Raw genomic sequence first — 144,179 nt, 5'->3', positions numbered from 1 at the left:
GATAGAATGCCTGGAGAGTATAAATTATACAAAAGTGATGATTCGGTGGATGTCGACAATGAAGATGAATGAGAGCATTATCCAGTTGAATTTTTAAATAGTGTTACGCCATCAGGAATGCCATCCCACAGACTACAACTTAAAGTTGGAGCAATCGTCATGTTGCTGCAGAATCTAAATACAAGAAATGGTCTATGTAATGGAACTCGCCTTATTGTTACTGGACTTCATTCCCACATAATTCAAGCAACAGTGATCACTGGATCTGCAAAAGGAGACGAAGTGTTCATTCCACGCATTGATTTATGTCCTTCAGACACCGGTCTTCCATTTAGGCTTAGACGTCGACAGTTTCCAGTAAAACCAGCATTTGCCATGACAATAAACAAGTCACAAGGTCAAACTCTACACCGTGTTGGCATATATTTACCAAAGCCCATTTTTGGACATGGACAACTGTATGTTGCATTTTCAAGAGTTAAAATTAGATCCAATGTCAAGGTGCAAGTTTTGGATACCCATTTACAAGGAAAGTTGCTTACAGATAGTCCAAAAGTATTCACCAAAAATGTCGTGTACAAAAATATTTTAGGTTGATATTGTTAAGAAATATATTCTAAAGTCGTACTTCTTTTGTCCGATGATTTATTGTAAAATATTGTTACATATTCATGGAATAGTCTATATATTTTGATTATCTGTTTAATAATTTTGTTCAGTTGTATTAAGTTCTATAACCAATAATAGTTAATAAAGTATTATTTTCTGTATTCATTGTATTATTGTTAAATCTTCATAGCGACATCTGCAGCATGTGCTACTAAAGTTAATGCAGATTTGTGCCTCTCCACGCACTTAGTCCCGGCGTGGAAAGCAGCGAATCTACAGACAGCAGCTAATCACGGCAGTATCTGAGAGCGCGTGCTGTGCCTCCGATCCTGCGAGGAGCTGCTGAAAACAGGACAGACCGCGCTGGAGCAGAGAAAGGAAACAAGGTGAGGATTAGGGTTTAGTTTTTGAAATGTGCTGTAGAGATAGGGAAATGAGAAGGTCATACCAAACCAGGATAAGCAGGCCATACAAGCTAAGATGAGGAAGGCGTACAATCCAAAATAAGTCAGCCATACAAACCAGGATTAGAGGAATGACGCAGCCATACAAACCACATTGACAGACCGCGCTGTGGATGCTCGATGTGACACGATGGGGAATAACCCCGCCCACAGCCCGTCATTCACTGTGGTGCGCGGAACAGCAGACCCCTGGCTGCAGCCGCAAATAGTCGTGATGTAAACGGAAGCAAGATCCGGCTGCAGGCGGGAGAATTACGTGCTGGCTGTGCGTCGTCAGCGATGTTGTCACAAGCAAGATTGACAACATAACATAATGACCAAATTCATTAGGGGCACCGAGGGGATACATTGTGAAGTTAATTAAAAGTAGTGCACAACCCATTTAAACACTGCTTCGCTGCTTAGTGGCGCCCGGTCAGCCGCATGTTTATTCTAGATTACCCGATGCATTAGAATCGGGCCACCATCTAGTAACTAAAAATTTACTATCCTTCCCTAACTACACCATCTAACTGCTTTTCTGCCCTCTCGGTGAAACAAAGAGTCATTGGTGACATTCGTTTCAGGGGCTGGGTTAGTCCCTGCTCTGTCACTGTGCCAACTCAGATCAGTAGTAACAAACCAGCAACAGAGCAACTGTAAGTGCGCATTGTAAAGCAAACACCCAGCTTGCAGAGACCAGCGCAGTCCCCGCATGTGACGTTACATGGGCACCCTGAGTATTCCTCTTACAACAAACACTAATAGTGTGCTCTTTTGTCATTTCATTACTTCTGATCTGAGCCAGTGCACTGTCATTGTGCACATTGCAGAGTGACAGAGCAGGGATTAGCCCAGCCCCTGAAACAAAGGTCACCGATGACGCTTTGTTTCAGAGAGGGGGCAGGGGCTACAGCTATTTAGGGTTAGTGTTAGATAGAAAAGCCGAAAAAAAGAATCACATCACTGATCGACCTCCAGTTGTTTTTTTTTTAGTGTGACAAAAGAATAAAAAAAATAATTTAGATTAGTAGATAGGACTAGATTAGGGACAGTAAAAATATACTGTAGAAATTGGCGTCTACTATATTTTTTACTGAATGTAGTCAGGGTTAGTGTCAATAGTTGCGGGCTCTCAGAGTAATTTTTTTTACTGATGTCCATTTAGCAAGTTTGTTTTTTAATTTACCAAATTTTCATAATTATTTTATTTTTATCTTATTCTTTCTAAATGTTTAACTTTTTTTTACCTCTTCTACATAAAAATGTTTACACCAAGCACACACGCACACACACATGTTCTGCTCTTCCCCAACCCGGTATTCAGTTTGATAGTCAGGAGACGATCCCACCTTCCTTTATTTATCTGACTCCTCCTCTTCCTCAAGTGATACCGAACCGCCATGCAGATGCCCCAGGACAGAAAATGAACCAGCGCCCACTGTTACTGACCCCACATGGACCTCACCCTACCTAAAATTATGAGCCACAGATTCCTGATTTTGTGGCGCAATCAGGAATCCAATTTGACACCACTGACCTCACTAAAAATTGACTATTTCAAAGTATTTTTCTCTGAGGATTTTGTAAACCTCTTGGTGACAGAGACAAATTTGTACGCCCAGCATTTTTTGGCACAAAACCACCCTTCATTATTTTCTAACTGGACCCCTGTAGATGCCGTAGAGATGATGATGTTTTGAGGCCTGGTCCTTCAAAAGGGGTTAATGAAGAAGCCAGAACTTCGACAATATTGGAGTGTTGATGTTTTATATAACACTCCAGTGTTCCGCATGGCTATGTTACGTAAATGTTTTGAGGCCATCCACAAATTTTTGCATTACAGTGATAATGCACGGTGTTCTCCCTGAGATGACCCCAAATTTGACCGACTTTTCTAAGTTCGGCAGTTCAATGATCACTTCAGCTGAGGTGTACGTTCCCCAAAGACACATCTGCATTGATGAGTCCCTAATACATTTCAAGGGGAGGCTCAAAATCCGGCAACTCCTGCCCAGTAAGAGGGCCAGGTACAGAATTAAACCCTACAAGCTGTGCGAGAGTACACCCACAAGTTTAAGGTTTATGATGGGATTTAACCACCTGAATGCACCCCTGTCCTGGGAGTGAGTGGGAAAATTGTGTGGGATTTTGTGCACCCACTGCTGGATCAAGGTTATCAAGGTTGTGAGGACAGGTGTCTTTTATACTGATAACAAGTTCAAAGAGTTGCCCGTACTACAGGTAATGAGTGGAGGACAGAGGAGCCTCTTAAAGAAGAAGTTACAGGTCTGTAAGAGCCAGAAATCTTGCTTGTTTATAATTGACCAAATACTTATTTTCCACCAAAATTTGAAAAAATATTCTTTCCAAATCAGACAATGTGATTTTCAGGATTTGTTTTCTCATTTTGTCTCTTATAGTTGAGGTCTACCTATGATGTCAATTACAGGCCTCTCTCATCTTTTTAAGTGGGAGAACTTGCACAATTGGTCACTGACTAAATACTTTTTTTCCCCACTATAAATATAAGGCAAAATAAATAACCAAAAACAAAAATGTTCCTCCACACCTTGGGCTATGTTCACATGTAGTGTTTTTGATGCATTTCTTTCAAAGGTGCAAAAATACATTCACCAGTAAATGTTTTTTTTTAACATTTTGCTACCTTATCTGGCCATGTGGTGTGTGAGACATGATCAGACACATCCAGAATGAACACTCATTTCCAGCTGATAATACCATCTAGCACCTGTCCCTATTTTAAAAGTAGCTAACAGCGTTATCAATAGGGAATAGAATTTTTTTTTTCAGCACGGAGTATAATTGTCACGATGGGCATGGGGGGAACCCAGCATATAACGTCAGGAAAAGGGAAGGGTGTCCAACAAGTGGGGAAAGGGGGAGTGGAGATCCCTAAAAAGATCAAACAACAAACCCTGACTACCCTATGGACCCTAAATAGGTTCTGCACCTATCGCCGAGCAGGAAACCTGGCCCTAGCTGACCCTAAAGCTAGGCCCTAGGTAGGGAGGGGGAGAGGAGAGCACTAGTAAGCCCCACGGCAAACTAAAGTACACACAAGGGAAACAAACAAGGGAATACACTTAGCTTCAAGATGACACCAGAGGAAACACAGCAACAATCCACAAAGGAACTCCAAGAAAATTCTAGCAGACTACTAGAATTCCAGGCCTGAATAGATCAGAACAGTCTATCACCAACAACTCTCTGGAGAAATTGAGTGTATTTAAGGACATAGCAAGGGCGTGCTAATTAGCAGCAGAAGGTGAGGATCACTACTGTGTCCTAAAGGTATAATCCCCAAGCAAGGTGAGCATCACCGCTGGGTTCTATAAGGAGAGGGATCATGAAAGGATCAGGAAAATGTTTGCAAGGCCAAACGCAGCGACCTTCTACAGCCGGACCCCGTATAACTGTCTGTCAAACCTGACACACCCGTGACAGTACCCCCCCTTCTACGAGTGGTCTCCGGACACTCAGGACCAGGTTTCTCTGGATGAGAGGCATGGAATGAACAAACCAACCTAGGGGCATTCATCTCCGATGCTGAAACCCACATCCTCTCCTCTGGACCATAACGCCTCCAGTGCACCAAGTACCGAAGGGAACGACACTGAAGATAGGAAAGCCACAACCTTCAAAATTTGGAACACTAAATTGCCATCAACCATGATTGGGGCGGAGGCAAGGGGGGGACTCAAGATGCACCACATACTTCTTGAGCAGAGACCTGTGAAACACATTGCGGATCCTAAGAGCCTGAGGTAACTCCAGACAAAACGCTGCTGGGTTAATGACGGCGCTTATTTTATAGGGGCCAAAAAATCTAGGTCCCAGCTTCCAGGAAGAAATCTTCAACTATATATTCCTGGTAGACAACCACACAAAATCATTCACACTTAGGTCCTGGCGAGCGTTTCCTTTCAGCCACACGTTTGTATCTGTCTCCCATTATTTTCAAATTACTCTAAACCCCCTGTCACACAGAAGACAGCGACAAAGCAAAACGCTTCTGAACTCCCGAAGACCCTCCACCACTAAAGGTACCAAACTGTGGATGAAAACCATATGCACCAAAGAAAGGTGACCTGCCAGTAGACTCTTGGCAATGATTGTTTATAGCAAACTCGGCCAACGGTAAGTAAGATGTCCAATCCACCTGGTTCTCGGAGAAAAACACCCGAGGTAAGTTTCCAAATTCTGATTTATGTGCTTGGTCTGTCCATTCGACTGAGGATGGAAGGCAGAAGAAAATGACAACCGCACCCCCAGTTGAGTACAGAAAGCTTTTCAGAATTTAGAATTGAACTAGGTTCCCCGATCTGATACCACATCGGAAGGAACCCTGTGAAACTTCACGATCTCATTAATGAATACCTGAGCAAGAGTCTTGGCATTCGGAAGTGACGGTAATGCGATGAAATGTACCATCTTACTGAACTTATCTACAACCACCAGAACCACAGTCTTGCCTGCAGATACCGGTAGGTCAGTAATAAAGTCCATAAACAAGTGTGTCCATGGTCTGCTAGGAATAGGCAAAGGCAGAAGAGAACCATGTGGGAGGGTATGTGATACTTTAGAATGCGTGCAAATACTGTAAGCAGACACATGTTCAACAACATCCTGATGCAACCACGGCCACCAAAAACATTGACAAAGGAGGTCCGCAGTTGCCTTACTACCTGGATGACCAGCAAGCACAGAGTTCTGATGTTCCCTAATTACTTTACGACGCAGATAAGATGGTACAAATAACCTCCCCGAAGGGCAGGAGACAGGGGCATCCCCCTGAGCCCCCAACACCTCCCCCTTCAGGTTAGGGCACAAGGCTGAAATGACTACCCCCTTTTGTAAAATCGGGGCAGGGTCCTCATGGTCACTACCACCAGGGAAGCTCTGGGATAAAGAATGAGCCTTGATGTTTTTAACCCCTGGATGGAAAGTGACAACAAAATTGAACCTAATAAAAAACAGAGACCACCTAGCCTGCCTAAGGTTGAGACGTTTAGCAGACTAAAGATATGACAGGTTCTTATGGTCTGTAATCAGAGTAATAGGATGAACTGCCCCCTCCAACCAATGCCGCCATTCCTCGAAAGCCAATTTAATCGCCAAAACCTCCCTATTACCCATGTCATAATTTCACTCGGCCGAAGATAACTTTTTGAAAAAGAAAAAGCATGGACGCCATTTACCAGGGAACAGACCCTGAGACAACACTGCCCAAACCTCACCTCCGACGCATCAACTTATACGATGAAGGATGAGAAACATCGGGTTGACTGAGTATAGGTGCTGTGGCAAAACATCTCTTTAAAGAGGAGAAAGCCTGCTGGGCGGCATTCGACCATTTAGAGAAATCTGACCCCTTTCTTGTCATGTCAGTGAGGGGTTTCACAATTACTGAATAATTTTGGATACATTTCTGGTAAAAATTAGTAAAGCCCAGAAAGCGCTGTAATGCCTTCAGGTTCTCGGGATGGTCCTAATCAAGTACAGCATGGATCTTCTCCAGATCCATCCGAAAACCCGATAGGTATCCCAAAAATTGCACCTCATGGACAGCGAAAACAAATTTCTCTAGGTTGGCATAAAGTTTGTTATCTCTTAAAATCTGTACTTCCTGTTTAACATGACCCTAATGTGTCTCTAAATCAGGTGAGTAAACCAAAATATCATCCAGATAGACCACCACAAACCTGCCCACCAAATGGTGGAAAATATTGTTTATGAAATGCTGCAAAACCGTAGGTGCATTGGTCAAACCAAAAGGCATAACCAGACTCTCAAAATGCCCCTCAGGGGTATTGAAAGCAGTTTTGATTCTAACCAGATTATAGGCTCCCCTTAAATCCAACTTGGAGAACACTTTAGCCCCCACAAACCGGTTGAATAAATCTGGAATCAGAGGAAGAGGATAAGGATCTCGGAGAGTAATTTTATTCAATTCCTGGAAATCTAAACAGGGACACAGACCCTTAACGAAGAAGAATCTTTCTGCCGCGGGCGAAGATGAGGGTATGATATGTCCCTTCTCCAGACTCTCAGTAATGAAATCCTTTATGGCTTGTCTCTCAGGGCCAAAAAGATTATACAGTCTGGACTTGGGTAGTTTAGCTCCGGGAATCAGCTTAATAGGACAATCATAACCACGATGAGGAGTCAAATCCTGACACCCCTTCTCAGAAAATACGTCCTCAAAATCAGACAAAAATGCAGATAAGTGTCACGCAAGGTGTCGGACAGACTAAGTGCAACACAAAGGGAAGAGGGGGAGGAAGCCCAAACACTAGGGAAAGGGAGAGTGGAGACCCCTAGGCAGATCTAATAACACCCTACCTACCCTACCATCCCTATATAGGTTCCACTTCTATCGCCAATCAGGACCCAAAACCCTGTATGTCCCTAGAACTTGGTCCTAGATAGGGAGGGGTAGGGGTGAGCACTGGTCATGCCCCTCTACAAACTAAAGACAACAAGGTAGACAAACAAAGGGGATAAACTAAGCTTGAGCAGACACCGCAGGGGAAACGCCAACTGTCCTCCAAAGGCACCAGAGAAGAAGTCAGCCAACAGCTAGTGCTCCAAGCATGGACAAAGGTACATAGAAGTATCACCTGCAATTGTCTGGAGCAAACTGAGACTTTTTAACTCCCATTTTAAGGTGTGTCAATCAGCAGAAGGAGGGAGATTACCACTGGGTCTTAAAGGAAGAAGGATTAAGAAGGTGTCTGCAATGCCAAGCACAGTGACCTTCTACAGCCAGATCCACAGCGACTGTCTACACCTGACACACCCGTGACAGTACCCCCCTTCTACAAGTGGCCCCCGGACACTCAGGACCAGGTTTCTCAGAATAAGAGGTGTGGAATGCACAAACTAACCTGGGGACATTCACCTCTGATACTGAAACCCACATCCTTTCCTCTGGACCATAACCTTTCCAGTGCACCAAGTACTGTAGGGAATGACACTGGAGACTAGACTCTACAATCCTCGAAATCTGAAACTCCAAATTATCATCAACCATGATTGGGGGCAGTGGCAGGGGAGAGGACTCAAGAGGTTCTACATATTTTTTGAGCAGAGACCTGTGAAACACATTGTGGATCTTAAGGGCCTGAGGTAGCTCAAGACAAAACGCTGCTGGGTTAATGACGGCGGTTATTTTATAGGGACCAATAAATCTAGGTCCCAGCTTCCAGGAAGGAACCTTCAACTTGATATTCCTGGTAGACAACCACACAAAGTCATTCACACTCAGGTCCAGACCTGGCGAGCGTTTCCTGTCAGCCATATGTTTGTACCTGTCTCCCATGATCTTCAAATTACTCAGAACCCCCCCACCCCGCCACACAGAGGAGAGCGGAGAAGCAAAACGTTCCTCCTCAGGAACTCCTGAAGCCCCTCCCGCACTAAAAGTACCAAACTGTGGATGGAAACCGTATGCACCAAAGAACGGTCACCTACCAGTAGATTCTTGGGGATGATTATTAATAGCAAATTCTGCCAGCGGTAAGTAAGATGCCCAATCCTCCTGGTTTTCGGAGACCAAACACCTGAGGAAGTCTCCAAATTCTGATTAATGCGCTCGGTTTGCCCATTTGACTGAGGATGGAAGGCAGAAGAAAAGGACAGCTGCACCACCAGTCGAGAACAGAAAGCTCTCCAGAACTTGGAAACAAACTGGGTCCCCCGATCTGACACCACATGGGAGGGAACCCCGTGAAGCTTCGCGATCTCATTTCTAAACACCTGAGCAAGAGACTTTGGCATTCAGAAATGCTGGTAATGCGACGAATTGAACCAGTTTACTGAACCTATCTACAACCACCAAAACCACAGTCTTGCCTGCAGATACCGGTAGGTCAGTAATGAAATCCATGGACAAGTGTGTCTGTGGCCTGCTAGGAATATGTAGCGGAAGAAGAGTACCAGACGGACAGATATGTGATACTTTAGTATGCGTGCAAATAATACAACTAGACACGTATTCAACCACATCCCGATGCAACCCCGGCCACCAAAAACGACGAGAAAGCAGGTCCGCAGTTGTCTTACCACCTGGGTGACCAGCAAGCACTGAGTTGTGATGTTCCCTAATTACTTTGCGGCACAGATTAGATGGTACAAATAACCTTCCTGAAGGGCAGGATCAGGGGCGTCCCCCTGAGCCTCTAACACCTGACGGTCCAGTTCAGGGTGCTGTGCCGAAATGACTACTCCCTTCTGCAAAATTGGGGCAGGGTTCTCATGGTCACCACCACCAGGGAAGCTCCGGGACAAAGCATCAGCCTTGATGTTTTTGACCACAGGACAGAAAGTGACAACAAAATTGAACCTAGTAAAAAACAGGGACTATCTAGCTTGCCTAGGGTTGAGACGTTTTAGCCGCTACCTTGTATGGACATTTTCCTTTGTTTCCACTTTGTGCCGGAAAAGGCTGTTTCTTTCTGTCTTGCTTCCTGAGCGGTTTACGCTGTTTAATAAACCAGTCTGGATTTCACTGAAAACGCTTCTGTGCCTACCTCAACCGCAGCCGAGTGAGTACCAAACCCTACAATTGGTGCTAGAAGCATGGGCACAAATCTCAAGGGGCAGTGTGACTGCTACAGAAAACCGTTTATGTCCTGGGTGAAGGCCGCCAGCCAGCAAGGGATGTCTGGCAGCATGGAGGAGCTGATAAAGGAACCGTGCAGGCTAACCTCCAGTGGCATCAACAGCAACAGCAGCAGTGGTAACAGCAGCAGGCGCAGTAGCAGCAGTGGCAACAGCAGCAGCAGATGCAGAAAGTGCAGCACAAGCAGCAGATGGAGCTCCTGGCCAAGGTGATCCGTGGCAGGGCAAACGCCCCACCCCCAACTACAGATGATGACTCTCACACGAGGAACACAGTAAGAAGAAGAGCATTACAAAAGATGACCCTGGGTGATGACGTCGAAGCGTTCCTGACAGTCTTTGAGAGGGTGGCAGAGCGGGAGAAATTGCCTCCAGAGCAGAGGGCCGAGGTTTTGGCACCATATTTAACAGGCGAGCCGCAGAAAGCCTATTATGACTTGGCCTTGCAGGACGCAAAATAGTACGCCAAATTAAAATCTTGGCGCGCATAGGAGTGACTCTGACTGTCAGGGCGCAACAGGTGCACCACTGGGCCTATTGCAGTGATAAACCTCCCCGGTCCCAAATGTTCAACCTCCTACACCTGGTTCAAAAGTGGTTGCAACCTGAATCTTCCTGCCCAGTGCAGATGGTGGAGAGCGTCGTCGTAGACAGGTTCATACATTCCCTGCTGAGGTCAGTGCAAGCCTGGGTGGCCCAGGGAAATTCCCGTAATACCGATGACCTGGTGGGGTTTGTGGAAAGATACTAGGCGGTAGAGAGTTCCTTGGGGAAGCCAGGGGTCGTAGCGTCTCCATACTGGGGTTTCCAAAAGAGGGGAACTAGAGCCAAATCTGGGGGGCGTCCTAGAGCCCAGGAGGGGTCTGACTTTCTGCCAAAGGTCCCACCCAATAGCTTAGTGTGTTGGAGATATCACACCCCAGGTCACATAGCCACCCGTAGCCCCATGACCAACGAGCCAATGGACTGCAGCACAGGACGGCGCTGCTCGTACTTTGCATATTCTGCCTGCAGTGCTGTCCCTCAACCAAGTGAGGGACTACAGGCATGCCTCATGTCAGTGAATGGAGTGCAAGTGACTGCTCTGTTAGACTCTGGGAATTTGGTAACCATAGTAAGGGCCACAATTCCTCATCGGCTGGTTTTGGGGAAAAAGGTCGGCGTCTGTTGTATCTATGGGGACGCTAGGGATTACCCTGTGGCCTGAGTGGTCATAGACACAAACTGTGGTGCCGAGTCCCATGAGGTGGGCGTAGTCAAGGACTTGTTGCACCCTATTATGATAAGGCGGGACTTTGCGTTGTTTTGGGACTTGTGGGAGAAAGGGAGGAAGCCAGTTTGACCGGCCAACAACCAAGTTGCTCCTAAAGAAACCTCGTCGCAGGCCGCCAGGTTTTCTTTTTGTGTGCTTGTTGGGGATGAGGATGAGGCAGCATCCCCGGAGGCCAACATCCCTGAGCTGGAAGTGTCCGGGGGAAACTTTGGAACTGCCCATCTTAGAGACTTGACTCTAAAAGGGGCATTTGATAATGTCACTCTCCTGAATGGTGTTGCTCAAGAGCCGGGGGCTGACACCCGATATCCGCACTTTGCTGTAAATGGGGAGTTACTATATGGGGTCACCAAGCTCAGAGGGGAGGTAATCGAGCAGTTACTAGCGCCAGGGCTGTACAGACGCAGGGTGTTAGATATGGCCCATACACATGTGTTGGGTGGTCATCTGCGGGTAGAGAAAACCTAGGAAAGGATCCTCCAGAGATTTTATTGGCCCGGTTGTCACCAAGAAATTGTAAATTTTTGTAGGTCATGTCCCACCTGCCAACTGACCTCCCTGGTGGCCCACTTCCGTAGCCCCTTTATGCCGTTGACAATCACTGAGGTGCCATTTGATCGTATATACATGGATCTAGTGGGACCCCTGGTCAAATCCGCCAGAGGACATCAATATATCCTGGTGGTACTGGTCTATGCTACATGGTATCCAGAGGCCTTGCCACTATGCAACTCCTCTCCCAAATCTATAGCCCGGGAGTTGGTTCACATCTTCTCTAGAATGGGGTTGCATAAGGAGATCCTAACGGACCAAGGGACCCCATTTATGTCAAGGGTGATGAGGGCATTGTGCAAAACCCTGCAAATCACACAACTCAGGACCTCAGTCTACCACCCCAGACAGATGGCTTAGTGGAGAGGTTTAATAAAACCTTGAAGGCCATGTTAAAGGAGGTCGTAGAGAAAGACGGCCGGGACTAGGACTGTCTACTGCCGTACCTTCTGTTCTCCATTAGAGAAGTCCCACAGACCTCTACTGGTTTTTCCCCGTTTCAGCTGTTATATGGCCAACACCCCCGCGGACTCCTGGACGTAGCCAAAGACACCTGGGAGGCGGAGTCTACAACCTACAGGAGTGTAATTGAACATGTGGCCCACATGCAAGAAAGGATTGCAGAGGTGATGCCCATTGTGAATGAACACCTCCTCAAAGCACAAGAGGCACAGTCGAGGGTGTACAATAGATCAGCGAGGGTGAGACACTTCAACCCTGGGGATCTGATACTAGTGCTGGTACCTACGGTGGAGAGAAAATTCCTGGCCAAGTGGCAGGGCCCCTATGAAGTGGTTGAAAAGGTTGGCGATGTCAACTATAGGGTCCACCAACCAGGGAGAAGGAAGCCCTACCAGGTGTACCACGTCAACCTCATTAAGCAATGGCGAGACAGGGAGCCTGTGAAAGCTCCGTGTTTGGTGGCGAAGACTGAAACCGACGTGAAGGAAGTCAAGGTGGCAGAGTCACTGTCACATACCCAGAAGCAACAATACCGAGAGTTGCTGTAGCGGAACAGGGACCTGTTCTCGGATCTACCGGGCTGTACTCAGGTCATACAGCAAGATGTGCTTACGGAGCCTCATGTCCGAGTGAATATGAAGCCATATCGGATTCCTGAAGCCTGCCGAGAGGTAACTTCGAAGGAGGTGAAGCGTATGCTGAATCTGGGGGTCATCGAAGAGTCCAAGAGTGGCTGGTCCAGTCCCATTGTCTTAGTGCCGAAACCAGATGGAGAATGGCGGTTCTGCAATGACTGTAGGAAAGTAAATGAGGTCTCTAAGTTTGATTGATACCCAATGCCCAGTGTAGATGAACTAATTGAAAGGCTAGGGCCGGCCAGGTACATTTCCACCCTTGACTTCACAAAAGAATGTTGGCAGATTCCTATGTCCCAAGAGGCCAAGGGGAAGACGACATTTTCAACGCCAGATAGGTGTTTCCAATACACCAGGATGATGCCGTTTGGGTTGCAAGGAGCACCAGCTACTTTCCAGGAAGCCATGGACCGAATCGTAGCTCCCCACAGGAAGTATGCAGTGTCCTACCTGGATGATATTGTGATCTACAGCTAGGATTGGGGTAGTCATGTGAGCAAAGTCCAGGCATTATTCAATGCTCTACGGAAGGCGGGGTTTTGCATCAACCCGAAGATATGTGCCATGGGCATGGAGGAGGCCAGATATTTGGGCTATGTCGTAGGTAGAGATGTGATAAAGCCCCAAATAAATAAAACTGACGCGATCCGGGGTTAGCCACAACCTCTCTCAAAAAAGTCGGTCAGAGCGTTCCTGGGCATCTTGGGCTACTTCCCTAACTTCGCCATGATGGCCGCCATGATGGCCGCCATGATGGCCGCCCCTTTGACAGACCTCCTTAAAGTGACAAAGTCTATGGCTAAGTGGTCTCCAGAAGCTGAGACGGCTTTCCAGGAACTAAAGCAGGCTCTGTGTAAGCAGCCAGTGCTGGTGGCACTGGATTTCTCAAAGGAGTTTGTGGTCCAGACGGACAAGTCAGATGTCAGACTGGGTGCTCTCCTATCACAAGAGGTGAATGGGGAAGAGCACCCCATAATGTATTTAAGCCAGAAGCTGACATCCTGTGAGAAAAATTACTCCATCGTGGAGCAGGAATGTTTGGCCATCAGGTGGTCGCTGGACACCCTAAGATACTACCTCTTGGCAGAAAGTTCAGGCTGGTGTCACACCACAGGGCAGCCACAAGAAATTTCAGGGCCCCATACTGGCAAAATTTTCAGGCCCACTTGAGACTCCGCCCAGGCTCCACTCCAGGTCTGCCCCAACCCCTCGAACCTTCCACAGTCCCACTGCCCACTCTTGGAAAACTCCACTTCTGCACCATGTCCTCACAAATAACACATTAACAGTTCACATTGAACACCATATTACATACATAGCCAGCAGCTTTTTTTTGGCTAAAAGATTTTTTAAGCCACCATCACAGCAAGGAGACTCTTCTGGCCGGGCCGTACTCTACTCTAACGTATTAAACATTTCTTAAAATATCCAGTACTCTTTTTAGGTATACAGTACAGAACAAAAGTTTGGACACACCTTCTCATTTAAAGATTTTTCTGTATTTTCATGACTATGAAAATTGTACATTCACACTGAAGGCATCAAAACTATGAATTAACACATGTGGAATTATATACTTAACAAAAAAGTGTGAAACAACTGAAAATATGTCTTATATTCTAGGTTCTTCAAAGTAGCCACCTTTTGCTTTGATGACTGCTTTGCACACTCTTGGCATTCTCTTGATGAGCTTCAAGAGGTAGTCACCGGAAATTGTTTTCACTTCACAGGTGTGCCCTGTCAGGTTTAATAAGTGAGATTTCTTGCCTTATAAATGGGGTTGGGACCATCAGTTGTGTTGTGCAGAAGTCTGGTGGATACACAGCTGATAGTCCTACTGAATAGACTGTTAGAATTAGTATTATGGCAAGAAAAAAGCAGCTAAGTAAAGAAAAACGAGTGGCCATCATTACTTTAAGAAACGAAGGTCAGTCAGTGCAAAAAATTGGGAAAACTTTGAAAGTGTCCCCAAGTGCAGTTGCAAAAACCATCAAGCGCTACAAAGAAACTGGCTCACATAAGGACCGTCCCAGGAAAGGAAGACCAAGAGTCACCTCTGCTTCTGAGGATAAGTTTATCCGAGTAACCAGCCTCAGAAATCGCAGGTTAACAGCAGCTCAGATTAGAGACCAGGTCAATGCCACACAGAATTCTAGCAGCAGACACATCTCTTCAACAACTGTTAAGAGGAGACTTTGTGCAGCAGGCCTTCATGGTAAAATAGCTGCTAGGAAACCACTGCTAAGGACAGGCAACAAGCAGAAGAGACTTGTTTGGGCTAAAGAACACAAGGAATGGACATTAGACCAGTGGAAATCTGTGCTTTGGTCTGATGAGTCCAAATTTGAGATCTTTGGTTCCAACCACCGTGTCTTTGTGCGACGCAGAAAAGGTGAACGGATGGACTCTACATGCCTGGTTCCCATAGTAAAGCATGGAGGAGGACGTGTGATGGTGTGGGGGTGCTTTGCTGGTGACACTGTTGGGGATTTATTCACAACTGAAAGCATACTGAACCAGCATGGCTACCACAGCATCTTGCAGCGGCATGCTATTCCATCCGGTTTGCGTTTAGTTGGACCATCATTTATTTTTCAACAGGACAATGACCCCAAACACACCTCCAGGCTGTGTAAGGGCTATTTGACCAAGAAGGAGAGTGATGGGGTGCTACGCCAGATGACCTGGCCTCCACAGTCAGCAGACCTGAACCCAATCGAGATGGTTTGGGGTGAGCTGGACCGCAGAGTGAAGGCAAAAGGGCCAACAAGTGCCAAGCATCTCTGGGAACTCCTTCAAGATTGTTGGAAGACCATTTCCGGTGACTACCTCTTGAAGCTCATCAAGAGAATGCCAAGAGTGTGCAAAGCAGTCATCAAAGCAAAAGGTGGCTACTTTGAAGAACCTAGAATATAAGATAAGATATATTTTCAGTTGTTTCACACTTTTTTGTTAACTATATAATTCCACATGTGTTAATTCATGGTTTTGATGCCTTCAGTGTGAATGTACAATTTTCATAGTCATGAAAATACAGAAAAAATTTTAACCCCTTTACAACCCAAGGTGGTTTGCACGTTAATGACCAGGCCAATTTTTACAATTCTGACCACTGTCACTTTATGAGGTAATTACTCTGGAACGCTTCAACGGATCCCCCTGATTCTGAGATTGTTTTTCGTGACATATTGTACTTCATGATAGTGGTAAAATTTCATCGATATCACTTGCGTTTATTTGTGAAAAAAATGGAAATTTGGCGAAAATTTTGAAAATTTTGCAATTTTCAAAATTTGAATTTTTATGCCCTTAAATCAGAGAGATATGTCACACAAAATACTTAATAAATAACATTTCCCACATGTCTACTTTACATCAGCACAATTTTAGAACCAAAATTTTTTTTTATTGGGGAGCTATAAGGGTTAAAAGTTGACCAGCGATTTCTCATTTTTCCAACAAAATTTACAAAACCATTTTTTAGGGACCACATCATATTTAAAGTCACTTTGAGAGGTCTTTATGACAGAAAATACCCAAAAGTGACACCATTCTAAAAACTGCACCCCTCAAGGTGCTCAAAACCACATTCAAGAACTTTATTAACCCTTCAGGTGCTTCACAGGAATTTTTGGAATGTGGAAGAAAAAAATTAACATTTAACTTTCTTCACAAAAATGTTACTTTAGACCCAATTATTTTTATTTTCGCAGGGGTAACAGGAAAAAATTGACCCCAAAATTTGTTGAGCAAATTTCTCCTGAGTAAGCAGATACCCCATATGTGGGGGAAAAACAGTGTTTGGGCGCACGGCAGGGTTTGGAAGGGAAGGAGCGCCATTTGACTTTTTGAATGTAAAATTTGCTTGAATAATTAGCGGATGCCATGATGCATTTGGGAGCCCCTGATGTGCCTAAACAGTGGAAACCCCCCATAAGTGACACCATTTTGGAAACTAGACCCCTCAGGGAACCTATCTAGATGTGTGGTGAGCACCTTGAAACCCCAGGTGCTTCACATAAGTTTATAATATTGAGCCATAAAAATAAAATTTTCACATTTTTCCCACAAAAATGTTTTTCAGCCCCCACTTTTGCATTTTCATAAGGGTAACAGGAGAAATTGCAATATGCAGTTTGTTGTGCAATTTCTTCTGAGTAAGCAGATACCCCATATGTGGGGGAAAACCACTGTTTGGGCGCGTGGCAGGGTTTGGAAGGGAAGGAGCGCCATTTGACTTTTTGAATGTAAAATTTGCTTGAATAATTAGCGGATGTGCCCTTGATGTGCCTAAACAGTGGAAACCCCCCACAAGTGACACCATTTTGGAAGCTAGACCCCTCAGGGAACTTATCTAGATGTGTGGTGAGCACCTTGAATCCCCAAGTCCTTTACAGAAGTTTATAACATGGAGCCGTGAAAATAAAAAAATCTAACTTTTTCCACAAAAATGATGTTTTAGCCCTAATTTTTTATTTTCACAAGGGTAAGAGGAGAAAATGGACCGCAAAAACTTTTGTGCAATTTCTCCTGAGTACGCCAATACCCCATATGTGGGGAAAATACAGTGTTTGGGCACACGGCAGAGTTCAGAAGGGAAGGAGCACTGTGTGACTTTTTGAACGCAAAATCGGCTGGAATAGAGAGCGGACGCCATGTCGCGTTTGGAGAGCCCCTGATGTGCCTAAATAGTTGAAACCCCCCACAAGTGACCCCATTTTGGAAACTACACCCCTCAAGGATTTTTTCAAGGGGTATAGTGAACATTTTGAACCCAGAGGTACGACACAGAATTTGATAACATTAGGTCATCAGATTGAATAAGTTGTCATTAGTCTTGAGCGCAAGTGCTCGCTACTTGAGTTTGCATCGGGTACTCAGGTATGCACCATGTATCACGGGTGCTCAAGTGAAATGCTAGAGTCCCCGCCCACATGTTTGACGGTTTTTAGACACCCCAAAAAAAACATGCGGGGATCGCTCGTGCATGGCAGGCAATCCCCGCAAGGTTTTTTTGGCCACAAAGCATATGGGGCGGAGACTCAAGTAGCCATATCGTCATCTTTTTTATTTTTACTTTTAAAAAAAAAAAACAACCTGTAGTGCCGGCGTCCCTGCCCTCTGCTAGGCAGGGACGCTGCTCCTCTCACCGCTCTGCTCCGTGCCCAGCATCCTCCCCCCGCTCTGCTGTCAGCGCGCGCTCCGTCCCGGCGTCCTCCTCCTGCTCTGCTCTCAGCGCGCGCTCCTTCCCGGCCCCTGTGCTTAGGGCGCGCGCGCGCGCGCTCCCCTCCTCTTAAAGGGGCCGCGCGCGCCGCCCTAAAGAGTCCCCGGCCAATGGCCGGAGGACTTCATCATATATAAGGCACCTCCTCCAAAATGGAGGTGCCCGAGCAATGTTGTTTGCACCTGTGTCTCACCTGTGCTTCAGCCCTCAGGTCCCGTTGCCAGTTACCTGCCAGTTACCTGCCAGTTACCTGCCTGATTCCTGCCAGTTACCTGCCTGATTCCTGCCTGAATACTTGTTACCTGTCTGCCAGTCTGAGGTCCGACGGTCTGCCTTACTACTCCTGTCAGTCTGTCTAAGGACCAGCCTGCCCGCTCACCTGGGAGCGCTTCTCCGTTACCTGCCTGCTTGCCAGCCCGGAGGCTCCGTTGTCACGTGCTGTGACCACCAGCTATCTCAGAGACTCTTGCCCGCTCACCTGGGAGCGCATCTCCGTTACCTGCCTGCTTGCCAGCCCGGAGGTCCCGTTGTCACGTGCGGTGACCACCAGCTATTCCAGAGACTCTTGCCCGCTCACCTGGGAGCGCTTCCCCGTTACCTGCCTGCCTGCCAGCCCGGAGGCTCCGCCGTCACGTGCCGTGACCACCTGCTATTCCAGAGACTCTCGCTTGCTCACCTGGGAGCACCCATCTACCATCTGCCTGCTAGCCTACCCGGAGGCTCTGCCATCACAGGTCGTACCTACCCCTTTCCCAGAGACTGCCCTGATCACTTGCCGTATCTCCCTGTCCGTTCATCCAGAGACTGCCACCCGCTCCCTTACAAGGGCCGCCCCCTTGTATAGTAGCTCAGAGGTTCCGCCTCCCGGACCCGTTACAGTTTGCTCGGGCCATGGAACCCGGTGGCACCCAAGCTCCCTCGCTCACGGACCTGTGTCATGAACTATCCCGTCAAAGGTCCCAACAGGAGTCCATCCTGGGTCACCTGCGGAATGTCAATACTCGCCTGGACACTCTGACTGCACCACCTGCAGCCACTGCCAGTACCATGACTCGCAACCCGGCAGCTCCGCTACCCACTAATACCATGGTAACCTATCCCGGACCCCGGCTGTCTGCACCTCCTCGCTTCGGAGGTGACTCCGCCCAGGCTCGGGGCTTCATAAATCAGTGCACCCTGCACTTTGAACTTTTGTCCCATCAGTTTAATTCCGACCGGGCCAAAATTGCCTTTATCATGTCCCATCTCACCGGGGAGGCCCTGGCCTGGCTAAATCCTCTATGGGAGAGAGGAGACCCCCTGGTGTCCAACTTGCCTGCTTTTCTCTCAGCTTTCCGGAAAGTCTTCGACGAACCCGGACGGAAGACCTCATCCGCATCCTCTCTGCTACGCCTCCGTCAGGAGGGTCTCACCGTGGGCCAATATGCCATACGGTTCCGCACCCTTGCCTCGGAGCTGGCCTGGGATAACGACGCTCTGGTATCCGTCTTCTGGGAGGGTCTGTCCGGTCGTATTAAAGATGAACTTGCTGGTCGGGACATTCCTACCTCTCTCGATGATCTAATAACCCTTGCCACCCGGATTGACCTACGGTTCCAGGAGCGTGCCAAAGAGGTCACCCGTGAGAGAAGGATTCCACGTTTAGCTCCTACTTTCCAGAAACCCGTCATTCCCTCCGTTTCTCCCCAGGTACACTCTCCTGAGCCTATGCAGGTCGACCAGACCAAGATGGTCAAAACCCGTCAGGACTCACGCCGTGCCGAGGGGAGCTGCTTCTACTGTGGCAGTAAGGAGCACCGGATCCGTGCCTGCCCGGAGAGGTCGGGAAACGCCTGTGTCTAGGTTCGCTCAGAGAGGTCCACCTAGACAAGAATAAATCCTCTCCATCCCTGCTGTTGTCTGTTTCGATCATCTACGGGGAGAACCGTTATTTCGAACTAGCCCAACTTGACTCTGGAGCAGCCGGGAACCTTATTTCACAGTCCCTGGTTGAGAAATACCGCATCCCCACCAAATCTCTGGCTGTACCCTTGTCTGTCGCTGCCGTGGATGGGGGCCTCTTACCTCGCCCCATTCAACTCATCACCGAATCCATTACCCTGCAGGTGGGAATGCTGCATTCTGAAAGTATCTCCTTTCATGTTCTGCCTGGACTCTCTCACGCCCTCTTGCTAGGTCTGCCCTGGCTCCAGAGACATGCACCCGTGCTAGACTGGCAAACCGGAGAGGTCCTTCGCTGGGGACAAGACTGTCATAAAACCTGCCTGGTTCCCGTCCATCCCGTCCGTCCCTCTCCTACCCCAGCTAATCTACCTGGACTTCCGATTCCTTATTGGTCTTATGCAGATGTCTTTAATAAAAAGGAGGCAGAGACATTACCACCACATAGACCATACGACTGTCCCATCGATCTGCTACCCGGTACTACTCCTCCCCGTGGGCGTATCTATCCTTTATCCGCTGCTGAGACCCGGTCAATGTCCGAATATATTGAGGAGAATCTGGCCAGAGGATTCATCCGGAAATCTACCTCCCCGGCGGGAGCAGGCTTCTTTTTCGTCAAAAAGAAGGACGGCTCTCTCCGTCCCTGTATAGACTATAGAGGCCTAAACCTGATCACGGTGAAGAATAAGTACCCCCTTCCGCTCATTCCAGAATTATTTGATCGTCTGAGGGGGGCTAGGATCTTCACCAAACTGGACCTTCGTGGGGCGTACAACCTGGTTCGTATTCGTCAGGGGGATGAATGGAAGACGGCATTCAACACCCGGGACGGCCACTATGAATACCTGGTAATGCCCTTTGGTCTCTGTAACGCTCCTGCCGTCTTTCAAGAGTTGGTCAATGACATCTTCCGGGACCTTCTCTACTCCTGCGTAGTGGTGTACCTGGACGACATCTTGGTCTTCTCTCCGGATCTCCAGACTCACCGGAGGGACGTTCGTCAGGTCCTGCTCAGGCTAAGGCAGAACCATCTCTACGCTAAATTTGAGAAGTGCCTCTTTGAGCAGACCTCGCTTCCGTTTCTGGGCTACATTATCTCTCAGACCGGCCTACAAATGGATCCTGAGAAACTGTCTGCCATCGAGAAATGGCCCCGACCGGAGGGGTTGAAGGCCATTCAGCGATTCCTGGGCTTCGCCAACTACTACCGCCTCTTCATACCACACTTCTCTTCCCGGACAGCCCCAATTTCTGCGCTCACCCGTAAAGGTACTAATCCCAAAGAGTGGCCACCCGAAGCAGAGGAGGCCTTTCTTTCCCTTAAACAGGCCTTCTCTTCCGCCCCGGTGCTGCATCGCCCAGATGGCAACAAGCAGTTCTTCCTGGAAGTTGACGCCTCCTCCTCTGGAGCCGGAGCGGTACTTACTCAAAAATCATCTTCCGGGAGGATGGTAACTTGTGGCTTCTTCTCAAAACTCTTCTCCTCCTCTGAGCGCAACTATTCCATAGGAGACCGAGAGTTATTGGCCATCAAACTGGCATTGGAGGAGTGGCGTTACCTGCTCGAGGGGGCTCTTCACCCGGTAATAATTTACACTGACCACAAGAACTTGGCTTACCTCCAGCATGCCCAGAGACTTAACCCGCGCCAAGCCCGGTGGTCCTTGTTTTTTGCTCGTTTTGATTTTGTCCTTCATTTTCGCCCGGCTGACAAAAACGTCAAGGCGGACGCCTTGTCTCGATCCTTTCTGGTGTCTGATCTCGAGGAGGATCCGAAACACATCATCGATCCCGCCAGAGTAATGCAGGTGGCTCCCGTGAGTCTAAATCGTCTTCCTCCTGGTAAGACGTTCGTACCAGTACCTGATCGGGAGAAGATCCTACACTGGGGTCATTCGTCTAAACTAGCTGGCCACGCCGGTCAGAAAAAGACCCTCCAGCTTATTACCCGGCACTACTGGTGGCCTAACCTGCACAAGGATGTAATTGACTTTGTTTCTGCCTGTGTGTCCTGCGCCCGCAACAAAGTTCCGAGACACCTGCCGGCCGGCCGCCTCCTACCTCTGCCAGTACCTGCTGCCCCCTGGCAGCATATAGCGATGGACTTCATAACTGATCTGCCCGTCTCTGCCGGTTGTACGGTCATTTGGGTGGTCGCTGACCGCTTTTCCAAGATGGCTCACTTCATTCCACTGCCAGGTCTTCCGTCTGCACCCGAGCTGGCTAAAGACTTTATTCGCCACATCTTCCGTCTTCATGGCCTGCCCCGTCACATCGTGTCGGATCGAGGAGTACAGTTCACTTCCCGTTTCTGGAGAGCCACTTGTAAATTGCTGGACGTCACCCTGGACTTCTCCTCCGCTTACCACCCACAGTCTAATGGTCAAGTGGAGCGGATCAATCAGAACCTGACCAGTTACCTTCGGCACTTCGTTAATGCCCACCATTCTGACTGGGTGGATCTCCTGCCATGGGCCGAATTCTCGTACAACAATCACGAGAGCGAGTCTTCCTCCAAATCCCCGTTTTTTGTAGTCTACGGTCAGCATCCTCGGATCCCGTTTCCCGTCCCCACCTCGGTGGACAATCCGGCTGCGGAATCTCTTGTTAACAAATTTTCCTCCATATGGGAGAGTACCCGGTCCGCACTCCTTCTGTCATCCGAGCGTATGAAAAGACACGCTGACAAAAAACGTCTGGACCCTCCTCAATTCCGCCCTGGGGATAAAGTCTGGCTCTCGTCCAAATATGTCCGGCTCAAGATCCCTTCCTATAAGTTAGGGCCTCGGTTCATCGGCCCACTGGAGGTCATCAGTCAGATCAACCCGGTGGCCTATAAATTGAAACTCCCGGCCAACTTACGGATCCCTAACTCCTTCCATGTATCTCTCCTCAAACCTGTGGTGCTTAACTCTTTTTCCAAGTCTACAGGTACGCCTCCTGCTCCGGTTTCTGCTGAGGACGAGTTTGAGGTAGAGAACATTCTTGCCACCAAAAGGGTAAGAGGAAAGACCTTTTTCCTGGTAGATTGGAAGGGGTTTGGTCCTGAGGAGAGAACGTGGGAGCCCCGGGAGAACATCCATGCCCCTCTCATCCTAGCTAAATTTCTGTCTGGCCTAAAAAAGGGGGGGCCTAAAGGGGGGGGTACTGTAGTGCCGGCGTCCCTGCCCTCTGCTAGGCAGAGACGCTGCTCCTCTCACCGCTCTGCTCCGTGCCCAGCATCCTCCCCCCGCTCTGCTGTCAGCGCGCGCTCCGTCCCGGCGTCCTCCTCCTGCTCTGCTCTCAGCGCGCGCTCCTTCCCGGCCCCTGTGCTTAGGGCGCGCGCGCTCCCCTCCTCTTAAAGGGGCCGCGCGCGCCGCCCTAAAGAGTCCCCGGCCAATGGCCGGAGGACTTCATCATATATAAGGCACCTCCTCCAAAATGGAGGTGCCCGAGCAATGTTGTTTGCACCTGTGTCTCACCTGTGCTTCAGCCCTCAGGTCCCGTTGCCAGTTACCTGCCAGTTACCTGCCAGTTACCTGCCTGATTCCTGCCAGTTACCTGCCTGATTCCTGCCTGAATACTTGTTACCTGTCTGCCAGTCTGAGGTCCGACGGTCTGCCTTACTACTCCTGTCAGTCTGTCTAAGGACCAGCCTGCCCGCTCACCTGGGAGCGCATATCAGCTACCTGCCTGCTTGCCTGAGGTCCGACGGTCTGCCTTACTACTCCGGTCAGTCTGTCTATGGACCAGCTTGCCCGCTCACCTGGGAGCGCTTCTCCGTTACCTGCCTGCTTGCCAGCCCGGAGGCTCCGTTGTCACGTGCTGTGACCACCAGCTATCTCAGAGACTCTTGCCCGCTCACCTGGGAGCGCATCTCCGTTACCTGCCTGCTTGCCAGCCCGGAGGTCCCGTTGTCACGTGCGGTGACCACCAGCTATTCCAGAGACTCTTGCCCGCTCACCTGGGAGCGCTTCCCCGTTACCTGCCTGCCTGCCAGCCCGGAGGCTCCGCCGTCACGTGCCGTGACCACCTGCTATTCCAGAGACTCTCGCTTGCTCACCTGGGAGCACCCATCTACCATCTGCCTGCTAGCCTACCCGGAGGCTCTGCCATCACAGGTCGTACCTACCCCTTTCCCAGAGACTGCCCTGATCACTTGCCGTATCTCCCTGTCCGTTCATCCAGAGACTGCCACCCGCTCCCTTACAAGGGCCGCCCCCTTGTATAGTAGCTCAGAGGTTCCGCCTCCCGGACCCGTTACACAACCCTAACCCCAACCCTAACCTAGCCCAACCCTGACCCCAACCCTAGCATTAGCACAAACCTAACCCCAACCCCAGCCCTAGCGTTTATTTTTTACGCCGTTCCTAGTGCGGTATAAGTGATTAGACGACCTTATTCTTCGGGTCGGTGCGACTACAGAGATACCAGAATGATATTGGGTTTTTATGATTGACAGCTGTCACACACTAAGAGACACATATTTTGTAAAATCTAGTTTTTGCATCGCCATATTTTGAGATCTATAATTTTTCCATATTTTGGCCGACAGAGTCATGTGACGGCTTGTTTTTTGCGGGATGAGTTGACGTTTTTATTGGTGCCATTTTCAGGCACGTGACATTTTTTGATCGTTTTCTATTACAGCTTTTGGGAGGCAGAATAAACAAAAACCAACAATTCAGGAATTGTTTTTTTTTTTACATTTTTTTTATTGTACTCCGCGTGTGGTAAAATTGATAAGGCATCTTTATTCTTCGGGTCAGTACGTTTACAACGGTACCACATTTATATCGTTTTTCTATGTTTTGGCGCTTTTACACAATAAAAGCTATTTTCTAGAAAAGAACATTTTTTTGCATCGCTTTATTCTGAGAGCTATAACTTTTTGATTTTTCGGAGGATGGAGCTGTATGGCGGCTTGTTTTTTGCGGGACAAGATGATGTTTTCAGCGGTACCATTTTTATTTATATTCGTCTTTTTGATCGCGTGTTATTTTATTTTTTGTTTGGCGGTATGATGATAAAGCATTGTTTTTTGCTTCGTTTTTTTTTTTCACCATGTTCACTGAAGGGGTTAACTAGTGGGACAGTTTTATAGGTCAGGTCGTTACGGACGCGGCGATACTAAATATGTGTACTTTTATTGTTTTTTTTTTCATAATAATATTTATTGATGGGTACATTATATTTTCATTTTTGGTGGATTATTTTTTTATTTTTTTTTTATATTTTTACAATTTTTTTTTTTTTTTTTTCACTTTCTGAGAGTTTTTTTTACTTTTTTACTTTGTCCCACTGTGAGACTTTCACTTTTTTTATTCTGATCGCCTGCATAGCATAGGGATGGAGCACCATCCCTGTGCTATGCAGGCAGTCAGCGCTGCAAAGTGAGAAGACAGTTTGGTCATGCACTGCGCATGACCAAACAATCTTCCTGCTGTCTGGTGACCCGGATGTTGTCATGACGACATCAAGTCGTCATGGCAACACCCGGGAAGCCGCGGCAGACAGCGCTGGAGGCCGGAAGAGGAGGTGAGTATACCGATCACCTCCCCTTAGCCACCGCAATGCTGCGATCGACTTCGATCGCAGCATTGCGGGGGTTAATGTGCCGGGAGCGGTGCGGGACCACTCCCTGCACATAGTACCGGGTGTCAGCTGTGACAATCAGCTGACACCCGGCGGCAATCGCGCCCGCACAGCCTGTGTGCACGCGCGATCGCGATGACGTACTAATACGGGTCAGGCTCTTAAGTCCCAGGGCACAGACGCGTATTAGTATGTCATGGGCTTTAAAGGGGTTAAATGAGAAGGTGTGTCCAAACTTTTGGTCTGTACTGTATTTTTATTTATTTTTCTTTAAGGTAATGTGTCACATACATTTTTTAAAATGACCAATGATTTCACATACAAGGGACAAATACCATCACACCATGACCAGACCACATATTGCCACCACATAGTGACCGAATAATACCACATACAAGGAATAAAGACTAGACCACATATTACCACCACAGTGACTGAACAATACCACATAAAAGAAACAAATACCTCCACACCGTGACCAGTCCACATATTGCCACCATATAGTGACCGAATACTACAATACTGATCATTAATAAAAAAAACACATTACTAATATTGCCATAAGTGCCATTACACTGTGTTCCAAATTATTATGCACATAATATTTTCTCAGATTTTCCCAAATTACCTATATGAATTGCAGTCATTGTAATTTTCCAGTCAAATAACTATTAGAGTACAATTGAAAGGTTTTTGTACAAACTGCCTATGATAACAGTATATTTTTAAAAAAATAAAAAACTCAAACTGCACTCAAAATGCATGTTCCAAATTATTATGCACAGCAGAGTTTTCAACCTTTTCATTTTAATAAAGAACAAAAAAATGGTCATTTTTGAAATTATAAGCATTAGCAGGTTATTACAAACTGAAATCAAACAGTTTTCAACTCAAAACTTTATTCTAGGTGATGTTACATTTGGACATAGGACCGCTTGTTCGAAAGGAGCTTCTGAACTCTCTCGTCCATTGAATTTGTCAGGTTTTGGATGGTTTCTGCTTTAATTGTTTTGCATGAGGACAGAATACCCTCCCAGAGCTGTTGCTTAGATGTGAACTGCCTCCCGCCATCATAGACACTCCTTTTGATGATGCTCCAGAGGTTCTCAATGGGGTTGAGGTCAGGGGAGCATGGGTGCCACACCATAAGTTTGTCCCCTTTTATGCCCATAGCAGCCAGAGATGCAGATGTGTTATGTGCAGCATGAGACGGGGCATTATCATGCATGAAAATGATCTCGATGGTCCAGATGGATGGAGTGGAGGATGGCTGGTTGATGGACACCCCATGCAAACACGGCTACGACGCTAACAAGGAGGAGGTGGAGTAATGTTTTGGGCTGGAATCATGGGGAGAGAGATTGTCGGCCCTTTTAGGATCCCTGAAGGGGTAAAGGTGAACTCCATAATGTACAGTATGTTGAGTTTCTCAAACAGCACTTCCTTCCATGGTTCAAGAAGAAGAACCGTGTATTCCGCAGCAAGATCATTTTCATGCAGGGACAGCATGGATCTTCTCCTGATCCATCCGAAAACCCAAAGATGACAACAGTTACCCCAAAAACTGTACCTCCTGGACAGCGAAAACACACTTTTCTAGTTTGGCATATAGTTTGCTATCCCTTAATATCTGAAGCACCTGTTTAAATGCCCCCGATATGTCTCAAAATCAGGTGAGAAACCCAAAATATCATCCAGATACACCACCACAAACCTGCCCACCAAATGATGGAAAATATCATTAATGAAATGTTGGAACACCGCAGGTGCAATGGTCAAACCGAAAGGCATAACCAGACTCTCAAAATGCCCTTCAGGGGTATTGAATGCTGTTTTCCATTCATCCCCCTCTCTGATTCTAACCAGATTGTAGGCTCCCCTTAAATCCAATCTGGAGAACACCTTAGCTCCCACAACCTGGTTGAAAAAATCTGGAATCAGAGGAGGAGGGTATGTATCTCGGATGGTAATTTGATTTAATTCCCGGAAATCTAAACAGGGACGTAGACCGCCATCTTATTTCTTCACGAAGAAGAACCCTGCCGCCACGGGCGAAGACGAGGGTCTGATATGTTCCTTCTCCAGACTTTCCGCATTGAATGCCTTCATGGCTTGTCTCTCAGGGTCAGAAAGATTATACAGTTTAGCTCCAGGGGTCAGGTTAATAGGACAGTTATATGCACGATGAGGAGGCAAATCCTGACACAGAAAAAACGTCCTCAAAACCAGAAAAAAAACGCAGGTAAAGTCTCTGTAGAGACTATAGAAAGGGAAATGATTAAAGGGATTATCTCACAATGAACCCACCCCACCCTCAGTCTTACATTATGTACAATCTGAGTTAGAGCTTTCTGTGCAAGTGGCGAATGGCGAAGATGTGAATGGGCTTAGCTAATGTACAGCAAGCAAGACCATGAGTTCTCACAAACTCAGCAGAAACCATGCTGACTCCAGCTCCACTGTCAACAAACACAGAAATTTTCTCAGTCTAGCTCTCTAGCACCACCTCTGCTGTCAGGACAAACTGAGAACTGCAGGTTGATGATAAATGCACCCCTTGATTATCCAACTCTAGACTACCAAGGGTTAATCGGGTTTCCTTTTGCTTAGGAATCGAGGGACAGGCCTCAATAAAATGTCATTTTTTTCCACACAAAAAAAAAAACCTTTTTTTTACAGATCTCAGGGGAAATGTCTAGATAGGGAGGGGGAAGGGTGAGCACTGGTCAGGCCCCACTACAAACTTATGGTTTGACCGATTTTGCCCCATGTACCTGGCATAGATTATGCAATGGATTGAAGAATTCCGTTTGGATTTATTATATTTCACAAGCAAATCCACTATTTTTCTCATTCTACTATTCTAAACTGCTGAGAAGGATTATCATCTCCTCCTCTATGGAGTCACGGCAGGATAAACTACAAGAAGTATTTGGTGATTCAGAAAGGAACACCGACCCGAGCCTGAAAGAGTTAATGCATAAACTGGAAAAAATCTCTCATCAAGAGTTGAGAACATGGTGGGATCGCAATACCTTGAGCACGTATGTGGAGAAATTGATGATACCAAGAGGACTCAGAATCAAAAAGGTACCCACTTATATTTTCTCTGATATGTTTCTTACACAATGGAATGACATTTTATCACAATGCTCAAATGACCTCATGAAGTTGATTATCTCAGCGGAAGAGAAAAAATTACAACAAATTAATTTGGACATTGCACAGATAAAATCCTCACTTATGAGTTTTAATAAAACTCAGGAGTATGAATTGTTACATCATAAAATGAAGGAAAATTTGGACAAAATTGAAAATAACATCATGACAATAAAAAAGAAAAAGTTCCAAAGAGACTGTTTGGATTACAAACATGATAAAGTTTATGATTGGAAAAGGAACATAAGGTCTATTTCCCAATATCCAAAAAAACTGAGGGATAAAACTGACTTAAAATCTATTCTGAAGAATAATATAGATGACAAAATTCCACCCAGAAATGTAAGGCTGTGTGCCCACGTAGCGTTTTTCAAGCGTATATGCTGCGGAATTTCCGCAGCGTAAACGCTTGTGAAACGCATGTATATCCGCACCCCATGGTCCCCAAGGGGATTCCGCAAGTTCTATGCCCATGCTGCGGATTATTCCGCAGCGTTTATGCTGCGTTCAAAAATCCGCAGCATGTCCATTAATTTTGCGTTTCCGCAAGCAGAATTGCCTTTTGCAATGCATTAAAAAACGCAAGGCAATTCCGCATGTGGAAAACGTGCGATAAACGCGCGAAAAATGCGCGATAAACGCGTGCGGAATTCCGCATGCGTTTTTACTTGCAGAAATTTTCTGCTTCATTTCTGCAACGTGGGCACATAGCCTAAATGTGAGGTTTTTCAGATATCAATGCTGAGAGCTCAGAAGATGGAACAGGAGGAGACTGTAGTAATCCTGCTTCAAGAAACGACAGAAGCGAACGAGGAGGAGGAGGAGGAAATCCAGATCCCCCTAGTTTCAATACGAGGGGCAAGAAAAAGTAGACAACCTATGGTCTAGTGTCATTGTGCTTACCCCTACAATTCTCTCTGAACATGAGATCAGTATTTTAAGTAAAGGGACAAATTTTGTTCCGAATCAGGATTTTGATTTATTTCAAACGATTCTAGATATAAATAAACTAGCCAGATTATTGACAGTAAAAAAGCATTTTTATAATGATCTCAATGTCCCTGGGGAGTTGTATAAGGAGGAGGATAATTGTGAAACCCTTGCACAATTGACGTTTGATGAACAATGTGCACGGCTTGCTTTGGAGGATTTAAAAGGTGAATCAGGTGATGTTGATCTTATACATGTTGATACTAAGGATTTTCGTATTTTGAATCCATCTTTCTATCCAAAAGATTCTAAGGCTGAATGCATTTCAACTTTTCAGTCTTTAATTGAAAGAGATTTGATAGAACTTTCTCAAAAAATTAAACAGAGTGTATCAAATAAAAAATATAATTTAACCATAGATGAGAAAAAAGCAATCACCAGCTTATCAAAGAGAGATGACCCGGTGATTAAAAAATCCGACAAAGCAGGCTGTATTGTTGTTATGGATAAGAAACTCTATGAAAAATGTGTTTATGATATCCTGGATGATAATGAGATGTATAAAAGGATACAATTTAATCCTACAGAATCATGCAGGAAAATCTTGAGTAAATTGGTTGAAGATGGAGATAAAATGGGGGTGTTTACTGAAAAAATGAGTTATAATTTAATACCTGATAATCCGATGACACCAATTTTTCATGGGCTCCCTAAAACCCACAAACTAGAATTTCCTACACCTTTACGCCCCATCATATCGAGTATTTCTTCTTTGAACGAAAATTTAAGTCGGTGGGTAGAATTTTATCTACAGCCATTAATTCCCAGAACACCGGGTTATTTAAAAGATACGTCATCAGTGATTGATTATATGAAAAATGTAAAATGGTCTGAAAAATCTAAATTTCTGTCTTGTGATGTGGTAAATCTGTTTTCATCTATTCCACATAATCTGGCATTAACTGCTGTGTTCCACCATCTACAAAAATATAGTGGCTATACGGATAAAACGAAAGAAATGATTATCCGGAGTATTGAATATCTTCTGGAGCATAATTTTTTTATGTTCAATGAAGAATATTATTTCCAAATCAAAGGTTGCCCAATGGGCTCATGTTTCTCCCCATCCTTAGCCATACTTTTTGTATCATGGTGGGAAGAAAGTACTATTTTTACAGACGCAAATCCTTTCAAAAATGACATTGAACTATATGTTAGATATTTGGATGATGTTTTGTTAATATGGGTAGGAGAAGTGGAAAATATCCCATACTTTTTATCTTATATCAATGCTAATGATGTAAATCTAAAATTTACTTATACTGAACCGCAGGATAAAATTAGCTTTTTGGATTTGTATCTCATGGGGGATGAAAAACAACAAAGGGTTAAATATCGCAACTATAGAAAACCTATTAGTGGGAACACTACACTTAGAGCAGACAGCTGCCACCCCGCCCATACTGTGAACTCAATCCCCTATGGGGAATTAAATAGAATTAATAGAAATAGCTCTGATATCACACTATTTAATGAACAAGCAAAGGTAGCAACATCTAGATTAATGGAAAGGGGGTATAAGAAAAAACATATTCATTCAGCATTAAAAAAAGTTCTTGCAAGAAACACTCATTTAAATAACAGAGATGATGGTATTAATAACAGCCAGACACTAATAACAAAAAACCAAACAATATGGACAAAAAAACCATCTTCAGTACCCCATATAGCTGCCAATTTCAGGAAATAAAAAATATTGTAAACAGATATGTCCCTATATTATTTCAGGATCGAGATTTAAACAAAATCCTGGAAAATGGATTAGTATGTGTGCCGAGAAAAGGGAGATCATTAGGTGCTACTCTTTCCCCAAGTCTATACATGCCACAAAAAAGTGATAAAAAAATCTGGCTCAGTTGTAAAGGTTTTTTCAAATGTGCATGTTCCAAATGTACGATGTGCCAGTATACATTGCAAACTCAGAAAATTGATGCAACCAGTGATATAAAAAGATTTATTAATTGCAATACTAACTATGTTGTGTATTGCATATTTTGCAAAGAATGTAAAATTAAATACATTGGCTGCACAATACGCAAATTAAAGAAAAGGATGGCAGAACATGTCACCAACATCAAAAATAAAAATGCATCCTATTCAGGAGCATGCAAACATTTTGTAGAGAGACATAAAGGGGAATTAAATAATTTTTCTTTCTATGGGTTAGAAAAAGTGGATATTCCTATTAGAGGAGGGGATTGGAGGAAAAAACTCCTCCTAAGAGAGTTATTTTGGATCATTAAACTGGATACAAAATACCCCAATGGCATGAACTATAGGAATGATACCCTTTATCTATATTAGTTCTCAGAGAATTAAATGTCGGTGTTTTCTTTTTTTTTTTTTTTTTCTCTCTTTCTTTTTCTCTGGCTTTCTTGGATTTAGCCTTGTGATTATGCTGATTATTCTCAAGTGTGATTGATTGCTAACATATGTGTTTATTGATCAAAGGTTGGTCACCATTTGTTTTTATACCATGTATCATAAGGAATCTGTATCTCAGTGAATAAGGGCTTTTGCCAGAAACGTGTTGAGATGTATCCGCAACCTGTATGATCTTTTAATTATTTTCTAATAAATTGAGGATTTTAATTATTCTTGGGACTCACCAAATGTATTTTTCTTAAGTCACGGCTATTGGTTGGAGACCCACAGCATTGCAAAACGGACTGAGCTATACAAAGAGGGCACGGTGAGGCTGCTTTTTTTTGTTTATCTACCTTAAAGACAACAAGGTAGACAAACAAAGGGGATAAACTTAACTTGAGTAGACACCAGACGGGAAATGCCAACTGTCCTCCAAGGGCACCAGAGAAGAAGTCAGCCAACAGCTAATGCTCCAAGCTAGCACAAAGGTACATAGAAGTATCATCAGCAATTGCCTGGAGCAAACTGAGAGTTTTTAACTCCCATGCAAGGGTGTGTCAATCAGCAGCAGGAGGGAGGTCGCCGCTGGGTCTTAAAGGAAGAAGGATTAAGAAGGTGTCTGCAATGCCAAGCACAGTGACTTTCAACAGCCAGATCCAGAGCGACTGTCTATTACATCTGACACACCCGTGACAGTAAGGTCTCCGTAGAGACCGCAGAAAGGGAAATGTTTAAGCAGTTCTCATGTCAGTAATCTCCCCATTCCACAATTTCCCTGGATTACCAATCTGACGCGCCCCCTGGACCATGGGGTACTCGGTAGCCGGGCTGGTCGATGCTGGGGGATGTCACAGTGCAATGACCCGGTCCGTGACCCAGGGCGGTCAATAAACGGGGAAAAGTAAAAGGGGAATAAAGTTTTCATAGAGAAAATGTTTGTGACGCCACCTGTGGTATGTGGCTATATGGGGCCGCCGCTGCGGTGCAGATCCTCTGGAGCAGATGGTGACGCAGCAGAGTTGGTTCAGCTCTCCACAGGCAGAGCTTAGCTCCAGGGCAAGATATAGTGATGCTATGAAGTAGATGTTGTTGGTGCGGTGTAGTGCAGGTGATGGCGCAGATAATGACCAGTCCACAGCTTAATGGCGGCTTCCTCTTATCTTTACTTGCGGTTTGTTAAGCAGACTGGGGCACGGGTACTAGCTGGTAGTAGAGGTCCGGGCGGCCTGGAAGCAAGCTGGGAATCCACCTCGCCAGGAGAAGTTGTAGGCCTTCGCTCTGCGCTAATCTCTTTGGCCCTGCTGCTTGTAGCTATGATGCGGCCCTCGTCCCTGAGTAAAACGCCTTTTTCCTCACCCGTATGGCAGGCAGCTCGGGCCTTCCTTAAGTGACGCTCCCACGTGGCGGTGCTGGGCCCTATGGTGCAGCTGTGTCGCCGGGCGTCTGATGGGGCCAGGAGACCAGCAGTCTCCTGCCCTCCGGATTCTGCTGCTGGGCCTTCAGTGCCCCACAACCTCGGACTCCGGTGTCCGGTTCTTCTGCGCTTCTCTCGTCTGGGGTGAGCTTGTACACAGCTCCCTTCCCCAGGTCCTTCCTCGTCGCTGTCCTGTCTTCAACTCCTCTCAACTCACTCTAACTAACCCCGCCTCCAGATTCCAGTGTAAAGGGGAGGAGCTCCCCTTTCTGGTCTGGAGCCAGGATAGTGTTGTATGCTGGTATACCTGATTAGGGGACCCCTCCTTGCTTCCAGGCAAGGCATCACCCCTTGTGAGTGAGGCAATGCCACTGTGGCAATCGGAACCCTGGGGTGCCACAAATCCACTACCGGATTATGTTTCACCAACCAGGGTAGACCCAGTATCGTGAAAAAAAAGGAAAATCCAGCAACCGGTTCACGGTTCACTTTCTCAGGAAACCAGCCTGAAGCCTCCGTGAAGCGCACCTTTAATGCAGTCATTTCTCAACCCGGTGAGCTGATGTTTGCTTCATTGTGTTTTTAGATCCAGTACCATCGGAGTGGGAAGGTCCTCCAGGACATAACAAGAAATTACTTAATAATGAAAAGACCCCACCCTCAGTCTTATATCATGTACAATCTGGGTCAGACATCTCTGTGCAAGTGGCCCTGAGTTGATGGCATAAATAGGGTTGGGCTAGGTTAAAGTACTGCACGTAATAATCTTTTTACTTACATAGTGCCAACATATTCCGCAGCGCTTTACAATTCAGACAATTTACAGACATTATGGGCGCTGTCCCCATTGGGGCTCACAATCTAAATTCCCTATCAGTATGTGTTTGGAGTGTGGGAGGAAACTGGAGAACCTGGAGGAAACCCACGCAAACACAGGGAGACCATACAAACTCCTTGCAGATGTTGTCCTTGGTGCGATTTGAACCCAGGACACCAGCGCTGCAAGGCTGCACTGAGCCACCATGCTGCCCGTAAGTCCATGAGTTCTCACAAACTCAGCATTAATCATGCTGACTTCAGCTCCACTGTCCAAAAACGCAGAAATTTTCTCAGTCATGGTCTCTAGCACCACCTCTGCCATCAGCACAAACTGAGAACTGCATGTAGAAGACAAACACACCCCCTGATTATCTAACCCCACACTACCAAGGGTCAATCGAGTTCCAGATGTTCCTTTTTGCTTAGGAACCGAGGAACAGAACCCAATAAAATATCCCTTTTTATCACAAAAAAACATACCCCCTTTCTCTTCCGGATTTCAGGGGAAATATGTGACGCAGTAGCTCCCCCTAACTGCATGGGCTCCTCCAAATCCATGCGTGTAATACGCTATCCATTGTGCGATAGCTCACCTGTACACAAACTTCAAATAAGAGTTAACATTGGAGAATATAGAATCAATTTGATTTGACCTTCCCATTATTTAGGAGTTGGTCTCCTATACTGTTATTGCGTATGCAGTAGGTGCAAGGGCTGCCAAAAATTAGGAAGTGCTCCAATACCAATTTGAAGAGATGTAGTGAAGTGCCTCATAAAAATTGCTTTAAAAATCATTATGGTGTGGATCTCCTATACTGTTATTGTGTATGCAGCCAAAAATTAGGAAGCACTCCAATACCAATTTGAAGAGACGTAGTGAAGAGCCTCAGAAAAATTGTTTTAAAAATTATTAAGGAGTGGGTATCTTATACTGTTATTGCGTATGCAGCAAGTGCAAGGACTGCCAAAAATTAGGATGCATTACAATACCAATTTGAAGAAAAGAAGTTGAGGGCCTCAGTCAAATTTGTTTCCCATTATTAAGGAGTGGGTCTCCTATACTGTTATTGTGTATGTAGCAAGCTGAAGGGCTGCCAAAAATTAGGACGCACTCCAAGACCACTTTGAAGAGACATAGTGAAGGGCCTTTGAATTTTTTTTTTAATTATTAAGGAGTGGGTTTCCTGTACTGATATTGCATGTGCAGGAAATTCAAGGGCTGCCAAAAATTAGGAAGCGCTCCAATACCAATTTGAAGAGACATAGTGGAGGGCTTCAGTAAAAAATGTATTTTCCATTATTAAAGAGTGGGTCTCCTAGACTGGTAATGCCCATGCACTAAGTGCATGGGCTGAAAAACATTTACGGCTGGGGGTATACATATATATTATATATAAAGTTAGAGGTGGGCCTCTAAAAATAGTTCCTACGGGCATCATAAAAGAATTACATGGGTGTTGCATGATGGTCACACTGGTGATTATGGTGGTGGAGGATGAGAAGGATAAGGAGGAGGATGACATGAAACTAATGAAATCCTGAAGCGTATACCCATGTCTGGGTGTGAAGGGGTGCATGGGAATAGACCCGCCAAAAAACCCCCACTGGATTTGAGTTTATGTTCCTCTGCTATCATGCGGTGGTATCAAGAAGTCTGCTCCAATCCAGCCCTTGTTCATTTTGATAAGAGTCACCTGTCAGCATTTTCAGTTGACAGGCGGATGCGCCTATCAGTTATAATACCCTGGCGGCACAAAAAACCCGTTCTGACAAAAACGCTAGCGGCAGGGCAGGCCAGGACCTCCAAGGCCTAGAGAGACAGTTCATGCCACGAGTCCAGCTTGGACACCCAATAGTTGTAAGGCATAGAGGAATCACGGAGGCTGGTACGGTCAATAAGGTACTCCTTCAGCATCTTCCAAAGCTTTTCCCTCCTTGTAAGGTCTGAGAAAACTGTTCCAGACCTTTCACAGTGTTCCCTTTCCTCTGCTGCATCTGGTTTGAGTCTGCCTCGCCTGTACTCCTTGGTTGTCCAAGGAACTGTGACCTCTGCCGCCAGCGTTGTCAGCTGGGAATTTTTTTAATAATTCTTCAACAGCCTTCTGGTACTGCAACATTTTATTAGACCTGCCCGCCACGGAAAGGAGAGATAGAAATTTCTCCTTGTAGCGTGGGTCTAGAAGTGTGACCAACCAGTAATTACTGTTGCCCAAAATGCGTACAATGTGAGGGTCACGGGAAAGACAGCGGAACATAGACTCAGCCAAGTGTGCCAGACTGCCAACAGCCAAGACTTCCTTGTCTCCACCAAGAGGACAGCTGTCCATGTATTCCTTCTCATCCTCCTCCTGGTTCTCGTCCTCCCACTCTTCAGACCATCCACGCTGAACAGACGGTATGAATGTAGTGTGGGTAGTTCTGTAGCACAGGAAACGGGCTCCTGTTCCTCCTCCTCCTCATTATCACCCAATCCGCGTTGAGATGAGGCTGGGCTGTGTAGCATCACCCTATATAGTTCCTTGCTCCATCTCATCGTGCGCCGTCTGCAATGCCTCCTCTTTAATTGTGAGCAGCGAGTGTTTCAGTAGACAGAGAAGCAGGATGGTGAAGCTAATTATGCTGTCATCGCTGCTCACCATCTTGGTCAAGTCCTCAAAGTTTTGGAGGATGGCACAGATGTCAGACATCCCTGCTCACTCATCAGCTTTTACGTGCGCAGGTTGACCTGAATACCGACGGGCGTGTTGAAGCTGGTACTCAACAACTGCCCTCTGCTGCTCATAAATCCTTCCCAACATATGCAATGTTGAGTTGCAATGTGTGGTGACATCGCACACCAGTCGGTGAGCTGGAAGCTGCAAAGGATGCTGAAGCATTGTCAGGGCAGCAGAAGCTGTAGCTTACTTTCTGAAATGGGCAAAAACGGGGCGTTCTTTCACAAGCAGCTCAGGCAGATCTGGGCTAGGCATGGTACATGTGTGAGGTCGCCAAGCTTCAGAGCCGTCAGCAGGTTCCAGCCATTGTCACACAAGACCATGCCTGGCTGTAGGTTCAGCGGTGCGAGCCACAGATCTGCCTGCTCTGTTACAGCTTTTGTCAACTCTGCAGTGGCGTGTGGTTTGTCGCCTCAGCAGATAAGCTTCAGCAGAGCCTGTTGCAGCTTGGCTGAGGCAGTGCTTCCAGCTTGATGACTGATGTGGTCATTTCGAAGATGGAGGCTGAAGAGAAGGAGGACGAGGTGCAGGAGCTGTAGAATGTGGGGGCAACCCTGATTGGCCCGCAATCCTTGGCGTCGGGAGGATGTGTTTCTTCCCAGGGTCCGACTGGGTCCCGGTTTCCACAATATTAACCTAGTGTGCCATCAGTGAAATGTGCTGCACTGGGACAAGGACATGGACATGGCTGCTGACGGTGATGGTTACAAGTGTGCAACGACAGATGCAGGGTGGGAGACATCTTTGCCTGCATAATGGACAGAGGCTTGGACTTGCACGTACAACAGCAGAAGAGGCAGTGGTGTCACCCGCAGACAGTTTCTGGACCCTGGCGTTCGGCCCAACTAGTCGGGTGCTTTGCTGTCGTGTGCCTGAGTATGCTGGTGGTGGTCAGGCTGGTGGTTTTGCTGCCCCTGCTGATGCTGGCATGGCAGATGTTGCAAATGGCCTTTTTTTGGGTTATCTGGACAGTCTTTAAAATAGAGCCAGACTCGGGAAGACCTAGAAGTTGGACTGGCAACTTCCCTTGTATTGCTGTTTTGGGGAACAGTTGTCTGCCTTGTGTCTGTGACCACCCCACTTCTTCTTCCTGCCTGTTGTGGTGCTACGTCTCCCTTCCTCTCTGTGCTGCTGTCCTTGCTATGCATGTCAGCTTGCCATGTTGGGTTAATGACTTCATCGTCCATTCACCTCTTGTGACAGTAATTGCACTTTCCCACCGTTCCCTTCATGTTACCATGGCTGCTCAAATATTTGGGCATCGCTACATGTGATCTCCTGTTGCCTCGGTTGAAGCAGACCGAGCGAGAGGCCAGAATCTATGAATGGAAATATGAACAGCTCTTCAGAGTTTCCAAGTGTGGGATCACTTGTCTCTGGGCGCTCAGCATGGTGGGAGGAAGGAGGATCAGGGTGAGGAATATGTGGACCAGACTCACGGCTACTGAGACTGGACCGTGTGGAAGACAGGGTGGTTGTGGTGGTGGCAAAGTGACTGGAAGCATTATCTGCTAGCCAACCAACAACCTTTTCACGCTGCTCTGACTTCAAGAGTTGCGTTCTGTGGCACCCTAGAAAGAGGTACAGGAAGGTAGGTCGACATGGTGTGGGTGTTTGTTGTGCTCCCTCAGCAGGCACAGTTTCATCTTGCCCAATGCGTCGACCTCTGCGTGCGCCATCAGCATCACGTCCACTTCCCCGTCCCTTACCACGCGCCTTGTCAATTTTAAATGGAGTTTAATATTTTGCAGTTTGCAAAAACATGTCAGGATTAATACCGCAGTATTTGATCACGTCTGATGACCAATGCTTTTGGGCAGTGTTGGTATAGTGATGCTATTGGTCAGCGAACAAGTGTGGATATATTTTGGACACACAAGTAGCAGACTATAAATGGAACATAATGTTTGTATAGTGAGTTGTATAGTGTACGCCAGGTTGGCATATGTAAGTTGTGTAAGTCTGAAATGAATTTAGTAGTCCATGGATGTGTGGTACAATTTGAAGTATTCTTTTATACACAGGCCAGGTGTCGCATTGCCAAATAGTGTCCTTGCATATCCCTCTTCTGTAACACACTTGGCACCTTTTTAGCAACCTTCCCTTTCCTTGAGGTTTGAGGGACCTCACCGGGAAAATGTTGCCCTGGTATGATGGGTGCCTTCAGTTCCAGAAGTGCTGGGGCCCACTCCTTCATGACTGTCAAATATTAGGGCCTTGATCACTACCTCCTAGAACTGAACGTAAGTACCGGTCTAGCCTGCACATCGTGATAGCATGAATGCCCCGCATGTTTGGCGCATATTAGGCAGCCAATTACCATGCAGAGATTGCCTGACAGTCACTGTAATGCCATAGCCATGTTGGTTGTGGCATTACAGTGATTGGCTGGCTGAATAGCGTCATTGGGTCTATATAAGACCCTGGATTCTATGCTCGTCACAGTCTACCGGTCAAATAGGCAGAGTAGGGAGAGCTGCTGCTGCGCGAGGGAGAGAATGCTATTTTAAACAGATTCCACACCACTATTATTAATCTACTCTAACAGTCCTTGTAAGGGCTCATTCTGAAGAATATTAATCCTGCTAATAGCACTAGTTAGGCAGTTTGTGGAGACCTAGTAAAGAATAGGGTCCATTGCACGTTCTTTCTGCTGCTGAAACTCCTTTCAATAGCCCTAGATATCAGGGCTAATAATATTCTTTTTGCTCTTAATCCTGCTAATTTTGGTGAAAAACAATATAATACACAATTTTACTGATCACTTTGCTTGTTAACAGAATACAGACAGATTTGGTTGATTTGAATAGCATTGCTGTATTGTGCAAGCAGAGAAACTTGTCCATCATCTCAGGTGGTCAAATATTACTGCAGTATTAATCCTGATTTTTTTTGGAAGCTGCAAAAGATTATACTCCATTTAAAGTCTGGTACTTGTGTGTCCAAATTATATCCACACTTGTTCGCTGACCAATAGCATCGGTATACCGTCACTGGGCAAAATAATTGGTCATCAGACATGATCAAATACTGCGATATTAACCCCTTACTGGCCTGGGACGTATTAGTATGCCCCAGGCCATCACCTCTGGTTCAGTGTGGGCTCCGGTGCTGAGCCCACACTGAACTGGGGACATGTCAGCTGATTATTACAGTTAACCAGTTAAATGACGCTGTCAATCTCTGACAGCAGCATTTAACAGCGCCGCTCCAGAAGCGCGTCACTTACCCTGCCCATCGGTGACCCCGTCACGTGAATGCCAGAATTACGTTGTTTTGGTCGCCACAACATTGCAATAAAATGCAATATTGGGCGATCTAAACATCGTATCTACCCCAAAATTGAATCAATAAAAAAGTCAGCCCGGCGCGAAAAAAATAAGCCCTCACCCGGCCCCAGATCCCGAAAAATGGAGACGCTACGGGTCTCGGAAATTTTTTTTCACAACTTAAATAAAAAAAGAACCTATACATGTTCGGAGTCTACGAACTCGTAATGACCTGGAGAATAATAATGGCAGGTCAGTTTTAGCATCCAGTGAACGTGGAAAGGAAAAAAAACAACTGTGGAATTGCTTTTTTTTTTTTGCAATTTCACAGCACTTGGAATTTTTTCCCCGTTTTCCAGTACACGATATGGTAAAACTAGTAATGGCGTTTAAAAGTACAACTTGTCCCGCAAAAAATAAGCTCTCACACGGCCATATTGCCCAAAAAATAAAAAACGCTATGGCTCTGGGAACAAGGGGAGCAAAAAACAAAAATGCGAACACTGAAAATCCCAAGGTCGTTAAGGGGTTAATTTTCAAACTTTGAATTTTCATGCCCTTAAATCAGAGAGATATATCACACAATAATAAATAACGTTTCCCACATGTCTACTTTACATCAGCACAATTTTTGAACCCAAATTTTTTTTCAGTAGGAGTTTACACTGTGTTCCAAATTATTATGCAAATAATATTTTCTCAGATTTTCCCAAATTACCTATATGAATTGCAGTCATTGTAATTTTCCAGTCAAATAACTATTAGAGTACAATTGAAAGGTTTTTGTACAAACTGACTATGATAACAGTATATTTTTAAAAAAATAAAACCCTCAAAATGCATGTTCCAAATTATTATGCACAGCAGAGTTTTCAACCTTTTCATTTTAATTACGAACAAAAAAATGGTCATTTTTGAAATTATAAGCATTAGCAGGTTATTACAAACTGAAATCAAACAGTTTTCAACTCAAAACTTTATTCTAGGTGATGTTACATTTGCACATAGGACTGCTTGTTCGAAAGGAGCTTCTGAACTCTCTCGTCCATTGAATTTGTCAGGTTTTGGATGATTTCTGCTTCAATTGTTTTGCAAGAGGACAGAATACCCTCCCAGAGCTGTTGCTTAGATGTGAACTGCCTCCCGCCATCATAGACACTCCTTTTGATGATGCTCCAGAGATTCTCAATGGGGTTGAGGTCAGGGGAGCATGGGGGCCACACCATAAGTTTGTTCCCTTTTATGCCTACAGCAGCCAGAGATGCAGATGTGTTATGTGCAGCATGAGACGGTGCATTATCATGCATGAAATGATCTCGATGGTCCAGATGGATGGAGTGGAGGATGGCTGGTTGATGGACACCCCATGCAAACACGGCTATGGCGCCAACAAGGAGGAGGTGGAGTAATGTTTTGGGCTGGAATCATGGGGAGAGAGATTGTCGGCCCTTTTAGTATCCCTGAAGGGGTAAAGATGAACTCCATAATGTATGTTGAGTTTCTCAAACAGCACTTCCTGCCATGGTTCAAGAAGAAGAACTGTGTATTCTGCAGCAAGATCATTTTCATGCATGATAATGCCCCGTCTCATGCTGCACATAACACATCTGCATCTCTGGCTGATATGGGCATAAAAGGGGACAAACTTATGGTGTGGCCTCCATGCTCCCCTGACCTCAACCCCATTGAGAACCTCTGGAGCATCATCAAAAGGAGTGTCTAAGCAACAGCTCTGGGAGGGTATTCTGTCCTCATGCAAAGCAATTGAAGCAGAAACCATCCAAAACCTGACAAATTCAATTAATGAGAGCGTTCAGAAGCTCCTTTCGAACAAGCGGTCCTATGTGCAAATGTAACATCACCTAGAATAAAGTTTTGAGTTGAAAACTGTTTAATTTCAGTTTGTAATAACCTACTAATGCTTATAATTTCACAAATGACCATTTTTTTGTTCTTTATTAAAATGAAATGGTTGAAAACTCTGCTGTGCATAATAATTTGGAACATGCATTTTGAGTGCAGTTTGAGTTTTTTAGTTTTTAAAAAATATACTGTTATCATAGTCAGTTTGTACAAAAACCTTTCAATTGTACTCTAATAGTTATTTGACTGGAAAATTACAATGACTGCAATTCATATAGGTAATTTGGGAAAATCTGAGAAAATATTATTTGCATAATAATTTGGAACACAGTGTATAAGGGTTAAAAGTTGACCATTTCAAATTTTTCCAACAAAACTTACAAAACCATTTTTTTAGGGACCACATCACATTTGAAGTGACTTTGAGGGGCTTTATGACAGTAAATACTCAAAAGTGACACCATTCTAAAAACTGCACCCTTAAGGTACTCAAAATCACATTCAAGAAGTTTATTAACCCTTCAGGTGTTTCACGGGAATTTTTGGAATGTGGAAGAAAACAATGAACATTTAACTTTTTTTCACAAAAATTTTACTTTAAACGCAATTTTTTTTATATTTGCAAGGGTAACAGGAAAAAATGGACCCCAAAATTAGTTGTGCAAATTTTATGGGATCCAAAACCAGGAGTGGGTGATAAATGCAGAATTGGTGCACTTGTTCTATGTAACATACCTGGTGGCGTCCTTGCATGGTGGTCCATCTCCCACTGTGCAAGAGGGCGCACTTGATCTCCTGTCCAGAATGTCTCTCTGGCTTCCCTCCATGCTGTCTGTTTGTGTCTGTTTCTGCTGCTTAAGGGCGGCGCCCGATCACTTCCTGCCTTTTGTACCTGCTGTGGGTCACACCCCTTGTGCGTCCTCAGCCTATTGCTGTCTGTCACTTGGTATATAGCTCAGCAGCTCCCTTCTATCCCTGCCTGAGCATAGTGTTTCCTTCAGTGTGTGCTTGCACTCTGAAGGTGCCAGGTCCCGTCTCTTGTCTCCTGCTTTTTATCAGTTCCCGTGTCTGAACTGAGTCCTGTATGTCTCCTGCTTTGCGGTATCAGCTCCCGTGTCTGAACTGAGTCCTGTATGTCTCCTGCTTTGCGGTATCAGCTCCCGTGTCTGAACTGACTCCTTTCTGTGTTCTCTTGTCTGTCCTGTCTGAACACGCTCCTAGCCTGTTCCTCTCGCCTTCTAGTGGCCGATTTCCTAGACCCGCTCCTGTGTCTGGTCTGTCCTGTCTGAACACGCTCCTTGCCTGTTCGTTCCGCCTCTCTGGGGGCCGTATTCCCAGACCCGCTCCTGTATCCCTCTGCAGTGTCGGTCTCCTCCGTACACTCAGTTCCAGTCTGAACTCTCTCCTGTCCTTTACCTGTTTTGCCTCTATGTCCGTTCCCTTCCTTTTTCTGCAGAGTCTGAACTCGTACCTAACTCCTGCTTGTTGTCTCTGCAAGTACTGTGTGAGTATCTGGCTCTGTCTTTCCCTTCCTGTCTGTTCCGTGTGAACAGAGCCCTGTCCTCCCTGCTCAGCCTTGTCTGCACTCTAGCTGTGCTTGCCTGTAACCCTCTGCCTGTATTGTTCCTGAGTCCCGGTGTGTACTGGGTCCTATCCCGCCTGTGTTCCTACCTGCTAGTGCCTCCCTGTCTGCACTCTAGCTGTGCTTGCCTTTACCCCCCTGCCTGCATACCCGCCTGCCTGCATACCAGTCGTGCCTGCCTATACCCTCCAGTCTGTGTGCCAGCCTACCAGCCTGTTCCTGTATTTCCTTGTGTGGGTCAACAGCCGTGTCCGGGGTCTGTCCTGGAGTAGCACCTGGTCCCTCTGCTCGGTTCCTCCTTGGTGCACTGGCGTCGTATGCCGTCGTGCGACCCTGGTCGGATCGGGTGAATACTTAGTCACGCCCCTCCAGGCATTCACTCTCCGGCACGGTCCAGTGGAATCACTACCAATCACACGCACACGCCGCTTAGCCCGGGCGTGTGCATAACATTCTATTATACCTTTTCTCTGATTGTTCCTCACCTGGTTTTGGGTCCCACTCCTGAGGAAAAAATACTGATCAAATACTGATAGTGGGGTCGTGGCCTAACCAGAGAAATTGCTCCATACCATTTGTTGTGCAATTTCTGATGAGAAAACCGATAACCCATATAAGGGGGAAAACCACTGTTTGGGCGCACGGCAGGGCTCGGAAGGGAAGGAGAGCAATTTGACTTTTTAAATGTAAAATTTGCTTGAATAATTAGCGAATGCCATGTCGCATTTGGGGAGCCCCTTATGTGCCTAAAGAGTGGAAACCCCCCACAAGTGGACACCATTTTGGAAACAAAACCCCTCAAGGGAACTTATATAGATGTGTGGTGAAGTACCTTGAACCCCCGGGTGCTTCACAGAAGTTTATAACATTGAGCTGTAAAAATAAAATTTTCCCATTTTTCCCACAAAAATGTTTTTCAGCCCCAAATTTTGCATTTACATAAGGATAACAGGAGAAATTGCACCATACCATTTGTTGTACAACTTCTCCTGAGTAAGCCAACACCCTATACGTAGGGGAAAACCACTGTTTGGGTGCACAGCAGGGCTCGGGAGGGAAGGAGTGCCATTTGACTTTTTGATTGTAAAATGTGCTTGAATAATTAGCGGATGCCATGTCGCGTTTGGAGAGCCCCTGATGTGCTTAACCCCTTAAGCCCCGAGGGTGGTTTGCACGTTAATGACCAGGCCAATTTTTACAATTCTGACCACTGTCACTTTGTAGCGTCGGCGTCCCTGCCTCCTGCTAGGCAGGGACGCTGTTCCCCTCACCTCTCCGCTCCGTGCCCGGCGTCTTCCTCCCGCTCTGCTGGCAGCATGCGCTGCTTCCCGGCCACGGTGCTTAGGGCGCGCGCGCTCCCCCTCTCTTAAAGGGGCCGCGCGCGCCGCCCTAAGGAGTCCCCGGCCAATGGCCGGAGGACTTCACCATATATAAGGCACCTCCTCCAAAATGGAGGTGCCCGAGCAATGTTGTTGCAAAGCCTTCACTCTGCTTCAGCCCTCAGGTCCCGTTGCCAGTCACCTGCCAGATTCCTGCCTGTTACCTGCCAGTCACCTGCCAGATTCCTGCTTGATACCTGCCTGATATCCGCTTACCTGCTTGCAAGCCTGCGGTCCGACGGACTGCCTTCCGACACCTGTCAGTCTGTCTATGGACCAGCCTGCCCGCTCACCTGGGAGCGCTCACCTGCTATCTGCCTGCTAGCCTACCTGGAGGCTCTGCCGTCACTTGCCGTGACCACCTGCCTGTCCAGAGACTCTTGCCCGCTCACCTGGGAGCGCTCACCTGCTGCCTGCCTGCTAGCCTGCCTGGAGGCTCTGCCGTCACTTGCCGTGACCACCTGCCTGTCCAGAGACTCTTGCCCGCTCACCTGGGAGCGCTCACCTGCTACCTGCCTGCTAGCCTACCTGGAGGTTCTGCCGTCACTTGCCGTGACCACCTGCCTGTCCAGAGACTCTTGCCTGCTCACCTGGGAGCACTCACCTGCTACCTGTCTGCTAGTCTACCCAGAGACTGTCCCTGTCACTTGCTGTGACTACCTGCTCTTCTACCCAGAGACTGTCCCTGTCACTTGCCGTGACTACCTGCCCTTCTACCCAGAGACTGTCCCTGTCACTTGCCGTGACTACCTGCCCGTCTTCCCTGGGAGCCACCTGCTTCCTTACAAGGACCGCCCCCTTGTATAGTTGCTCAGAGGTTCCGCCTCCCAGACCCGTTACAGTTTGCTCGGGCTATGGAACCCGGTGGCACCCAAGCGCCCTCGCTCTCTGACCTATGTCATGAACTGTCCCGTCAGAGGTCCCAACAGGAGTCCATCCTGAGTCATCTGCGGAATGTCAAATCTCGCCTGGACACTCTGACTGCTCCACCAGCAACCACCGCTAGTGTCATGACTCGCAGCCCGGCAGCGCCGCTGTCCACCAGTACCATGGGATCCTGCCCCTGTCCCCGGCTTTCTGTACCTCCTCGCTTCGAAGGCGACCCCGCTCAAGCTCGGGGCTTCATAAACCAGTGCACCCTGCACTTTGAACTCCTGTCCCACCAGTTTATTTCCGACCGGGCCAAAGTAGCCTTCATCATGTCCCATCTCACGGGGGAGGCACTGGCTTGGTTAAATCCTCTATGGGAGAGAGGAGACCCCCTGGTGTCCAACCTGCCAGCCTTTCTCACGGCTTTCCGGAAAGTCTTCGACGAACCCGGACGGAAGACCTCATCCGCATCATCTCTGCTACGCCTCCATCAAGGAGATCTCACCGTGGGCCAATATGCCATACGGTTCCGTACCCTTGCTTCGGAGCTGGCCTGGGATAACGACGCTCTGGTGTCTGTCTTTTGGGAGGGTCTGTCTGGCCATATTAAAGATGAACTCGCCGGTCGGGACATTCCTACTACTCTCGACGACTTAATAACTCTTGCCATCCGGATTGACATCCGGTTCCAGGAACGTGCCAAAGAGGTCACCCGTGAGAGGAGGTTTCCACGTCTAGCCCCTACCTTCCAGAAATCCGTCATTTCTCCCGTTACTCCCCCGGCGCACTCTCCCGAGCCTATGCAGGTCGACCAGACCAAGATGGTCAAAACCCGTCAAGAGTTACGCCGAGCCGAGGGGAGCTGCTTCTACTGTGGCAGTAAGGAGCACCGGATCCGTTCCTGCCCGGAGAGGTCGGGAAACGCCTGTGTCTAGGATCGCTCAGAGAGGTCGTCCTAGACGAGAGTAAACCCTCTCCATCTCTGTTGCTGTCCGTCTCTATCATCTGCGGGGAGAACCGTTATTTTGAACTTGCCCAACTTGACTCTGGAGCTGCCGGAAATCTCATTTCTCAGTCCCTGGTAGAGAAATACCGCATTCCCACCAAATCTCTAGCTGTACCCTTAACTGTTGCTGCCGTGGATGGGGGCCTCTTACCACATCCCATCCAATTCATCACCGAATCCATAACCCTGCAGGTGGGAATGCTGCACTCAGAGAGCATCATCTTTCATGTTCTGCCTGGACTCTCTCACGCCCTCTTACTAGGCCTACCTTGGCTTCAGAAACATGCGCCCATGCTTGATTGGCAGACCGGAGAAGTCCTTCGCTGGGGACAGGACTGCCATAAGACTTGTTTAGTTCCCGTCCATCCTGTCCGTCCTTCTCCTACTCCAGCCAACCTACCTGGTCTTCCGGTTTCTTATTGGTCTTATGCGGACGTCTTTAATAAAAAGGAGGCAGAGACATTACCCCCTCATAGACCATACGACTGCCCAATCGACCTGATGCCCGGCGCTACTCCTCCCCGTGGGCGGATTTACCCTTTGTCCGCTGCTGAGACCTGGTCCATGTCTGAATATATTGAGGAGAATCTGGCCCGGGGATTCATCCGGAAATCTACCTCCCCGGCGGGATCAGGCTTCTTCTTCGTCAAAAAGAAGGACGGCTCACTCCGTCCCAGTATAGACTATAGAGGGCTTAACCAGATCACGGTGAAGAATAAATACCCCCTTCCGCTCATTCCGGAATTATTTGACCGTCTGAGGGGGGCTAGAATCTTCACCAAGCTGGACTTCCGTGGGGCGTATAACCTGGTCCGTATCCGTCAGGGGGATGAATGGAAGACGGCATTCAACACCCGGGACGGCCACTATGAATACCTGGTAATGCCTTTCGGTCTCTGTAACGCTCCCGCCGTCTTTCAAGAGTTGGTCAATGACATCTTCCGGGACCTTCTCTACTCCTGCGTAGTGGTGTACCTGGACGACATCTTGGTCTTTTCTCCGGATCTCCTCACACACCGGAGGGACGTTCGTCAGGTCCTGCTCAGGCAGAACCACCTCTACGCCAAATATGAGAAGTGCCTCTTTGAGCAGACCTCGCTTCCGTTTCTGGGCTATATAATCTCTCAGACCGGCCTACGAATGGATCCTGAGAAACTGTCTGCCATCCAGAAGTGGCCCCGACCAGAGGGGTTGAAAGCTATTCAGCGGTTCCTGGGTTTCGCCAACTACTACCGCCTCTTCATACCGCACTTCTCTTCCCGGACTGCCCCAATATCTGCGCTCACCCGTAAGGGTACTAATCCCAGAGAATGGCCGCCCGAAGCAGAGGAGGCCTTTCTTTCCTTAAAACAGGCTTTCTCTTCTGCCCCGGTGCTGCATCGTCCAGACAGCAACAAACAATTCTTCCTGGAAGTTGACGCCTCCTCCTCTGGAGCCGGAGCGGTACTTACCAAAAGTCGCCTTCCGGAAGAATGGTAACCTGCGGCTTCTTCTCCAAACTCTTCTCCTCTTCTGAGCACAATTATTCTATTGGAGACCGAGAATTGTTAGCCATTAAGCTGGCACTGGAGGAGTGGCGTTACCTGCTCGAGGGGGCTCTTCACCCGGTAATAATTTACACGGACCACAAGAACTTGGCTTACCTCCAGAACGCCCAGAGACTTAACCCGCGCCAAGCCCGGTGGTCCTTGTTTTTTGCCCGCTTTGATTTCGTTCATTTTCGCCCGGCAGACAAAAACATCAAAGCTGACGCCTTGTCCCAATCCTTCCTGGTATCTGATCTAGAGGAGGAACCTAAGCACATCATTGATCCCGCCAGAGTAATGCAAGTGGCCCCCGTGAATCTAAATAGTCTCCCTCCCGGTAAGACGCTCGTAACAGTACCTGATCGGAAGAAGGTCCTACACTGGGGTCACTCGTCTAAGCTAGCTGGCCACGCCGGTCAGAAAAAGACCCTCCAGCTCATTACCCGGCATTACTGGTGGCCTACCCTGCACAAGGATGTAATAGACTTTGTTTCAGCCTGTGTGTCCTGCGCCCGCAACAAAGTTCCGAGACACCTGCCAGCCGGTCGCCTCCTTCCTCTTCCAGTACCTGCTGCCCCGTGGCAGCATATAGCTATGGACTTTATAACGGATCTCCCTGTCTCTGCCGGTTGTACGGTCATTTGGGTGGTCGCTGATCGCTTTTCCAAGATGGCGCACTTCATTCCCCTGCCGGGCCTCCCGTCTGCGCCCGAACTGGCTAAAGACTTTATCCGCCACATCTTCCGTCTCCATGGCCTGCCCCTCCACATCGTGTCGGATCGTGGGGTTCAGTTCACCTCACGCTTCTGGAGAGCCACATGTAAGTTGCTTGACGTCACTCTGGACTTCTCCTCCGCTTACCACCCACAGTCCAATGGTCAAGTGGAGCGGATCAATCAGAACTTGACCAGTTACCTCCGGCACTTCGTTAATGCCCACCATTCGGACTGGGTGGATCTCCTACCATGGGCCGAGTTCTCTTACAATAACCACGAGAGCGAATCTTCCTCCAAATCCCTTTTTTTTGTAGTCTTCGGTCAGCATCCTCGGATCCCATTTCCCGTCTCCACCTCGGTGGACAATCCGGCTGCGGAATCTCTCGTTAGCGAATTCTCCTCCATTTGGGAGAGTACCCGATCCGCACTCCTTCAGTCGTCCGAGCGGATGAAAAAACACGCTGACAAAAAACGCCTGGATCCTCCACAATTCCGTCCTGGAGATAAAGTCTGGCTCTCGTCCAAGTATGTCCGGTTCAAGATTCCCTCCTAAAAGTTAGGGCCTCGGTTCATCGGTCCACTGGAAGTTATCAAACAAATCAACCCAGTGGCCTATAAATTGAAACTCCCGGCCAACTTGCGGATCCCTAACTCCTTCCATGTATCTCTCCTCAAACCCGTGGTACTTTACTCTTTTTCCAAGTCTACAGGTACGCCCCCTGCTCCGGTTTCCGCTGAGAACGAGTTTGAGGTAGAGAACATTCTGGCCACCAAAAGGGTAAGAGGAAAGACCTTTTTTCTGGTAGATTGGAAGGGGTTTGGTCCTGAGGAGAGCACTTGGGAGCCCCGGGAGAACATCCATGCCCCTCTCATCCTTGATAAATTTCTCTCTGGCCTAAAAAAGGGGGGGCCTAAAGGGGGGGGTACTGTAGCGTCGGCGTCCCTGCCTCCTGCTAGGCAGGGACGCTGTTCCCCTCACCTCTCCGCTCCGTGCCCGGCGTCTTCCTCCCGCTCTGCTGGCAGCACGCGCTGCTTCCCGGCCACGGTGCTTACGGTGCGCGCGCGCTCCCCCTCTCTAAAAGGGGCCGCGCGCGCCGTCCTAAGGAGTCCCCAGCCAATGGCCGGAGGACTTCACCATATATAAGGCACCTCCTCCAAAATGGAGGTGCCCGAGCAATGTTGTTGCAAAGCCTTCACTCTGCTTCAGCCCTCAGGTCCCATTACCAGTTACCTGCCAGTCACCTGCCAGATTCCTGCCTGTTACCTGCCAGTCACCTGCCAGATTCCTGCTTGATACCTGCCTGATATCCGCTTACCTGCTTGCAAGCCTGCGGTCCGACGGTCTGCCTTCCGACACCTGTCAGTCTGTCTATGGACCAGCCTGCCCGCTCACCTGGGAGCGCTCACCTGCTATCTGCCTGCTAGCCTACCTGGAGGCTCTGCCGTCACTTGCCGTGACCACCTGCCTGTCCAGAGACTCTTGCCCGCTCACCTGGGAGCGCTCACCTGCTGCCTGCCTGCTAGCCTGCCTGGAGGCTCTGCCGTCACTTGCCGTGACCACCTGCCTGTCCAGAGACTCTTGCCCGCTCACCTGCTACCTGCCTGCTAGCCTACCTGGAGGTTCTGCCGTCACTTGCCGTGACCACCTGCCTGTCCAGAGACTCTTGCCCGCTCACCTGGGAGCGCTCACCTGCTACCTGCCTGCTAGCCTACCTGGAGGCCCTGCCATCACTTGCCGTGACCACCTGCCCGTCCAGAGACTCTTGCCCGCTCACCTGTGAGCGTCCACCTGCTACCTGTCTGCTAGTCTACCCAGAGACTGTCCCTGTCACTTGCCGTGACTACCTGCTCTTCTACCCAGAGACTGTCCCTTTCACTTGCCGTGACTACCTGCCCTTCTACCCAGAGGCTGTCCCTGTCACTTGCCATGACTACCTGCCCGTCTTCCCTGGGAGCCACCCGCTTCCTTACAAGGACCGCCCCCTTGTATAGTTGCTCAGAGGTTCCGCCTTCCAGACCCGTTACATACTTTATGAGGTAATTACTCTGGAACACTTCAACGGATCCCCCTGATTCTGAGATTGTTTTTTCGTGACATATTGTACTTCATGATTGTGGTAAAATTTCTTTGATATCACTTGCGTTTATTTGTGAAAAAAAATGGAAATTTGGCGAAAATTTTGAAAATTTTGCAATTTTCAAAATTTGAATTTTTATGCCCTTAAATCAGAGAGATATGTCACACAAAAGAGTTAATAAATAACATTTCCCACATGTCTACTTTACATCAGCACAATTTTGGAACCAAAATTTTTTTTTGTTAGGGAGCTATAAGGGTTAAAAGTTGACCAGCGATTTCTCATTTTTCCAACAAAATTTACAAAACCATTTTTTTTAGGGACCACATCACATTTGAAGTCACTTTGAGAGGTCTTTATGACAGAAAATACCCAAAAGTGACACCATTCTAAAAACTGCACCACTCAAGGTGCTCAAAACCACATTCAAGAACTTTATTAACCCTTCAGGTGCTTCACAGGAATTTTTTGAATGTGGAAGAAAAAAATAAACATTTAACTTTTTTCACAAAAATGTTACTTTAGACCCAATTTTTTTTATTTTCACAGGGGTAACAAGAAAAAATAGACCCCAAAATTTGTTGTGCAATTTCCCCTGGGCACGCAGATACCCAATATGTGGGGAAAAAACACTGTTGGGGCGCACGGCAGGGCTCGGAAGGGAAGGAGCGCCATTTGACTTTTTGATTGTAAAATTTGCTTGAATAATTAGCGGACACCATGTTGTGTTTGGAGAGCCCCTGTGTGCCCAAACATTGGAGCTCCCCCACAAGTGACCCCATTTTGGAAACTAGACCCCCCCAAGGCACCTATCTAGATGCATAGTGATCACTTGGAACCCCCAGGTGCTTCACAAATTGATTTGTAAAAATGAAAAAGTGAAAAAAAAAAAAAAACACTTTTTCATTTTTATGAATCAATTTGTGAAGCACCTGGGGGTTCCAAGTGCTCACTATGCATCTAGATAGGTGCCTTGGGGGGTCTAGTTTCCAAAATGGGGTCACTTGTGGGGGAGCTCCAATGTTTGGGCACACAGGGACTCTCCAAATGCAACATGGTATCCGCTAACAAATTGAATGGAAAATCGGCTCAAATTGTTAGCGGACACCATGTCGCGTTTGGAGAGCCCGTGATGTGCCTAAACAGTGGAGCTCCCCCACAAGTGACCCCATTTTGGAAACTATACCCCTCAAGGATTTTATTAAGGTGTATAGTGAATATTTTGAACCCAGAGATATGACACAGAATTTGTTTACATTAGGTCATCATATTGAATAAGTTGTCATTAGTCTTGAGCGCAAGTGCTCGCTACTTGAGTTTGCATCGGGTACTCAGGTATGCACCATGTACAGCGTGTGCTCGAGTGACATGCTCAAGTCCCTGCTCCGCATGTTTCACGGTTATTAGACACCCCAAAAAAACATGCGGGGATCGCTCGTGCATGGCAGGCAATCCCCGTAAAGTTTTTTGGCCGCGAAGCATATGGGGCAGAGACTCGAGCATGTCACTCAAATACCCACGATACTCAATGCATACCAGAGCACCCGATGCAAACTCAAGTAGCGAGCACTTGCGCTCAACACTAGTCGCCATATCGTCATCTTTTTTTCTTACTTTTGAAAAAAATCCCAACTCCATCACAACCCTAACCCCAACCCCAGCCCTAACCCTAGCACAACCCTAAACCCTAGCACAACCCTAAACCCTAGCACAACCCTAAACCCTAGCACAACCCTAAACCCTAGCACAACCCTAAACCCTAGCACAACCCAAACCCTAGCACAACCCTAACCCTAGCACAACCCTAATCCTAGCACAACCCTAACCCCAAACCCAGCCCTAACCCTAGCCCAATCCTAACCCAAGAGTTTATTTTTGACGCCGTTCCTCGTGCGGTATAAGTGATTAGACGACTTTATTCTTCGGGTCGGTGTGATTACAGCAATACCAGAATCATATGGGGTTTTTATGACTGACAGCTGTCACACACTAAAAGACGCATTTTTTGTCAAATCTAGTTTTTGCATCGCCATAATTTGAGAGCTATAATTTTTCCAGATTTTGGCAGATAGTCGTGTGACGGCTCGTTTTTTGCGGGATGAGTTGACGTTGTAATTGGTGCCATTTTCAGGCACGTGACATTTTTTGATCGCTTTCTATTCCGATTTTTGGGAGGCAGAATAAACAAAAACCAACAATTCAGGAATTGTTTTTTTTGTTTTTTTTTATTCTGTTCCGCGTGTGGTAAAATTGATAAGGTAGCTTTATTCTTCGGATCAGTACGTTTACAGTAGTACCACATTTATATCATTTTTCTATGTTTTGCACTTTTACATAATAAAAGCAATTTTATAGAAAAAAATATTTTTTAGCATAGCTTCATTCTGAGAGCTATAACTTTTTTATTTTTCGGCTGATGGAGCTGTATGTTGGCTTGTTTTTTACGGGACGAGATGACGTTTTCAGCGGTACCATTTTTATTTATATTTGTCTTTTTGATCGCGTGTTATTCCATTCTCCTGAGCACAGCAGGGCTCAGAAAGAAAGGAGTGACATTTTGGAAGGCAGACTTTGATGGAATGGTCTGCGGGTGTCATATCGCATTTGGAGAGCCCCTGATGTGCCTAAACAGTGGAAAACTGCCACAAGTGACCCCATTTTGGAAACTACTGTGTGCTGAGCACTGTGTGGTGAGCACTTTGAACCCACAGGTGCTTCACAGAATTTTACAACGTGGATCTGTAAAAATGAAAAAAATATATTTTTCCCACAAAAATGTTGTTTTAGCCCCTATATTTTTAATTTTCACAAGGATAGCAAAATTTGTTGTGCAATTTTTTTCTATGTACACCGATACTCCGTATGTGGTTGAAAACTACTTTTGATGCACAGTGCAAAGTTCAGAAGGGAAGAAGCACAATATTGCTGGACTTGTTTGAGGGTGCCATGTCACATTGGCAGAGCCACTGAGGTGCCAGAACAGTAGAACCCCCATAAGAGACCCCATTTTACAAACTACACCTCTCAATGAATCCATCTAGGAGTGTAGTGAGCATATTGACACCGGAGATGGATCACATAATTTTATACCATTGGGCAGTGAAGAAAAAAATAATTACATTTTTACGACAAAAATTTTGTTTTAGCCCTAGTTTTTACATTTTCACACTGGGAAATGGGTAAAAATGGCACCAAAATTTGTCCCACAATTTCTGCTGAATGTAGACATACCCCATATGTGGCTGTACAGTGGCTGTATTCCCCCCCCCCTGGGCCGTGGGGATACCCGGAGCCGGGCCTGTAGATGCTGGGGGTTGTAGTCACCGTGGCGGTGACCCGGTCCGTGACCCAGGGCGGTCAAACCAGGGTAGTTTATGTATAGTATGTGGAATGCGGTTATTGGGAACCGCCGCTGCGGAGCAGTCCACTGAAGCTGATGGTATGTGCAGCAAGGTGATGTAACTCCCCACAGGAAGAGCGGAGCTTCAGGGCAGCGTGTATGGATGATGGTGGTGATAGTGCCTGGATCAGTAATAATAACACAGAGTCTTTGCAGTGCAGTCCTAGGGTCTTTACTGGTGGTAATTATATAGGCCCCAACGGGAGTACTTGCTAGGGATGAGGGCCTGGTCAGTCTGGGAGCAATCCTAGAATTCCCCTGGTCAGGTGGAGTTGTAGGCCTGCCGTTCTGACTGTACTCTTTGGCTATCCCGCTTATAGTCGTGTTGTAGCCCACGTCCCTGAGTGTAACGTGCTGCTCACCCGTATGGCTCGCGACTCGGATCCCGTGTATTCCTCGCTCCTCTGTGGCGGTACTGGTCCTTTCGTGTGGCTGAGCCTCCGGGCTTCTGTTGGCCAGGAGACCTACAATCTCCTGCCGTGCGGTTTCTGCTGCTGGGCTTGAAGGGTCCCACAGCCTCGGACTCAGGTGTCCGGTCCTCTGTATGTCCTCTGGCCAGGACGAGCTAACTCCAGCTCCAGTCCCTGGCTCCTTGCTCCTTAGTGTCCTATCAGACTCCTAACACTGTCTAGACTCCGACTAGACTGACTAACCCTGCCTCCAGATCCAGTTATAAAGGGCAGGATCCTCCCCTTTTCTGGTCTGGAGCAGGAGGTGTTGCATGTAGTGTGTTCCCTGACCAGGAAACTCTTGTTTTGCTCCCAGACATGGTATTACTACCACTGTGGCAACCAGACACTCTGGGGTGCCACATTCCCCCCTAGTAAATTTCAGTACTCCGGGACTGAACATATTTTGCAAAAATAACAGGTAACAATATACAATACATGAATATATTACAGTCATTACTGTCTCTTTAGGTCACGGTATAATCCGTACCCAGGTGTCCATTTCACTGAAGATGTAGTTTGAGGGACCTGTCCCAAACCCTCCACGGGTGCCCTGGGGTGGCTACAGGGCATTGATGATCCGGATGTTGGACCACGTCTTCAGCCACCTCCACGGGTTTTTGTTCTGTGGTCTGGCACAAAAGGGGCACTTTATAGGTGCAACTATTTAGAGGCAAAGTTTTTGGTTATCCATTGTCCATAACCTGAAAGTCTCTGAAACCTGTCGGGTAACTGGGAAAACATATTTAATACACACATATACAACATTTGCAATAATACAGTTATACATTACATTTAAATTCTCCAACGAGCAGGGATCTGACCTCTGGTGATTCTGGTAGACCTACGGAGTACATTTTCTGTCAGTGCTCTACCTTGGTCCCTTGTATTTACCCCTGGTGTGGTGGGCTCAATGTTTACCTCACTACAGGTGTTTGGAGGTGTCCGTTGTAGGTTGGGCAGCTTCCTACGGATCCTTTGGCTTACCGTGGGTATGACAGGCTCGCTACTAGCAGAGGGTAGATCTCCTGGTCTGCTGATGAGGAATCTTCTGTCTCCGGGGCCAATGGTTCTTCCAACTCTACTCGGACTTCCGCAGCTTCTTGAGGGGCTGGTTGGAGAAATGTAAGGACTGGCACAACTATTGCATTATTTAATTGTGTCCACGACCGTGGAAACTCTCCGAGTACCGTGCTGACCATTTCTTCCACTTCCTCTGCGGGTTGAGGGATATCTTGGTCTTCTTTAGCGTGTTGCAGCTGCTCGGGACATTTTTTCAGGTGGTCTCTGGAAACTGTTACTGTTGTCTCACCCCCGTTCTTACTTATGAGGCACACCTTGGTGTTATCATGGTTTGAGGGTAGAACGGTGTATGGCTCTTCCTCCCACTGGTCATCCAACTTGTGGAGTCGCCTCTTCCTCTTTAGGACTTGCTCTCCAGGTGACAAGGGGGCAGCAGGTGCATGTTGATTGTAAGTCCTCTCTTGCCTTTCTCTTGCTTGGGACAGACTTCTTTCAACACTTTCCTGTACCTTACGGTATTGCAGTTGCCGCTCAGTGTCCCAATCCGCATCCGGTGAGGCGTCCTCTGGTGTCAGAACTCCCATATCCAGATCGATGGGCAGCTTACCAGGTCTCGCTCTCATCAGGTAAGCTGGCGTGCAGTTGGAGGAGTTCACTGGGATATGATAGTAGAGGTCTACCAGGTCTGGCAACTTTTCTGGCCACCGACTGCGTTCCTCCAGGGGCAACGTCTTCAGTAGGTCTATCACCACCTGATTTATCTTTTCACACATCCCGTTGGTCTGGGGGTGATAAGGCGTTGTCCTGATCTTCTTGCAGCCGTACAGGTTGCAGAACTCCTGGAATACTTCTGCCTCGAAGGCCGGACCTTGGTCAGTTAGCACACGTTCTGGGTAGCCATGCAGGCGGCAGAAGTGCTGTTGGAAAGCTCTGGCTGCTGTCTGAGCCGTTTGGTCCTTGACTGGCACTACTACCAGGAACCGGGAGTAGTGGTCTACAATGGTGAGAGCGTAGACATAGCCTGACCTGCTCGGGGATAGCTTCACATGGTCCAGTGCTACCAGTTCGAGTGGCTGCTTGGTGATGATGGGCTGCAGGGGAGCCCTCTGGCTGTCACGGTCTTTTCTTCTCAGGTTGCACGGTCCGCATACTCGACACCACCTCTCGACTGCTTTCCTCATGCCAACCCAATAGAACCGTTCACATAGCAGGACTTCCAGCTTCTTCCATCCAAAATGTCCCGCTCCATCGTGGTACGCTTCCAGGACCATAGACGCATCTCGCCTCAGGACTACCACCTGCCAGACCAGCTCATGTGTCCGGGAGTTGACAGTTCTTCGACACAACTTCCCTTCATAGATGAACAGCTTGCTCTTTTCTTTCCACAGCTGTTTGGTCTCTTCTGGAGCATCTGAATCAGGGTATGAGTCAGCTTGTGTCAGCAACTCTTTGACTAGGCGGATAGCTGGGTCACTGTCTTGTGTTTCTGCCCATCCATGGTGGGGCAATGGATTGAACGTGTCTTCTCTGTTGGCAGAGCACCTGTTCGTCACACAATGAGAGCACTGCTTTATCCCATGGCGGTGGAACTCGGGGATTTCTATCTCTTGCAGCTCCTCCGGGTCTTCTCCCCCGTCTGGCAAGTTAGGCATTCTGGACAGCGCATCTGCATTTGCATTCTTGTGCCCAGCCCGGTACTTGATGGTGAATTCGTAATTAGACAGTCGGGCCATCCATCTTTGTTCCAGGGCACCAAGTTTTGCAGTGTCCAGGCGTGTCAGCGGGTTATTATCCGTGAAGACGGTGAATTTGGAGGAGGCAAGATAATGCTTGAAGCGCTCTGTCACGGCCCAGACGATGGCAAGGAACTCCAACTTGAAGGAGCTGTAGTTTTCTGGGTTTCTTTCTGTGGGCCGGAGCTTCCTGCTGGCGTAGGCTATTACCCTTTCTCTGCCTTGTTGGATCTGGGACAGCAACGCTCCCAGTCCCACGTTGCTCGCGTCCGTGTGAAGGATGAAGGGCTGTCCATAATCAGGGTAGGCCAGGACCTCGTCTCCTGTGAGAGCCATCTTCAGCCTGGTGAAGGACTCCTCTTCCAGCTTGTCCCATTTGAATGGTGGTTTCTGGTTTTTGGCCTATCAGGAGGTCCTGCATAGGTACCGCCATCTTGGTGAAGCCTGGTATAAACCTTCGGTAGTAGCCTACCATCCCGAGGAACTGCCGCACTTCTTTGATGGTGGAAGGTCTCGGCCAGTCCTTGATTACGGTGATCTTATCGGGGTCTGGTGCTACACCGTCAGCGCTTACCACATGTCCTAAGTACTTTGGGCTTCAACAGGTGGCACTTTGATGGCTTCACCTTCAGGCCAAAGTCAGCCAGGGCTTCAAACACTTCCGCCAGGTGCTTCAGATGATCCTCATATGTCTTGGAGTATACTATGACATCATCCAGGTACAGGAGGACTGTCTCGAAATTTTTATGTCCTAGACAGCACTCCATCAACCGCTGGAAGGTTCCTGGGGCGTTGCAGAGCCCGAATGGCATGCAGTTGAACTCGCTGAGGCCCATCGGGGTGGTGAATGCGGTCTTTTCTTATCCGCCTCTGCTACAGGAACCTGCCAATACCCACTAGTAAGATCCAAAGTAGAGAAATGATTAGCAGATTTTAACGCAGCTAGTGATTCCTCTATCCTGGGTAGCGGGTATGCCTCTTTATGTGTTATGCGGTTAATTTGCCTGTAGTCTACACACATTCTCATTGTGCCATCCTTTTTCTTTACAAGAACTAATGGAGCTGCCCAGGGGCTACAACTGTCTCTTATTACCCCAGCCTCCTTCATCTCTCGTAACATCCCTTTGGCATTTTGGTAGTGTGCTGGCGGTACAGGCCGGTACCTTTCTTTAATGGTTGGATGGTCTCCTGTGGGAATATGGTGTTGAACCCCCTTTACCTGTCCGAAGTTGAGTGGGTGTTTACTGAAGACCCTCTCATACTCCTGGACCACCCGGTATACTCCTTGTTTTTGATGTGGAGGGGTGGAGTCAGTGCCCACATGCAGCTTCTGGCACCAGTCCTCCATCTGTCCCTTGGAGCCATTATCCTCTGCCTGTTTGGATGGAGGTAAGGGTTCCACTGTCTTTATAGAATTTTGGTTGACGGTGAATAGCTTGGCCAGGGAGGCATACAGGGGCAAATGGACTTCTTTTTCCCCAATGTTCAGGATGCGGACTGGCACTCTCCCATGGCGGACATCAACCACCCCCCCGGCTGTCAAAATGGTGGGCCTACTGTCAGAGTAGACAAGCTCTACCAGGGCCTGGTAATCTCTACGCCTTAGACCGATGGCTGCCCGGCACCAAATCAGCATTTCACTTCTTGGGGGCATGGCAATAGGGAATGGGTCACTCATCCTAACACTGCCAATCTCACCACCAGACAGTTCTACCTGTTGTCTTTTCATCAGGGCTCTGATCTCTCTTTGTAGAACCCGCTGCTGGCTGGAACTGGCAGTTTCCGCAACCTGCTGTAACAAGACAATTATTTCTGCAAGACAATTTTCAATGACATTAGTGCCTAAGGTTATCATGGGATGACTTTCTCGGCGATCAATGTCGACAATAATCAGTCCTTGGGCTGGCAGTTCGACTTTGCCAACCTTTATGGTCACTTCTTTGAACCCCACCTGAGGTACGGGTTAACCATTGCTGGCATAAATGCTCAAATGTTCGTCTGGACGGCGGGTAATGTCAGTCAGTCCAATACCGTTTGTAAAGAATGTAGGGGATGGTGGTCACCTGGGATCCAGTGTCCAGCAACGCGCTCATTGGAAAGCCGTCCAGCACGACAGGTAGGACTGGTCGTCCTCCCACATATTTGTCTCGCCAGCTTGATAGGCCTGGTGGTCTTATGCCTGGGGGTTGGCCCTCTGCCCCAGGTTTTGCTCGTTTAAATGACAGTACCTTGCATAATGTCCTGGCTGGTTGCAGCGGCGGCAGATGGGTTGTCCGTCCTGGTCGTAGCGGTCGCTGTTCCTCCCACTGGATGGTGGAATCCTCTTCTGTCGGCGCCACGGGACGTCCTCCGGACTGGAAGCCAGCTGGATCTTTCCTTTGGGAGACACCTGCAAGGACTGCACAGTTTTGGCTAGCGCAGCTACACTTTGTTAACTCTTGGACCTGATGGTGCAGGTCTGTAGACGGGGAATTGTCCAGAGTCTGTGCATCAGCTCCTACAGGCTCCGAGGAAAAGGGTGCCACCTCCTGGTGGTAGGTGATAGCTGGGCGGCAGTGAGCTGTAGCGCCACCTGGTGCTGGTTCTCGTAGCACCCGGATGGCCCTGTCCTTAAACTGAGCAAAGTCCAAGTCAGGGTTTTGCAGAGCCATTATGCGCAGCTGGGTTCGGTGGGCGCTGGACAGTAAACCCTCAATAAATTGCTCAGTTAACAGTCTGTTTTCATCACGCACACTGTCAGGGTCTACCTGTTTGATGGCCCTCAGCGCCTCCTGTGCCCGTTGTTTGCACCCATAAAACTTCATCTTTATCTCTGCTGTAGTACGGGTGTCAAAAGTGTCCTTTAGGCGGGCCAGTATCTTTTACAGTTCCTTTTTCCCTGGTTGACCAGGACTTTACTTCTCTCTGGGCTGCACCAATCAACTGGCCTATCAGGATGCTCACTTTCTGTTCCTCGGACAGGGGGTATACTTTGAATAAACTGTTTAGTCTCTCCTTGAAGTCACTCAGGATGTGCGACTCTCATGAGTACTGGGGCAACCATGCTGCTCCCGGTATATAAGGCATGGTGAATGGCATTACCGCGGCAGTGGCCGCGCCGGTGGTTGAAGTTCCCTCCATATCGGGCGTCTTCCTCCCCCCTAGTGAACCGTGGCCTACCTTCCTTCTCTTTCCTTCTGTAGGCCGCAGTTCCGCAGGCGAGGGTCTCCGTCGAGGACCTGGCGTCGCACGCGTCTGACGTCAGCGCTCTCTGTGGCTCCTTCCAGGACCTGGCGCTGCGTCAGTGAGTGGGGTGGGGCTTTGGACTTCGCGTTTTCAGCGATCACGCCCCTCTTCTTCCCTCGGGGCGACCCGAAAATGGCGGACAATGGCGGGAAAACGACAGCAGATGGCGGGAAATCTTCACCACGGTATGCGACACAGTCTGTGAAGGCGCGCAGTACCCGGTGGCAGCGGGCACGTAATCCTGCCGACTACGCCAAAGTTGACGCGCCCCCTGGGCTGTGGGGATTCCCGGAGCCGGGCCTGTAGATGCTGGGGGTTGTAGTCACCATGGCGGTGACCCGGTCCGTGACCCAGGGCAGTCAAACTAGGGTAGTTTATGTATAGTATTTATAATGTCCGACTACGCCACCTTGGAATGCGGTTATTGGGAACCGCCGCTGCGGAGCAGTCCATTGAAGCTGATGGTATGTGCAGCAAGGTGATGTAACTCCCCACAGGAAGAGCGGAGCTTCAGGGCAGAGTGTATGGATGATGGTGGTGATAGTGCCTGGATCAGTAATAATAACACAGAGTCTTTGCAGTGCAGTCCTAGGGTCTTTACTGGTGGTAATTATATAGGCCCCAACGGGAGTACTTGCTAGGGATGAGAGGGCCTGGTCAGTCTGGGAGCAATCCTAGAATTCCCCCGGTCAGGTGGAGTTGTAGGCCTGCCGTTCTGACTGTACTCTTTGGCTATCCCGCTTATAGTCGTGTTGTAGCCCACGTCCCTGAGTGTAATGTGCTGGAGACTCGGATCCCGTGTATTCCTCGCTCCTCTGTGGCGGTACTGGTCCTTTCGTGTGGCTGAGCCTCCGAGCTTCTGTTGGTCAGGAGACCTACAATCTCCTGCCGTGCGGTTTCTGCTGCTGGGCTTGAAGGGTCCCACAGCCTCGGACTCCAGTGTCCGGTCCTCTGTATGTCCTCTGGCCAGGACGAGCTAACTCCAGCTCCAGTCCCTGGCTCCTTGCTCCTTAGTGTCCTATCAGACTCCTAACACTGTCTAGACTCAGACTAGACTGACTAACCCTGCCTCCAGATCCAGTTATAAAGGGCAGGATCCTCCCCTTTTCTGGTCTGGAGCAGGAGGTGTTGCATGTAGTGTGTTCCCTGACCAGGAAACTCCTGTTTTGCTCCCAGACATGGTATTACTACCACTGTGGCAACCAGACCCTCTGGGGTGCCACATAGCCATACGGCGAGACTCGGGAGGGACGGAGCGCTATTTGCCTACAGGAACGCAGATTTTTCTAGAATAGTATGCGGACTCCGTATACAGAGTCCCTAAATGCTAGAATAGCAGAATCCCCCCTCAAGTGAGCCCATTTTGGAAATCATAACCCTTTGTGAATTTATCTACAAGTGTAGTGACGATTTTGACTGCATGGGTGTTTTCCAGAAACAAGAAGCAGTGGATGTTGCTGAGTGACAATTGCAAACTGCCATTGGATTACATGATGCCCAGCTCATGCTTCTGGAGACAAGCACCAGTAAATTAGACAGGCTCTCATCGCTACAGAAATGCCAAACATGTAGACGCTAAATGTGGTTTAGACACACACTGGAGCTCAGAAGGGAGGGGGGGTGCATTATTTTCTCAATTTCTTTTGGGGGGGGCGATGAGCCATGGAGCTTTTCCAGAGCCTTTGTGCTACCAGCAATGTGGAAGCCCTGATATTTCTGATAACTGATGATGGACCTGAGTGGGAGCTTTTGTTGTGGAACATTTTACATAACATTTTGGATCACATTTATCCTGGGCTTTACGCTGAACACTTATATCAGGGTTTCCATCTAAATCTCGGAGTGACGTGATTCAGATGAACCGCCGAGGGATCCATTCACTATAATGAGAAAGCAGAGTTACTCTGGACTCAGTCTGGCCTCTGATCAGCGTTGTCCTTTTCAGAAGTGCACAAAACTGTGACGGCACTTTTATGCACGCCCTATAAAAAGATGGATGCTCACAGATCATAGGCCAGACGGCGTCCATAGTGCCTCCATCTGACTCATAGGGAATCTTCCGCCGGGGGTTCCGTCTGAATCACTTATTTTAGAGATTTACACGGAAACCCCGATGTAAGCGCTCAGCGCAGATCGCAAGATAAATGTGAGCCAAGCCTTACTGCGGTCTTTGGGAGGTAGAATAAACAAATCAACAGCATTTAAAGAATTGATTTTATTTAATTTTTACGCCGTTCCTCATGCAGTATAAGTGATTAGACGACTTTATTCTTCGGTTCGGTGCGATTACAGCGATACCAGATTTATAGCGGGTTTTTATGTTTGTCAGCTGTCACACACTGAAAGACGCTTTTTATTGCTGCATCGCTATATTTTGAAAGCTATAATTTTTCCATATTTCTGCCGACAGTCATGTAATGGCTTCATTTTTTGCGGGACGACTTGACGTTTTTATTGGTACCATTTTTGGGCAAATGACATCTTTTGCATGTGACATTTTTTGATTGCTTTTCTATTCTGATTTTTGGCAGGCAGAATGAACAAAAACCAGCAATTCAGGAATTGTTTTTTTTTTTTATGTCATTTAACGTGTAGTAAAATAGATAAGGCAGCTTTATTCTTCGGGTCAGTACGATTACAGCAATATCACATTTATAGCGTTTTTTTTATGTTTTGTTTTATAAAAAAAATAATTATTTTGGCATCGCTTTATTCTGAGAGCTATAACTTTTTTGATTTTTTGGCTGATGGAGCTGTATGGCAGCTTTTTTGCAGGACAAGATGATGTTTTCAGCTGTACCATTTTCATTTACATTCATTTTTATGATTGCGTTTTATTCCATTTTTTTTGTTTGGCAGTATGATGATAAAGCATCGTTTTTTGCCTTGTTTTTATTTTTTTATGGTGTTCACTGAAGAGTTTAACTAGTGGGACAGTTTTGTAGGTCAGGTTGGTCCAGATGTGGCAATACCAAATATGTGTATTTCTTTTTTTTTTTTCATAAAAATATTTATTTATGGGTACAATATATTTTTATTTTTTTACTATTATTTAGTGAGTTTTTAAAAAATTTTTCCCCACTTTATTTTACTTTTACACTTTGTCCCACTATGGGACTTTCACTAATTGCAGGCTGATCGTTGGTATAATATAGGGATGCAGCAGTATTCCTATAGTATACAAATAGCCAGTGCTACACAGACAGGTGAATTTTTTAGATCATGCACTGCGCATGATCTACCAAGTTTCCTTGCTCTGGTGACCCGGATGTCATCATGACATTGGGTCGCCATAGTAATGATCGAAACCCAGCGATTACGTAGCGTGATCTCCGATCCAAAGGCAGAGGTGCTTTCTTCCCTCTGCCAGTATGCTAAATGCTGCGGGTTAAAGTGCCAGGAGCGATTTTTTTTTTTTTTTTCTCTGCCACTCATGGACTTGCATTGGCGAGTCTCAGCCGTTGTATGCGCCCATGCACAGCATTCTGAGAATTTTTCCTCACCCCAATTCCAGGTGAGGAAAAACTAGCAAATGAACACTGCCTTATTGGCTAACAGCGTAGTGAGTGCAAGTCGAGGTTTTCTCACATTACGCTCGGCAAGTTTAAACACAGACGTGAGCGCACCCAAAGGGTATTACTGTCCGGAGCCTGCTGTGGCCCCGACGCTGTGGAGAAGCCGCCGGCAGCTTCCGCTCAATATGCAAATGAGCGGCACCATTTTTTTTCCCACATACGGACTTTCCTCATAGAGGTTAGGTCTATGGAAAAAGCCCGCATGCGGACCCGCAAGATAAACTGACATGCTGCGGTCTGGAAAGATGCGCCGCATGTCAGTGTCCGCGGGTGCACGGAGACGCATAGTGGGCATGGGATTTCTAGAAATCCCATCCACTATGCTGTAACATCTGGCGCTGCATAAACACACAGCGTGAAACCCGCAGCGGCACCGGAGCGTGGGAACATACCCTTAATACAGATATTGTATTAAACAGAGAGGATAATTCTCCCACACTGCAGTCACCATGTAGCCCAAGCACTAGGTGAAATCCTCTGTGTGGAGTTCAGTCAATGCCATGAGGGCAGCAGTCACCACAGCGCTACTCTGCCACGTCAGGTCCTCCTTATGAACCCCAACCCCTTGTAATAATTGCCGCTCGCTCGCTCGCTCGCATATGCCCGAGCATGCGCAGTGCCCTCCAACCGCGCGTTCACAGCCCCGCCTCTTGCGCTCATCGCGGATAGAAGAGGCAGCTGATGCTGCTCCCGGAGCCCGCGGGTGAGAGGTCATGTGACTGGGGAGGAGGGTGGAGGGGGACCCGGAACAGCTCACCCTGTGTTTAGCATTGCACAATGAGCCAGGTGCTGCTGTTCGGTGTCCGTATGCCCGGGAGAGCTCTCTGGCTGCATACTGTGGGGCCTTGCTGTGGCCGTGTGTGGCGGATGTGCTGCTTCGCCCTCACCGGTGAGCCATGTCGTGATGTGTGGCAGCCATGCTTAGCCTTCCGGGGCTGCACACATGTTGAAGGCTACGTGGCCTTTTCAGCTGCTACATGTCTGGCAGAGGCAGGGCAAGTCACAGGGGAGGCTGCCATAGAGGCGTAGGCATGTGGCCGCGGAGGCATGTGGCCGCGGAGGCGTAGGCATGTGGCCGGGGAGGCGTAGGCATGTGGCCGCGGAGGATTAGGCATGTGGCTGGAGCATTGCTCCACACTAAGGCAATCCATCCACCTTCCACAGCTGGCTCTCTGGCAGGGCTAGCTCCCCCTATATATGCGCACACTACTCTGTACTGTCTAGACTCTAGAGGATGATGGGAGTAAACCAGTGCCAGACCCCCTATACAAATGAGCAACCATAAGTAGCGTGCCACTTATTAGTGGATTCTGCACAGAAATGCCTGTGGGATATCCACACGTGGATTAACCCCATTGAATCTGGCTAATACTCGTATACATTTATGGCTGAAATCTGAGTGTCTAACCCTGATTTCTGATAAATCTGATATATTTCTGCTGTACTGTGTTAAAGGGAACCTGTGAACAGGTTCTTGCTGTGAAATCTGAGAGCAGCATGAGGTAGGAGTGGAAATCTTGAATCCAGTGATGTCACTTACTAGGCTGTGTGTTAGTCTCCTGCTGAATAAATACTGAATTTATTGAAACAATCACTTCTGGACTAGCTGCCTCCTGCTTGCTGGTCCAGCCGCCTCCTTCTTGCTGGTCCAGCTGTGCCCCTGCCACTGATTAGCAGCTGTCAATGTACAGAGAAAGCTGACTCTCAGGGATGTGGAATGGACTCAACATTCCAAGCTCTGCTAAATCTGCAGCAGAGAAACCTGCTGACCAATCCCCTTTAATGGGTTATTCCTCTAATTAGAGAGTGAATTCTTATTGCTAGATTTTAATAACATTCTCATCATCGGGAGTCCAGTTGTTGGGATCCAAACAATCCTGAGACTGATGACTGTTCAGCGCTGAAGAGTTTTCAATTTAAGCCAAATGTACTAATCTTGTGCATTATATAGACATCATAAATGTGGGCTAGAAAGTCTTAAGATGTACCACGTTTATAACAGGTCATGCTGGATGAGAAGTCCAGTGAACTTTTACATTGTGTAGTCGCAGTTTACAACATCTATTATTTGCAGGGCTGTGGAGTCTGTGTAAGCCAAACCACCGTCCCTGACTCCACGACTCAGACTCCACATTCCTGGTCACTACTGAGCGTGTACATAAAGTGCAGCACAAATTCATCTCAACTAAAAGCCGAGATCCTTAGATCAGAAACAGAAGACATTTACAGGACATAACTTTCCCAAAAATGAAAACACTTACAGCACTGAACTACTGTACCCAAACTTACTACATAAAGAGCTTAATGTTGAGGTGAGTCTCCGAGAAAAATATCAGCTGACGTTGGAGCAATGACTCTATTGTTGCGGATGATGATGATAGGGAACATTTTCCTATTGAAGTTTTAAATAGCTTAACCCCATCAGGCATGCCAACTCATTGCCTTAGACTTAAAGGGAATCTGTCACCCCCTGGGAGATTTGAGACCTCTAATATGTGCATACAGGTTATAGAAAAGTAAATCTATACATAACTGTATGGCTAATAGTAGAGGTCTACTTGCGGAGAAATGTAGTTTTATAAAATCTGTTTTCATATGCTAGGCGCCCCCTGGACGCCAACAAATCCCTTCCTATCTGATTAGTAAGCCCAGAAATCCCGCCTATCAGTGTATTTAGCATGTCCTCCCCCCTCCCCCTCCCCTGCACTTTACATGGCCCTGTGACGTGCCTTCGCCTCACTCATTTCCCGCGCATGCGCAGATCATCAGGAGCGCTTCTTTTTCTCCCGGCCCCGTTCTCTTTAGTGTTCTAATGCGCAGCGCGTTGGGCAGTCACTTTATTCTTCGGTACGATTGCAGCGATACCAGATTTATAGCGGATTTTATATCTTTGTCAGCTGTCACACACTAAAAGACGCTTTTTATTGCTGCATCGCTGTATTTTGAGAGCTATAATTTTTCGACATTTCAGCCAACAGAGTCACATGACGACTTGACTTTTTTATTGGTACCATTTTCAGGCTCGTGACATTTTTTGATCACTTTCTATTCTGATTTTTGGGAGGCAGAATGAACAAAACCCAACAATTGTTTTTTTTTTTGTTTGTTTGTTTTTTTATGTTTTGCCACTTTTACACAATAAAAACTATTTTATAGAAAAAATAATTATTTTTGCTTCACTTTTATTCTGAGAGCTATAACTTTTTATTTTTCGGCTGATGGAGCTGTATGGCGGCTTGTTTTTTGCCGGACAAGATGACGTTTTCAGCCGTACCATTTTTATTTACATTCGTCTTTTTGATTGCGTTTTATTCCACTTTTTGTTCGGTATGATGAGAGCATCGTTTTTTGCCTCGTTTTTTTATTTTTTTTACGGTGTGCACTGAAGGGGTTAACTAGTGGCATAGTTTGATAGGTCAGGTTGTTCCTGATGTGGCGATACCAAATATGTGTACTTTGACTCCACGATGCGGTACGCATTCGAACACTGCAGAGAACAACGGGTCGGGAGAAATAGAAGCGCTCCTGATGCTCTGCGCATGTGCGGGAAATGAGGAAGACAAGGACACGTCACAGGGCCATGTGACTTTCAGGGGAGAGGGGTGACATGCTAAATAAACAGATAGGTGTGGATTTTTGGGCTTACTAACCAGATAGGCGGGGATTTCTTGGTGTCCACGGGACGCCAAGCATGAGAAAACAGATTTTCTAAAACTACATTTCCCTGCAAGCAGACCTCTACTATTGGCCATACAGGTATGTATAGATTTACATTTCTATCACCTGTATGCACATATTAGAGGTCTCAAACTCCCAGGGGTGACAGATTCCCTTTAAGGTGGGCAGCATTATTATGATGTTGAGAAATTTGAATACAAAACGAGGACTCTGCAATGGTACACGATTAGTTGTAACATAATCGAATAGAAATGTTCTTGAGGCAGAGATTTTAACAGGATCAGCTGAAGGTGATAAGGCATACAGAGAGATTTCCACGCAATCTGCCCTGGGCATAATTATGAAAACTTTGTTGTTTATCGTGTAAAAAGGCTGAAAGTGAATCGACATGGGTAATTTGAGTTCATTTTTATTATGTAGAGCACACTTTTCTAGCTTCCGAAACTTATTTGTTTCGGAACTCGGGCTGCTAGTTTATGATATACTTTAGTAGTCCATTTTATACCGACTCCACAGCCCTGATTATTTGGGTTATTTTTTCAGACTCTCATTAAAGCGCACCTGTCAGCAGGATTGTGCTCAGTAAACTATATACACTGGCAGGTGGGCGACATTACACTGATTAAAATGATACATTGGTTGATGAAATCCGTCCTGTGGTTCTTGTGTAATCTTTACTTTCCTGCTGCTGGGTTGTTGCCCTCCTACTGCCCCCTCCTCATCTCCTGGTGTACTGGCCTGTCTCCTGGTAGCGCCTCCAGACTCTGGACACTACGCTGACATACACAGCAAACCTTCTTGCCACAGCTCGCGTTGATGTGCCATCCTGGATGAGCTGCACTACCTGAGCAACTTCTGTGGGTTGTAGAGTCCATCTCATGCTACCACAAGTGTGAAAGCACAACCAACATTCAAAAGTGACCAAAACAGTCTATTCCATTTGCACAACAGCATGTGAAATTGATTGTCAATCAGTGTTGCTTCCTAAGTGGACAGTTTGATTTCACAGAAGTGTTATTGACTTGGAGTTATATTCTGTTGTTTAAGTGTTCCCTTTATTCTTTTGAGCAGTGTATATGATGCTGTATTTCCACCTGTAGAAGTTAATTAGATCCATTTAACGAATGCCATGCCATGGCCATTTTAATATATAAATATATATATACTCCCTGACAGAAGTTATGTCGCTTATCCATGTTATGTAAATAAATGCTTATAACCTGACGTTAAATTCATCCATTGGTTTTATAAATTACTCTTTTGAAGGCTGAAACCCTCCCAAATTTGGTGTAGGTTAAGAAAATAAATTGGCATCACTGCTGAAATATTGATCATTTAATGAACACAGAATGGTCAGATTTTGGCAAGACAAAAGTTTTGTCGCCTGGTGATATAATGTACCCAATTCCTAGTTTACATCCTCACCAGTGCTCAGTAAATGATCGGTTAATTAGTGGGTGTGTATAAAAAGAAACCCAGCACCCCAGACCTTCACTTTAACTGCAACTTGAGCTCTGACAACATGCCAAAATCCACCCTGCGACCAAAGCCGTGATTATCAAGAGGCTGAAGACCAGATCCACTGCAGAGGTGGCTGGCACCTTTAATGTGTCTCAGCGTCAAGTACAAAGAAATAAAAAAGATTTGAAGAGACTGGAGATGTGTGTGACAAGCCCAGGTCCGGCAGACCCCACCAGACAACTGCTCTGGAGGAACGTTTGTTGGTTAGAAAATCCAAAGCAAGCCCCTCTTCCACTGTAGCAGAGCTCCAACAGGCCTGGTCACCTCAAGTCCCTGTGTCAACTAGAACAGTTTGTAGGATTCTGTCTCGAAATGGTCTCCATGGTCGAATCAGTGACCAGAAGCCAACACTAAACAAAAGGCAAAAAACCGTGTGGCATTTGCAAAGTCCCACAGCCTGCTAAACAGATGGATACTGGAAAAGTGGCAGAAGGTGGTTTTCTCTGATGAATCTTCAGTAGAATTACACTACAGCCGCCGCAAATACTGCAAGAGACCTACTGGAGCCCATATGGATCCAAAATACACCCAGAAAACAGTTACATTTGGTGGTGGAAAGATCATGGTCTGGGGTTACATTCAGTATGGGGGTGTGCGAAACATTTGCAAGTTGGAAGGCAATATCAATAGCCTAAAATATCAAGAAGTATTAGCTACCTCTTACATTCCAAATCATAAAAGGGCTCAAATTCTGCAGCAGGATGGTGCTCCATCTCATACATCCATCTCTACAACAAAGTTCCTCCAGGCAAAAAAGATCAAGGTGCTGAAGGACTGGCCAGCCCAGTCACCAGACATGAACATCATTGAGCAGGTTTGGGGTAGGATGAAAGCGGAAGCTTGGAACACAAAACCAAAGAATCTAGATGAACTCTGGGAGGCATGCAAGACTGCATTCTCTGCTATTCCTGATGACTACATTAATAAATTGTATGAATCATTGTTGAACCGCATGGATGCAGTCCTTCAAGCTCATGGAAGTCACACAAAATATTAAATATGACTAATAGCACCACAACTTCATTCACCAATATTATGCAACATATATTTGTATTTTATGATAATTATTTGTTTGAATATCACATTACTTTCTGTGGGCGACAAAACTTTTGTCTTGCCAAAATCTGACCATTCTGTGTTCATTAAATGATCAATATTTCAGCATTGATGCCAAATTATTTTCTTAACCTAAACCAAATTTGGGAGGGTTTCAGCTTTCAAAAGAGTAATTTCTAAAACCAATGGATGAATTTAACGTCAGGTTATAAGCTTTTATTTACATAACATGAATAAGCGACATAACTTCTGTCAGGGAGTGTGTGTGTGTATATATATATATATATATATATATATATATATATATATATATATATATATATATATATATATATTTTTTTTTTACTCCACCTTCAAAAGCCATAACTTTTAGTTTTCTGTCAATATATTCGTACGAGGGCTTGTTTTTTGCAGGACAAGTTGTACTTCTGAATGACACATTCATTATACCACATATTGAACTGGAAAACGGGGATATTAATTGCAAGTGCATTGAAATTGCAAAAAAAAAGCGTAATTTCACAATCTTTTTTAGGTTTTTATTTATCACGTTCAATATATGGTAAAACTGCCCTGAAAATATGATTTTCCAGGTCAGTATCATTACGCAGATACCAAACATGTATAGTGCTTTTTTTTGTAAGCGGTTAAACAAAAATGTACTTTTGTCGGCATTTTCCAAGACCCGTAACGTTTTCATTTTTCAGGATATGGGGCTATATGTGGCTTATTTTTTTGCGCCCTGAACTGACGTTTTTACTGATAACATTTGGGGTAGATAACAATTTTTTTTGATCACCTCATTGCATTTCATTGAAATGTTGCAGTGGCCAAAAAAAAGGTGATTCTGGCTTTTTGATTTTTTTTTTTTTCATTACGCCGTTTATTCATCAGATTATTTTTTTATATTTTGATTGGACTTTTACAAACACAGCGATACCAAATGTGGATTTTTTTTGTAATGGGCCAAAAAAGGGGTGATCTTGAAATTGTGTTTTCCTTTTTTTGTTTACATAAGTTTTAAACTTTTTTTTTTTTCACGTCTTACTGGATTTAATAGTCTCCTTAGGGGACTTGAATCTGCAATCATCCGATCTACCTTCCCTAGATCAATGTTAAGTTTTTGGTGCTGCAGAATTTCTGCACCTTAGTTTACTTGCTTTTTTTTTTTCTTTCATTGCATTTTTAACTCTGCTTTTTGTCTGTTTGGTGTGTCATGCTTTTAAATAAAGCTACTTTGTTATTGACATTCTTAGGGGCTAATTACATTCGTTTTTGATGTGTTTACACATGTGTGTTTTTTAACCTGCGGAGTTTCTGCATATAATGCAAGTCTGTGGGGAAATTCTGCACAGAAAACTCTGTGTCCCTGCAAGACAAAATGACATGCTGCAGATTGGAAAAACGCACTGCAGGTGAGTTTACATAGCGTAAAAGAGCACAGTGGGCAGGAGATTTCTATAACTCCCATCCACTTTGCTGGTACTGTAAGACGCTGTGTTTTTGCCCCATCGAAAATATGCAGCGTCAAAAACACTATAAAAGCTCACATATTCTGTCAGTGAAAAAAGTGTATCAGCATTTCCCCATTGACTAATATTGTTCAGAGTGCTATCTGATAAAAAAAAAATCGGATAGCACTCATCCGATGTATACACTGGTGTGAGCGAGCCCTAAATGGCATTTACTGGGCTACCAGTGAAATAAATTATCCTTACCTTATTGATTGCTGGGTGTCAGCCCCACAGGGGATAAATGGAGTGGTGTTTGAGCATGCGCACTTCTCCATTCTACTGAGAATAGAAGTTTTGCTGATTAGGGCGCCGTCAGACGGCCGTACAACACGTATGACGATCACATCGCAATGCTCGTACTGGCCGGCATCTCTCCTGACCCGAGCGTGACGGCTGCATAGAAATACATGCTGTCATACTCGAGACCAGAGAGTTGGTGGCCAGTCCGGGCACTGCAATGCGATCGTCGTCCGTGTTATACGACCGTCTGACTGCGCCTTCAGTGTGCGTCTCTGTGATTAGACCCCCACCGTTTGATAAGTAACTACCTATCTTGTGAATAATCCCAAAGCCGTGGTTTTACGAAGAACTGCAGGTGAACTAGCGTTATATGTTGCTCCATACGAAGATTAACCTGTTTGTATTTTGTACTTTTGTAAGGCTGAATTCTGGTGCACATGTATATAAATCCGTCTTTAACATTTACATTTAGAAATACTTAAATGATGCTTAAAGGGAACTTGTCATCTGATTCATAGTTCCCGAACCATGGGCATGCTGAATCAGAGACTGGCTACGTAATGTACCCTGGAGTTCTGCTGCAACAATGGAGCACATGCACATAGATCAATCCTTGCGGGAAGCTTAACCACTTCGCGCCAGAGCCTGTTTTTGCCTTCGTGACCGGGCCAATTTTTTCAATTCTGACCACTGTCACTTTATGAAGTAATTACTCTGCAACGCTTCAACGTATTCCCCTGATTCTGATTTCTCATTTTTCCATCAAAATTTACAAAAACATTTTTTTAGGGACCACATCTTATTTGAAGTGACTTTGAGGGGCCTTTATGACAGAAAATACCCAAAAGTGACACCATTCTAAAAACTGCACCCCTCAAGGTACTCAAAACCACATTCAAGAAGTTTATTAACCCTTCAGGTGTTTCACAGGAATTTTTGGAACGTGGAAGAAAACAATGAACATTTAACTTTTTTTTCACAAAAATGTTACTTTAGACCCAATTTTTTTATTTTCACAAGGGTAACAGGAAAAAATGGAATGCACAATTTGTAGTGCAATTTCTCATGAGCGCACTGATACCCCATATGTAAGGGAAAACCACTGTTTGGGCGCACTGCAGGGTTCGGAAGGGAAGGAGCGCCATTAGACTTTTTGAATGTAAAATTTGTTTGAATAATTAGCAGACGCCATGTTGCGTTTGGAGAGCCCCTGATGTGCCTAAACAGTGGAAACCTGCCCACAAGTGACACCATTTTGGAAACTAGACCCCTTAGGGAACTTATCTAGATGTGTGGTGAGTTCCTTGAACCCCAAGGTGCTTCACAGAAGTTTATAATATTGAGCTGTAAAAATAAAATTTTCACATTTTTCCCACAAAAAAATGTTTTTCATTCCCTAATTTTGCATTATCATAAGGGTAACAGGAGAAATTGCACCATGAAATTTGTTGTGCAATTTCTCCTGAGTACGCCGATACCCCATATGTGGGGGAAAACCACTGCTTTGGTGTACGGCAGGGTTCGGAAGAGAAAGGAGCGCTATGTTGGCTGGGATAGGTTGCAGACACCATGTCACATTTGAAGAGTCGCTGACATGCCGAAACAGCAGAAACCCCCACAAGTGACCCCATTTTGTAAACTACACCTCTCAAGGAATTCATCTAGGGAAGTAGTGAGTATTTTTTAATTTTTAAATTTATACCATTGGGCAGTGAAAAAAGCATAATTGTATTTTTACCACAAAAAAATGTTTTACCCTCAGATTTTACATTTTCACACAGGGCAATGGGTAAAAATGGTGCCGAAATGTGTCACACAATTTCTTCTAAAAGTGGCAATACCCCATATGTGGCTGTATCGTACCGCTCAGCCATACGGCGAGATCTGGGATGGACGGAGCGCTATTTGACAATTGGAGAACAAATTATTGTAGAATAGGCATTTGGATTTGGGAGCACAAAATTTTCTGAATTTCTTTTGGGGGGCAAGGGCCATTTCGCTTTTCCAGAGCCTTTCTGCTACCAGTAACTTGGAAGTCCCTTATATTTTTAACAGATGACGGACCTGAGTGGGGACTAGCTTTTTTTGAGGACTGAGTTGAAGCTTTTATTGGGAACATTTTACGTAACATTTATCCGGCGCTCTAGGCTGAGCACTTACATCGGGGTTTCCATCTAAATTTCCAAGTGATGTAATTCAGATGAAACCCCTGCAGGATCCATTCACTGTAATGAGGCAGCAGAGTTACTCTGGACTCCGTCTGGCCTCTGTTTAGCGGTGTCCTTTTTTTCAGAAGTGCACAAAACTGTGGCCAACCGCACTTTTATGCACGCCTAAAACAAATGACACCGTGGGATCCCAGGCCAGACGGCATCCACAGTGGCCTATATCTGCCTCATTACAGGGAATCTTCCGTCATGGGTTCCGTCTTAATCACGTATTTCAGAGATTTACACGGAAACTGGTGTAAGTGCTCAGCGCAGAGCGCAGGATAAATGTGAGCAGAGCCTTACTGCGATCTTTGGGAGACATAATAAACAAATCCGTAGCAGGGGAAGAATTGGTTTTATTTATTTTTTACGCCAGTCCTCTTGTGATATAACTGATTAGATTACTTTATTCTTCGGGTCGGTGCGATTACAGCGATACCAGATTTATATCTGGTTTTTATGATTGACAGCTGTCACACACTAAGACGCTTTGTTTTGCAAAATCTAGTTTTTGCATCGCCATATTTTGAGAGCTATAATTTTTCCATATTTCGGCCGACAGTCATGTGACGGCTTGTTTTTTGCGGGGCGAGTTGACATTTTTATTGGTACCATTTTTGGGTACGTGACATTTTTTGATCACTTTCTATTCCGTTTTTTGGGAGGTAAAATTAACAAAAAACAACAATTCAGGAATTGTTTTTTGAGTTTTTTTTTATGCCATTCTCCGTGTGGTAAAAGTGATCAGGCAGCGTTATTCTTCGGGTCAGTACGTTTACAGCGATACTACACTTACTGTATTTTTTTTTATGTTTTGGCTCTTTTACACAATAAAACAATTTTATAGAAAAAATATTTTTTTTGCATCGCTTTATTCTGAGCGCTATAACTTTTTTATTTTTCGGCTGATGGAGCTGTATGGCAGCTTTTTTTTTGCGGAGCAAGATGACGTTTTCAGCGGTACCATTTTTATTTCCATTTTGCTTTTTGATCGCATTTTTTTCCCCTTTTTGTTTGGCGATATGATGAAAAAGCATAGTTTTTTGCTCCGTTTTTTATTTATTTTTATTATGGTGTGCACAGAAGGAGTTAGTGTGACAGTTTTATAGATCGGGTTGTTTCGGACGCGGCGATACCAAATATGTGTACTTTTTTGTTTTTGCATAAATATACGGATTTATTGGTTTAATATTTTATTTATTTTTATTTATTTTGTGATTTTTTTTTATTTTTATTTTTTTTTTTAACAGTTTGAAAACTTTTTTTTTACATTTTTACTTAGTCCCTGTATGGGTCATTAATTTTTATTTTTCTAATCACTGATGTCATGCAATGTAATAAACATGTATTACATTACATGACATCTTTGCTGACTGTTTCACAGTCAGTGTGTCCTGCCAGGCTTCAGCTTCAGGCTGAGCCTAGCAGGACACCATATATGGCAGATCTGGAGGCGGTCATGTGACCTCCAGCTGCCATAACAACGGAAGGTCCTGGAAGCTATCAGGGGGCCGTCGGAGAGGTAAGTTGACGACCCCCTCTCCTCTCACTGTCTTCTATATGCCGCGATCACTATAGATCGCGGCATATAGAAGATAGCAAAGGGTTAACATCATTGGGACCTGATCCAATCAGGTCCCGATGATGTCCCCTATCAGAGCTATCGCTCTGCACCGGAACCGCAGCGCTTGCAGGACCCTGGGGGTCCTAAGCGCTGCGGGACCACCCACCGTTTTTAAACGGCGCTGCACAGAGCCCAGGCAGCACCGACGTTCATGTACAGTGGGAGGTCGGGAACCGGTTAGCCTGCAGTACTAGGCCTTATACTGTCAGGCTTTACTGTAACTTGGGGACTACTCACACATCGAATTATCCAGGATGTCCCTCCTGACAGCACCATCAGGACGTCGTCCTTCATATCCTTGATAGAGACAGGAACACACAAGAGGTTAACAGGCCCCTCCCTCCACCCAAACCCCAGTGTTTTTCCTGTCCCGATCAGGGACAGACACAGAAGAGGTGAGCTCACAAGTTTTTCCAGTGAGCAAGAGCTCCTGATGCTGGGTGCTGGAGTATCGGGATGGGGTCCTTGCATTCCTCTCCTTCTGTCTGCTGTGGGTCCGGAGACTGACACCCTGCTGATCAAGGGGTCCCTCAGCCTGTCCGGTTGAGCGATGGCTCCCGAGGAGATGGCTCTCAGTTCATGCTTCTTCAGCCCTGCGTGCGGCAACTATACACGCTGAAGATGGAATGAGCAGCACTTCCGGTTACAGAGGTAGTGATGTGCAGACCTCTAATAACCGGCGTGTGTTCCACCATGGAACGCACTTACGGTCTGTTTGAAAGAAGTGGCACAAATCCTAAATTAAAGGGGAAACGCCTTTTTGACTATTTAGATGGAAGACATGTGAGATAAATGCTATTTATCAGATCATCCAGACCGCCAGCTATGGAAGGACAAACCACTGGTCAGTCTGATACACCAGTTGAACCTCCAGTACAAGTAGTGCACTACTAGATGCATTATGTAAAGTAGGAGGAAGGTCACTGAACGATCAGTGACCTGTCATAGGAACATATAGCTGAATAAGTAAGCAGAGCACCAGATAGAGCGCCCCCTCCCCCCGGAGCACGAGCATATCATTATCTCCAAACTGAAAGTAAAGATTATACAATAACCACAGGACGGATTTCATCAACAAAGATATCATATTAATCATTGTAATGTCACCCACCTGACAGTGTATATAGTTTACTGAGCACAATCCTGCTGACAGGTGCGCTTTAAGCCTTTCCGCCCTTGATTTCAGCAGTATTAAAGCTACAGGAGGACCAGGCCAAAGTAATAATAATTCTACCATTTTGGCCAGGAGAAGCTGGTTTCCTTTGCTGAAGAAGATGTCCCTGGAATTATCCTTCCAGAGACACAGGATTTGCTGATCCAGGAGCCAATATACCATCACAATGTAAAATTCCTTCAACTTTCTGCCTGGACCTTGAGAGACAGATCTTGAGGTCTAAAGGTCTTTCAGATTCCGTAATATCAACAATGCAAAATAGTAGAAAGCTAGTAACACCGGCAATATACACACAAATTTGGAAGCTATTTTGTGCACATTATCAAGAAACAATGACACAGTTCTAGTTCTAACATTCCAAAAATATTACAGTTATTACAAACTGGATTTGATAAGGGCCTACCCTAAAAGTGAAAATTGCATCCTTAAGCATTTTAATGGACTTTCCTCTAGCGGGTCATCCATGGCTTGAGAGATTCATAACCCCCTGGCACTTTTCAGACCTCTAATATGGGCATACAGGTGATAGAAATGTAAATATATACTTACCTGTATTCCTCATATTAGAAGTCTGGTTGCTTTGAAATGTCTTTTTATTAAATCAGTTTTCTTATGCTTGCGGTCTGGGGGACGGGAAGAGATCTCCGCCTGCTTAGTGAATTTCAATATTCCCCCCTTACCTGCACTTCAGAGGGCCCTGTGATGTGCAGTCTTCTCTTCCAGATCCCGCGCCTGCGCAAATCACCTGTACCGGTGCTGTCAGGAGGGACGTCCTGGAAAGTAGGCATTAGTCCTACCGGTAATGGGTTTTACAGGAGTCCAACATGACCGCACCTATTACATTCCCTCCCTAAATATTCCAAACTGCTATGTGAAGGTAAACCTAGTAAGAAACCAAATAAAATAGAGTTGGGTCCATTCTGGTGTGGTACTTGGAAAATCACTTGGGTTTGGGTGGAAGGAGGGGCATTTTAACCTCTTGTGTGTTCCTGTCCCTATGAAGGACGACCTCCTGATGATGCGGTCATGATGGACTCCTGGAAAACCTATTTTCCCCTAATGCCTACTTTCTTCCACGCTTTTAGTTAAAAATACAAAACACGCTTTTCTAATACTGCATTTAAACTGACTTGAAAGGGTGCAAATGCCAGAAGCCTCAAGATGAATGCAAGGGATAATGCAACCTCTATATGCATCAATGGAGTCTACAGCTTAAAAAAAAAAAAAAGTTTTTCCTTGTTTTTTTCATAATTAACAAAAAATAAATGTTATCTGTACTATACTACACCATATAGCAGTGATAGGAACCTCAGGCCCGCGGGGCCCTCGATGACCCAGGACAGATTCCCAGTGACCGCAGTACTTGGGCTAGCAGCTGTATTTTGCTGCCCGCCAGCCCTGTGAGCTCTGTGACCATGCACACAGTGTGCACTACTGAACGTTGAGACACGTGCAATGAATGATTATGTCCTAACACCTTTGTCAGCGCCAGGACGTACTTTGTGGGCAAAGTTAGTGCACAATTTATACGGCCCCCGAAGGATGGTATCAATATCCAAATGGCCCTTGGCAGAAAGATTCCCCACCCCTGCCATATGGGAACATACTGTGGGAAATAAGGTAATACTCAGAACCTCTGTGGTATATTTTGTGCATTTATATAATGCAGATACAGCCATATTGGTAGTTAACAAGTCCATTGTGATCAGTGGCAAATCGTACACTGGTTGATCACATCTTTGATAACACAAAAGCCATTATTTGTCATCAGCACATCCCCTCGCGTATACAGGCATCTGCCTGCCAATTGTTATGGAAACTGGGGGTGGAATGTTCCCATGAATAATAACAAAGATGCCCAGGATTATTGAAATCTATACAGTACAGACCAAAAGTTTGGACACACCTTCTCATTTAAAGATTTTTCTGTATTTTCATGACTATGAAAATTGTACATTCACACTGAAGGCATCAAAACTATGAATTAACACATGTGGAATTATATACTTAACAAAAAAGTGTGAAACAACTGAAAATATGTCTTATATTCTAGGTTCTTCAAAGTAGCCACCTTTTGCTTTGATCACTGCTTTGCACACTCTTGGCATTCTCTTGATGAGCTTCAAGAGGTAGTCACCGGAAAAGGTTTTCACTTCACAGGTGTGCCCTGTCAGGTTTAATAAGTGGGATTTCTTGCCTTATAAATGGGGTTGGGACCATCAGTTGTGTTGTGCAGAAGTCTGGTGGATACACAGCTGATAGTCCTACTGAATAGACTGTTAGAATTTGTATTATGGCAAGAAAAAAGCAGCTAAGTAAAGAAAAACAAGTGGCCATCATTACTTTAAGAAATGAAGGTCAGTCAGTGCAAAAAATTGGGAAAACTTTGAAAGTGTCCCCAAGTGCAGTTGCAAAAACCATCAAGCGCTACAAAGAAACTGGCTCACATGAGGACCGCCCCAGGAAAGGAAGACCAAGAGTCACCTCTGCTTCTGAGGATAAGTTTATCCGAGTCACCAGCCTCAGAAATCGCAGGTTAACAGCAGCTCAGATTAGAGATCAGGTCAATGCCACACAGAGTTCTAGCAGCAGACACATCTCTTCAACAACTGTTAAGAGGAGACTTTGTGCAGCAGGCCTTCATGGTAAAATAGCTGCTAGGAAACCACTGCTAAGGACAGGCAACAAGCAGAAGAGACTTGTTTGGGCTAAAGAACACAAGGAATGGACATTAGACCAGTGGAAATCTGTGCTTTGGTCTGATGAATCCAAATTTGAGATCTTTGGTTCCAACCACCGTGTCTTTGTGCGACGCAGAAATGGTGAACGGATGGACTCTACATGCCTGGTTCCCACCGTGAAGCATGGAGGAGGAGGTGTGATGGTGTGGGGGTGCTTTGCTGCTGACACTGTTGGGGATTTATTCAAAATTGAAGGCATAATGAACCAGCATGGCTACCACAGCATTTTGCAGCGGCATGCTATTCCATCCGGTTAGCGTTTAGTTGGACCATCATTTATTTTTCAACAGGACAATGACCCCAAACACACCTCCAGGCTGTGTAAGGGCTATTTGACCAAGAAGGAGAGTGATGGGGTGCTACGCCAGATGACCTGGCCTCCACAGTCACCAGATCTGAACCCAATCGAGATGGTTTGGGGTGGGCTGGACCGCAGAGTGAAGGCAAAAGGGCCAACAAGTGCTAAACATCTCTGGGAACTCCTTTAAGATTGTTGGAAGACCATTTCCGGGGACTACCTCTTGAAGCTCATCAAGAGAATGCCAAGAGTGTGCAAAGCAAAAGGTGGCTACTTTGAAGAACCTAGAATATAAGACATATTTTCAGTTGTTTCACACTTTTTTGTTAAGTATATAATTCCACATGTGTTAATTCATAGTTTTGATGCCTTCAGTGTGAATGTACAATTTTCATAGTCATGAAAATACAGAAAAATCTTTAAATGAGAAGGTGTGTCCAAACTTTTGGGCTGTACTGTAAATACAAATAAATGAATACACATTCACTTACTATATCGTCGATCACTACTGATTACAGGCAATTTATTTGCACGTGTTTGTAATTTTTTATGTGATAATTGCTAATAATTAAAAAGAACCTGTCACCTGATTCATGCTCCAAAACCATTAGTAGAATGAAGCAAACGATGGCTGTTTTATTGCACCCGTGGATATTTTTCTTTGAAATTTCAGAGAAAACCTAACTTAAAGTGAACCAGTCTTGTGAAAAAAGAAATGGTGTTAATCTGCAGGTTAATAGTGTTCTGAAGCTGCCTGACGCCTGCACCGAGATCCCTTCTGCCAGGAGGAAATAAACTTTATTCCTCCTGGCAGCGTTCAGGTTCTAGTCATAGGGGTAGTGCTGGCGTGTCTTCAGTGACCGCTCAGTTCCTGTTAAGCTGCCAGCCAAGCACTAAGTCTATTTGCCCATGATCAGGCTATAGCAGTGCTTTGGAGTTGGACACAGCATATTTTCGCTGCATTCGATCACGCAGTTAAATCTGCATGTGTTCGGAGTTACTGCATCCTATATATTCTATTGAGGAATTTTCTGTTGCGGAGACTAGCCTCTTTGCCACAGAAATTGTCATGCTGCGGCTCCTAAAGCCACGCCGCAGGTGAGTTTACGCGGCATCAGATAGAAGCACAGTGGGCGTGGGTTTCTATAAACCCATCTACTGTGCTTCTATTGTAGAATGCAGCGTTTTGGACGCAGCGCAGGTGAGCTGCGTCCAGAATGCTGCTAGTACGGATCGTAGGCACGTACCCTAAGGCTGCGTGCCCACTATGCGTTTTTCAAGCGTTTTTGCCGTGGAATTTCCGCAGCGAAAATGCTTAAAAAACACTTGGTAATACGTGCCCCATGGTCCGCAATGATGATCAGCAAGTGCTGTGCACATGCTGCGGAAATTTCCTCTGCGGATCATCATTGCAGAAAAATATGCAGCATGTCGATTAATTTTGCGGACACGCAGTGTAATTGCCACCATTGACTTGCATTGAACCGCATGATATCCGCATGGGCACATGTGCCCATCCGGATATCATGTGGTTCAATGCGCAGATGGTGCCCAGGTCTGGAGAAGAGGAGACTCTTCTCCAGACCCGGGTACCATATTACCTGTTAAAAAAAATAATTTAAAATAAAAAAATAAAGATTATACCTACCTTCTGATGGCCCCCGGTGTTTTCTTCGCTACGTCCAGTCTGTTGTACGTCTCGCAATGGTCTAAAAGGACCTGCGGTGACGTCATTTAGTCATGTGACAGGTCACGCGACCGCTGACGTCGGCGGTCGCGTGACCTGTCACATGACTAAATGACGTCACCTCAGGTCCTTTCACGTCACCGCGAGACGTACAACAGACCGGAAGCACCGGAGAAAAGACCGCGGGCCATCAGAAGGGAAGTATAATCTTTATTTTTTACCATTATTATTCTTTTCTTTTTAACTATTACTTGGTCACACTATATAAATCCATGCCAGTTGCATGAATTTATATAGTGTGACCAAGTTGTCAAGCACTTTCCAAGTGATGCTAAAATCGCCTGGAAAAGCGCTTGATAACCCGCATGTAGAAATGCATGCCAAAATGCTTGACAAACGCTTCTACCTGGCAGGAAAAACACATGTAAAATCCGCATGCGTTTTTCCTGCCAGGGAGATGCAGAAAAAATCTGCAGCATTTCTGCATCGTGGACACTTAGCCTGAGAGTCTTGGATGATTAGTCCAAAGCTAGTCCCTGAAATGTTTTTCCAGATCCCCTTGACTGACTGCTCCCTCCCTATGCTCACAAATAACTAGAGACCTTTCACTCAAGGGGAGAATCTGCTGGGAACCTGCCTCAGACTAGTCATCCAAGACACACGGTCCCTGCCTGGCTTTTCAAGGTATGTTTTCTCTGAAATGCTGCAGCGTTTCAAAGTAATATGTACACAGCCACAATAACACAACCAGTGTTTGATTCATGCTGCCAGTGGTGGAGGAAACCTGAATCAAATGACGACAGGTTTATTCAAGTATTTCTAATAGAGATGGATGTGTACTGCATAAAACTAGCAAATTCCGTGAATAATATGCCCTATATAGCTCAATACCATACATGGTAAAAAAGGGCAGTATGGCCACTAGGGGGCACCAGTTACTAAGGTTAGATGTGTTCCTGGAGATGAATGAATGCTATGACGTAACGAACAGGGCACGCTGATTTGCTATTTATATAATGAACATTTAACGTCTTGGAGAAGTTTTTTTTTTCAGGTATTTATATGTAGTGTAAAACTAGATACCGCAAACAAAGCTTACCAAGGAAATGCAGAGAGATCTATCGTCTCTTCTGTAAAAATTTCTACTTACTCCTTATGTCTTTAGAAGCATGAGTCCGGTATTGGTCACTCTTTTTTTGCAGTGGACTACACCACGTAGTACACCAACCTGCAGCCCACCGTGCCAATCTGCATACCTTTTTTTGGGGGGAGTGGGTTCATAGGAAATTCAATAAAAAAAATCTGTGTGAAATCCGACACAATTGAAGTTTGAAGCCCTTAGTACTACAGGTCCAAGCTCCATCCGACCTCTATGCATTTGCTCCACTCTTGGAGCCAGAAATTTGGGACAAATGATTGATTTAGTTCACATACACATTACACTTTTACTATTTGACTCAATATAACCTAAAAAAATGCTTAGAGAAAATTGTTTTGTGCGGCTTGAAAAAAACATAATTTTTTGCAGTTGCGTTGATTGTGTCTGAAATGTTGTGTCCATAGCTAGATGCTATGTTTGTGCCGGGTATTTTATTTATAATACCATAGCATTGCATTGAATAAATCCTCAGCCTAAAATAGTTTTGTTCTTTATGCACTGAAAGACTTGCATGACCGTGTGGCAAATAAAGCAGGAGTTGTTGCTAATGAGATCAAGGGACAGTAGAACAGTAAAATATTCTGTGCAGCGAAAGAGCTTGAATTTGTAGAGAAACCTGCTAAATTATCTAAAATTGCTCTCACTTTAATTTTTATAACAAATTGTATGGGCCTGAACTGCTGTCAATACCATGCACAGGCACTACTAAAGGTATGGAGCTGTGCAAGGTAGTACCGTATTTTGTGGGACTATAAGACGCACTATAAGTGGGGGGTGCGATATATATAATTTATTTATATTACAGTACAGACCAAAAGTTTGGACACACCTTCTCATTTAAAGATTTTTCTATATTTTCATGACCTTGAAAATTGTACATTCACACTGAAGGCATCAAAACCATGAATTAACACATGTGGAATTATACACTTAACAAAAAAGCGTGAAACAACTAAAAATATGTCTTATATTCTAGGTTCTTCAAAGTAGCCACCTTTTGCTTTGATGACTGCTTTGCACACTCTTGGCATTCTCTTGATGAGCTTCAAGAGGTAGTCACTGGAAATGGTCTTCCAAAAATCTTGAAGGAGTTCCCAGAGATGCTTAGCACTTGTTGGCCCTTTTGCCTTCACTCTGCGGTCCAGCTCACCCAAAACCATCTCGATTGGGTTCAGGTCTGGTGACTGTGGAGGCCAGGTCATCTGGCGTAGCACCCCATCACTCTCCTTCTTGGTTAAATAGCCCTTACACAGCCTGGAGGTGTGTTTGGGGTCATTGTCCTGTTGAAAAATAAATGATGGTCCAACTAAACGCTAACCGGATGGAATAGCATGCCGCTGCAAGATGCTGTGGTAGCCATGCTGGTTCAGTATGCCTTCAATTTTGAATAAATCCCCAACAGTGTCACCAGCAAAGCACCCCCACACCATCACACCTCCTCCTCCATGCTTCACGGTGGGAACCAGGCATGTAGAGTCCATCCGTTCACCTTTTCGGCATCGCACAAAGACACGGTGGTTGGAACCAAAGATCTCAAATTTGGACTCATCAGACCAAAACACAGATTTCCACTGGTCTAATGTCCATTCCTTGTGTTCTTTAGCCCAAACAAGTCTCTTCTGCTTGTTGCCTGTCCTTAGCAGTGGTTTCCTAGCAGCTATTTTACCATGAAGGCCTGCTACACAAAGTCTCCTCTTAACAGTTGTTGAAGAGATATGTCTGCTGCTAGACCTCTGTGTGGCATTGACCTGGTCTCTAATCTGAGCTGCTGTTAACCTGCGATTTCTGAGGCTGATGACTCTGATAAACTTATCCTCAGAAGCAGAGGTGACTCTTGGTTTTCCTTTCCTGGGGCGGTCCTCATGTGAGCCAGTTTCTTTGTAGCGCTTGATGGTTTTTGCAACTGCACTTGGGGACACTTTCAAAGTTTTCCCAATTTTTCGCACTGACTGACCTTCATTTCTTAAAGTAATGATGGCCACTCATTTTTCTTTACTTGGCTGCATTTTTCTTGCCATAATACAAATTCTAACAGTCTATTCAGTAGGACTATCAGCTGTGTATCCACCAGACTTCTGCACAACACAACTGATGGTCCCAACCCCATTTATAAGGCAAGAAATCCCACTTATTAAACCTGACAGGGCACACCTGTGAAGTGAAAACCATTTCCGGTGACAACCTCTTGAAGCTCATCAAGAGAATGCCAAGAGTGTGCAAAGCAGTCATCAAAGCAAAAGGTGGCTACTTTGAAGAACCTAGAATATAAGACATATTTTCAGTTCACACCTTTTTGTTAAGTATCTAATTCCGCATGTGTTAATTCATAGTTTTGATACCTTCAGTGTGAATGTACAATTTTCATAGTCATGAAAATACAGAAAAATCTTTAAATGAGAAGGTGTGTCCAAACTTGTGGTCTGTACTGTACACACACACACACACTGTGGCTGTTGTGGGGGGAGCTGCAGTGGCGGGGAAGCGGGGCACAGGAGGCAGTAGCCCGCTGCTGCATCCTACACTGTGCCCGCTGCTAAAGAAAATGAATATTCTCTGCTCCCCACGCCCATCAGTGAATACATTAATTTTCCTTAATAGCGTGCACACTGTACTTGCAGCATGGTTCCTGGTATGTATGGCACCCTTCATCCCACATCCTGGTATGTATGGCCCCCCCTCATCCTGGTATGTATGGCACCCGTCATCCTTCTTCCTGGTATGTATGGCACCCTTCATCCCTCTTCCTGGTATGTATGACCCCCCTCATCCCTCTTCCTGGTTTGCTTGGCATCCCTCCATCTTGGTATGCTTGGCACCCCCTGATCCCCATCACGCTGCACACAAAAAAAATAAACAATTCTACTCGCCTCCTCTCTGCACCACCGCTGCGTCCTACTCTGCTGCCGACGGGGATCTCACTGTGAGAGCCGCTCATGGCGTAACTGCCATGCACCCTCACACTGTGAGATGCTGTGCCGGAATAGTCACTGCTGCCCATGCCGGGACTGTGTGCGTGGGGAACAGTGACCATTCACTCTCCTTAATAGCGCGCACACTATACCCGCAGCGCGGCTCTGCGGTCTGTGTGCCCACTATTAGAGACCATGAATATTAACTACAACCCCCTCCCACGGGAGTGGGTTGTAGTGAATATTCATGGTCTTTAATAGCGGGCACACATGACCGCTGCGGGCGGTTTATTGAAAAAATTGACGTGGGGTCCTCATATAAAATCTAACCAGAAAAGGCTAAACAGACAGCTGCGGGCTGATATTAATAGCCAGGGAAGGGGTCATGGATACTAGCCCCCTCCGCTGTTATTAATATCACCCCTCAGCAGTCCCAGAAATGAGGCATCCATAAGATGCACCAAATATGGCTCTTCCCACTGCCCTTTAGCGGTGGCAAGTGGGGCAATGGAGTTTGGGTTGATGTCAGCTTATATTGGCAGCTGACATCAAGCGCAGTGGTTAGTAATGGAGAGATGTCTATAAGACGCTCCCATTACTAACCCCATAGTCAAATAGTGAAATAAAACTCCCACATCCAGAATAAAATAATTTGAAATGACCATACAGACTCCTTTAATAGTTCTAAATTAAACCAAACTTACCATTACACCCATTCCATTGAATCCATTGTCATCTGTAATAAAAATAAAATAATAAATCAACCTCAACTCTCCGATGTGAAGAACATAATCCATTTGTCTCATTACGGGTCCAGCTCTGCTACATCTAGATGGAAAGCTGCATAGTAGCTTAATGATATCCTGCCATCCTGCAGAGATACTGAGTCGCGCATGCTTGCGCACCTCAGTGACTTGCAGTGACGTCATCAAGTTAAGCGGGGTTCATATCATATGAACTCCATTCACCTCATTGACATCACAGCGAGTGTGGGATAGTTCTTACGCATATGATGCCAGCAGAAAGGTCATCAAAGTTCATATCCAATGAACTCCGATCATCTCAATGATGTCAGCGCATGTGCAGGGAGAACTTTCAAACTTTCGCGGTGATGTAGATGAGGTGAATGGAGTTCATCTGCTGATGAACCCGACAGGATCCAGGTCGCTGAGGCTAAGATCACGAACCTCACACAAGGGGATCGCACAGCTGAGGACTACTGTACTGAGTTCCAGCAGTGGTCCACTGCAGCTCTCAGGTGCCTGTTCCACAAACGTCTTTCCGAAACCCTTAAGGACGCCCTGGTCCTGCATGATGCCCCTTGTTCATTTACCGGAGGTGGAGCCATCGGAGATTAGAGTCGCCACTCTTCGTGTTGTAGAGAAAAAACGTAGACAATATCTCGGACTCTGTCTGTACTGTGGTCTCTCCTGACATTTTCTCAAGAAGTGCCCAACTCTTCCTCAGGCTGGCAAACCATCAGGAGAACATCTGAGCCTGGGTGACGGCCAAGGAGGTCATCCAGACTCTTAGGTACCTTTTTCTTCCTCTACCTAAGTACTGATAAATACTGTGTTATCCTTCGAGAACCAGGTGTTATCAACATTGGCGTTTATTGACTGTGGGTCTGCAGTTAACTTTATTGATTCGGGACTAGTTCTGAAGTTGGGGTTAGGGGCAGTTAGTTTAGAAAGACCCATGCAAATTTTCGCCCTTGACAAGACACCATTATCCCGGAATTTGGTCAAGATGGTAACGGTGTATTTCACGCTTCAAGTAGGAGCTGTCCACTCTGAATCCATCTCATGTTTTGTATTGGATAATTTGCCTGATGGGTTGGTACTGGGGCTTCCATGGTTCTGGGTTCACAATCCTTTGATTGATTGGTGTCAGAGGAAGATTGTTAAATGGAGCTCCAATTGTTGCAATAAATGTCTAAAAACTGTACAAGTATGCTCCGCTAGTGTGAAGGGTCTGCTGGGGTACCTGAAGGACTTCGGAGATGTGTTCTCGGAGAAAGAGGTGGAGCTACTACCTCCCTATCGTCCTTATGATTGTGCTATTGATCTCATTCCTAGTACCAAATTGCCTAAAGCTCGCCTTTACAATTTGTCTGAAAGAATATGTTAATGAAAGTTTACGGAAGGGTCATATCTGTCCTTCCTCCTCTCCAGTAGCTGCCGGATTTTTCTTCGTAAAAAAGAAAGATGGGGGTCTCCGTCCTTGCCTCGATTTCCGAGAACTAAACAAAATCACGGTTAAAAATATTTACCCACTTACACTCATCCCCGACCTATATAATCAGCTTCTAGGGGCCAGGGTGTTCTCTAAACTTGATCTTAGAGAGGCTTACAATTTGTTACGCATCCGGGAGGGTGATGAGTGGAAAACGGCATTTTTAAGGTCGTAGGGTCTGTTTGGAAACTTTGTCATTCCATTTGGATTATCCAATGCACCTGCTGTGTTTCAAAATTTTATGAATGATATTTTCTCTGATTGCATTGGAAGATATGTTGTGATTTACCTGGATGATATTCTAATTTTCTCTCCAGACTTGAATTCTCATCCGGAACATGTCCGGGTTGTGTTACAAAAGTTAAGGGAGAACTCCTTGTTTGCTAAATTAGAGAAATGTGTTTTTTCTGTTCAGGAAATTTTATTCTTGGGGTTCATCTGGTCAGCAGAAGGGTTTAAGATGGACCCTGGGAAGGTACAGGCCATAAGTGACTGGGTTCAGCCTCGTGATCTTAAGGCTTTGCAACGATTTCTGGGATTCGCCAACTATTATAGGAAATTTATCAAGGATTTCTCTGATTGCTAAACCTCTTACTGACCTGACACGTAAGGGGGCTAATCTCAAGGTATAGTCACCTGCTGCTATCAGGGCTTTTGAAAAATTAAGAGTGTTTCATGTCTGCCCCCATTCTGATCCAACCTGATCTCCAAGAGCCATTCATTGTAGAGGTGGATGCTTCGGAGGTCGGAGTAGGGGCGCTTTTGTCGCAGGGGCCCAAAACTCTGACTAACTTGCGTCTATGTGCTTTTTTTGTCTAAGAAATTTTCGCCGGCGGAAAGAAATTATGATGTTGGGAATCGTGAGTTACTTGCTGTAAAATTAGCCTTTGAGGAATGGAGGCATTTTTTGGAGGGAGCGGTTCATCCAATTAGGCTATGTGCCCACGATGCAGAAATGCTCCGGATTTTTCCTGAGCATTTCTGCATCTCCCTGGCAGAAAAAACGGGTTTTTTTCAGCCAGGGACAAGCGTTTGTCACACGTTTTGCACATGCGATTTCGCATGCGGGTTGTCAAGCGCTTTCCAAGCGATTTTAGCATCACTTGGAAAGTGCTTGACAACTTGGTTACACTATATAAATCCATGCAACCAGCATGGATTTTATATAGTGTGACCAAGTTAGTTAAAAAAAGAATAAAAACGGTAAAAAATTTAAAAATACATTATACTCCCCTTCCGATGGCCCCCGGTCTCGTTATCCGATGCGTCCGGTGTCTCGCGGTGGTCTAAAAGGACCTTCCATGACGTCATGTGACAGGTCACGCGACCGCCGACGTCAGCGGACGCGTGACCCGTCACATGACTAAATTACGTCATGGAAGGTCCTTGTAGACCATCGCGAGCTGCCTGGAAGCCAGGACGCGTCACTAAGGAGACCGGGGGCCATCAGAAGGTAAGTATAATGTATTTTTTTATTTTAAATTCTTTTTTTTCTTACAGATACTATGGTACCCGGGTCTGGATGAGAGTCTCCTCTTCTCCAAACCCGGGTACCATCCGCACATTGAATCGCTTAATATCTGCATGTGCATATGTAGTCATGCGGATATTAAGCAATTCAATGCAAGTCAAAGGCGGTGAAAACGCTGCGATTTCGCAAAATAATTGGTAGTGCTGCGGATTTTTCCGCAATGATAATCCGCAGCAGAAATTTCCGCAGCATGTACACAGCACATGTGGATTATCATTGGGGAACATGGCAGACCTTCTACCAAGCGTTTTTTAAGGGTTTCTGCGGCGGAATTGCCGCTGCGGAAACGCTTAAAAAACGCATAGTGAGCACACAGCCTTATCGTGGTCACTGATCACAAGAATCTAGCCTATATTGAGTCGGCTAAAAGGTTAACTCCCACACAGGCCAGATGGTCCTTGCTTTTCTCAAGGTTTAATTTTTCGATTACATTCAGACCGGGTCTAAGAATGTGAAAGCTGACCCATTTTCTCGTAGTCTCGATCCAGTTTCTCCTCCATCCTCCATTATTCCTCAGGGTATTGTGGTTTCTATGGTAACCTCAAAATTGGAGGAAGAGATCCGTAATGCCCAGTCATTGGCTCCTCCTGCTACTCTAGGCTCTAAATTTTTTGTGCCTGTGTATTTAAAATTGCATGTGTTACAGGAATTTCATGATTCCGTCTTGAGTGGTTATCCTGGGGTTACTGCTACACGGAAAGCCATTGCCAGACTTTTTTGGTGGCTGTCCATGTATAATGATATCAAAGATTTTGTATCTGCTTGTGAGGTCTGCGCACTGGCTAAAGTCAGTTATAGCTGGCCGGGGAATTGGCTCCATTGCCAATTCCAGAAAGACCATGGACTCATTTGTCCATGGATTTCATCACAGATTTGCCTCTGTCTGATGAGAAAACTGCTATCTGGGTGGTACTGGACCGATTCAGCAAACAAGCTCATTTTGTTGCCTTGTCAGGATTACCTAATGCAGAGGCACTCTCCAGGTTGTTTATTTCCCGTATTGTAAGGTTACATCGTATCCCTCTTAACATTGTGTCCCATTGGGGAGTACAGTTTGTCTCTAAATTCTGGAGAGCTTTTTGTAATAAGCTTGGGATTGAATTGTCATTTTCATCTGCTTACCACCCTGAGACCAACGGTCAGACTGAGAGGACAAATCAATCTTTGGAACAAATTTTAAGGTGCTTTGGCGGCTCAGCAGGAGGACTGGTCTTCGTTTTTACCTCTCACTGAGTTTGACTTTAACAGTCGAGTTAATCAGTCGACTGGAACAGTTTTTCTGCAATTATGGTTTTCATCCCCATTTTTGTGAATTTTCTAGAATTAGTTTTGAATGTCTTGGGGTGGAGGTGGCCTTACAAAGACTTGGGGATGTTTGGAAGGAGGTTCAAAAGAATATTGGGACTGCTCAGACTCGCCAAAAGCTGAAGGCCGATAGAAGACATTCGGTGGGTCCTGTTTTTAAGATTGGGGCTAAGGTTTGGTTGTCATCCAGGAACATTAAACTTAAAGTGCCGTCGGCAAAGTTGGGTCCAAAGTTTATTGGAGATCCTTGAGGGGGGATTCATAAGTTTGCAGTCACACAGAGTAACTGCAGACTTATCACTTTTAACCAGACAAAAAAAGTGATAGAAACTCCCAAACCCATGACCTCATCATATGGGCCGTCCAGAATTGTTTAAAGGCATAGCAATCTTAGTGTATGTAAACTTTTGACATTGCAGTAAGTAATAAAAATGCCTTAAAACATTCTCTCTCTTTCATTATTCTGGCATTAGGCAAATATTAAAAATTCTGGTAATCCTAATTGACCTAAAACGGGAAAGGTTTATTCTGATTTCATGTCAGATATTGAGAAAAACATCCATGTGTCATTTTATATAGTGTATGTAAACGTCTGGTTTCAACTGTATGTCACTAACCTCTATCTATTCTATGCATGCATAGCTAATATCTATATTCTATAATGTCGGCTACTGCTGTGATTTTACTGTACGCGAATGATAGAATGATGAGTTGCCGGGTTTTCAAGGAGATGGGTGCGTGAAAATCAGACTGCACTCGCATGGTCTGAGTGCCGTACGATTTTTTTTTTTCATGCACCCATTGACTTATATTGGCGAGTTTTGTCCGAGATACCCGGCAATACACAGCATGCTGTGATTTTTTTTCTCTCAGTCCAATTTCAGCTGAGAAAAAAATCGCAGAGATGTCACTGATATAGAATAACATTGGTCAGAGTGCAATCCGATTTTTTTTTTTATCGGATTGCACTCGTCCGTTTTTCTCGCAGATGAGTATGAGCCCTTATACATACTCCTGGCCAGAGGACATGGCCTCGCGCCACATACTTGTATGGAGCCGAGGCCACGCCCAGACTAGGGATGTGGCCGACTAGAGGGCGCAGCCTCTCTCCATACATATGTATTGAGAGCGAGGCCGCACCCACTGGCCGGGAGTATGTATAACGCATACATATCCTCTGGTCCTATGCTTGCGCTGGGTGATTCATAAGTCTGCAGTCACACAGAGTGACTACAGACTTATTGATTTGGACCTGACAACCCCTTTAACTAGTATGACAGCTTTACAGATCATGTTGTTTCGGACCCAGCAATACCAAATATGTGCACTTTTTTGTTTGTTTTTGCTTTACATAAAAATACGGATTTGTGGGTATAATTTTTTTTTTACCTAATCCCTCTATCAGACTTTAACTTTCATGGCTCTGATTGCTGGTATAATGCATTGCAATGCATTATACCTGTCAGTGCTGTACTGACAGAAGCCAGATGTCGTTATGACTACCTCAGGTTACCATGACAACGATCGGGCCCTCGCGATGACGGCGCAGATCAGACAAGAGAGGGAGCCCCCTCTCTCACTCAGCCTCCTAAATATTGCGATCAATATAGGTCGCGTCATTTATGGGGTTAGACAGCAGGGGGCGGTGTGGGCACCGCTCCTAGCAGTAACAGCTGCGGCTCGGCTATCATGTAAGCCGAGCTCTCTGCTGCGATCGAGCGGGCACAGCTCTTGTGCCGCGCACTATTGCCATGACCAGGGTGTCTCAGTCAGTGTCTGTTTTGGTGGAGTTGGAGTCGGTATAAAATGGACCGACTCTGACTAAAATATGGAATAAATTGGGTACTGTAGTTCAGTGCAGGATGTGCTGTAAATTTTTTTCATAAGAATTTGGGAAAGTTATGAAATGTCCTGTAAATGTCTGTTCTGTTCCTGATCTAAGGGTGTAGACTTTTAGTTGAGATGAATCTTTTCTGCACTTTATGTACACGCTCAGTAGTCAGGCAGGGCTGTGGAGTCTGAGTTGAAGTTGGTGGTTTGGTTTACCGACTCCACAGTCCTGGCCATGATTTACCTATAGGTCATCAGTCAGGAACCCCTATCCGACCATGACATATAGGTACGTCAAATGTCATGAAGAGGTTAAATGTTGCTGTCAGCAAAAACCCGGTACTGATGCCATCAGTGTGACATCCGTGTGTTTTGTATTTACCATAAGTTTTTTCTCGGGTATGGTTAAATTAAGAATTGTATTACAAAGCTTCTCCTGTACTTTGCAGTCTTAAACACATACAGCACACGGATGGCACATGGATGCAATCCGTGTGCTGTACATGTTTTTTATGGTCCCCTAGACTTGTATTAGTCCTTGTCACCCGTGCTGCTGGGAAAAAACGGATGGGTGCATAGTAGCATAGGTTATATTTGGTACAAGTGGTATCCGTGTAAAAAAACGGATACCACAGGTACTGAAAATATGGACGTGTGAAGGAGGCCTTATAGTAGACTGAGCCCACGTGCACAACGTTTAGTATTTGGTGAGTTTTTTTTCTGATTATTCCACTCCTGATTTTGGCTTACAAATACTGATTTAAAAACTCGCCAAATACTCAACGTGTGCACATGGCCTTAGATACTGAAAAACCTACAGTATTTTTCTGACTATAAGATACACTTTGCGCCTTGTAGTCTGGATATACCTTATGGTTGTGGCTGGGGAAGGGGTGAGCGGCAGCAGCGGAGGAGCGGGTCACAGGAGGCAGGAGCTGGCTGCTGCGGCCAACACTGTACCCACTGTTAAATAAAATTAATATTCACTACTCCCCATGCCCATGGGAGTGGAGAGCAGTGAATATTCATTCTCTTTAAAAGCGGACACAGTGTTAGCCGCAGCCGCCGTTTTCTACAGCTGCTCGGCGATCATGTGTGCCCGCTATTAAAGAGAATGAATATTCACTGCTCTCCCTTCCATGGGCATGAAGGCCATGTATACCAGGATGGGGATGGGGGGGTGCCATGCATACCAGGATGGGGATGAGGGGGCCATGCATACCAGGTTGGTGATGGGATGGAGGCTATATATACCAGGATTAGAATGGGGGCCATGTATACCAGGATGGAGATTGGGGCCATGTATACCTGGATAGGGACATGTGTATATCAGGATGAAGGAGGGCATTTATACAGTTATATGGAAAAAGTTTGGGCACCCCTATTAATCTTAAGCTTAATGTTTTTTAAAAATTGGTGTTTTTGCAACAGCTATTTCAGTTTGATATATGTAATAACTGTTGGACACAGTAATGTTTCTGCCTTGAAATGAGGTTTATTGTACTAACAGAAAATGTGCAATCTGCATTCAAACAAAATTTGACAGGTGCATAAGTATGGGCACCTCACCAGAAAAGTGACTATTTAGTAGATCCTCCTTTTGCAAAAATAACAGCCTCTAGTCGCTTCCTGTAGCTTTTAATGATTTCCTGGATCCTGGATGAAGGTATTTTTGACCATTCCTCTTTACAAAACAATTCCAGTTCAGTTAAGTTTGATGGTCGCCGAGCATGGACAGCCCTCTTCAAATGATCCCACAGATGTTCAATGATATTCAGGTCTGGGGACTGGAATGGCCATTCCAGAACATTGTAATTGTTCCTCTGCATGAATGCCTGAGTAGATTTGGAGCGGTGTTTTGGATCATTTTCTTGCTGAAAGATCCATCCCCTGCGTAACTTCAACTTTGTCACTGATTCTTGAACATTATTGTCAAGAATCTGCTGATACTGAGTGGAATCCATGCGTCCCTCAACTTTAACAAGATTCACGGTGCCGGCATTGGCCACACAGCCCCAAAGCATGATGGAACCTACACCAAATTTTACTGTGGGTAGCAAGTGTTTTTCTTGGAATGCTGTGTTTTTTTGCCGCCATGCATAACGCCTTTTTGTATGACCAAACAACTCAATCTTGGTTTCATCAGTCCACAGGACCTTCTTCCAAAAAGAAATTGGCTTCTCCAAATGTGCTTTTGCATACCTCAGCCGACTCTGTTTGTGGCGTGCTTGCAGAAACTGCTTCTTTCGCATCACTCTCCCATACAGCTTCTCCTTGTGCAAAGTGCGTTGTATAGTTGACTGATGCACAGTGACACTATCTGCAGCAAGTTGATGCTGCAGCTCTCTGGAGGTGGTCTGAGGATTGTCCTTGACTGATCTCACCATTCTTCTTCTCTGCCTTTCTGATGTTTTTCTTGGCCTGCCACTTCTGGCCTTAACAAGAACTGTCCCTGTGTTCTTCCATTTCCTTACTATGTTCCTCACAGTGGAAACTGACAGGTTAAATCTCTGAGGCAGCTTTTTGTATCCTTCCCCTGAACAACTATGTTGAATAATCTTTGTTTTCAGATCATTTGACAGTTATTTTGAGGAGCCCATGATGCCACTCTTCAGAGGAGATTCAAACAGGAGAACAATTTGCAAGTGGCCACTTTAAGTAGCTTTTCTCATGATTGCATACACCTGGCTATGAAGTTCAAAGCTCAATGAGGTTACAAAACCAAAAAAAGGGCTTTAGTAAGTCAGTAAAAAGTAGGTAGGAGTATTTAAAACAAGAAAATGATAAGGGTGCCCATACTTATGCACCTGTCAAATTTTGTTTGAATGCAGATTGCACATTTTCAGTTATTACATATATCAAACTGAAATAGCTGTTGCAAAAACACCAATTTTTATGAAACATTAAGCTTAAGATTAATAGGGGTGCCCAAATTTTTCATATAACTGTACCAGGATGGGGGATATTAGTACAGAATTGGGAGATATTACCCCTATAACAGTGTCAGCTGCAGACTTTCCCCTCTCCCCCATAACAGGGCATCATGACCACATTTTTTGCTTCAATTTTTTTCTGTTTTCCTCCTCTAAAACCTAGGTGCGTCTTAGTCTGAAAAATACGGTACTTCTTGGAGAGTGTTCTTCACTTAGGTGGATGTTTTGAGGGGCCACTGTTGTCTTTTGTGGACTTCCAGGCCTTTTTGAGCTTCCAAGCTCCCAAGACAGATTTATTCAAAAAGCCCACCATGAAAAGTTGATGTGAAAAAAGTCTAATTGGCATTCATAGGTTTTTTCCTACTTCCTTCTGATGTCCACTGATGGTCAACTATTTGACCAAGTCTAATTGGAAACATTTAGCTCATGGCATTTATTTTGAGGTTTAGAGAAATTCCTGCTTCAATGGAAATTACAGTCTATGCATACTTACCAAAACATACCTGACTTGCTTTTTGCCAACTTGTGCGACAGAGCTTTAGCATTTTCAGCTCAGTGCGAGGACAGCATTCCTTTGTGATGTGACCTGTTTAATTTGCTTGTATTGGGCACGTGTATGGCTGGCAGGCTGGGTGTCATCAAGTACAGGCAGGTCATATAAACTAAGCCTCAAATTCCACTCCAAGTAGTAACAAACTGCCTCTACTATGCTAAAGGAGACGTGCACATGGCACTTGATAAGGAAGCCACAGCATTCTCTCCTGGCTGTTCTTCATTAAACTACACCAGGTTGCCATTTGATATTAATGTTTTATTTTGCTTAATACATGATGCCATCTGCTCGATAACATTGACTGCAAGTAATGGAAATAGGGCTTAGATGATAATTCAGCTATTCTAATTATAGCTCATTAGGAGGTATATTAAAAAAAAAAAATTATGAAATTTTCTTTTTGCATTGTTAAAAAAAAAATGCTCAAAAATAATAGGAGCCATTAGTCAATATTGCTATGGTTACAGATTATAATTCTAGAACATCAGTAGTGTTAAGCAGCTTTGCCAGGAATAGGAGGAGGCAGGATGGAGTGTGGCTGTGCCTGCCCGTCACATTCATGGAAAGTGGGGGCGTTTCTTACACCAGTAATATTACGCCAGTCTCTGGAGCATCATTTCTGGCGAGGCGCATTGAGGTGCACGCCACTGATAAGATGCGCCAAATTAATTAAGTGACGTGCGCCTCCTAATGAATTCAGCACATCTTATTCCTGCATGCTCCTCATTAAGACTGGCGTACGAAACACCAGTTTTAAAGAATCTGGACTTGTGTTGTGAGATCCTACAGTCATACCTGTATTAGGTATCATTCAGATTTCCGTGAATCATGTACATGTTCATGTTCTGTCTGTGATTTTCATGGATACAACACGTGGCCATTAAAATCTATGATGATATTCATATGTCCAGGCCATATGTCTGCAAAAAAATCAGACATGTCTGTTTTTACTTAGCCTGAAAGCTAAATCAGCCCTATTAAGTCTACGGATTTGTGAAAATCACAGACAGCACATGGGTGTCATCCGTTTTAACATTGTCATGGATAGGAGAAGCGTTGCAGTTTTTTTTCTCTCTTGCTTACGAGAAAATCACTGATGGTATGGGCTCATGCGGACATCTGTGCACATCGGTTTTGAGCTTGGACCGCAATGCATGGGCTGGCCTTGAGTCTCCTGACCGGAGGATGATAGCTTCATGTATTTCTATGAGACTGTGACACTCGAGTCGGGGAGGTACGACGAGTCTGTGCATTGTGGTTCGAGATCAGACCGATATGCACGGACTTCTGCATGAGCCCTAAAAGGAACACTTGACCAAACAGTGATGAGAATCTCATCCAACACACTAATGAAAATCTGAATGAAGCCCAAGTCTGATGCATTATTCTGGCTAACCTATCTGATATACACAATATGGACAAAAGTATTGGGGCAATGGAATTCAGTGAGCTTTTTAGAACAAGCCATTATTTCACAAGTAAAGGCAGACTGCATTGCTAGATGCTGGATTTTAGATGCCTGTGGCAATGGGACTTAATGGAAAAGGGGAATTCATTAACAGGTGTGCCCCAGTATGCTTGTCTATACAATCTACGTTAGCAACAAGCAGATTTTAGACCTTCACGTAATGCAGATCAGGTTAGTTTTTCATATTCCTATTGTAAGGCCGTATTGCTCTAGTTGATTGACAGGTCTTTCACTATGTGGACATCAGAAGCATCTGACAAATGGTGTGCACCTCAACACAAATCTTACTCCAGTCGGGACTGGAGTAAGATTTGTGGCGTAAAGAATGTCGTTGCTCATCATGAATTTGACGAGCAGGGGTTGGCACACCCCACATCCTGACCTAGCTCTGCCCACTTTGTCCGAGCTGGGTGAAAATGGCTTGAGAACAGAACTTTTCAGAGGGAAACATAACTGGCTCAATTCGTGCAGCATGGCTCTGATATATGCTCTTCGTTGTTTTAGCAGCATGAATCGAGTTTCAGGTTCCCTATAAAACCATTATTAATTTTTTTTGCACTTTTTTTGCACTTAATTTGTCAAAACAGTAGTATTGCAGTGTGTTGCAGAATTTGTGAAATTACTGGTGTCGCATAGGTGCAATTGGGTCCTGATCCTGACCTCACGGTGGCAGCAGCATTTAACAGGTTAAACAGATGCTATCAGAAATAGCTCTCATCGCATCAGTTGCTCATGGGTACTGATTATGAAATTGCCGCCCACACTGTACGGAGCAGGATGAGCTTCTGACCCTGTACCATAGTCATAGCGCACGGCCACCATACATTCAGAGGTATAAGTCATGTCAGCACTGACAATGTAGCGACAGGTTAGTCTGAGTTGTCCTTTGTTTCAGACATTGCCTTGTCTTCAGTCTTGTTTCCTTTTTTCTGCCAATTTTTTTTGTCTTGCTCTTTTTTGTATCAAATATATTCGATTTTACATATAAAGCAGATTCACTAAAAATTTTATTTCAGAACATATTATATGTGCTGTACTTCATATCTTGGGGTGCCAATAATGTTGACCACAGCTATATAAATACAGGATTAAAAGCTGTAGACACAAAACAATAGGACATTTTTAATGCAGACCATTTGTACAGATGTTTTGGAAGCATTTATGTATGTATGCGTGTGTCTATATGTATAAATATATGGTGTGTGTGTGTGTATGTATATATATATATATATATATATATATATATATATATATACACATATATATATATATATATATATATATATATATATATATATATACAGTACAGACCAAAAGTTTGGACACACCACCTCATTTAAAGATTTTTCTGTATTTTCCGAACTATGAAAATTGTACATTCACACTGAAGGCATCAAAACTATGAATTAACACATGTGGAATTATATACTTAACAAAAAAGTGTGAAACAACTGAAAATATGTCTTATATTCTAGGTTCTTCAAAGTAGCCACCTTTTGCTTTGATGACTGCTTTGCACACTCTTGGCATTCTCTTGATGAGCTTCAAGAGGTAGTCACCGGAAATGGTTTTCACTTCACAGGTGTGCCCTGTCATGTTTAATAAGTGGGATTTCTTCCCTTATAAATGGGGTTGGGACCATCAGTTGTGTTGTGCAGAAGTCAGGTGGATACACAGTTGATAGTCCTACTGTTTAGACTGTTAGAATTTGTATTATGGCAAGAAAATAGCAGCTAAGTAAAGAAAAACGAGTGGCCATCATTACTTTAAGAAATGAAGGTCAGTCAGTCCGAAAAATTGGACAAACTTTGAATGTGTCCCCAAGTGCAGTTGCAAAAACCATCAAGCGCTACAAAGAATCTGGCTCACATGAGGACCACCCCAGGAAAGGAAGACCAAGAGTCACCTCTGCTTCTGAGGATAAGTTTATCCAAGTCACCAGCCTCAGAAATCGCAGGTTAACAGCAGCTCAGATTAGAGACCAGGTCAATGCCACACAGAGTTCTAGCAGCAGACACCTCTCTACAACAACTGTTAAGAGGAGACCTTGTGCAGCAGGCTTTCATTGTAAAGTAGCTGCTAGGAAACCACTGCTAAGGACAGGCAACAAGCAGAAGAGACTTGTTTGGGCTAAAGAACACAAGGAATGGACATTAGACCAGTGGAAATCTGTGCTTTGGTCTGATGAATCCAAATTTGAGATCTTTGGTTCCAACCACCGTGTCTTTGTGCGATGCCGAAAAGGTGAAAGGATGGACTCTACATGCCTGGTTCCCACCGTGAAGCATGGAGGAGGAGGTGTGATGGTGTGGGGGTGCTTTGCTTGTGACGCTGTTGGGGATTTATTCAAAATTGAAGGCATACTGAACCAGCATGGCTACCACAGCATCTTGCAGCTGCATGCTATTCCATCCGGTTTGCGTTTAGTTGGACCATCATTTATTTTTCAACAGGACAATGACCCCAAACACACCTCCAGGCTGTGTAAGAGCTATTTGACCAAGAAGGAGAGTGATGGGGTGCTACGCCAGATGACCTGGCCTCCACAGTCACCAGACCTGAACCCAATCGAGATGGTTTGGGGTGAGCTGGACCGCAGAGTGAAGGCAAAAGGGCCAACAAGTGCTAAGCATCTCTGGGAACTCCTTCAAGATTGTTGGAAGACCATTTCCGGTGACTACCTCTTGAAGCTCATCAAGAGAATGCCAAGAGTGTGCAAAGCAGTCATCAAAGCAAAAGGTGGCTACTTTGAAGAACCTAGAATATAAGACATATTTTCAGTTGTTTCACACTTTTTTGTTAAGTATATAATTCCACATGTGTTAATTCATAGTTTTGATGCCTTCAGTGTGAATGTACAATTTTCATAGTCATGAAAATACAGAAAAATCTTTAAATGAGAAGGTGTGTCCAAACTTTTGGGCTGTACTGTATATTATAGCTATAGCCTTAGCGCCTTCATACTAAAGACCTGCTTAATGCATCAAGAATTGCTGTGGCTAGAACATTAGGATTCGTTAACGTGTCATGTTGAAAATAGTTTGTGATGCATCTGACCTGCAGGCAGGATGTTTTAGAGCAGGAGGTGATTACATTGATATGCATTTTTGTTGGAAAACTTTCAGTAAAACTTGTGTGTGGTCACCTGCTCTCCTGCACGCTTCATGAATACCATATTTTTCGGACTATAAGACGCACCGGACTATAAGACGCACCCAAAAATTTTGGGGTGGAAAACAGGAAAAAAAATTTTTTGATAAGATGGGGGTCCGTCTTATAGTCTGAATAGATATCTTACCTGGATGGGCCGTGTAGCTGGGGCACAGGAGGCAAGGTCCTACAGGAAGCCGGGCCTGGCGCTGGTGGCCTGGGTGCCAGGCACTGGTGGCCTGGGGCTGGGCGCCTGGTGGCCTGGCCGCCTGGTGCTGGTGGCCTGCACTGGCACCTGGTGGCTTGGCACTGGTGGCCTGGGGCTGGGCGCCTGGTGGCCTGGGCGCCTGGTGCTGGTGGGCTGGGGGCCTGGTGGCTTGCGCTGGGGGCTTGGGTGCCTGGGTGAGTGGTGGCTGGCGCTGGGGGCTTGGGGCCTGGGTGAGTGGTGGCTGGGGGCTTGGGGCCTGGGTGAGTGGGGGCCTGGGTGAGTGGGGGCTTGGGGCCTGGTACCGGGGCCGGTGTCTTGCTGTGAGTAGCGTGGCAGAGCGGCTTCTGATGCTCGCGCCCATCTTTCTGAAGCTGAGATCTACAGGAAAATGGCTGCCGGCGTAGTAGAGCGCATGCGCCGGCTCCGGTGGCCATTTTCCTGTAAATCTGCTTCAGAAAGATGGCCGCACGCATCGGAAGCAGCTCACGCCGCTCACATCAAGAAACCGGCCCCCGGTACCAGGCAAGGCCCCGACTCCCAGGCAGATACCTCTTCTGCTGCCGCCACCATCTGCTGCCGCTGTCGTCGCCGCCGCCGATCCCGCTCCACCACCACTGGTAAGTTACTTTCGGACCATAAGACGCACCCCCCATTTTCCTCCCAAATTTTGGGGGGAAAAAAGTGCATCTTATGGTCCGAAAAATACGGTAGATACCAGGGTTGTGGAGTCAGTCGGTGTCCATTTTGGTGAAGTCGGTATAAAATGGACCGACTCCAACTCCTAAAATATATAATAAATTGGGTACAGTAGTTCAATGCAGTTTGTGGGGAATATTTTTTCATAAGAATTTGGGAAAGTTATGAAATGTCCTATACATGTCTGTCCTATTCCTGATCTAAGGGTCTAGACGTTTAGCTGAGATGAATCTGTGCTACAGTAAATTTATCACTTAAACATGAGCCATGTATGAGGGAGTCGTGGAGTCTGAGTTGGAGTCGGTGTCATGGAAATTGAGGAGTCGGAGGTTTGGCTTACAGACTCCACAGCCCTGATAGATACATATGATGAACAGGTAGGAGAAGCCTTACCTTCCTAAAATAAATGACCAGCATCTTCCCTCCATCTTCAAACATTGCTAGGGCGTGTGAGGTGCCTGTGTGCTAAAAACCTCTTCCCTGCAGTGAAGATGCACTGAGACCCCTACGCTCCTGAGAATTGGGCATCAATTGATGCCCTACGGATAGAGCATCAATGTATAAGTGGACCAAAATGGTATCTGTAAAAACCGTCAGATCAAGGCGCAAAAAATAAGCGCTCACACAACGCCATATCTCAAAAAACTATACTTGTTTGGTATCTGTGTACACTTACTGACCTGGTACACATATTGCCAGGTCACTTTTACAATATAGTGCAATTTCAATGCACTTGAAATTTCGTCCCGCAAAAAACAAGCCATCCTACAGCTATGGAGATGGAAAAATAAAAAAGTTATGGCTCTTGGAAGATGGGGAGAAAAAAAAAGGAAAATGGCCATGACATGAAGGGGTTAAAGGGAATCTGTCAGCAGGTTTGTGCTACACTATCTGAAAGCATCATAATGTAGGGGCAGAGACCCTGACTCCACTGATGTATCAGTTACTTTACTGAGTGTTTGAAGTTTTGATAAAAACTTTTTAATCTGTTACAGATCTACCAGTTCTGAGCTCTGTATAACCCTGCGCACACCACTGATTGGCAAAAAGCTGCCAATCAGCGTTGGGGGAGTTGTTAGACTAAATGACAGCAGGTTTACTACTCTTTTAGTGATAATCTTCTGCTGAAAACAGTGAAAATTACACTAAGCAGCCCATAAAGTGATAGTTAGGACCAGACATATTTGGACAGTGACATAAGTTTTGTCATTTTAGCCATTTACCAAAACGTATTCAAGATACAGTTATATAATCAATATGGGTTTAAAGTGCAGACTCTCAGCTTAAATTTGAGGATATTAACATCCTGATAGGAGTAAGGCTTTAAGAATTATAGCTCTTTAATATGTAGCAGCCTCTTTTTAAAGGGACCAAAAGTAATTGGACAATTATCTCAAAAGCTCTTTAATGGGCTGCATGGGCTATTCTTTCATTAATCCATCATCAATTAAGTAGGTAAAAGGTCTGGAGCTGATTCCAGGTGCGGCATTTTGCATTTGGACATTTGGAATCAGCTGCTGTGAACCTACAATATGCAGACTCAGGAGCTGTCAATGGAAGAGAAACAGACCAACATTAGGCTGAAAAAAATAAATCCATCAGAGAGATGGCAGAAATGTTAGGAGTGGCCAAATCAACAGTTATTACATTCTGGGGAAAAAAAGCGCATCAGTGAGCTTGGGAACTCAAAACTGCCTGGATGTCCACGGAAGACAACAGTGGTGGATCATCGCAAAATCCTTTCCATAGTGATGAAAAACTCCTTCACAACATCCAACCAAGTGAAAACTCTCTGCAGGAAGTATGTATTTCAGTATCTAAGTCTACCATAAAGAGAATACTTCATAAGAGCAAATACAGAAGGTTCACCACAAGGTGCAAACCATTAATCAGCCTTAAAAAAAAAAAAAAAAAAAAGAAAGGCCTGATTAGACTTTGCAAAAAAGCCAGCCCAGTTCTGCAAAAGCATTCTTTGGACAGATGAAACTAAGATCAACCTGTGCCAGAATGATGGGAAGAAGAAAGTATGGCGAAGGCTTGGAACGGCTCATGATCCAAAGCTCACCACATCCTCTGTAATACATGATGGAAGGAGTGTGATGGCAAAGGCATGCATGGCTTCCAAAGGCGCTGGGTCACTAGTATTTATTAATGTGACTGAAGCAGTATGAATGCTGAAGTGTACAGGGCTATACTTTCTGCTCAGAATCAACCCAATGCTGCAAGGTTCATTGAACGGCACTTCACAGTACAGATGGACAATGACCCAAAACACTGCAAAAGCAACCCAGGAGATTTTTAAGGCAAAGAAGTTGAATGTTCTGCAATGGCCGAGTCAATCGTCTGATATCAATTCTATCAAGCATGCATTTTACTGACTTAAGATCAACTTAAGTTAGAAAGATAAACAAGCAACAACTGAAGTCAGCTGCGGTAAAGGCCTGGCAAAGCATCACAAAGGAGGAAACTCAGTATTTTGGTGACGTCCATGGCTTCAAGACTTCAGGCAGTCATTGCCTTCAAAGGGTTCACTACAGAGTGTTAAAAATGAGCATTTTATTTTTGGTCAAGTTAATGTGTCCAATTACTTTTGAGCCCCTGAAATCAGGATACATGAGTGTATCCATGTATGTGGTGTATTTGTAGACGTGTGTCCATGTATGTAGGGAGTGTATGCAAATGCTTCCATATGTTAAAAATAGGCTTCCCGGTACGTAACGGGTACTTTGTATAGCGTATTAGTTGCTGACACTTAACCCCTTTACCCCCAAACCTATTTTTCACCTTCTCTACCAGGCCAAATATTTGAATTCTGATCAATGTCACATTGTGGTAATAACTCTGGAACGCTTAAACATATCCCAGTGATTCTGAGAAATGATTTTTCGTGACACATTGTACTTCATATTATTGGTAAATTTAGGTTGATATGATCTGTGTTTTAGAAAAAAATGTGAAAATTTTAAAAAAATTAAAATTTTTATGCCCTGAAAACAGATGGTCATACCACTAAAAATAATTATTAAATAACAATTGCCACATATCTACTTTAGATCGGCATCCTTTATAAAGCTTTTTTTTTTATTAGGAAGATAGAAGAAAGGGTTAAAAGTTTTAGAGGTGGCGTATGCACAAATTGAGATCTCTGAAGCCGGCGGCCATTTTCCCGAAGCCCACCGCAGGGAAATCAATGGAAAATTCAGGGACTCCGCTGACATTTTATGTAAGCCTAGGGCCTGCAGCCTCGCACCGCTGGGACATCCCCCCCCCCCCCCTCCCTCCAGCCCGGGGCCTGCAGCATCGCCCCACTCCTGCCGCCGCCGGCCTTCTCCTGCAGCGACCCTGCCTCCTGTGACCCCGCTCCACTGCAGCCGGTAAGCTACATTTGTATTATAAGACGCACCCCATTTACCTTCCAAATTTTGGGTAAAAAAGTGCGTCTTAGAATCTGAAAAATGCGGTAATTTATTAGACAATTTCTCCTGATAGTTTCCGATATCCTATATGTGGTCGGAAACTACTTTTTAGGCACCGTGCAAAGCTCAAACTGGAAGGAGCGCCTTATTGGAGTGCAGATTTTGCTGCAGTGATTTGCAGGTGCCATGTCACATTGGCAGAGCTCCTTAAGTGTCAGAAGAGCTGAAACCCCCATAAGTGACCCCATTTTACAAACTATACCCTTCAAGGAATTTATCTAGACATGTGGTGAGCACCTTGAACCCACAGGTGCTTCACAGAATTTAATAACTATCTATGAAAATGAAAAAAATATATATTTTTACCACAAAAATGTTGTTGGCACCAAATTTTTTCATTTTCACAAGGATAGCAGGAGAAAATGGACCCCAAAATTTGTTGTGCAATTTCTCATGAGTACACAAATACCCCATATGTGGTCGAAAACTACTTTTGATGCACAGTGCAAAGCTCAAAAGGGAAGAAGCGCCATATTGGAGTTCAGATTTTGCTTGACTGGTTTGAGGGTGCTATGTCACAATGGTAGAGCCCCGGAGGGTCAGAACAGCAGAAACCCCCATAAGTGACCCTATTTTTCAAACTACACCTCTCAATGAATTCACCTAGTGGTGCAGTGATTATAATGACACCACAAATGTGTCACAGAATTTCATACCATTGGGCTGTGAAGAAAAAAATAATTACATTTTTACCACCAAAATTTTGTTTTAGCCCCAGATGTTACATTTTCACACTAGGAAATGGGAAGAAATGGCACCAAAATTTGTCCCATAATTTCTGCTGAATGTAGAAATACCCCATATGTGGCTGTGCAGTACTTCATAACCACACGGCGAGACTCTGGAGGGACGGAGCGCTATTTTCCTGCTGGAGCGCAGATTTTCCTAGAATAGTTTGCGGACTCAATATACAGAGACCCTAAGTGGTAGAAGAGGAGAATCTCCCCTCAAGTGACTCCATTTTGGAAATTATACCTCTTTGGGAATTTATCTACAGGTGTAGTGACGATTTTGACTTCATGGGTGTTTTCCAGAAACAAACAGCAGTGGATGTTGCTGAGTGACAATTGCAAACTGCCATTGTAGTGACCAATACGTTGTAGCCTCCAGTAAGTTGTAGTGCCCAGCTTGTGCTTCTGGAGACACACACTTGTAAATTAGGTGGGCTCTCATCGCTACAGAAATGCCAAAGTGGACGCTAAATGTGGTTTATGCGCACTGGGACTCAGAAAGGAGGGTGGGCATTTGGATTTGAGAGCGCAGAATTTGCTGAATTTCTTTTCTTTTGGGAGGTGAGGAGCCGTTTCGCTTTTCTAGAGCCTTTGTGCTACCAGTAACGTGGAAGCCCCCTATATTTCCGTTAACAGATGACGGACCTGAGGGATTTTCTTTCTGGATTGAGTTGAAGCTTTTGTTGGGAACATTTTACATAACATTTTGGATCACATTTATCCTGCGATCTACGCTGAGCACGTAGTTTGGGGTTTCCATCTAAATCTCTGAATGACGTGATTTAGAAACCCCCGAGGAATCCATTCACTATAATGAGGCAGCAGAGTTACTCTGGATTCAGTCTGGCCTCTGTTCAGTGTTGTCCTTTTCAAAAGTGCACAAAACTATGTCAGACCACGCTATTATGCACGCCTAAAAAAGACGGACACCTTTGGATCATAGGCCAGACTGCGTCCACAGTGCCTCCATCTGCCTCATTATATTCCTTCTGGGGTTCCCTCTGAATCACGTATTTAAGAGATTTACACTGAAACCCCGGTGTACGCGCTCAGCGGAGAGTGAAGGATAAATGTGCACCGAGCCTTACTGCGATCTTTGAGAGGCAGAATGAACAAAACGGCAGGTTAAGAATTGGTTTTATTTATTTTTTACGCTGTTCCTCGTGCGGTATAAGTGATTAGACAACTTTATTCTTCGGGTCGGTGCAATCACAGCGATACCAGATTTATATTGTGTTTTTATGTTTGGCATCTGTCACACACTAAAAGACACTTTTTATTGCGCATCCCCATATTTTGATAGCTATCATTTTTTTCATATTTCGGACAACAGAGTCATGTGGGGGCTTGTCTTTTTGCGGGACTAGTTGACCTTTTTATTTCAACCATTTTCAGGCAAATTACATCTTTTAATCACTTTCTATTACGATTTTTGGGAGGTAGTATGAACAAAAACCAACAATTCAGGATTTTTTTATGCCGTTCCGGGTGTGGTAAAATTGATAAGGCAGATTTATTTTTCGGGTCAGTACGATTAGAGCGTTAACACATTCATACAGTTTTATGTTTTGTACCTTTTATACAATAAAAACTTTTATAACAAAGATAATTTATTTTTGCATTGCTTTATTCTGAGAGCTATAACTTCGATATTTTTCCGCTGATGGAGCTGTATGGCGGCTTGTTTTTTGCAGGACAAGATTAAGTTTTCAGAGATAACATTTGACTTATATTCATTTTTTTGTTTGGTGGCATGATGATAAAGCATAGCTTTTTGCCTTTTTTTTTTTTTTTTTTTTTTACAGTGTTCACTGAAGAGGTTAACTAGTGGGACAGTTTTATAGGTCTGTCCATTCTGAACGTGGTGATACCAAATATGTGTACTTTTTTTGTTTATTTTTGTTTTTGCATAAATAAATGTATTTATTGGATTAAATATTTTTTTCTTTTTTTGTTGATTTTGTGATGCCTTCTGTCAAGTCAGCCGTCTTCCCCATGATTGTGGAGCTTACTGAAACAGACTAAGGGACCTTTTTAAACGCTTAGGAAGCCTTTGCAGGTGGTTTTTGTTAATTATTCTAATTTACTGAGATAATGACTTTTGTGTTTTCATTGGCTGTAAGCCATAATCATCAGCATTAACAGAAATAAAGACTTGAAATAGATCACTCTGTTTGTAATGACTCTATATAATATAGGAGTTTCACTTTTTGTATTGAAGAACTGAAATACATTAACTTTTTGATGATCTTCTAATTTAGTGAGATGCACCGGTATGTATAAAACATATTAGCTATGTAATCTGAGAGCAGTATTATGTATGGGTATAGACTCCGATTCCAGTGATATATCACTTACTGGTCTGCTTGGTGCAATTTTGATAAAAATCACTGTTTTCCCAACTGGAGTTCTGTGAATGCTGAGCTCTGAATAACCCCACCCACAACACGGATTGTCAGCTTTCTGTGTATACTATACTATACTAGTGAATCCTGCTTTGAGCAGGGGGTTGGACCAGATGACCCAGGAGGTCCCTTCCAACTCTACCATTCTATGATTCTATGACTATCCATAAGCTGAAAGGTGCTAATCTGTGTACCAGTGGTGGGGGCAGGTTACGCCATGGGATGACAACTAGTCCACTAATAATCATCTCCTGCTGATAAAACACTGATTTTATTTAAACTTCAACAAACAGCTTAGTAAGTGACACATCACTGGAATCATGATCTCTGTCCAAACATTGTGCTGCTTTCAAAATAGGTGGTAAAAACCTGCTGACAGCTTCCCTTTAAGGACATATAATATATATAACATAAGTTCCAAAGTCATTTACTGTTTAAATCCACAACATGCAAACTTAGTCTACATTATTGTGCTACAAGAGCACTGCAGCCAATTGGCGATTACTAACGTGCTGTGGTTCTCACATTCCCTACAGCTGAATCTCAGATGTCTGAAGGAAGTGTGAAAACTGCAGCACATTTGCATGCGCTGATTGGCTGAAGGGCTCATTAGGCATATCCATGTCAAACGAGCCTCCTAGGAGATCCGCGGGTAACGTATTTTACAAAAATATTATGGGCGTAACATAATGCAAAAACTTTTTGGCACAAATGATACATTCACCATCTCCACATATGATGTACAACCCCTGACAAAAATGATGTCTCTCTGGGCTTGGAGGATGTTCATTCAGTTGTTTAATGTTGTTGAAAAAAAGCAGATCACAGACATGGCACAAAACTAAAGTCATTTCAAATGGCAACTTTAGGGCTTTAAGAAACACTAAAAGAAATCAAGATTAAAAATGTGGTAATCAGTCAGGGTATTTTTTTTCAGACCAAGCAGAGGGAAAAAAAATATGGAATCACTCAATTCTGAGGCAAAAATTCTGGAATCATGAAAAACAAATACACAAAAGAACACTCCAATATATCACTAGTATTTTGTTGCACCACCTATGGCTTTAATAACAGCTTGCAGTCTCTGAGGCATGGACTTAATGAGTGACAAACAGTACTCTTCATCAATCTGGCTCCAACTTTCTCTGATTGCTGTTGCCAGATCAGCTTTGCAGGTTGGAGCCTTGTCATGGACCATTTTCTTCACCAAAGATTTTCAATTGGATTGAGATTCGGACTATTTGCAGGCCATGACATTGACCTTATGTGTCTTCTTTCAAGGAATGTTTTCACAGTTTTTGCTCTATGGCAGGATGCATTATCATCTTGAAAAATGATGTCATCATCCCCAAACATCCTTTCAATTGATGGGATAAGAAAACTGTCCAAAATATCAATGTAAACTTGGGCATTTATTGAAGATGTAATGACAGCCATCTCCCCAGTGCCTTTACCTGACATGCAGCCCCATATCATCAATGACTGTGGAAATTTGCATGTTCTCTTCATGCAGTCATCTTTATAAATCTCATTGGAACGGCACCAAACAAAAGTTCCAGCATCATCACCTTGCCCAATGCAGATTCGCGATTCATCACTGAATATGACTTTCATCCAGTCATCCACAGTCCACTATTGCTTTTCCTTAGCCCATTGTAACCTTGTTTTTTTCTGTTTAGGTGTTAATGATGGCTTATGTTTAGCTTTTCTGTATGTAAATCCCATTTCTTGCAGTTCGGTCACAGACATTGACTCCAGTTTCCTCCCATTCGTTCCTCATTTTTTTTTTTGTGCATTTCCTGTTTTGGAGACATATTGCTTTAAGTTTCCAGTCTTGACTCTTTGATGTCTTCCTTGGTCTACCATTATGTTTGCCTTTAACAACCTTCCCATGTTGTTTGTATTTGGTCCAGATTTTAGACACAGCATACTGTGAACAACCAACATCTTTTGAAACATTGCGTGATGATTTACCTTCTTTTAAGAGTTTGATAATCCTCTCCTTTGTTTCAATTGACATCTCTCTTGTTGGAGCCATGATTCATGTCAGTCCACTTGGTGAAACAGCTCTCCAAGGTGTGATCACTCCTTTTTAGACGCAGACTTACGAGTAGATCTAATTTGATGCAGGTGTTAGTTTTGGAAATGAAAATTTACAGGGTGATTCCATAATTTTTTCCTCAGAATTGAAAAAATCTGAAAAAAAATTACCCTTACTGAGTACCAAATTTTTTTTCTTGATTTCTTTTAGTGTTTCTTAAAGCCATAAAGTTGCCATTTGAAATGACTTTAGTTTTGTGCCATGTCTGTGATCTGCTTTTTCCAACAACATTAAACAACTGAATGAACATCCTCCGAGCCCGGTGATTCCATAATTTTTGCCAGGGGTTGTACAAATGCATGTTATACAGCACAACACCTGTTTACATGGGGCAATGTGCTTCTGATAACTATGATTTCTATTCCCGTATAAAAATGAAATCACCCGATGAACAAGCATTTTGCTTGTTTGCTGGGTGATTGCCGGCATGTTTACATGGGTTAGTAATAGGGAATGAGCGTTCATTCGACTATTATCAGTTAGTCTAAAAGGGCTTTTAGATTACTAATAGATTGGAGACTAGGTATTGAGACCCCCACTTAGTACTAGAGTGAAATGCTAAGCCAGTCTTGTTCTCAGATAAGACTTAAGGCAGTCTGAGTAGAAAGTCATCAGAAGAGACCACTTCTCGGCTGAGCGCTTTTGCCCCTTCATTTTAGCTGGCATGTCAGAAGTTTTCTAACCGTGCAGATAGTATGTTACATATGGCAGGTTTGCTGTAGAAGTTAGCAAGGTTGTTTCGGCAGCGCATTCATGTACTTTTACCAATCCAATTCAGATATATGGATCTTAAAGCGAACCTGTCATCAAACCTGGGTTGATGAAATCCTTCTTGTCATTGATGTTTAATTTTTATTTGCAGTTTGGAGATCATTCGAGTCTCGTGCTCCGGGGCGGCCTGTGGCAGGGGCTTTCTTTGATGCTCTGGCATTATCTTCATCATTGTGGCTTAAATGACAGGTCACTGATCCTTCAGTCACCTGCCTCCTACTTTAAATACTGCGTTTGCGTTGTGGTCTTTTTTTAAAAAGTTTTTAACGCCAGCTATTGCTTGCTGTTAAATGCTACTGCGCGCGTGTTGCGGCCATTTTGCTGGAGCTAAAAAATTTTTTTTTGCTCCAACAAAAACGTGCTGGTGCCCATGCATGTGAAGTAGCAGCTATTGCTTGCATCGCGGCCATTTTGTTGAGGCAAAAAAAAATTTAAAAAAATTGGCTCCAGCAAAATGGCTACAGCGCATTTTCGGTAAGATCACAATATGAACTGCGCAAGCGCAGTATTTAAAGTAGGAGGCAGGTGACTGAAGGATCAGTGACCTGTCATTTAAGCCCATAAGGATGAATATGAGAACAGGGCACCAAGGAAAGCCCCCGCCCACAGGCCGTCCCGGAGCACGTGCGTAACAGCACGTAATCAGTGTAACAACGCCCACCTGACAGTGTGTGTAGTTTACAGACCACAATCCTGCTGACAGGTGCGCTTTAAAAGAGTTTGTACCAAGATTTGAAGTTATCAGTGGGGGTCCAACCCCTGGGACCCCCATCATTCTCAATAGGATTGCCAGTGATATCCGAGCACTGTTTTTGGCTATATTCTGCACTTCTATTGAAGTTTAATAGAGCGGAGGTGCAGGGGACCTAACATTTGGGCCCCCAGTAGTCAGGAAGTATTGCCCTTTCCCATATGTGGGAATAACTTGACATGTTGGTGCAAACCCTTTAAAGGGAATCTGTCAACAGGTTTGTGCTATATAATCTGAGAAGAGTAAAACAGGGCAAGACAGCCTGATTCCAGTGACATAATACTAAGTGGGTTTCTTGGTGTAGTTTTCATAGAATCCTTATTTATTATATATACAGAGCTAACTATTTGGCCTGTATATAACCCCCTCTGACTGGCAGGTTCCTGTGTACACTCCGATTAAATGGCAAAAACCTGCTGACAGATTCCCTTTAAGACTCAGAGAAAGATAGTGTATAGTGACCATATTCTCACTTTACTTCATAATATATTTATATAAAATCAACATGGATGTGCCAGGAAGGAAGGATGACCATTACTGTAAAGGGCTGAAGATCACTGATTCCCTCCACCCACTCGTGCTGATGCTCCTCGCTGCAGTCCAAGTCTAGGCTCCGTAATTACCCAATAAACAATGGTGACTCTATTTAGCCTGACTCTCCAGTACACTGGTTCTCGCTTGTTACACAAACTCACATGACTATGATGTCACCAAAACAGGCTGAAATCCGGGAAATCAGTCTTCTCTACTATTTGCTGCCTGTGGCTGAAACGTGGGCAAATGTTAAGAGACATCAGTCGACAAACATACTGTAATACAAGGTCAGTCCTTTGTCTCATGCTTTCTTCCCAGATGACCTATATCTTCTGTGGGGTGCAGCAGAGCTTAATATAGGGATGTTTGAGCCTATTTTTAGTTACCATATTTAAATAGTGTTCATGAATGATTCATGGTGCAGTGACCATGACCGGAGGATGATTATTTCTGCCCTGGAGATAAAGGCCAGTGTATTCTGGAGTCATACTAAATGTAAGTAGTGATCTGTTATTAGAGGAAAAGCACAGGGCATATGAGTGCTATAGGTGTGCAGTCATTTCCTTTTAGCTGTATATCTATAGGACAACATATGCAGCTCGGACACTGTCTGTTGGACTTTCCGGAAAGCTGACTTTTCAGCTGTTTAGCAACAAATAGGCGTTTACATATTTGCAGAATGGAAGTTCAAATTCTATTTGTCATGTTGCTTATCTATTCTTTGGTATGAAAACCACAATATTTTCAAAAACTTGGTGTGTGTACAGAACCAATATGCCAAAATTGCTAAACCAAAGACTTATTTTACCCTATGGTGACTAGAGCAGTGTTATTGGTGAACCCATGGCTTATTGAGCTACTTTTCCGCCAAAGAGTGCACATAAGGCCACGTTCACACTATCAGTATGTGGTCAGTATTTTACATCAGTATCTGAAAGCTAAAACCAGGAGTGGAGCAATCAGAGGAAAAGTATAATAGAAACACGTCACCACTTCTGGATTTATCACCCACTCCTGGTTTTGGCTTACACATACTGAGATAAAATACTGACCCAATACTGAATATGTGAATGTGGCCTTACTGCTTGACTAACAGCCAGAAAAAACATGCAGTGTCATTTTCATGACCTAATAAGGCCAGTTAATGGCCTATTAAAATAGAGTCAACCCCAGCGATTTACTGTTATTTGTAGTGCAAGGAAAATGTAATATTAAGGTATGTGCCCATGATCAGGAAATGCAGCGGCCAGATGTTACAGCATAGTGGATGGGATTTGTAGACATCCCATATCCACTATATGTGCATCTGAGGCTGCAGATCATCCACGGACACTGACATGCGGTGCGTCTTTCAGGACCACAGCATGTCAAATTCACTTGCGGAGTCGCTATTCTCCACAACAGAAATGTGACCACTATAATGTATTGAATGCGGTAAATCTGCATGGTTCAGTGAACACATGTGGATTTACCTGTGTTCTATAGAACACAACGTTTTGGACGCAGCAAAAATATGCTGTGTCCAAATCGCTGCTATGTCTGTATCATGGGCACAGAGCCTTAGATAGCACCCATTAAAGAGAATGAGCAGGATTTTAAAGGGATATTCCAGTTATTACAAGTTATCACTCGATGGTAATTGCTAGATTAATGGGAGTCCCAAGGTTGAAATGCCAGCGTTTTCCAGAGCGGTCCACTTGTATGCCCCATTATCCCTGCAAGTACAGTTGCTGCTATATCTAAAGTCTCTGAGACTGGTGAAGAAAGCGAAGAACTACAGCTCATTTTTACTTCCTGCAGTCCCCCAGACACAGAATAGAGTTGCCGCAGGCATGCACAACTCCAGCATGTCTTATTTATGCTGCAGATTTTCACTGCAGTCGTCACCCATTGCAATGAATACTGTGAAATTCATGACAAATGCACTATAAATTCCTCATAGCTTATGCTGAGAATTTATCATGGATTTTTCCCACAGAAAATACAATCCGTGTGGACGTATCCTTGTTGTGCAGTCCAGCTCAGATGTACCAGAACTTTGTCCATGAGCTGTCCTAAGATCTGGCTTTTTAGTTTCTCAAAATCATATGACCCACTTTAAGGTTATGTGCGCACGATGCGTATTTGAAGCAGAAATTTCCTGAGCGTTTCTGCATCTCCTTGGCAGAAAAAAAACGCATGCGGATTTTACATGCGTTTTTGACACGTTTTTACATGCGTTTTTTGAAGCGTTTTTGTACATCAATGAATGCTTTTTGGAGCCAAATAAAGTTATTTGGTGGGACATTGCTTAAACCTCGGATTAGCATCAGAACTGGGGTGAGTACACTGTGTTCCAATTTATTATGCAAATAATATTTTCTCAGATTTTCCCAAATTACCTATATGAATTGCAGTCATTGTAATTTTCCAGTCAAATAACTATTAGAGTACAATTGAAAGGTTTTTGTACAAACTGCCTATGATAACAGTATATTTTTAAAAAAATAAAACACTCAACCTGCACTCAATATGCATGTTCCAAATTATTATGCACAGCAGAGTTTTCAACCTTTTCATTTTAATAAAGAAAAAAAAATGGTCATTTTTGAAATTATAAGCATTAGCAGGTTATTACAAACTGAAATCAAACAGTTTTCAACTCAAAACTTTATTCTAGGTGATGTTACATTTGCACATAGGACCGCTTGTTCGAAAGGAGCTCGCCCAAAGCGCTGCTGCGTCTGAATTATGGGCACAGAGCCTAAAATTAAAAAAAATAATAATAAATTGCATGGGCTTCCGCGTCCTTTTTATAACCAGCTGGGGGCTGATATTAGCAGCTGCGGAAGGGGCCATTAGCCAACAATGTTCCCTGGCTATTAATATAAGCCCACAGCTGTTTGTTTAGCCTTTACTGGCTAGATTACAGGGGGATAACAGAAAAAAATTGACGTGGGGTCCCCCTATAAAATCTAACCAGTAAAGGCTAAACAGACAGCTGCGGGCTGATATTAGTAGCCTGGGAAGGGGCCATGGATACTAGCCCCCTCCGTGGCTATTAATATCACCCCTCAGCAGTCCCAGAAATGGCGTATCCATAAGATGCGCCAAATCTGGCGCTTAGCCTCGCTCTTCCCACTGCCCTGTAGCGGTGGCGAGTGGGGTAATAGGGTTGGGGTTCACGTCAGCCTTATATTAGCAGCTGACGTGAAGCCCAGGTTAGTAATGGAGGATGTCTATAAGACGCCCCCTTTACTAACTGTGTTGTAAAATGGTCGCCGCCTTTTCAATAAAAACACAGCCAGAATAAAGTATTTTAATGAAATAAAACACACGGTTTTAATTTTTTTTTTATTGTACCACCTCCATTGATCACCTGAAAAAAACGTAAAATAACAAACAACCATATTCCTCACCTGTCCGTCGTCAAAGACTCAGTCCACGTACCGCCAACGAGTGTCCCACGACGATCTGGGTCACTTCTACAGCTGTGACATCAGAAATCACTGTCCTATTTTTTTTTTTTTTCAACATTGATGGCTGACCGCACAATACAAGCAATTTCTACCATCCACCTTGCATGGCAGACCTATTAACAAGCATTTTTACAGTGTTTCCATGGCGGGAAAACCGCCGTGAAAACGCATCAAAAACGCTACATGTGCACATAGTCTACAAGAGCTGCTGCAGTTTACAAAAGTTATATTTAAAGGGGTATTCCCATCTCCAATATCCTATTTGTCACGGCTGTGTCAGTCGCCCTGCAGTTGGTTGCGGGATATGTTTGTTTGGCATTACAGACATCTTCTTAGATCTGTCTTACCCTAGGACCCAGCGGCTATCTTCTTCTTACTGATTAACACCCTGACCTGGGTGTTTAAATACTTTCACTTTGCAATAGGGAGGCGCCGGTGATATTCACATGTTTCCTTGTGAAAGCTTGGAGCTAGTGCAGTCTGCTTACTTCTTCTCGGGTGCTAAGAGCACGTGTGTGTAATCTCTCCGAAGTCGGCTCAAGCTAAGTTACTTTCCCCCGTGTCTGTCTTCCTTGTTGTGTTTAGTTGTTAGTGGGGACTGACTGGTGCTCATTCCCCCTTCCCTTGCCCGGGCCTATCTCTAGGTAAATACAGGGTTTTAGGTTCCTGTGTGGCGATTGATGAGGAACCAATGTAGGGACGATAGGGGAGACAGGGTGATATCAGATCAGCCTAGGAGGTCTCCACTCCCCCTTTCCCTAGTGTCTGGGCTCCCTTCCCCTCATCCCTTCGTAATGCACTTAGTCTTTCCCACACCTTGTGTGACACTACTCCAATATGTAGTAGGTGTAATAATAATATTATTAGCAAATACCTCCAACTAGAAATGTAGTACAGTTTTTCTGATAAGCTAAGTCCTTTACTGCACGTGCAGGGCATTGCAGTAGCTTATATATCCGTGGTTACGGCCACTCACATGGTGAGAGTTAGCTATTAATGGTCGTAACCATGGAAACTAAAGCAACTGTAATGGCCTGCACATGGGGTAAGCAACATAGCTAATCGGCAGAACTATACTTCATTTCTAATTGGAGATATTTGCTAATATTATTATTACACCTACTACATATTGGGATAGGATCTTGGAGATGGGAATATCCCTATAAATAAATGCTGTGTAATGTACTTATATGTTTATTATTAGAGGTGAAATATATTTTATTACCCATTTAAAGTAAGTGAATTCTTCCCATGTTTTCTATCATTAGGAATATTTGGTTGTAATTATTGCTTACAGTCCTGCAGGTGAAACTGCTGTGAAAGGCTGTACATACCGCTGACCTGACTCATCTATTGCAATGTGTTGGAATTAGAAACAGACATCAAGTGACTACTAATAACATCTCCATGTGAAATGAGTATCTGTAACCTATAGAGTCTGATACATGTGAGCATTCCTTGCAGAGCGTATCCAGGTTTTGCAAATTAATGTTAGATCCAAATACATACTGATAGGGAATTTAAATTGTGAGCCCCAATGGGGACAGTGATGATAATGTATGCATCATAGCGAATACGCTGAACAGAGGCCATGTATGCACCCCTCCAATCCATTCATGGCTGAGCTACAGAGTCCTGTTCTCAGAATCTCTGGGGGGCCCAGTGGTCGGATCCTATGGATCGGAGATAACATGATTATTTGGAGAATAATGGTTTTAATGGAGCCTGGTTGATTTTCCTATTCTTTACAATATCAAACGTGAATCAAAAACAAATATGTTCACACTCCTACATACACACACATACATAGATACACACATACACAAATACATATACACTTGTACATACACAGCTACAGATGCACACACAGATATATACAATCATATACACATAGCTACACACATACATACGCACACACTGATACACACTCAAACACATATATACACTCATACATATACACATAGATACAGAGACACATGCATACATACACACACAGATATACACTAATTTATACACACATATATATATACTCATACACATACATACATATCTAATCTTCTATATCAGCTGTGGAGAAGCTCTGCTGAAAAGTGCTGCTTAACCAACTGTGGGGTGATGGGGGCACAGCAGAGAGGGCTGATGTCAGCTCCTTGCTGCCCCTGCTGTCCCCTGCTGTTAGCTCTCCTCTTCCGACCTCTACTCTGTGACAGGATGCTGCTGCTGGGAACGTAACAGTGGAGGGAACAGGAGACGCACTGTAAGTCCTGCTCTTCCTCCACTACTGCCCCCAGTGTTTTGTGCAGCCCAAGCCCCCTGACTACAGGTGAACACTCACCATTGGGACACGCCATGCAGGAGGACAGAGACTGCAGCCAGTGAGCGCTCACCAGTCTGGCTGGGAAAGTGTTCATTGGTGGCGTCTGTCTTCCTGCATGACATGCCCACTATTTCCGTGGCAGCACTCTGCGCACCGCTCTCTCCCCAGCTTTTGCTATCAGAATAACTGCGTGCTGGAGAGAGAGGGACCCGGTGTCGAGCAGCACTAGGCCCCTAACAAAAAAAATCATGTTTCAAAAATTGTGCTGATGTGAAGTAGACATGTGGGAAATGTTATTTATTAACTATTTTGTGTGACAGGACTCTCTGGTTTAAGGGCATAAAAATGAAAAGTTTTAAAATTGCAAAATTTTCCAAATTTTCTACAAATTTACGATATTTTCACAAATAAACGCAAAAAATATCGAACAAATTTTACCACTATCATGAAGTACAATATGTCATGAGAAAACAGTCTCCAAATTGGTGGGATCCTTTGAAGCATTTCAGAGTTATTACCAGAAAGTGACAGTGGTCAGAATTGTAAAATTGGCCTGGTCAGGAAGATGAAAACAGGCTTCGGGGGTGAAGGGCTTAAAGGGGTATTCCCATCTCCAAGATCCTATGCCAATATATAGCATGTGTAGTAATATTAGCAAATACCTCCAACTAAAAATTTAGTATAGCGCTTCTGATTTGCTTTGTCACTTACGTCATGTGCAGGTCATTGCAGTAGCTTAGGTATCCATGGTTACAGCCGCTCACATAGTGACAGTTGTTAGTGGTTGTAACCATGGATACCTAACCTACTGCAATGCCCTGCACATGGGGTAAGCGACATAGCGAATCAGAAATACTATACTACATTTCTAATTGGAGGTATTTGCTGATATTATTATTATTACACCTACTACATATTGGGATAGGATCTTGGAGATGGGAATACCCCTTTATTGAAATAAAAAAAGTCATGGAAGGGCTTCTTTAAAGGGAACCTCTCATGTCCCCAAAAGATATTAACCTGTAAATATGGTGTTAATCTGCAGGTTAATAGCATTCTAAAGCTGCCCGGTCGCCGCACTGAAGGCCCAGCTACTGGGAGGAAATGTACTTCATTCCTCCATCTTTCAGTCATAGAGGTGCGGCTTCAGTCACCACTCTGGGCATAGTGAGCGACTGTTGTAATCACGCGCTGGCACAGACTGACATCCGGCTCAGCATTCATACACTGTTGAGCTGGCTGTCAGTCAGTTCTGGGGTATGGTTACAGCCACTGTGTACTGAATGGTGAGTGAAGTTGCACCACTATGACTAAAAGTCGGAGGCTGCTGAGAGGAATAAAGTTCATCTCCTGGGGTGAGTTTTGTGACCTCTTCATTATTTACATGGGGTTTAAATTAGCCCATGTTGCACTTTGTAGCAAGTATGCAAGATAGTGCAGCTGTAACCCATTCAAGTTAACGGGAACCTGTCACGTCCCCAAGCACTATTAACGTGAAAATATGGGGTTAATCTGCAGGTTAACAGTGTTCCAAAGCTGCCCGGTGCCTGCACTGAAAGCCCATCTATCGGGAGATGAACTTTATTTATAAGGAATTCATTTCCGAAACGCGTCAGTGTTCATCTGTTTTAACTGAGGCTAAGCACGGATTAAATAATAAAGAATTCTTTCCAGGAGGACAGAGTGCAGACCTATTCACAATTAGAACTTTTAGGCCACGTTCACATGTAGCGTAATTACTGTAGATTTTTTTTCTGCTGCATTCTTTTGTGCAGAAAATCTGCATTTAAAGGGGTTGTCCCGTCTAAAACAACAAGTCTGCAGTCACTCTATGTGACTTGTGAATACTCACATTGTGCTAATGGCATACTCCCGGCCACAATCCGATTAGACTGATTCCAGCGCACTTAATGCAAGTGTATTGCGCGAGGCCGGAAACAGGCTAGTAAGATTTTGGCAGGGAGTAAACATATCACATACTAGCAGTGACGTGACTGCCGTTCCCGGTGCTGACACCGGAGAGCCCTCACAGAATCTAACCCCATAGCTCCTGTCAGTTTACGCTGCGGATATACAGTACAGACCAAAAGTTTGGACACACCTTCTCATTTAAAGATTTTTCTGTATTTTCATGACTATGAAAATTGTACATTCACACTGAAGGCATCAAAACTATGAATTAACACATGTGGAATTATATACTTAACAAAAAAGTGTGAAACAACTGAAAATATGTCTTATATTCTAGGTTCTTCAAAGTAGCCACCTTTTGCTTTGATGACTGCTTTGCACACTCTTGGCATTCTCTTGATGAGCTTCAAGAGGTAGTCACCGGAAATGGTTTTCACTTCACAGGTGTGCCCTGTCAGGTTTAATAAGTGGGATTTCTTGCCTTATAAATGGGGTTGGGACCATCAGTTGTGTTGTGCAGAAGTCTGGTGGATACACAGCTAATAGTCCTACTGAATAGACTGTTAGAATTTGTATTATGGCAAGTAAAAAGCAGCTAAGTAAAGAAAAATGAGCGGCCATCATTACTTTAAGAAATGAAGGTCAGTCAGTCCAAAAAATTGGGAAACTTTGAAAGTGTCCCCAAGTGCAGTTGCAAAAACCATCAAGCGCTACAAAGAAACTGGCTCACATGAGGACCGCCCCAGGAAAGGAAGACCAAGAGTCACCTCTGCTTCTGAGGATAAGTTTATCCGAGTCACCAGCCTCAGAAATCGCAGGTTAACAGCAGCTCAGATTAGAGACCAGGTCAATGCCACACAGAGTTCTAGCAGCAGACACATCTCTACAACAACTGTTAAGAGGAGACTTTGTGCAGCAGGCCTTCATGGTAAAATAGCTGCTAGGAAACCACTGCTAAGGACAGGCAACAAGCAGAAGAGACTTGTTTGGGCTAAAGAACACAAGGAATGGACATTAGACCAGTGGAAATCTGTGCTTTGGTCTGATGAGTCCAAATTTGAGATCTTTGGTTCCAACCACCGTGTCTTTGTGAGACGCAGAAAAGGTGAATGGATGGACTCTACATGCCTGGTTCCCACCGTGAAGCATGGAGGAGGTGTGATGGTGTGGGGGTGCTTTGCTGGTGACACTGTTGGGGATTTATTCAAAATTGAAGGCATACTGAACCAGCATGGCTACCACAGCATCTTGCAGCGGCATGCTATTCCATCCGGTTTGCGTTTAGTTGGACCATCATTTATTTTTCAAAAGGACAATGACCCCAAACACACCTCCAGGCTGTGTAAGGGCTATTTGACCAAGAAGGAGAGTGATGGGGTGCTACGCCAGATGACCTGGCCTCCACAGTCACCAGACCTGAATCCAATCGAGATGGTTTGGGGTGAGCTGGACCGCAGAGTGAAGGCAAAAGGGCCAACAAGTGCTAAGCATCTCTGGGAACTCCTTCAAGATTGTTGGAAGACCATTTCCGGTGACTACCTCTTTAAGCTCATCAAGAGAATGCCAAGAGTGTGCAAAGCAGTCCTCAAAGCAAAAGGTGGCTACTTTGAAGAACCTAGAATATAAGACATATTTTCAGTTGTTTCACACTTTTTTGTTAAGTATACAATTCCACATGTGTTAATTCATAGTTTTGATGCCTTCAGTGTGAATGTAGAATTTTCATAGTCATGAAAATACAGAAAAATCTTTAAATGAGAAGGTGTGTCCAAACTTTTGGTCTGTACTGTATTTCATAGCATGTGCATGAGATGTCTTAAAAACTACTGTATTGCAGGCTCTGTAAAATACTGCAGATTATCAGCAAGTGAATACCAAGGGGAAAAATCTGCTGGAAACTTCAACTTATGTTTCAATTCCTCACGTTTATTACCAGCTTTGTTTCTTGTAAGTGAGTGAGAACACTCTTGTTTGCAGGCAGCAAACAAATTCCTGTTCTCAGCGGAGAAGTGGTTGTATTGTATCCAGTCTGGACAATGCACTCTGAGCTAAATACATCAGCTGCACAAAGCTGTCTAGTAGTTTGTTGCAATGCTTCAGTCTAGAGTCTACAGGCCTCCATACATATGTCACCCTCAGGGCTGTGGAGTCGGAATCAGTATAAAATAAACCGACTCCAACGCCTAAAATATATAATAAATTGGGTACAGTAGTTCAGTGCAGTTTGTGGGGAATATTTTTTCATAAGAATTTGGTAAAGTTATGAAATGTCCTATAAATGTCTGTCCTATTCCTGATCTAAGGGTCTAGACTTTTAGCTGAGATGAATCTGTGCTACAGTAAATTTATCACTTAAACATGAGCCATGTCTGAGGGAGTCTGAGTTGTAGTCGGTGGCATGGAAATGTCAGAGTCAGAGGTTTGGCTTACTGACTCCACAGCCCTGGTTACCCGAATGCCCTTCGAGCTCGCTTATATTGACTGGATCAGCCGACAGTCAAAAAGGTGTATGGGGGCACCGACAAACAGATTGTTTCCGGCGTGTTCGTTTAACATGTACTCTCTCAATCTAGTTGGATTGTGGCCGGAAGTATGCAGTGTACGTGATGTAAGGATTAGAGATGAGCGGTGTTCGACTAGAACTGTTCGCCAATCTCAAATTCGAGCTGTTTTGGGCGGTGTTCGAGTTGTTCGACGAACCCGAACGATTTGCAAAAAATTCGGCTGTTCGAGGTTATGTTCGATAACTGTTCGTGCACCAAAAGCGTGTCCTGCATGTCTGGCGCTATTTAGAGCACCAATCATGCAGGGATTGTCTGCCACTCACTGTAATGCCACAGCCATGGTGGTTGTGGCATTACAGTGATTGCCCAAATCGATGGGAACAGTGCTCACAGTGAAACATGAAAAGCCGGCAATTCAGCAGCGGCATACACCGGTACCCGACAATTTAGAACCGAAAGAATAGAGCTTCACACATAGATTAGATAGATAGAAACATGTCAGTCACATATATATGAAGTACAGTGACAGTGTTGATTACTGTACTTGTCATTTAGTGTTAAAATAAAGGATTTATTTAAAAAAAAATTGGCGTGGGGTTCCCCATAATTTTAGGCTCTAGCGGAGGTTAAGCAGACAGCTGGGGCAGATGTTTGAAGCCTGGGAAGGGGAAATACCCACGGAGCTTCCCAGGCTACTAATATCAGCCCCCAGCTGAATGCCTAGCCTTTACTAGCTATTAAAATGGGGGACCCTCCCCCCAAAAATTGACGTGGGGTCCCCCCTAATTTTATAGCTAGCAAAGGCTAGGCAGACAGCTGGGGGCTGATATTAATAGCCCAGGAAGGGTGCCATGAATATCGGCCCCCTCCCAGGCTAGAAACACCAGCCGTCAGCCGCCCCAGAAATGGCGCATCCATAGGATTGTGGGCCCCCCCCCCCCGCTGCAAATTGCAGTCCGCAGCCACCCCGGAAAATGGCGCGTTCATAGAAGCGCCATCTTCTGGTGCTGTACCCAACTCATCCATGGCCCTGGTGCGGTGACTCACTGGGTAATAAAGGGGTTAGGGCCAGCTTGGCATTATCAGCTGGCCCTAAGCCCGAAATTCATGGGGTCACGACAATATTAGACATGACCGCCATGAATTTCTAGTAAAGTATTTAAAAAAAACACAACACCCAGAATAAAGTCCTTTAATTGAAATAAACACACAATTCTTTATTGTTCTAAATTAAACCATACTTACCATCACGCCCATTCCAGCTGAAGCCAACGATCTCCTGCAATAAAAGAAAAATAATAAACCAACATCATCCTTACCTTTCCGTGGTTCCCACGACAGCTTCAGCTCTGCTACATCGAGATGACAGGCTGGACCGCAGCAGAACGCTGCCATCCAGCCTGTCATCCCGCAGACACTGAGAAGCGCAGGCTTGCTTGCGCTCCTCAGTGTCTCGCTGTGACTGCATCCAGATGAGCCGAGGTCATGTCCAATGAACTCGGCTCACCTCATGCACGTCACTGACAGCGTGGGAAAATTCTCCTGCACTCAGCGCTTCAGCGTGAGAATTCTCCCACGCTGTCAGTGACGTGCATAAGGTGAGGTCATGTCCAATGAACTCGGCTCACCTCATGTACGTCACTGACAGCGTGGGAGAATTCTCACGCTGAAGCGCTGAGTGCAGGAGAATTTTCCCACGCTGTCAGTGACGTGCATGAGGTGAGCCGGGTTCATTGGACATGACCTCGGCTCATCTGGATGCCGTCACAGCCTGACACTGAGGAGCGCAAGCAAGCCTGCGCTTCTCAGTGTCTGCGGCATGGCAAGCTGGATGGCAGCGTTCTGCTGCGGTCCAGCCTGTCATCTCGATGTAGCAGAGCTGGAGCTGTCCTGGGAACCATCGAAAGGTAAGGATGATGTTGGTTTATTATTTTACTTTTATTGCAGGAGATCGTTGGCTTCAGCTGGAATGGGCGTGACGGTAAGTATGGTTTAATTTAGAACAATAAAGAATTGTGTGTTTATTTCAATTAAAGGACTTTATTCTGGGTGTTTGTGTTTTTTTTTTTTAACTTTCACTATTGGGTTAGTAATGGGGGTGTCTTATAGACACCTCTCCTTTACTAACCTGGGCTTGATGTCAGCTGGCATTATAAGCTGACATCAACCCCAACCCTATTACCCCACTGCCACCGCTACAGGGCAGTGGGAAGAGCGAGGCTAAGTGCCAGAATTGGCGCATCCTATGTATGCGCCATTTCTGGGGCGGCTGACGGCTGGTGTTTCTAGCCTGGGAGGGGGCCAATATTCATGGCACCCTTCCTGAGCTATTAATATCAGCCCCCAGCTGTCTGCCTAGCCTTTGCTAGCTATTAAAATAGGGGGGACCCCACGTCATTTTTTTGGGGGGTAGGGTCCCCCATTTTAATAGCTAGTAAAGGCTAGGTATTCAGCTGGGGGCTGATATTAGTAGCCTGGGAAGCTCCATGGGTATTACCCCCTTCCCAGGCTTCAAACATCTGCCCGAGCCGTCTGCTTAACCTCCGCTAGAGACTAAAATTACGGGGAACCCCACGCCAATTTTTTTTTTAATAAATCCTTTATTTTAACACTAAATGACAAGTACAGTAACCAACACTGTCACTGTACTTATTATATGTGTGACTGACATGTTTCTATCTATCTAATCTATGTGTGAAGCTCTATTCTTTCTGTTCTAAATTGTCGGGTACCGCTGCTGAATTGCCGGCCGGCTTTTTTAAAGAGACGGTGCATGAAAACACTATTATTTTTTTTAATAAATCCTTTACACTAAATGACAAGTACAGTAACCAACACTGTCACTGTACTTCATATATATGTGACTGACATGTTTCTATCTATCTAATCTATGTGTGATGCTCTATTCCTTCTTGTCTAAATTGTCGGGTACCGGTGTATGCCGCTGCTGAATTTGCCGGCTGGCTTTTTTAAAGAGAGTGTCTTCTGAGCAGTTTGTCAGCTTTTTGAAGGTGTTTTCTATGTGTTTTTGTTTGCCTGCCATTGGTTTTAACGGTGTTCGACGGTGTTCTAAGGTGTTCGACGAACAGTTCCTCGAACATCCCGGTGTTCGACGAACCGAACCCGAACACTACGGGGGTGGCTCAACACTAGTAAGGATTCACAAGTCTGCATCTACAGTCATGTAGAGTGACTGTAGACTTTTTGATTTAGACCAGACATCCCCTTTACCTGTACAAACAAAGTGTATGGGCCTTCATGAAAACTCCTGCCCACTGTTAAACTGCACATTTTTCTCTCTAGGGGTTTCTATAGGGAGCGTAAGGGAAAAAAAAACCATATGAAAAAGCATTTATAAAAATGCAGTTGCATTTTTAATTACTGAATCAAAGCTTTTCTGTAAAAAAAAAAGAGTGCATTAGAAACACTGCTTGAAATCTGCATTAAATAAAGGGGAAAATGCAGCAAAAATATGATCAGAAAAGATTATTACGTATAAAGGTGCAGAAAAATACTCTTTTAGGGTACTGCTAGATGTTGTTGCCGCTTTGCTGTTCACGCGCAGCAGGTCAATGGGTGCATGACTATGAAACAAAATCATGTGGCAATTAGGCGGAGTTTCAGCCGTGTGCGACTGTCTGCACCCACCCCGTGCCAATGTAAATGTACAGCAGGTTGTGTAGCCAGCTATCAGAGGTAGCTGGACAATAAGAGATGTGCTCTATTACCATTTCTGGCTTCACTATCTAGTAAATAGAAGCAACAATATGACCAGTTGTTTCCCAAACCCCATCCTCACGGCCCCCCACAGGTCATGTTTCCAGGATCTCCTTGGTATTACACAGGTGATTGAAGTATCATCAAGGCATCAGGAATTCTCTCACCTGTGCAATACTAAGGAGATTCTGAAACCATGACCTCTGGGGGGCCGTGAGGATGGGGTTTGGGAAACACTGGTATAGACCATCTATTTTTTATGCACTAGATAACCCCTTTAAAATGACTGTGCTATTCTGTTGTGTGTGCACATGTACAATATAAATATCTCCTCACGTGTAGCAGCAAGACATTAATTTACCTGATAATTGAGGTGCATAGCATGGAGAACTATGAGTGGAATTCAGCCCCAGCGCGCCTTGAGAAAAGTTACTTCCTGTGATTATTAGAAAAGAGAAGGCACACAAGGCGGCATTATACCATGCCATATTTGTGTGACTTGCTTCATTATTTCTAGGTGTTATTGTCGCTCCAGCCCCAGCATGTCTTGGGAAGTTCTTTCATCATTAAAAGGAATCTATCAGTAGGATTGTCCCTCCTAAGCTGTCTATATGGGCATGCAGGTAAAAGGAAGTTGAATACTTTGATATCTGTGATCTGATGTCTTAATCCAGAGAAATCCACATTTTTCTTATATAAATGAGCTGTTCCAGGCCACTGATCTGCAGGAGAATCTGTCTCCAGGGAATGAAAGGAGCAGATACCAGTGTGATATGTAACTGATACTGAAAAGTAGAAACACATTTGACACACCAATTGCATAATTTTTCTGTTTTCACTGGTGGACTAGGTGCCAACTTCATAAAAAAATGGTACGCAATGCTTGATAAATTTGACATAATAAAAGATGCACTTTATTTGGTATTTTGAATTTTTTTTTGCTCCTTTTTTTACATTAAAATGTTGCACGATTCTTTCGCTAAGCTTTAAAATGCCACACATTCGTTTTCAACTAAGTAAAAAATAGACAGATTTGATATTCCACTAGAGTATTGGAGTACCATTGAGCCAAAATTTTGAGACATTTCGAAAAGTCGCAAATGAATTGGCCAAAAACAATTGAATAATGAAAACCATGCCCACGTTGTCGAGCGAAGACCAAAAATGACAAGGACTGAAAAAGCTAGTGTTAAAATGGCACAAAATCCATAACAGATTTGGAGCAAAAATAATAAAAATGGCTAAAATCCCATCATTTACATTGGAAAAGGCACTAAAAGAATGATGAAATGATACCAAGGTTTTCATGTTTTTAAAACCGGGCATCCTCTCCTTCTCTGGTCTTTTCCTGTTGTTTGGGCAGGCAGCAGCACCACGCCATCATGTATCTCCTTCTTCCAGGAGTTTATTTTACACTTAGTACTCCACCATGTTGGAGCCCCAGCTGACAGACGCCAACAGCACTGATGAATGATCTTCCCCGATTGTCAGAGGAAAGAATAGAACGGCACATAATCCTCTTCTCTGATAGAGAAGCAGCGTCGGGAGAATTTGCATTAATATTAGATCAATGTGCAATGCCCAGACTGCAGATGATAGCAAAGCAGCAATTGTGCATGCCTGTCCATGGCTGTACCATATTCAGAAAAATCCTCATTGACTCATAATGTGGATCATCAGGAAGAATTTTAGCATCACAGACATCATGTTTCTTGCAATGAAAAATAACATGGAAATATAAAACATTCTTAGTCTGATGCTCCTTTATTATAGAGATAATTCCTCAAATTAAAATAAAGAGAAATACGGTACATGCACAATAGAACTAAACGTGTGTTGACACTCAACCATGGATATATCACATGCATATATTCAGCTTATTAGGATTCCTCCTCATCTGAATTTTACAGAAGTCACCCTTACTGGCTCAGTGGTTAGCACTACAGCCTTGCAGCGCTGAGGTCCTGGATTCAAATCCCATCTAGGTCAACATCTGCAAGGAGTTTGTATGTTCTCCCCGTGTTTGTGTGGGTTTCCTCCGGGTTCTCTGGTTTCCTCCCACATTCCAAAGACATACTGATAGAAAATCTAGATTGTGAGCCCCAATGGGGACAGTGCCAATATTGTGTGTAAAGCTCTGTGGAATTAATGGTGCTATAAAAGTGAGTAAAATTAAATAAATAATCTACATAAAATGGGTTCAATAGAAAAAAAAATAACTAAAGGAAATATCGTTATAAATTTTTTAAATACAGTTAATCAACAAATAACAACTTTTATGTAGTATTAAAATGGCCGCTGCATTGATACACTGCCATAAACTAGTCCAATAATGTTAGGATAGGTCCTGTGAGCATGTGCGATAGAAAGCTCCATTGGTCTGACTTTTTGGTATCTATACCATGTCATACAGAAAGCCAGGCTGGACAGCAGTGTAGGCAGCTCCTTCCCGCAGAACTCCTTATATCTGTAGTATTAGGACAGACAAACAGACAGACAGATGGTGGACAGCAGTGTGAGTGGTCTCTGTTTTAGTTTAGCACCCTTGGTATCTTCATTTTTAGATCAGAAAGACAGGGTGTACAGTGGTGTGAGCAATCTAATACTCCTGGTATCTCCAGTATTCAATAGGATGGACAGCAGTGTAAGTGGTCTCTTATTACCTCATCAGCCCTGGTATCTCAAATATTTGTGGAGAACAGTGTGAGCAGTCCCTTACCTCAGCACCACTGCTATTTCTAGTATTACATCAGTAAAACGGTGGACAGCAGTGTGAGCAGTCTCTTCCTACCTCAGTGCTCCTGATATCTCCAGTATTTGATTGGAAGGACTGGGTGGACAGCATTGTGACCAGCCTCATTACCTCAGCACTACTGGTATCTTGAGTATTAGATTAGAAAGAAAGGTTGGATGGCAGTGTGAGCAGCCTCTTTCCTCAGCAATAGAACTGGTATGAACCGAATTGCAGGACCTTGTCCAACTGCCACGCCAGTAACCTGTGGCTGCCGAATAGGTGCCCTGCAAACCATCTGTTACCTGCCAGCATCCACTGCTCTTCTTTTTGATTAGCTATCTTAGGGTGGCATCACGTGTGCGTTATGCCGCAACAATAACGTTGCTGGCTGGCTAAGCAATAGAGGAGTTGGGGATGCTGTCCAGCAAAGAGGCAGTCTTCCAGGCACCTGTCCGGCTGCAACAGATTACTAATTTAGCCACTGGAGCGAGTCCTGCAAATCGGTATGTACCACCTCTACTCAGGACTCCTGGAATCTTCAAGCACAGCTCTCTACACATGAAGGGGGCTCAGCTTCCTGCTGCACATGCTCACAGGTACCTTACCTACCACCATTCTAGGACTGGTTTCTGGCAGAGTTACAGGACAGTGGCCATTTTAATTCTATGGTGATTCTCTCAGTAAAAAGAACGATTGTGATTTGCTAATTAAAAGTATTTAGGCATTTATAATGAAATTTACTTTTAGGTTTTTTTATCTATTTTGGAGAGCCCCTTTAAACAGCTTGTCTTTGGTGATTGAAGCATTATCAATATTTCATTCATTTTTCAGACATTTCTTCAAATTGTGGATAAAGATCTGATGGCAGATAATGTCAACCTCTAACAACATAGCGCAAGCTCGAAAGCTGGTGGAGCAACTCCGTATCGAGGCCGGTATTGAAAGAATTAAGGTATACTTAACATGTTCATTAACTTCTGGTTCAGTCTGATTGTCTTCTGAACTGATTCTACTGGGATAAGCCAGATTACTGGAAGGTTAAGGGATTTTACTAGTTTTTATCATATTTGATCTGAACTGATTAGCTAGCCATCTGGGCAACGATACACTGCTCTTCTATAGAGATTAGTCCTTTGCGCACAGTAACCTCTATTGGATTGTTATATGACAAGAATTCCGGTGATTAACCCTAGGAGCAATGTTCCTTTTATCAAGCACCAGTACATTTCTTTGTGCAGTAACAGTACAGTGAGGTCTGTGTGTGTCACTGTGTGCTTCTATATGTACACTATTCTATATGAGTAATGGACAGCCTGTACAGAAAAGAGATACTGGCTACTAGAAGATGATCGGATGACCATTGTCATTGTGCCATTCGGATGTCAGATAACGTGTCATTGTCTAATACCAGCGATGCCATGAAAGTACACATGTGCTGTACTGCAGTTTGAGCATATGAAGATGGCACTGGACAAACGACTGCTTCAATATACAGGTGCTTCTCACAAAATTAGAATATCATCAAAAAGTTAATTTATTTCAGATCTGCAATTCAAAAAGTGAAACTCATATATTATATAGAGTCATTACAGAGTGATCTATTTCAAGTGTTTATTTCTGTTAATGTTGAGGATTATGGCTTACAGCCAATGAAAACACAAAAGTCATTATCTCAGTAAATTAAAATAATTAACAAAAAACACATGCAAAGGCTTCCTAAGTGTTTAAAAAGGTCACTTAGTCTGTTTCAGTAGGCTCCACAATCATGGGGAAGACTGCTGACTTGACAGAAGTCCAGAAGGCAGTCATTGACACAATGTCCAAGAGTTCCAATTTTCATTTGGAAATCAAGGTCCCAGAGTCTGGAGGAAGAGTGGAGAGACCACCATCCAAGCTGCTTGAGGTCTAGTGTGAAGTTTCCACAATCAGTGATGGTTTGGGGAGCCATGTCATCTGCTGGTGTAGGTCCACTTTGTTTTATCAAGACCAAAGTCAGCGCAGCCGTCTACCGGGAAATTTTAGAGCACTTCATGCTTCCCTCTGCAGACAAGCTTTTTGGAGATGGAAATTTCATTCTCCAGCAGGACTTGGCACCTGTCCACACTGCCAAAAGTAGCAATACCTGGTTTACAAACAACAGTATCACTGTGCATGATTGGCCAGCAAACTCGCCTAACCTTAACCCCATAGAGAATCTATGGGGTATTGTCAAGAGGAAGATGAGCGACACCAGACCCAACAATGCAGACGAGCTGAAGGCTGCTATCAAAGCAACCTGGGCTTCCATAACACCTCAGCAGGGCCACAGGCTGATCGCCTCCATGCCACGCCGCATTGATACAGTAATTGATGCAAAAGGAGCCCCGACCAAGTATTGAGTGCATTTACTGAACATATATTTCAGTAGGCCAACATCTCGGCTTTTAAAAACATTCTTCAAGCTGTTGTTATAAAGTATTCTAATTTACTGAGATAATGACTTTGGTGTTTTCATTGGCTGCAAGCCATAATCATCAGCATTAACATAAATAAACACTTGAAATAGATCACTCTGTTTGTAATGACTCTATATAATATATGAGTTTCACTTTTTGTATTGAAGAACTGAAATAAATAAACTTTTTGATGATATTCTAATTTTGTGAGATGCACCTGTACACTTCGTTACAAATTACCAACCTGTCCCCACAGCACTTGCCAACTTGCTTATCTGTTTAGGGATCCAGTAGAAACATAATTCTAGTGCTGAAATTCTAAACAACTGGGCATTTCCATTTATTTTCACAATATATGAAAAAAAAAGCAGGTAAAAAAATAAATAAAAGCTCCTGCCAGTCCAAATGATTGCTACTAGCTCCACCCCTGTCAATAAAATTATTCATCTGATATCTAAAAATAATTGTTACAGAAAAGATACCAAATTTTAAAGTGTCTTTTATTCGTCCTTTGTGGCCATAAATTGAAAAATTTAAAAATGTGAAATTGATGTAAATACTTTTATGCCCAAAAATGACAAAAGTATTCCTGGAGTGATACCTTTATTGGCTAACCAGAGAAAAAAAATATTTTTGAGCTTTCAGAGCACAGGGGCTTCTTTGTAATCCTGCCTGAAGGAGCCCCTGTGCTCTGAAAGCTCAAAAATATTTTTTTTCTCTGGTTAGCCAATAAAGGTATCACTCCAGGAATACTTTTGTCATTTTTGGGCATAAAAGTATTTACATCAATTTTTCTGGCTAACACGGTACCACAATATAACTTCGTATTGTACATCAAAAATGTGAAAAAAAAATGTATTTCCTTTATTTTCCCACCAATATTTCCTGATCGTCGCAAAAAAAAAATTAAAGAGAGTATGAAAATAACATAACAATTATCATACATGTATCATAAAAAAAAATGCAAATCCTCTTTAAACCGCATTTACGGAAAAAAAGAGAAAATATGCCTGGTCAGTAACTGGGGTAAATTGCCTAGTCTTTAACTGGTGATAGCTTCTGAGAACTATAATATAATAATTCACAAAGCTGAGTGATAGTTTATCCCAATTTGTACCCTTTTCTGCAATGTATGATGCCCAGCAGATGCCATCTACATGACACAGCAGCGGTGTTTGCCGCCTGTTTACTAAGGGCTGCAGTGACACAGTATTCTGTAAGTACTATTTTAGGGACTATAATGTAGTTGGTTAATAATGCTATTTCCAAGTTAATTTCATTTTTATACTGGTTTCAAACTGAAATTTTAACAGCCAGTTGGAAAACAATTGAGCTGTAGAAAAATGTAATCTGCTTGTCCTGTGAAAAATACTACAATGATTGCTATGTTATTTTCTTGTATTTTGTATGTGAGCAAGGTGAAACAAGTGGCACAAAGAGCCACGAATTTATAATGTACATGTATTACTTTATTAAAATCTGTTCAGCAAACGCATGTCTGCTCAAAGGTAACAAGAGGGTGGCTGATTTGTTCATGGATCAATTCTGAGAAGGGCTGAGGCCACACACACACATTTTTATAGTAAGATTTATCAGTTTACGGCCAGGGTCACACGAGTATATTCTCTACTCCTAGGGAATTAGATGGATTATGGTAATGACACTCTGATCTCAGTTTGATCAGGGTGTCAGCTTAGTGTGGTCCTATTCCCTCGGATGAGAGAATCGTAGCACAGGTGAGGAGAAGATTGAGAACAAAATGTCTCCATTGTGTGAGTCCGCAGAAATCTCAAACGCAGTCTGATGATTTCCACGCACCCATAGACTTGAATGGATGCCAATCACAGCATGTTGTAATTTTTTCTCATGCCAAATTGGTATGAGAAAAGAAACGCTGATCAGTGCTGCCCCATAGTATAACACTGATGTACACGCTCTTGTGAGCAAGCCCTAAAAGTGGTAGTCCATCTTTGCCTAGATGTGGTGGCCAAAGCTGGTCAGGACAGTGTAATGGGCTTTGTTATATTGTTCCAGTACCTTTCATAGAAGTGAACAGGATAGCTCGCCTGTTGCATTTTCCCAACCACCTGTGGCCAGTCCATTGATATTCCCATCTTAGCCATGAATGGTTGACATGGGAATAGTTTTTGAAGCTGTCTAAATGTACACTTGAGTTGCCTGTACCTTAGTGCAGGATAAAGTTTGAAATGGACATCTACTCTCAGGCTATCCTTGCTTTTTCTATTCATGGCTATCTACAATTGAAAGATACTTATGTATGTACATAGTGTGGGACAAGCACCAGTTAATGACCCTCTAATACTTCTGTCACTTGGGAGACAGTTGCCTTGAAAGATAAACTAGCATAGATACTGTATTAGCACTAAAAACAGAGCCTTCATTTTGGCTTTACATTGTTTTCCATTGGTTGTTATTCTGTGGTTAAAGGGGTACTCCAGAAATAGAAAAAAGATAAACCACTAAAGGAAATATCATTATAAATAAGTTTATAAATACAATTAATTAGAAAATCATAATAGTTTTGTCTAGACAGGTAATCGCTATAGAATCAAATGTACCTCCTTGTTGATAAAGCTAACGAGAAACGCGCGTTCAAGGGTCTCCCGGGTGTGAGTAGCACCATTTGTGATGGGTAAATCACTATAATTGAGTCTCTGTATAGAATTGCTGCATGATCCTTGTTTCCTATGGCTAGCGCTGGGATTAACTTGACATGTGGCTGCATAAACAGCATAATGCACTTGCTGATATTAGTTTGAGTAATGTTGCACTTGGGCAATTATTAATTATATGTACATATGCTGAAATATACAAATATATCTATATATAAGTGACTTGGTGTATATTTTGCGTTGCTGCTCACCCTACAGGGAATATATTTTGAGTCCTTCTGATTGCACCTCTATGTATTTTAAATAATTTAACTGTGGTATTCGTATTTTATGATCATCTAATAAATTCTATGATTTTACAAGTGTATGGCTCCAGTAGTTGTTTGTAAGCATTAAATTCATGATGGAGTTCACTTTTTGTAGATATATGGGTCCCGATTGGGACAAATAGTGGGAGATCATTTTGATCAATTATTTAAGTATCCCAAAATGTGGTTTCTGTGAATTTAATAATAATAATGCTAGAACAGATGTCTGTGAGCACCAGGTGTACTGGGGTAAGGAGAGGCTGCTCACACTGCTGATGATAGCTCGACCACTTCCTATTGTAGATTCTCACATAAGTCTGAGCTGGTGCATTCTAGGACAGGATTCTGTCAGTTTAACAGGATGGCGGCCATTTTAATTCTACAGTGATTACCTCCCTAGACAAAATGAGTGTGATTTGCTAATTACTGAGGTATTTAGGAAATTATTTATAAGGACATTTCCTTTAGATCTATCTTTTTTTATTCCTGAAGAACCCCTTTAACCAGTAGAAAGAGGTCAGCATTCAGCCAGCAGTGCTCCTGTGAGATTACCACATAAGGCATATGTAATTAGTTGTATAATGGGCATTTGGTGAATTTCATTCTGTATACCAGTTTAGCTTTACTTGGGCGTGAAATTCATATCATACTCTGCTTCGGGGTACAGAATTTCCTACATGTTTGATACATGTGTCATTTTTCATCACATTATATAACATATCAAGAACCGTATGAAGTAATTTTCTATGGTGTATTCTTTCTGTAACTCTTTAGGTCTCTAAAGCGGCGGCAGATCTTATGAACTACTGCGAGCAGCATGCCAAAAATGATCCGCTGCTGGTTGGAGTGCCAACGTCAGAGAATCCATTCAAGGACAAAAAGCCATGTTCTATTCTATAATTTTCCTCTTCCAAGCGTTACAGCAGTTTCTTGACCTGCTGATGGCATCTGAGACGGATTCAAGATAACCATGATCTGCAGATAACTCAGCTCAACATTTTGCCAGCTGCAAAATTAAAGAACACAGTCTTGCATATTATATGAGAGACACTTAGAGTTCCAATGTAACGTTGATACATTCAGATGACTGCAATGGTAGGTTTTATTATTTTCGTGTGTGTGTGTATTTTGGGGGAGAAACATTTTGTGCCAGTAGTATCTTCAGAGAGGATTTGCTGTACATAGAGGTGTCAGGTCTTTGCTGTACAGCTGTAGTTTGTATTCCAGATTGAGCCATCCTCAGACACCCTCCCACCATCACTCGTCATCTGTATTTCTCTACAGTCCCCAATTATTCTTTCTGTTGGAGCTTCTTAACAGTTGGCACTAGAAGGTTGCAAGTATTACCTATCCAAACTGTAATTTTAGGGTTTAGGCTTCAGCAATCTAAGCCCCTATTTACACAGCATCATCAATTTTGTTATGGAGAAAACCATATAGATTATACAACCATCTATGGATGAAGCTCTAATGGCTCATTTTTACTTCCATACAGTTATATATCTCCTTTCCATCTAGATGTCTGAAAATACCATAAAAAGCCTAGCTATCCCGTTCCATTTCAAGGTTGTTTTACAAAATTCCCGTTGTGTCCAGGTAAATGGGCTTTCTATGAAGGTACTATATGCCATGTGGTAGATCACATTCCAGCATGTGTTCTCTTCTGTTAAAGCAAATTCATGGGGAGAGGATGGTCTTTTGTAATACACAGTTTTAGATCTCCATGAATTTCCTTACATGTTTTATATTGACTATACATAATTCCTAATGGCTATTCCTGTTGCATGGTGCCATTCAATTTATATGATTGATATTAGCTTTAAAACACAAAAAATCTTTCGTTTTCTTATGATCCCTTTATAGACGCTGATTTGTCTTGTACAACGCCCCTTGATATTTGAAGTGCCACAATTAGACTTTTTCTCTTACATGAAACATAGTATATGTGAGTCCTAATGCCAAGATTGTGGCATCATAGATGATAAAAATGATTCCACTTTCAATGTACTGTAACGATAAAACCAGCAGCTGTCATGTCTCCTGCTAGTATTGCACTAGGTGGATTGCAGCAATGATGGTCTTTACTGACACTGTATAACAGATTGTAGCCAACAACATGGAACCAGCATCAGTAGCTGTCTACTCTGCCACCTTCATAACATAGGAAAAGCTTATGTTCAGCTGGCAAGACAATATGTAGCCATAAAAGACAACATTTACAAGCTAAGGATCCCTCCAGAGAATAGAATAGGCAGTCATCCAAAATGATTAGAAACCAAGCTCAAGTGCTGCTTCTCTTCTGTACTTTAAGAAAATGCCTAAATAGTAACTGCATAATGTATGCTTTGTATGGGAAGTGGCCTCATTGCTGCAAGCAAATCCACCTCCTGATGGGCGTATTAGGAAATACATCCTTCCATCAGCAGCTTGTCCATCTTGTCTTTTACTTTCTATTAAAATCCAGCTGCTGTAGGGAAGGCCTGGTCTCCACATTATTAAGCCCCAGTAGCATTGGAGACTTCCCCACTTTTCTTTGTGTTTTGTGGTGTACCCTATGTAGCGGCACCCTTTGTAATGAATGGTATACATTGTAGCTGTGATATTCTCCTCTATTCTGTATTATACTAATCCGCAGTGACCTGCCCAGAGTTTTACAGTGTTTGACTCCTTTCCTTTTCTCGGTGTATATGGTATTTTCCAAACCTTGGTGTTCTTTTGCCTGTCTGACTAACATGTTGAGAACTCCCTAAATATCTGTACAGTGTTTATCTTCACATTAATCCTCGCAATTTTACTGTCAACTTTTATTATGTGCCAAATAACTTTGCACTGTAACTATATATTTTGTGGTGTAGCTGTTACAATGTTTACTGAAATAAAGATTCACTACACTTTACTTACAGCTTTTGTCGTGTGTGCTTTATTACTGACGCGTAGGTTACATGGAACATTCGTTTTCTGCACTGAGAAAGTAATGTTATCTGTATTTAGGAAAAAGTGTGATAATCAATGAGTAGAAGAAGTTTGGATAAAAATATGACTGGGTATTGTATTTTCATGACTACTAATAGGAAATACCGTAATGTTTAGAATTGTCCACTTTTATGTAAAGAAAGCTTTATCATTTTATTATAAAAAGTGGAGCCAGCTTCTAATATACCGTTTGAGTTGGGGGATTTCTAAAAACATTTTCGCCAGTATTCTGGCATATAAAAGTACCTCATTTTTGTGAAACCTGTAGTTGTACAAAAATAATAGCAATATTATTTTTATGTCTGTCCTGCCACTTTCCTAAAATCGGATGGGCCTTCAGAAGAAGGAGTGAGATGAACAGAAACAGTCACGATAATTGACACCATAAAATGACAAACTATAGCGGATTTCCGAAACACTGACTCTCTTCAGAAAGTTACTAATCCTGGCTGTGCCCTAATGAAACAGTTAGGAATTACCTCGGACACTACGGACTACAGAAATGAAATAGTTAAGCAGTACCAAAAGCTTAGTGACTAGTGTTGAGCGAGTATGTTCTATTAACCCTTTCGCCGAGTATGCTCGGGCCGAGCTCCGAGTACTTACAGCTGCTCGGTGATATGGTTGAATCGCTCCCGTGTGCATGATTTGCAACTGTTTGACAGCTTTATTACATGGGAGGAATGTGTAAGAAATAGACATTCCTCCCATGTATTAAAACTGTCAAACAGTCACAAATCATGCACACGGGAGCGATTTAACCATATCACCGAGCAGCTATAAATACTCGGAGCTCGGCCCGAGCATACTCGGAACAGAACATACTCGCTCAACCCTTTTAGGGACCTCTCAATTTCATGAGCACACTTGCATCTTTAAGCTTTTAACACTGTTCTTTGCCATATTCTTCAGGTCTTTGTAAGATGCACTGGATCTAGCAGTGATACATTTTCAGCACAAGCACACGCACAACCTGGACTCTGTGACATAACAGAATCTCAATAAAACAACGTACTATTTTTTTTCTGCTGGATGCAGACATACTCCATTTTTGCTCTATACAGTATTGAAATAAAATAGAAATGTATGTACCACCTGTAAACCCATGGCTACAGCTCCAAATTAAATCTGTTTCTGGGTATTCAGAAAGAATCCACTATAGTCCTAGGCCTGCTCTCAGCGGTGGATGTCATCTAATCATAACAGAAATAGAGCAGGATCCTGTAAAAATTAGGGAATGTAATGCAGATGTGAACCTAACCTTAAGCTGGCTATACAGATTAGATGGTTGTTGGCCACATTACCTCAAGTATGTGATATGCATACTCCCGGCCAGAATCTTACTAGCCTGTCTCCAGCCTTGCGCAGAGACTGACTGCAGGCCTGCTCCCCAAGCCTGGACATCCTCTTTAGCTTTCACTGGTCAGTGTGCTCTCCATGAGGTGTTTGTTGAACACATTTGTCTGAACACAGCCTTTTGGCTGAGAAATTTGTAGTGAAATTACATCTGTGTTCTCATTCCATAGAGATAGATTGAATGGTGATGCACATGCTCCCTACAAACTCCTCACTGTGGTCATGTTGGCAATGATGAACCCAAGTATAAGTGATGTGGTGGTCACAATGCCCTCAGAGATGCTTAGTGTTACAAATCTTTCCCTGTTATATCCTTATGCATTAACTTTGAATAGACATAAGTTGGAAAACTTAGATGCACATTTTGCAAAACTGCTGAGGCCTTCTTTCTAAAATGAGTTCTAGGCACTTGTTGCTGTATATAAAACGTGAAATGGCATCTTTCAGCCCACTTATTTTAATGTTAAGTGGAAGACACTCACTATCTTAAGGGAGTCTTCTCTTAGCAGAGAAATTCGCATTCCTTATATTGTTGTTATTATCATCTGGTCATTAAATAAATTCCTGAAGTCGCCTCCACCTTTCTAGTTATGTCAGGAATGCTGTGAGTTGTTTCACGTTTGTCATGATGTTCAACCAATTGCTTAATATCTCTGTGCGTCACCTGTAGGAGAAAACCTAGCTTGGCAGAGCCGTGCCACAGTATGTATAATCAGATGCTACACAGTCACACGGGAAACCTGATTTGTAATATGCCACCCGCAGCCCCAGGGAAAATCTTTTATGTAAAGTTTTCAAGTTTGGCCTTATTCCCATACAGGTGAATGGGACTGCTAGTATTCATCTTGCTGGAAAATGAAATGCAGTGTTCAGTTCCAGTTGCTTTTATAGCATCACCATATTCCGCAGCACGTCGGTCCCTTACAATGTACTTTCAAAGAAAGCTTTAGAAAACATGTTTGTATTTAGTAGGCAGTTATCAAATCCCACCCAGGATAAGATCTGCAAGGAGTCTGCGTGGGTTTCCTCCGGGTTCCTCCCACACTCCAAAGACTTACTGATAGGGAATGTAGATTGTGAGCCCCAATGGGGACAGTGATGATGATGTCTGTAAAGCGCTGTGGAATATGATGGCGCATTATCAGTTAATGAGATAGCAGAACAGTTGTGGATGGGTTCACACAAAGCAGTCATGGTGTCCTTTCTACCGCCATTTTCTAAAACCATAACACTTTTGCTATGATTTTGTAAAATTGCAAAGATCATGCTGTTCCTGTTCTGGGTCAAATCTGACCACAAGCAACGTTCTCTGTATATATTGGTTTCCTGCTACACTTTAAAAAGACATACTAAAAGGGTATTTAGATTGAATCCCAATGGAGACCATCCAATGTATGTAAAGCGCTGCAGAATATGTCAGCACTATGCAATCAAGTATAATAAATAAATATATTACAACCAAATGTCCAATGCATATAGAAGACTGTGGTGTCCAACCTGTGGCTTTCCAACTGTTGTTAACCTCTTAAGGACCTTGGGTTTTTCCGTTTTCCTTTTTTGCTCCCCTTCTTCCCAGAGCCAGAACTTTATTTTTCGGTCAATATGGCCGTGTGAGGGCTTATTTTTTGCAGGACAAGTTGTGCTTTTGAACGACATCACTGGTTTTACCATATCGTGTACTGGAAAACGGGAAAAGAATTCCAAGTGCAGTGAAATTGCAAAAAAAAAAATGCAATTCCACAGTTGTTTTTTGGGTTTCTTTATTTACCACGTTCACGGAATGGTAAAACTGACCTGCCATTCTTATTCTCCAGGTCATTACGAGTTCGTAGACACCAAACATGTACAGGTTCTTTTTTATTTAATTGGTGAAACTATCTACTATCTAGTTGGTGAAACTAGCTATTATGCAAGTGCGGCCGGTCGCGCCATATTGCTGCAGGCAAATTTATTTTTCCTCCACCAAAATAGCGCCCACGCGTGCGCAGTAGCGTTTATCACTTGACAATAGATGCTACTGCGAAAGCGGCGCCATTTTGATGGAGGAGAAAGAAATTTACCTGCAGCAATATGGCTCGACCGGCCGCGCTTGCATAGTAGCATATTTTGGCAACCGAGAGAGGATACTGCGCATGCGCGGACGGCCGCCGCCGTTTTGCTGCAGGTAAATTTCAGGTTTGGAACACAATTACACAGGCAGTGTTTAAAATAGTAGGCAGTGACCTGTGACATAGGAATACATAAGCAGAGTATCACCTAAAGTCCCTCGCCAAAGGCCGCCCCAAAGCACAAGCATCTTATTATCTCAGGAATGAAAATAAAGATTATAAAAGAACCACAGCACTGATTTCATCAACCAAGGGATCATATTAATCAGTGTAATGTCACCCACCTGACAGTGTATGTGGTTTACTGAGCACAATCCTGCTCACAGGTGCGCTTTAACAATTTACGGGGTGCGTGTTGCCAAAAGAATGGCGTGTATGTTCCAAAATAGTCACTGCAAACGTAGATGAATTGATTGAGAGGTGGAATTTCTACAATGGGGTCACTTTATTTTTTTCTGTTGTTCTGGCACCTTTTGGAGCTCTGCAAATGTCACCCTCAAAGTATTCTAGCAAAATCTGTGCTCCAAAAGCCAAATAGCGCGCCTTCCTTCTCAGCCCTGACATGTAGCAAAACAGTAGTTTCTGATGACACATAGCATCACTGCATTCATGAGAAATTGCACAATAAATTGTGGGGTCTAATTTAATCTATTAACCTTTGTGTAACTTACAAATTTGCAGCTAGTAAAAAAAAAAAATTACCACTAGAATGTCATATTTCCACGTCAAAATGTTACAAAATTCTGTGAGACACCTGTGGGTTCAAAATCCTCACTGCACCCCTAGATGAAATTGTTAAGCTGTAGAGTTTCCAATATGGGGTCACCTAGTGGGGGGTTCTGCTGTTCTGGCACCTCAGCTGCTCGGCTAATAGAGTCCACAATCTATTCAAACAGAATCTGCTTTATAAAAGCCAAGTAGCGCTCCTTCCCATCAGACCCCTGTTGTGTACAACCACATATGGGGTACTGCCGTGTTCAGTAAAAATTGCATAACAAATTGTCCATTTTCTCCTATTACTCTTTGTGTGAATTAAAACTTAGTTTTTCATTTTCACGGCCTAATCTTATAAATTTGTGTGACGTAGTTTGTGGGTTAAAAATGCATATCTCTAGATGAATTCATTATGGTTTGCCAAATGGGGTCACTTATCTATGTCTCAGCTTATTTGGCTCCTCAGGAGCTCTGTAAATGCAGTATGGCGTCCAAATTTGTGTTCCAAAAAATAAATAAATAGCACTCTTTGCTTTCCGAATTTTGCCATGTGCCCAAACATTAATTTTTGACCACACATGAGGTTTCACTGTGTATGGGAGAAATTGCATAACAAATTATGGGGTCCATTTTCTGCTATTACCCCTTTGTATTTGTAAATATGGTGTTAGAACAGTATTTTAGTGGAAAAAAAAAATATTTTTTTGTTTTCACATATAAATGTTATAAAGTTTTGTGAATCATATGTAGACTAGAAATCCTCAGTAAACCACTAGATGAATTCCTTGAGAGGTCCAGTTTCCAAAATGGTGCCACATGAGGGGGGTTTCTGCTGTTTTGGCTTGTCAGGGGCTGTGCAGATGCATCATGGCATTCACAATCTATTCCAGACAAATTTATTCTATAAAAATCAAATAGCACTCTTTCCTTTCCTAGCCCTGCCATGTGCTCAAACAACAGTTTTTGACCACATATGGGGTATCATCGTGTTCAGGATAAATTGCGTAACAAATTATGATGTCAGTTTTCTCCTATAATCCATTATGAAAATTACAAATTGGGGGCTAAAACAACATTTCAGCTGAAAAAAAAACATAATTTTCGTTTTCACATCCACATTTTAAAAGGTTTTGTGAAGTACCTATGGGTTCAACATACTCAACACAGCCCTAGATGAAATACTTAATAGGTCTAGGTTCCCAAATGGAGTCACTTGTTGGGGTTCTACTTCTGTTCTGTTTTTTAGTACCTCAGGGTCTCTGCAAATGAGACATGGTGTCTGTAATCTATTCTAGCCAAATTTACTCTCCAAACACCACATGGTGCTTTGTCCCTTCGAAGCCCTGTCGTTTGTCCAGACAGAACTTTTTGACTACTTGTAGAGTATCACTGTGCTCAGAAGAATGTGCGTAACGAACTATGTGGTCCACTTTTACTTGTTATGTCTTGCAAAATTGAAAAATTTGGGGCTAAACTCTAAAGCAACATTTTCATAAAAAAATAGAAATTTTTCAATATGACGACCTAATGTTATCAAATTCTGTACAATACCTGTGGGTTCAAAATGCTCACTATACCCTGGATAAAATCCTTGAGGGGTGTAGTTTCCAAAATGGGAGCAGTTGTAGGGGGTTTCTGCTGTTTAGGCATTTTAGGGGCCCGGCAATGTGACATTTCAGCCTAACTGCAGCCTAATTTGTGTTCCAAAATTGAAATGGTGCTCCCTCCCTTCCGAGCTCTGCTGTTTGTCCAAACTGAGGTTTCTGACCATATGTGGGGTATCTAACAAATTAAAGATTCACTCTGAAACGCTATAGTATATAAACATTGAATATATGAAATTGGAATTCCATTACTGCTGTAGTAAATAAGTTAAAAAATGAAGGTACTTAGCGCATAAATTGATCGATTCATGTGTGCCCAAAAGCCAGCGACAAGGCATACCCACTCTGTTGGGACCCTAACCTAACATGATACCTCTCCTGGGCTAAAAGCTTACAATA

The 144,179-nt window shown here is 44.4% G+C and overlaps 1 protein-coding gene across 3 annotated transcripts; it reads left to right on the top strand.

Moving 5' to 3' along the window:
- The first annotated feature begins 65,105 nt into the window (after positions 1 to 65,105).
- On the top strand, positions 65,106 to 137,927 carry GNG7 (G protein subunit gamma 7). 3 transcript variants are annotated; one of them, XM_073685565.1, is made up of 3 exons: positions 65,106 to 65,222; positions 130,481 to 130,601; positions 135,800 to 137,927. In XM_073685565.1, the coding sequence occupies exons 2-3, from the start codon at positions 130,521 to 130,523 to the stop codon at positions 135,923 to 135,925; spliced, it is 207 nt and encodes a 68-aa protein (XP_073541666.1). In that variant the 5' UTR covers positions 65,106 to 65,222; positions 130,481 to 130,520; the 3' UTR covers positions 135,926 to 137,927. The 3 variants fall into 3 exon arrangements, with proteins under 3 accessions (XP_073541666.1, XP_073541684.1, XP_073541676.1); XM_073685583.1 differs by lacking the exon at positions 65,106 to 65,222 and adding an exon at positions 65,268 to 65,408; XM_073685575.1 differs by lacking the exon at positions 65,106 to 65,222 and adding an exon at positions 113,168 to 113,295.
- Positions 137,928 to 144,179: the final 6,252 nt, after the last annotated feature.

The sequence above is a fragment of the Phyllobates terribilis genome, unplaced genomic scaffold, assembly GCF_046119375.1.
Source record: "Phyllobates terribilis strain yellow unplaced genomic scaffold, ASM4611937v1 Scaffold_1__5_contigs__length_1240528914, whole genome shotgun sequence".
Lineage (NCBI taxonomy): Eukaryota > Metazoa > Chordata > Amphibia > Anura > Dendrobatidae > Phyllobates > Phyllobates terribilis.
Note: the sequence above shows the minus strand (reverse complement) of the source record. Positions and strands in the feature narration are given on the sequence as shown.

Bases quoted from the DNA above. Each gene is read 5' to 3' on its own strand.
- GNG7 (XM_073685565.1), top strand. From the start codon at position 130,521: ATGTCAACCTCTAACAACATAGCGCAAGCTCGAAAGCTGGTGGAGCAA. The intron at 130,602-135,799 runs GTATACTTAACA...GTAACTCTTTAG, and splicing joins CCGGTATTGAAAGAATTAAG to GTCTCTAAAGCGGCGGCAGA.